Source organism: Anguilla anguilla, chromosome 5, assembly GCF_013347855.1.
Source record: "Anguilla anguilla isolate fAngAng1 chromosome 5, fAngAng1.pri, whole genome shotgun sequence".
Taxonomy (NCBI): Eukaryota; Metazoa; Chordata; class Actinopteri; order Anguilliformes; family Anguillidae; genus Anguilla; species Anguilla anguilla.
This window is the reverse complement of record NC_049205.1, coordinates 4241656-4350417: the sequence shown is the minus strand read 5'-3', so window position 1 is coordinate 4350417 and position 108762 is coordinate 4241656. Positions and strand designations below refer to the sequence as shown.

Below are 108762 nucleotides of genomic sequence, written 5' to 3'. Positions count from 1 at the left end.
TAACATTTGTCTTTCGGTTTCCCCGGTTTTGGCAAAACAGTGATTAGGAACCCCATAGGTAGACCATCTGGCCACACCCCTTTACCAGATTTGCATCAGATATTTTCTCTAATGTCAGTTTTTCCCCTGGCATCTAACTGGATGGCTCTGGGGTGCCAGGCACATTGAGACCATCTGAGAAATGGGTTTTAGTTTGCAAATCCAGCAGCCTCCTGCAGCTGAAACAGCCGCACGCACTGATTAGATTGTAAATTCTGTGTATGCCAGAATCCACGACAACATAGAAATTTATGAACCCTGAAATAGTGAAAATGTGTGTTAGGACCCGGCTGTCTAGGGGTGTTGTAAAATGGGGTCCGCATTACATTACATTACATTACAGGCATTTAGCAGACGCTTTTATCCAGAGCGACTTACACAACTTTTACATAGCATTTTTACATTGTATCCATTAATACAGCCGGATATATACAGAAGCAATTTCGGTTAAGTACCTTGCTCAGGCTATAAACAGTATGTACAATATATATATATATATATATATATATATATATATATACACGGACATATGCACACACACACACACACAACTGAGGATTGGGATCCTGAGTGTTGCCAAAGAAAATAAAATAACAAAAGCAAATGAAGATAGCTAGAAACAAAAGTAGAAGAAGACTACCTATCTTGAGATTCAGATCAATAGCCTACCTACTATTCTAACAAACTTAAATACAGAGGGAGACAACACTCCTAGACTAGTGTGTCTATACAGTAAAAACTAATACTACGTGAAAGTGTACAGAGCCGTCTGTCTTACTTGTCCCAGTGTCTCAACGCGGCGGACAAAAGAGACATAGACAAACATATCTCTACGCATCCTCCAGACCGTGTGTACAAACTGAGGCTTTTAAATTCATAAAGGGGATCAACAAAGTGAACTACAAGAGATTCTTCAGTTGAGTTCTGTTAGTAGAATGAGGGGACATAAATGGAACTTATTCCATTCCATACAGACAATAGGAACAGTTTTTTTTTTTTTACAGAGAGTAGTCAATGTATGGAATAGCCTGCCAGGTCGCATAGTAGAGGCAGAAACTCTGGGGATTTTCAAGACTAGGTTTGATACAGTGTTAGATACTATCGTCATTATGTTGTGCTATGTTATGTTAAACTATTCATTGTGGATGTCCAGCTGTATTAAGCATGAGATAGATTTTCCATCTGTCAATAGCTGTGGTATCTGAAGAGCATAAGCAACAACAATATCTGAATAATATAGACAAAATTCCAACAAAAAATGCCATTAATACATACATGCCATTAATGTGGATTAATGTGGGTTGTATTAACATACATACACAAAGTATAATAATCAAAAGGAAGCTTCTGAAACATAGGCTGATATTCACATTAGTAACAGAGCTGAGATGTTAAACTATTGTGTTCAACCAACAGAAAATGAGCTAAATGTGAATAGTTACATGACACTACAAAGTAAAAAATGTATTTAAAATCAATTGCATGTGATTGCAGTAGCAAAAAAAATAAAAAAATATATATGCAAATTGCTCTACAGCTGTGCAATATTAACTCATTATAGACGTGACTATAAAAACTTATGCGTGAGCAAGGGACCGAGCACTGTTGTCAGACTTTGCGAAAGTAACGATACACAGCGAGAACATTCTTGCTCTTCAGGATAAGTCAATACCTTTTACCCAGAGCTCTGTCGCAGCTTGCCAATACTTTGTTTTTCAGGACACAGTACTGTCGATGGAACCAAACAATAGTTGTGTGCTTGCCTGCACCTTCGTCACCAGCCTTTTAATTCAGATAATTCTTTTTACTCTGCCATTTTTTTTTTACTTCTGCCATCATGTTTGTTTTTTACTACAATGATAATTACATTACTTAGCAGAATTTTACTGCCATTTCCAAGTGATTTAATTACCAAAATGAGATTAGTGACCGTATAAGCAGAATTGATGGGACTTCCCTGGGTGGGGTCCTAAAGCGCATTCATGTACGCATGCTTTTAGGGATATTTGTGACCTAAAAATGCAACATGCGTATGTGGGATTTACGAAACTTTTTTCATTCGTATGCATATTTTATGAACCATGCTTATGCACAGATGAGTAACTGGTCCTACAATGAAATTTAGGACGAAATTCATGTAAATTCTATGCATGATGGCCCTTAATTGGAGCTATATGATTTTTTCTAAACGACACTGAATGTCTCGTTTATTACAACAGGTTCTACTATAGGATCCCCTTCATCGGTTTTTTAATGTTATAACAGATCTTTCTGCTTGTAGTTTCTTTATACACTGTGCTAAAGTCTCTGAATGTTTTTCTCCCTGATCAAAGAATGACTGCTGAAATCTTTCTGCAGTTGCCTCAGAGACTGATAATTCTTCAGATTGTACTTTTAGAAGCAGTAGTTCTTGATAAACTTCAGAATAAGGTTTCTGAAAATGACTGAAAGTTGACTTCAACATTGTGAACTTTTATCAAGATGTTTTGAATTTGGAGCTTGTGAAGTTAATAGTGTGACCCTTAATAAAGGATTTAAATGCCTCCCTTTTGGTACAGGAAGATATTTTGTGAAGTTTTAAAAAATCACTCACCATCCACTTTATTAGGTAAACCAATCTAGTTTCAAGGAGGACCTTGTTTTGCCTCATTCTTCATGCATGGATTCAACAAGGTGCATCTTTGCCTGCAACAATAGGTCTAACTGTAGTGACCCAGCCTGTTCAAACTGGTTTTACAGTGTGCGTAAAAGCACAGATTCCATTCATGTGAGAATAATCAGCTCCTTTGCTCGCACCAGCCATGTCAGGGTCTTCATCACCCTTATGAACTGTTTTTGGACCTCTAATGATGAAACACAACAAACACCCATGATAGCGAGCTATCATGGAAGCCTGCTTTGGTATGCAGACACAAATCATAAAACAGTCTAACAAAAGAACACTTTTATCACAGAGTAATGTTAAAAATACACGCACACATACACATATGTAATTATATATATATATATATATTCAAATCAGTGGGAATCACAGGTCAAAAGTGATAGGCTCTGATATCCCAGATGAGGTGTAAAGTATGATTAAGTTGCATTTTGATGATATCTTGATTACTGATCACAGGCATTCTTATCCAGGGCGACTTCCACAACTTTTTTTATTATTATTTTTTTTAAACAACTTTTACATTTCCGTTTGCATCCATTTATACAGCTGGGCAATGCAGGTTAAGTACCTTGCTCAGGGGTGTAAAATGGCAGTGTCCTACCTGGGAATAGAACCAGTGACCTTTAGGTAACAAGACCAGCTCCTTACCCATTATACTACATTATACTACACTGCCGCTCGGTTTGAAGGGACCTCCTTTCAAGCGGAATTGTGTTCAAGTCCACACGCCTTCATAGCAAATAACAACCTCTTTGATCCCATTGGCATGCATATGCCTATTCTTGGTTTATTTTTGGCAAGGTTTTTGCTCATCCTACACATACGCAATTAATACACCCTGTCCTATGAGTCAGACGTAGCAGCTATAGTCACATCACTTAGAAATGTACACCCCTTGAACCCACCCTAATATGTTGAGCGCACCTTTAAAATACCTCCCTTTGGATACCAACCGCCAGAACGCTAATTCATCGCACTGAAGTTCAGTTGCGCTTTCCACTTCGACGGAGTGACTGTACACTAGAAAGATTTTCAAATCGAAGCAAACTAGTGGATTCTGCTTTCCAGACCAGAGAGATATGTACTTTGGAAAGAAGAGGGGGTGAGTTTGACTACATGAACTGAAGAGGGTAGACAGATTATATTATCAATGAATGTTTATATTTTTTTGAATATGATATCACTTAGACTACAGAATCAATTGAGCTGATTTTAGAGAGTGCATAAAATATGAGAAACAACTTTTGCAGAAAAGGGATGAGATTATGGGGACATTATTTTATCAGACCATATGTTGGAGTTTTGCAGATAGAATCTATGCTTGTTGGTCTTGTGGATATAATTACTGGATGGTAATAGGAAACAATTATCAATTTACAATTTTAAAACAATGAAAGGTACAGAAATAACATATTTAATTTGATCCGTTTCTCACACAGTCAAAACAGATCAGTCATAATATCTTCACCATTGTGATAAAAAGTCTCTACCTATCCACGTTGGTTTGGGGGAATATTGAGAGACATGTCACCCTCAATATTTTCATATGAATTTATTGCTGGACTTGCTGGCTTGTGAGACGTGACCTTTGACTACACCAGACTAGATGGTACAGTCTTCCACAAAAGCTGAAATGGATGATGTTTTGATTTATTTGGAAAATGTATTCATTATTGCTTTGGAGAGATCTCCTGCCCAACCTAATTGTGTTCAAGTCCACAAGCCTTCAATAGCAAATAACAATTTCTTTGTTCTCATTGGAATGTGTATGCCTATTCTTGGTTTATTTTTGGAAAAGTTCTTGCTTAATTTATGGTATGTACGCAATTAATACACCCTGTCCTATGAGTTTGACGTAGTAGCTGTAGTCCCATCACTTAGAAATGTACACCCATTGAACCCACCCTAATATGTTGAGCGCACCTTTAAAATACCTCCCTTCGGATAACAACCGCCAGAACGCTAATTCATCGCACTGAAGTTCAGTTGCGCTTTCTACTTTGACGGAGTGACTGTACATTAGAAAGATTTTCAAATCGAAGAAAACTAGCAGTTTCTTCTTTCCGGACCAGAGAGATATGTACTTTGAAAGGAAGAGGGGGTGAGTTTGATTATATGAACTGAAGAGGGTAGACAGATTATATTATCAATGAATGTTTATATTTTTTTGAATATGATATCACTTAGACTACAGAATCAATTGAGCTGATTCTAGAGAGTGCATAAAATATGAGAAACAACTTTTGCAGAAAAGGGATGAGATTATGGGGACATTATTTCACATTGGTCTTGGAGGTATAATTACTGGCTGGTAATAGGAAAATATTATGAATGAGCAATTTTTCAGAAACATTGAAAGATACATAAATAATGTTTGATCTGTTTATTACAGGGTCAAAACAGATCAGTCATAATATCTCCTCCTTCATAATAAAAAGGCTCTACCCATCCGTGATGGTTTGGGGAAGATTGGGAGACATGTCACCCTCAATATTTTCATATGAATTAATAATTGGACGCACTAGCTTGTGAGACCTGACATTTCACAACACTAGACTAGATGGTACAGTCTTCCCCAAAGTTTACATGAAACAGAGACCTATAGCTCTACCATTTGATTAGCCTATAGGGTTTCACAATTTAAAAAAAAGAAAAAAGAAATCTATAAAATGGAGATTTTGTTGACACCAAATGACTTATAGGGTGAATTTGGTTACTGAAAATGTGAGGTACTCTTTCAAAATAAATTTTTTTAGAATTAAAATAAAGTCTTTCAGCTTCAGACATTTTGCACTTCAAATTGAAAGCTTTAAGCATTGTGTCATGAGAAATAAACTCATTAAAATGAAAGATCTGCACTGGATACTAATTACAACTATTTTATTTGCAATTGGTTATCCAAGTGAAACATTCACATTTCAGGTCCAGAAAAAATGATAACTTCTGAGCTAACTGAGCTTATTTCACAAAAAAATAAAAATATAAATAATGAAATAAGCAAATATACTTATACTAGCTCATATAGTCATAACAGTTTGGTGTAAGAAAAAGACTATAGCCTATAATATAAGTTTAAATTTGGCATTCCTTTAAGCACCAACTTCCTAGCATTTTAATGTTATAGTTCTTATTTTAAAAAGTGTAGAATTCCCTTACAAAAAAATTCACTTGTGAAATTTGACATTTCACATGTGAATCAAACATTTTCACATGTGAATCAAAATATTCACATGAAGAAAGAAAATGTCATGTGAACTAGACATATTAATGTGTGACTGGCTTTTTTCAAATGTGAAAAGAAAATATGTGACATGAAATCATGTAAAATTTGAATCTGCACGAGAATTCAACATTTTCACGTGAATAACTTGCAAATGTCAATAAAAAAATCCTGAATACACAATAATTGGACACCCATTACTATCAGATTGTGCACTTTTCTTTTTCTTTTTTAGTTTTTAGATTTTTTAAGTGGCAGTCCTTAACTGATGGCTGTATTTCTGTAACTTAATAATGCATTATAGACATCAGAGGAGGACAACTCTGTTATGTAGGTGACTAATCAACTGTAAATGAAAACCCACATAAACTTTATACCTTTATTGCTTGACCAATATAACCATACACCTTTCACTGTAAATCAAAGTTTGTAGAAATAAGTCATTCATGACATTAATTGGTAAGGACAGGGTGAATAGTAGTTTGAAGAAATCGGGAACATCTTGCATCACAGTATGGCACAATCTATGGGATTATCTTGAACAGTATCTGAAATCATAAAAAGTAATTGTAGCAGGCACAAATTAAGCATGTGCTGTCACGAATAGGCTATATATATATTAAGGTTTCTACAACTCACTTAAAGCAAACAAAAAATGAATATATCTGCCTACAGAAGAAGGGAAAGCTATTTGGATAATCAGTGACATCTCTGTTTGCATGGCCATTGATTTATTTCCTCTGTTAGGTTTCCCTCTACATACCATGGAAGTAAAATGAAGAAAGCAATAAGCATCTTAATAACAGTGGGTAAGTCTGATACCAAACTTTGTGTCTTATTCAGAAAATTCATGTTTTTTGTAATTCCAGTGTGTTATTTGCGAAAAGAAAATTTGAAGCTAAACACAAAGATGTCAACAAAAAGATGAAGTTCCTTTAAAAAAAATCAATACACATTTATTGCTAAGAAAGCTTGAAATGTTTAGATTGAAGAAGCAAATCTCTTTAAAAGCCTGATATTGGCTGAAATACATGAATAATATTTCTCAGAATACTGTACTTACACAATCAAAGAAGGAAGACGGTCCAAAGTATCTTAAGTAAAAGCTTTATATTTCAACATGTTAAAACGTAAACAGTCCAAAAAGATTTCTAAAAACAATGGGCACCCGCTCAGAAAAGCACACTAGTGAAGGTGAGAATATTTAAAGAACCTAAATGTGACATTTTATATCTTTGCTGGTAAAATACATGGAAACAGTGGACTGCAAGTGCTGTCATTTTGATATATGTGTGTGTATATAAACAAAATGTAAAATAGGACAAAGGAAATAATTGTTTCATTCTCCTTTGGTCAAAGTCTGTGTCTGCTGGCAAATAAATGGAGCGACCGGAACAACGATTGCAGCCCCAATCACAACAAGCCCACCAACAACAACTATGGCCCCAAGTACAACAAGTGCTCCAACAACAACAGCAGCCCCTACCACAACAAGCCCACCAACAACAACTATTGCCCCAACTACAACAGGTGCTCCAACAACTACTGAAGCCCCTACGACAACAGGCCCACTAACAACAACAACTATGGCCCCAACAACAACAAGTGCTCCAACAACAACTGCAGCCCCTACCACAACAAGCCCACCAACAACAACTATGGCCCCAACTACAACAAGTGCTCCAACAACAACAGCAGCCCCTACCACAACAAGCCCACCAACAACAACTATTGCCCCAACTACAACAGGTGCTCCAACAACTACTGAAGCCCCTACGACAACAGGCCCACTAACAACAACAACTATGGCCCCAACAACAACAAGTGCTCCAACAACAACTGCAGCCTCTACCACAACAAGCCCACCAACAACAACTATGGCCCCAACTACAACAAGTGCTCCAACAACAACAGCAGCCCCTACCACAACAAGCCCACCAACAACAACTATTGCCCCAACTACAACAAGTGCTCCAACAACAACTGCAGCCCCTACCACAACAAACCCACCAACAACTATGGCCCCAACTACAACAAGTGCTCCAACAACAACTGCAGCCCCTACCACAACAAGCCCACCATCAACAACTATGGCCCCAACTACAACAAGTGCTCCAACAACAACTGCAGCCCCTACCACAACAAGCCCACCAACAACAACTACGGCCCCAACTACAACAAGTGCTCCAACAACAACAGCAGCCCCTACCACAACAAGCCCACCAACAACAACTATGGCCCCAAGTACAACAAGTGCACCAACAACAACAGCAGCCCCTACCACAACAAGCCCACCAACAACAACTATTGCCCCAACTACAACAGGTGCTCCAACAACTACTGAAGCCCCTACGACAACAGGCCCACTAACAACAACAACGATGGCCCCAACAACAACAAGTGCTCCAACAACAACTGCAGCCCCTACCACAACAAGCCCACCAACAACAACGATGGCCCCAACAACAACAAGTGCTCCAACAACAACTGCAGCCCCTACCACAACAAGCCCACCAACAACAACTATGGCTCCAACAACAACAAGTGCTCCAACTACAACAGAAACCCCAACCACCACAAGCCCTTTAACAACCACTATGGCTATGACAACAACAATTGCGCCAACAACAACTGAAGCCCCTGCCACAACAAGCCCTCCAACAACAACTATGGATCCAACAACAACAAGTGCTCCAACAACAGAAGCCCCTACCACAACAAGCACTATGACTCCAACTACAACTAATGCTCCAACAACAACTGAAGCCCCTACAACCAGAAGCCATCCAACAACAACAATTGCCCCGACTACAACAAGTGCTCCAACAACAACTGAAGCCCCTACCACAACAAGCCTTCCATCAACAAGTGGTCAAACAACAACAGAAGCCCCTACCACCACAAGCCCACCAACAATAACAATTGCCCAGACAACAACCAGTGCTCCAACAACAACAGAATCCCCTACCACAACAAGCTCTCCAACAACTATGGCTCCAACTACAACAGGTTCTCCAACAACATCTGAAGCCCCTACCACCACAAGCCGTCCAACAACAACAATGGCCACGACAACAACCAGTGCTCCAACAACAACTGAATCGCCAATCACAACAAGCCCTCCAACAACAACTATGGCCCCAACTACAACAAGTGATCCAACAACAACAGAATCACCTACCACAACAAGCTCTCCAACAACAACTACAGCTCCAACAACAACAAGTGCTCCAACAACAACAGAAGCCCCTACCACAACAAGCCCTCCAACAACAACTACGGCTCCGAAAACAACAAGTGCTCTAACAACAACAGAAGCCCCTACCACAACAAGCCCTCCAACAACAACTATGGCCCCAACTACAACAAGTGCTCCAACTACAACAGAAACCCCAACCACCACAAGCCCTTTAACAACCACTATGGCTATAACTACAACAATTGCGCCAACAACAACTGAAGCCCCTACCACAACAAGCCCTCCAACAACAACTATGGATCCAACAACAACAAGTGCTCCAACAACAGAAGCCCCAACCACCACAAGCCGTCCAACAACCACTATGGCCCTGACTACAACAAGTGCTCCAACAACAACAGAATCCCCTACCACAACAAGCCCGCCAACAACAACAAGTGGTTCAACAACAACAGAAGCCCGTACCACCACTAGCCCTCCAACAACAACAAATGGTGCAACAACAACAGAAGCCCCTACCACCACTAGCCCTCGAACAACAACAATAGCCCTGACAACAACCAGTGCTCCAACAACAACAGAATCCCCTACCACAACAAGCTCTCCAACAACTACGACTCAAACTACAACAGATTCTCCAACAATAACAGAATCACCTACCACAACAAGCTCTCCAACAACAACTACAGCTCCAACAACAACAAGTGCTCCAACAACGCCAGAAGCCCCTACCACGACAAGCCCTCCAACAACAACTACGGCTCCAACAACAACAAGCCCTCCAACAACAACTATGGCCCCAACTACAGCAAGTGCTCCAACAACAACAAGTGGTCCAACAACAACAGAAGCCCCTACCACCAGTAGCCCTCCAACAACAACTATGGATCCAACAACAACAAGTGCTCCAACCACAAAAGCCCCGACCACCACAAGCCCTCCAACCACCACTATGGCCCTGACTACAACAAGTGCTCCAACTACAACAGAAAACCCAACCACCACAAGCCCTTTAACAACCACTATGGCTATGACTACAACAACTGCGCCAACAACAACTGAAGCCCCTACCACAACAAGCCCTCCAACAACTACTATGGATCCAACAACAACAAGTGCTCCAACAACAGAAGCCCCAACCACCACAAGCCGTCCAACAACCACTATGGCCCTGACTACAACAAGTGCTCCAACAACAACAGAATCCCCTACCACAACAAGCCTGCCAACAACAACAAGTAGTTCAACAACAACAAAAGCCCCTACCACCACTAGCCCTCCAACAACAACAAATGGTCCAACAACAACAGAAGCCCCTACCACCAGTAGCCCTCTAACAACAACAATAGCCCTGACAACAACCAGTGCTCCAACAACAACAGAATCCCCTAACACAACAAGCTCTCCAATAACTACGGCTCCAACTACAACAGGTTCTCCAACAACAACAGTATCACCTACCACAACAAGCTCTCCAATAACAATTACAGCTCCAACAACAACAAGTGCTCCAACAACAACAGAAGCCCCTACCACCACTAGCCCTCCAACAACAACAACAGCCCTGACAACAACCAGTGCTCCAACAACAACAGAATCCCCTACCACAACAAGCTCTCCAACAACTACGGCTCCAACTACAACAGGTTCTCCAACAACAACAGTATCACCTACCACAACAAGCTCTCCAACAACAACTACAGCTCCAACAACAAGTGCTCCAACAACAACAGAAGCCCCTACCACCACAAGCCCTCCAACAACAACTATGGATCCAACAACAACAAGTGCTCCAACCACAAAAGCCCCGACCACCACAAGCCCTCCAACCACCACTATGGCCCTGACTACAACAAGTGCTCCAACTACAACAGAAAACCCAACCACCACAAGCCCTTTAACAACCACTATGGCTATGACTACAACAACTGCGCCAACAACAACTGAAGCCCCTACCACAACAAGCCCTCCAACAACTACTATGGATCCAACAACAACAAGTGCTCCAACAACAGAAGCCCCAACCACCACAAGCCGTCCAACAACCACTATGGCCCTGACTACAACAAGTGCTCCAACAACAACAGAATCCCCTACCACAACAAGCCTGCCAACAACAACAAGTAGTTCAACAACAACAAAAGCCCCTACCACCACTAGCCCTCCAACAACAACAAATGGTCCAACAACAACAGAAGCCCCTACCACCAGTAGCCCTCCAACAACAACAATAGCCCTGACAACAACCAGTGCTCCAACAACAACAGAATCCCCTACCACAACAAGCTCTCCAATAACTACGGCTCCAACTACAACAGGTTCTCCAACAACAACAGTATCACCTACCACAACAAGCTCTCCAATAACAACTACAGCTCCAACAACAACAAGTGCTCCAACAACAACAGAAGCCCCTACCACCACTAGCCCTCCAACAACAACAACAGCCCTGACAACAACCAGTGCTCCAACAACAACAGAATCCCCTACCACAACAAGCTCTCCAACAACTACGGCTCCAACTACAACAGGTTCTCCAACAACAACAGTATCACCTACCACAACAAGCTCTCCAACAACAACTACAGCTCCAACAACAACAAGTGCTCCAACAACAACAGAAGCCCCTACCACCACAAGCCCTCCAACAACAACTATGGATCCAACAACAACAAGTGCTCCAACCACAAAAGCCCCGACCACCACAAGCCCTCCAACCACCACTATGGCCCTGACTACAACAAGTGCTCCAACTACAACAGAAAACCCAACCACCACAAGCCCTTTAACAACCACTATGGCTATGACTACAACAATTGCGCCAACAACAACTGAAGCCCCTACCACAACAAGCCCTCCAACAACTACTATGGATCCAACAACAACAAGTGCTCCAACAACAGAAGCCCCAACCACCACAAGCCGTCCAACAACCACTATGGCCCTGACTACAACAAGTGCTCCAACAACAACAGAATCCCCTACCACAACAAGCCCGCCAACAACAACAAGTAGTTCAACAACAACAAAAGCCCCTACCACCACTAGCCCTCCAATAACAACAAATGGTCCAACAACAACAGAAGCCCCTACCACCAGTAGCCCTCCAACAACAACAATAGCCCTGACAACAACCAGTGCTCCAACAACAACAGAATCCCCTACCACAACAAGCTCTCCAATAACTACGGCTCCAACTACAACAGGTTCTCCAACAACAACAGTATCACCTACCACAACAAGCTCTCCAACAACAACTACAGCTCCAACAACAACAAGTGCTCTAACAACAACAGAAGCCCCTACCACCACTAGCCCTCCAACAACAACAATAGCCCTGACAACAACCAGTGCTCCAACAACAACAGAATCCCCTACCACAACAAGCTCTCCAACAACTACGGCTCCAACTACAACAGGTTCTCCAACAACAACAGTATCACCTACCACAACAAGCTCTCCAACAACAACTACAGCTCCAACAACAACAAGTGCTCCAACAACAACAGAAGCCCCTACCACCACAAGCCCTCCAACAACAACTATGGATCCAACAACAACAAGTGCTCCAACCACAAAAGCCCCGACCACCACAAGCCCTCCAACCACCACTATGGCCCTGACTACAACAAGTGCTCCAACTACAACAGAAAACCCAATCACCACAAGCCCTTTAACAACCACTATGGCTATGACTACAACAATTGCGCCAACAACAACTGAAGCCCCTACCACAACAAGCCCTCCAACAACAACTATGGATCCAACAACAACAAGTGCTCCAACAACAGAAGCCCCAACCACCACAAGCCGTCCAACAACCACTATGGCCCTGACTACAACAAGTGCTCCAACAGCAACAGAATCCCCTACCACAACAAGCCCGCCAACAACAACAAGTAGTTCAACAACAACAAAAGCCCCTACCACCACTAGCCCTCCAACAACAACAAATGGTCCAACAACAACAGAAGCCCCTACCACCAGTAGCCCTCCAACAACAACAATAGCCCTGACAACAACCAGTGCTCCAACAACAACAGAATCCCCTACCACAACAAGCTCTCCAATAACTACAGCTCCAACTACAACAGGTTCTCCAACAACAACAGTATCACCTACCACAACAAGCTCTCCAACAACAACTACAGCTCCAACAACAACAAGTGCTCCAACAACAACAGAAGCCCCTACCACCACTAGCCCTCCAACAACAACAATAGCCCTGACAACAACCAGTGCTCCAACAACAACAGAATCCCCTACCACAACAAGCTCTCCAACAACTACGGCTCCAACTACAACAGGTTCTCCAACAACAACAGTATCACCTACCACAACAAGCTCTCCAACAACAACTACAGCTCCAACAACAACAAGTGCTCCAACAACAACAGAAGCCGCTACCACCACAAGCCCTCCAACAACAACTATGGATCCAACAACAACAAGTGCTCCAACCACAAAAGCCCCGACCACCACAAGCCCTCCAACCACCACTATGGCCCTGACTACAACAAGTGCTCCAACTACAACAGAAAACCCAACCACCACAAGCCCTTTAACAACCACTATGGCTATGACTACAACAATTGCGCCAACAACAACTGAAGCCCCTACCACAACAAGCCCTCCAACAACAACTATGGATCCAACAACAACAAGTGCTCCAACAACAGAAGCCCCTACCACAACAAGCTCTCCAACAACTACGGCTCCAACTACAACAGGTTCTCCAACAACAACAGTATCACCTACCACAACAAGCTCTCCAACAACAACTACAGCTCCAACAACAACAAGTGCTCCAACAACAACAGAAGCCGCTACCACCACAAGCCCTCCAACAACAACTATGGATCCAACAACAACAAGTGCTCCAACCACAAAAGCCCCGACCACCACAAGCCCTCCAACCACCACTATGGCCCTGACTACAACAAGTGCTCCAACTACAACAGAAAACCCAACCACCACAAGCCCTTTAACAACCACTATGGCTATGACTACAACAATTGCGCCAACAACAACTGAAGCCCCTACCACAACAAGCCCTCCAACAACAACTATGGATCCAACAACAACAAGTGCTCCAACAACAGAAGCCCCAACCACCACAAGCCCTCCAACAACCACTATGGCCCTGACTACAACAAGTGCTCCAACAACAACAGAATCTCCTACCACAACAAGCACTCCAACAACAAGTGGTTCAACAACAACAGAAGCCCCTACCACCACTAGCCCTCCAACAACAACAAGTGGTCCAACAACAACAAAAGCCCCTACCACCACTAGCCCTCCAACAACAACAAGTGGTTCAACAACAACAGAAGCCCCTACCACCACTAACCCGCCAACAACAACAATAGCCCTGACAACAACCAGTGCTCCAACAACAACAGAATCACCTACCACAACAAGCTCTACAACAACAACTACAGCTCCAACAACAACAAGTGCTCCAACAACAACAGAAGCCCCTACCACGACAAGCCCTCCAACAACAACTATGGATCCAACAACAACAAGTGCTCCAACAACAGAAGCCCCAACCACCAAAAGCCCTCCAACAACCACTATGGCCCTGACTGCAACAAGGGCTCCAACAACAACAGAATCCCCTACCACAACAAGCCCTCCAACAACAACAAGTGGTTCAACAACAACAGAAGCCCCTACCATCACAAGCCCTCCAACAGCAACTATGTATCCAACAACATCAAGTGCTCCAACAACAGAAGCCCCAACCACCACAAGCCCTCCAACAACCACTATGGCCCTGACTACAACAGGTTCTCCAACAACAACAGAATCACCTATCACAACAAGCTCTCCAACAACAACTACAGGTCCAACAACAACAAGTGCTCCAACAACAACAGAAGCCCCTACCACAACAAACCCTACAAGAACAACTATGGCCCTGAGAACAACCAGTGCTCCAACAACAACAGAATCCCCTACCACAACAAGCTCTCCAACAACTACGGCTCCAACTACAACAGGTTCTCCAACAACAAGAGAATCACCTACCACAACAAGCTCTCCAACAACAACTACAGCTCCAACAACAACAAGTGCTCCAACAACAACAGAAGCCCCTAGCACCACTAGCCCTCCAACAACAACAATAGCCCTGACAACAACCAGTGCTCCAATAACAACAGAATCCCCTACCACAACAAGCTCTCCAAAAACTACAGCACCAACTACAACAGGTTCTCCAACAACATCTGAAGCCCCTACCACCACAAGCCCTCCAACAACAACTATGGATCCAACAACAACAAGTGCTCCAACCACAAAAGCTCCGACCACCACAAGCCCTCCAACAACCACTATGGCCCTGACTACAACAAGTGCTCCAACAACAACAGAATCCCTTACCACAACAAGCCCTCCAACAACAAGTGGTTCAACAACAACAGAAGCCACTACCACCACTAGCCCTCCAACAACAACAAGTGGTTCAACAACAACAGAAGCCCCTACCACCACTAACCCACCAACAACAATAGCCCTGACAACAACCAGTGCTCCAACAACAACAGAATCCCCTACCACAACAAGCTCTCCAAAAACTACGGCACCAACTACAACAGGTTTTCCAACAACATCTGAAGCCCATACCACCACAATCCCTCCAACAACAACTATGGATCCAACAACAAGTGCTCCAACAACAGAAGCCCCAACCACCACAAGCCCTCCAACAACCACTATGGCCCTGACTACAACAAGTGCTCCAACAACAACAGAATCCCCTACCACAACAAGCCCTCCAACAACAACAAGTGGTTTAACAACAACAGAAGCTCCTACCACCACAAGCCCTCCAACAACAACTATGGATCCAACAACAACAAAAGCCCCAACCACCACAAGCCCTCCAACAACAAGTGGTTCAACAACAACAGAAGCCCCTACCACCACTAGCCCTCCAACAACAACAAGAGGTTCAACAACAACAGAAGCCCCTACCACCACTAGCCCGCCAACAACAACAATAGCCCTGACAACAACCAGTCCTCCAACAACAACAGAATCCCCTACCACAACAAGCTCTCCAAAATCTACGGCACCAACTACAACAGGTTCTCCAACAACATCTGAAGCCCATACCACCACAAGCCCTCCAACAACAACTATGGATCCAACAACAACAAGTGCTCCAACAACAGAAGCCCCAACCACCACAAGCCCTCCAACAACCACTATGGCCCTGGCTACAACAAGTGCTCCAACAACAACAGAATCACCTACCACAACAAGCTCTCCAACAACAAGTACAGCTCCAACAACAACAAGTTCTCCAACAACAACAGAAGCCCCTACCACGACAAGCCCTCCAACAACAACTATGGATCCAACAACAACAAGTGCTCCAACAACAGAAGCCCCAACCACCAGAAGCCCTCCAACAACCACTATGGCCCTGACTACAACAAGTGCTCCAACAACAACAGAATCCCCTACCACAACAAGCCCTCCAACAACAACAAGCGGTTTAACAACAACAGAAGCCCTTACCACCACAAGCCCTCCAACAACAACTATGGATCCAACAACAACAAAAGCCCCAAGCACCACAAGCCCACCCACAACCACTATGGCCGTGACTACAACAGGTTCTCCAACAACAACAGAATCACCTACCACAACAAGCTCTCCAACGACAACTACAGCTCCAACAACAACAAGTGCTCCAACAACAACAGAAGCCCCTACCACCACAAGCCCTCCAACAACAACAATTGCCGTGAGAACAACCAGTGCTCCAACAACAACAGAATCCCCTACCACAACAAGCTCTCCAAAAACTACGGCACCAACTACGACAGGTTCTCCGACAACATCTGAAGCCCCTACCACCACAAGCCTTCCAACAACAACTATGGATCCAACAACAACAAGTGCTCCAACAACAGAAGCCCCAACCACCACAAGCCCTCCAACAACCACTATGACCCTGACTACAACAAGTGCTCCAACAACAACTGAATCCCCTACCATAACAAGCCCTCCAACAACAACAAGTGGTTTAACAACGACAGAAGCCCCTACCACGACAAGCCCTCCAACAACAACTACGGCTCCAACAACAACAAGCCCTCCAACAACAACTATGGCCCCAACTACAACACGTGCTCCAACAACAACAAGTGGTCCAACAACAACAGAAGCCCCTACCACCAGTAGCCCTCCAACAACAACAATAACCCTGACAACAACCAGTGCTCCAACAACAACAGAATCCCCTACCACAACAAGCTCTCCAACAACTACGGCTCCAACTACAACAGGTTCTCCAACAACAACAGAATCACCTACCACAACAAGCTCTTCAACAACAACTACAGCTCCAACAACAACAAGTGCTCCAACAACAACAGAAGCCCCTACCACCACTAGCCCTCCAACAACAACAATAGCCCTGACAACAACCAGTGCTCCAACAACAACAGAATCCCCTACCACAACAAGCTCTCCAAAAACTACGGCACCAACTACGACAGGTTTTCCAACAACATCTGAAGCCCCTACCACCACAAGCCCTCCAACAACAACTATGGATCCAACAACAAGTGGTGCAACAACAGAAGCCCCAACCACCACAAGGCCTCCAACAACAACAAGTGGTTCAACAACAACAGAAACCCCTACCACCATTAGCTCTCCAACAACAACTACGGCTACAACAACAATAAGTGCTCCAACAACAACAGAAGCCCCAACCACAACAAGCCCTTCAACAACGGCTACGGCTCCAACAACAACAAAATCCCCTACCACAACAAGGCCTCCAACTACAACAGGTTCTCCAACAACAACAGAATCCCCTACCACAACAAGCCCTCCAACAACTACTATGGCCCCACCTACAACAAGTGCTCCAACAACAACAGAATCACCTACCACAACAAGCTCTCCAACAACAACAAGTGCTTCAACAACAACAGAAGCCCCAACCACAACAAGCACTTCAACAACGGCTACGGCTCCAACAACAACAAATGCTCCAACAACAACAGAAGCGCCTCCCACAACAAGCCCTCCAACAACAACTATGGCCCCAACTACAACAAGTTCTCAAACAACAACAGAAGCCCCTACCACCACAAGCCCTTCAACAACAACAATAGCCCTTACAACAACCAGTGCTCCAACAACAACAGAATCACCTACCATTACAAGCTCTCCAACAACAACTAGCGCTCCAACAACAACAGAAGGCCCTACCACAACAAGCCCTCCAACGAGCACTATAACTCCATCTACAACTAATGCTCCAACAACAACAGAAGCCCCTACAACCACAAGCCCTCCAACAACCACTATGGTTCCAACTACAACAAGTGCTCCAACAACAACTGATACCCCTACCACAACAAGCCCTGTGACAACAACTACAGCCCCAACAACAACAAGTGCTCCAACTACAACAGAAGCACCAACCACCACAAGCCCTTTAACAACCACTATGGCTATGACTACAACAATTGCGCCAACCACAACTGAAGCCCCTAACACAACAAGCCCTCCAAAAACAACTATGGATCCAACAACAACAGGTGCTCCAACAACAATAGAAGTCCCTACCACCACAAGCCCTCCAACAACAACAATTGCCCGGAGAACAACCAGTGCTCCAACAACCACAGAATCCCCTACCACAACAAGCTCTCCAACAACTACGGCTCCAATTACAACAGGGTCTCCAACAACATCTGAAGCCCCTACCACCACAAGCCCTCCAACAACCACTATGGCTATGACTACAACAATTTCGCCAACAACAACTGAAGCCCCTATGACAACAAGCCCTCCAACAACAACTATGGATCCAACAACAAAAGGTGCTCCAACAACAGAAGCCCTAACCACCACACACCCTCCAACAACCACTATTGCCCTGACTACAACAAGTGCTCCAACAACAACAGAATCCCCTACCACAACAAGCCCTCCAACAACAATAAGACCTCCAACAACAACAGAAGCCCCTACAACCACAAGCCCTCCAACAACAACAATTGCCGTGACAACAACTAGTGCTCCAACAACAACAGAATCCCCTACCACAACAAGCTCTCCAACAACTACGGCTCCAACTACAACAGGTTCTCCAACAACATCTGAATCCCCTACCACCACAAGACATCCAACAACAACAATTGCCACGACAACCAGTGCTCCAACAACAACAGAATCTCCCACCACAACAAGCCCTCCAACAACAACTATGGCCCCAACTACAACAAGTGCTCCAACGACAACAGAAGCCCCTTCCACCACAAGCCCTCCAACAACAACAATAGCCCTGACAACAACCAGTGCTCCAACAACAACAGAATCACCTACCACAACAAGCTCTCCAACAAGTACTATGACTCCAACAACAACTAATGCTCCAACAACAACTGAAGCCCCTACAACCACAAACCATCCAACAACAACAATTTCCCCGACTACAACAAGTGCTCTAACTACAACAGAAGCCCCAACCACCAAAAGCCCTCCAAAAACCACAATGGCTATGACCACAACAATTGCGCCAACAACAACTGAAGCCCCTACCACAACAAGCCCTCCAAGAACAACTATGGATCCAACAACAACAAGTGCTCCAACTACAACAGAAGCCCCAACGACCACAAGCCCTCTAAAAACCACAATGGATCCAACAACAACAGGTGCTCCAACAACAACTGAAGCCCCTACCACAACAAGCCCTCCAACAACAACAATTGCCCGGAGAACAACCAGTGCTCCAACAACCACAGAATCCCCTACCACAACAAGCTCTCCAACAACTACGGCTCCAATTACAACAGGGTCTCCAACAACATCTGAAGCCCCTACCACCACAAGCCCTCCAACAACCACTATGGCTATGACTACAACAATTTCGCCAACAACAACTGAAGCCCCTATGACAACAAGCCCTCCAACAACAACTATGGATCCAACAACAAAAGGTGCTCCAACAACAGAAGCCCTAACCACCACACACCCTCCAACAACCACTATTGCCCTGACTACAACAAGTGCTCCAACAACAACAGAATCCCCTACCACAACAAGCCCTCCAACAACAATAAGACCTCCAACAACAACAGAAGCCCCTACAACCACAAGCCCTCCAACAACAACAATTGCCGTGACAACAACTAGTGCTCCAACAACAACAGAATCCCCTACCACAACAAGCTCTCCAACAACTACGGCTCCAACTACAACAGGTTCTCCAACAACATCTGAATCCCCTACCACCACAAGACATCCAACAACAACAATTGCCACGACAACCAGTGCTCCAACAACAACAGAATCTCCCACCACAACAAGCCCTCCAACAACAACTATGGCCCCAACTACAACAAGTGCTCCAACGACAACAGAAGCCCCTTCCACCACAAGCCCTCCAACAACAACAATAGCCCTGACAACAACCAGTGCTCCAACAACAACAGAATCACCTACCACAACAAGCTCTCCAACAAGTACTATGACTCCAACAACAACTAATGCTCCAACAACAACTGAAGCCCCTACAACCACAAACCATCCAACAACAACAATTTCCCCGACTACAACAAGTGCTCTAACTACAACAGAAGCCCCAACCACCAAAAGCCCTCCAAAAACCACAATGGCTATGACCACAACAATTGCGCCAACAACAACTGAAGCCCCTACCACAACAAGCCCTCCAAGAACAACTATGGATCCAACAACAACAAGTGCTCCAACTACAACAGAAGCCCCAACGACCACAAGCCCTCTAAAAACCACAATGGCTATGACCACAACAATTGCGCCAACAACAACTGAAGCCCCTACCACAACAAGCCCTCCAAGAACAACTATGGATCCAACAACAATAAGTGCTCCAACAACAGAAGCCCGAACCACCACAAGCCCTCCAATATCCACTATGGCCCTGACTACAACAAGTGCTCCAACAACATCTGAAGCCCGTACCACAACAAGCTTTCCAACAACAGCAATTGCCCTGACAACAACCAGTGCTCCAACAACAACAGAATCCCCTACCACAACAAGCTCTCCATCAACTACGGTTCCAACTACAGCGAGTGCTCCAACAACAACAGAAGCCCCTACTACTACCACAAGCCCTCCAACAACCACTATGGTTCCAACTACAACAAGTGCTCCAACAACAACAGAATCCCCTACCACAACAAGCTCTCCAACAACTACGGCACCAACTACGACAGGTTTTCCAACAACATCTGAAGCCCCTACCACCACAAGCCCTCCAAAAACAACAATGACCCCAACTACAACAAGTGCTCCAACAACAACTGAAGCCCCTACCACAACAAGCCATCCAACGATAACAAGTGCTCCAACAACAACAGAAGCCCCTACCACCACAAGTCCTCCAACAACAACAATTGCCCTGACATCAACCAATGCTCCAACAACAATAGAATCCCCTACCGCAACAAGCGCTCTAACAACTACGGCTCCAACTGCAACAGGTTCTCCAACAACATCTGAAGCCCCTACCAGCACAAGCCCTCCAACAACAACAATTGCCACGACAACAACCAGTGCTCCAAAAACAACAAAAGCCCCTACCACCACAAGCCCTCCAACAACAACTACGGCTCTAACAACAAAAGAAGCCTCTACCACAACAAGCGCTCCAACAACAACTACGCCTCCAACAACAAAAGAAGCCCCTACCACAACAAGCCCTCCAACAAGCATTATGACTCCAACAACAACTAATGCTCCAACAACATCTGAAGCCCCTACAACCACAAGCCATCCAACAACAACAATTGCCCCGACTACAACAAGTGCTCCAACAACAACAGAAGCACCTACTACCACAAGCCCTCCAACAACCATTATGGTTCCAACTACCACAAGTGCACCAATGACAACTCATACCCCTACCACAACAAGCCCTGTGACAACAACTACAGCCCCAAGAACAACAATTGCGTCAACAACAACTGAAGCCCCTACCACAACACACTCTCCAACAACAGCTATGGATTCAACAACAACAAGTGCTCCAACAACAATAGAAGCCCCTACCACCACAAGCCCCCCAACAACAACAAATGCCCTGACAACAACTACTGCTCCAACAACAACAGAATCCCGTACCACAACAAGCTCTCCAACAATTACAGCTCCAACTACAACAGGTTCTCCAACAACAACAGAAGCCCCAAACACAACAAGCCCTCCAACAACAACAACTGCCACGACAACAACAAGTGCTTCAACTACAACAGATGCCTTAATGACCACAAGCCCTCCAACAAGCTCTATGGCTCCAACTACAACAATTGCTCCAACAACGGAAGCCCCTACAACAACAAGCCTTCCAACAACAACTATGGATCCAACTACAACAAGTGCATTAACAAGAACAGAACCCCCAACCACCACAAGCACTCCAGCAACAACAATTGCCTTGACTACAAGTGCTCCAACAACAACAGAACGGCCTACCGCAACAAGCCCTCCAACAACAAGTATAGCTCAAATTACAACAAGCCCAACAACAACAACTATGGCTCCAACAACAACTGAGGCCGCCACAGCAACAAGCACTCCAACAACCACTATGGCCCCTACTACAACAAGCCCTCAAACAACAACTATAGCTTCAACAACAACTGATGCCACCACAAGAACAATCACTCCAACGACAACAATTGCCCTGACTACAACAAGAGCTCCAACAACAAAAGCACCTGCCACAACAAGCACTCCAACAACAACTATGGCTCCAACTACAAGAAGTGCTCCAACAACAACCGAAGCAGCTACCACAACAAGCCCTCCAACAACTATGCCTCCAACAACAACAAGTGCTCCAACAACAACAGATGCCCCTACCACACCAATCCCTCCAACAACAACTATGGTTCCAACTACAACAAGTGCTCCAACAACAACTATAGCTGCAACTACGAGTGCTCTAACAACAACCGAAGCCCCTACCACAACAATTCATCCAATAACAACAATTGCCTCGACTACAACAAGTGCTCCAACAACAACAGAAGCACCTCCAACGACCAGCCCACTAATATCAACTATGGCTCCAACTACAACGAGTGCTCCAACAACAACAAATGCCCCTACCACAACAAAACCTCCAACAACAACTATGGCTCCAACTACAATGAGTGCTCCAACAACAACAGAAGCCCGTACCACAACCAGCCTTCCAACAACAAAATTTCCTCAAACTATGAGTGCTCCAACAACAACAGAAGTCCTTACCACAACCAGCCCTATTGCAACAACTACAGCCCTGACAGCAATAAGCCCTCCAACAGCAATGATTGCCCCTACTGCAACAAGTGCTCCAACAAGAACAGAAGCCCAACCCAGAACAACATTTCCTTTAGCAACAACTATGGCTACAACAACAACGAGTGCTCCAACAACAACAGAAGCCCCTACCACAACAATCACTCTAACAACAACTGAAAACCTAAGTAGAACAATTGTTCCAACATCACCTGAAGCCTCAATGACCACAAGTGTTCTGACAATAAGTGATGCTCCAACTACTACAATTGCTCCAATGTTGACTGAACATTCAGTTACAGCTAATGGCCCAAATACTACAAGTGCTCCTATAATAATTGTAGCGCCTATTAGCACAAGTGCTCCAACAAATACAAGTACAACTTCCATGATGATAAGCAATCCAATGACTAAAACTGAAGCTACAACATCAAGCAATCAAACAATGGATGCTGTAACTACATTTTCTCCAACAACTATGACTAGCGCTCTTAATACAAGTGCTTCAACAAAAGGAAGGGAAGCTCCCTCAGCAAGCACTCTGTCAACGACAATAAATACTCGACCATCTTCAACAAAAACAGATACCCCCTTTCAAGTTGTAACAAATTCTGTAATATCTTCTACAACAGGTGGTGCTACTTCTGTCACTGGTAAAACTAATTTGCCAGTATCTGCAACAACTTCAGCTGTTGTTCCAAAGATTTCTTTACCAGCAACTGAAATTCCAGTCGCACAAACATTCGCTAGAACAATTACCCCAACAGAAGCTGCTACGGTCACTGTTGGAACAACTTCTTCATCTTCAAAAACCTCAGCTGATGTTACAATTTCACAGCCAGCCACAAGAAGTGTTGCTCCCATTTCACAAGCACCAACATTCGCGGGAACAGAAACCACAACAGCAGCTCCACATACAGTGTATGTTTCCATTTTGTTCTTTGGACTTAGAGATGGGGTCCTTCTAGTCCTCCCTCCCAGTTTGTCTGTCTAACCTGCGGTTCTAATCCTCATGTTATCTCTGTGTGTTTCTGCAGTGTGGGTCCAGTGTTTATCTTTGTCCGACTTGTGTTCCACACCAACAACACCGTCCCCAGTGAGAGTGATGTTCTGGCAAAGGGCAGTCCTTTCTTGAATGGTGATGAAATCCGGTTGAATAATACCGTGAGAGTGCAGAATCTCACATATGAGCGTACGTAACACGTCTACACACCGTATCTTTTCCACTGTCCCTTGGCATCTTTCAGCCATCTTTAATCCAATGCTTAAAGAGTGTAACAATAATATTATTCAATGTTATATTGTTTTTCTTGTAATTTAATGAATTGTGACTCAGTCATGAAAACTTTTTAATGATGTTGTGAATTCTTTATACAGAGATAGCATTACAGACAATGGTGCTTGCACGTACTCTATGTGCCTCAGTGACAAAAAACAGAAATGCTATGAGAAGTTTCAATGCGAAGCCAAAGCAAAATGTGTTTTTCAAGAATCTCCTTCCAATTGATTCTTTCTCAGGATTATCAGATAATTCCTTCGCTTTGACACTGGCCTACAAGATCAATGACGTGAGCTTTCCAGAGAATGTTGAACTCAGGACAGAGACGCAAGCACGCATTCAGGACTCTGTCAACAACTTGGTAAGCCTAGCATATCGGCATGCAGCACAGTAAAGTAGCAACAAACAGACTTTAATTGTTGATAAGAATATTCTCTTCAGAGACCTTAAAGTTCTAAACTAGTGTCCAGCTGTTACAGTATCATGATGCATCTCTCATCCTTCCAAATTGCAGTATATTCCGTTGCCATCTTCTTGTAGATGGATGAGTAACTCCAGTCATTTCAGCGTTATTATTCAGTTGACCAATAAATCAAAGCTTGTATAGCAGTGAGTATAATTGCTTAATTTATTGATAATTTTCACTCACCTTTTCATTTCTGCTTTATCCTCCAGCTGAACGGATTGCTAAGCCAACCTAATGCAAGTCCTTTCATCTTCCCACAAGCAAATTTTACGTAAGTCACCAACTTTGGGCTCTTTGGTCTGACTTTGTTCTTTACAATATTGAAATATCATCATTGAAAAAAGTTACAAATTTATCATTGTGGTAAAATCAACTAAAAGTACAATTGATAAGCATGGGGCAAATCTTATTAATTCTGTCTTTACACATCGTTCTGCAGCCACCTGCCCAACGAGATTCGTGCTAATGTGGAGTATGTCTTTCGGGAAGGTGACATCAACCAACCAAGCAAGTTCCTGGCTGCGATACTGGCAGTTAGTGGTAAGTTACCCCTGGCACCCATCAACTCATGCTTAATATCATGCTATTCTTGCATCATAAAACATGATTTGCTGTAGTGCCCACCTCATTTTGGCAGAACTGACCACCCTCGGATGTACAGCTTCCCAGATTACTGTGTACTTCTATTTTCCGATTTTATGTGTTGTTTCCAAGATTGTGAATTCCCTGGACTGTGTGTTAGAGTGGAAAAGACAGTTGTGTGTTTCCTTGAAATTCACCTGTTACTGCTCCAACATCTCTGAAAATCTGCTTTTTTGCAGGATAACGTTTCTACTTTAGTTATGTTTGTGTCTCATTGTTTCTGCACTTTCATGTCTTGCCACCATTACAGCTTCCCCTGCCATTGCTACAACGAGTTCTCCAGCAGTGACCACCACAGCAGCTCCATATACAGTGTATGTTTCCATTATTATCTTTGGTTTTATAGTTGGGGACCTGCCAGTGAAATAATTTCTCTGTCCAACCTGCTGTTTGATGGACTTCTAATGCTAATGTTATCTCCATGTGTTTCTGCAGTGTGGGTCCAGTTTTTATCTTTGTCCGACTTGTGTTCCACACCAACAACACCGTCCCCAGTGAGAGTGATGTTCTGGCAAAGGGCAGTCCTTTCTTGAATGGTGATGAAATCCGGTTGAATGATACCGTGAGGGTGCAGAATCTCACATATGAGCGTACGTAACACGTCTACACACCCTATCTTTTCCACTGTCCCTTGGCATCTTTCAGCCATCTTTAATCCAATGCTTTCATAGGACCTTTTTTAAAGAGTGTAACAATAATATTATTCAATGTAATATTGTATTTTTGTACTTTTATGAATTGTGACTCAGTAATAAAAACTTTTTAATGATGTCGTGAATTCTTTATACAGAGATAGCGTTACAGACGAGGGTGCTTGCACGTACTCTATGTGCCTCAGTGACAACAACAGAAATGCTATGAGAAGTTTCAATGCGAAGCCAAAGTAAAACGTGTTTTTCAAGAATCTCCTTCTAATTGATTCTTTCTCAGGATTATCAGATAATTCCTTCGCTTTGACACTGGCCTACAAGATCAATGACGTGAGCTTTCCAGAGAATGTTGAACTCAGGACAGAGACGCAAGCACGCATTCAGGACTCTGTCAACAACTTGGTAAGCCTAGCATATCGGCATGCAGCACAGTAAAGTAGCAACAAACTGACATTAATTGTTGATAAGAACATTCTCTTCAGAGACCTTAAAGGTCTAAACTACTGTCCAGCTGTTGCAGTATCATGATGCATCTCTCAGCCTTCTGAATTGCAGTATATTCCGTTGCCATCTTCCTGTAGATGCATGGGTAACTCCAGTAATTTCTGGGTTATTGTTCAGTTGACCAATGAATCAAAGTTTATCTAGCAGTGAGCATAATTTCTTAATTTGTAGATAATCTTCACTCACCTATTTATTTCCTCTTAAACCTCCAGCTGAATGGATTGCTGAACCAACCTAATGCAAGTCCTTTTACCTTCCCACAAGCAAATTTTACGTAAGTCACCAACTTTGGGCTCTTTGGTCTGACTTTGTTCTTTACAATATTGACATATCATCATTGAGAAAAGTTGCAAATGTACCATTGTGGTAAAATAAACTAAAAGTACAATTGATCAGCATGGGGCAAACCTCTGAAATTCTACCTTTACACATCTTTCTGCAGCCACCTGCCCAACGAGATTCATGCCAATGTGGAGTATGTCTTTCGGGAAGGTGACATCAACCAACCAAGCAACTTCCTGGCTGCGATACTGGCAGTTAGTGGTAAGTTACCCCTGGCACCCATCAACTCATGCTAAACGTCATGCTGTTCTTGCATCATAAAACATGATTTGCTGTAGTGCCCACCTCATTTTGGCAGAACTGACCACTCTCGGATGTACAGCTTCCCAGATTACTGTGTACTTCCATTTTACGATTTTATGTGCTGTTTCCAAGATTGTGAATTCCCTGTACTGTGAGTTAGAGTGGAAAGGACAGTTGTGTGTTTCCTTGAAATTCACCTGTTTCCGCTCCAACATCTCTGAAAATCTGCTTTTTTGCAGGATAACGTTTCTAATTTAGTTATGTTTGTGTCTCATGGTTTCTGCACTTTCATGTCTTGCCACCATTACAGCTTCCCCTGCCATTGCTACAACGAGTTCTCCAGCAGTGACCACCACAGCAGCTCCATATACAGTGTATGTTTCCATTATTATCTTTGGTTTTGTAGTTGGGGACCTGCCAGTGAAATAATTTCTCTGTCCAACCTGCTGTTTGATGGACTTCTAATGCTAATGTTATCTCCATGTGTTTCTGCAGTGTGGGTCCAGTTTTTATCTTTGTCCGACTTGTGTTCCACACCAACAACACCGTCCCCAGTGAGAGTGATGTTCTGGCAAAGGGCAGTCCTTTCTTGAATGGTGACGAAATCCGGTTGAATGATACCGTGAGGGTGCAGAATCTCACATATGAGCGTACGTAACACGTCTACACACCCTATCTTTTCCACTGTCCCTTGGCATCTTTCAGCCATCTTTAATCCAATGCTTTCATAGGACCTTTTTTAAAGAGTGTAACAATAATATTATTCAATGTAATATTGTATTTTTGTACTTTTATGAATTGTGACTCAGTAATAAAAACTTTTTAATGATGTCGTGAATTCTTTATACAGAGATAGCGTTACAGACGAGGGTGCTTGCACGTACTCTATGTGCCTCAGTGACAACAACAGAAATGCTATGAGAAGTTTCAATGCGAAGCCAAAGCAAAACGTGTTTTTCAAGAATCTCCTTCTAATTGATTCTTTCTCAGGATTATCAGATAATTCCTTCGCTTTGACACTGGCCTACAAGATCAATGACGTGAGCTTTCCAGAGAATGTTGAACTCAGGACAGAGACGCAAGCACGCATTCAGGACTCTGTCAACAACTTGGTAAGCCTAGCATATCGGCATGCAGCACAGTAAAGTAGCAACAAACTGACATTAATTGTTGATAAGAACATTCTCTTCAGAGACCTTAAAGGTCTAAACTACTGTCCAGCTGTTGCAGTATCATGATGCATCTCTCAGCCTTCTGAATTGCAGTATATTCCGTTGCCATCTTCCTGTAGATGCATGGGTAACTCCAGTAATTTCTGGGTTATTGTTCAGTTGACCAATGACTCAAAGTTCATCTAGCAGTGAGCATAATTTCTTAATTTGTAGATAATCTTCACTCACCTATTTATTTCCTCTTAAACCTCCAGCTGAATGGATTGCTGAACCAACCTAATGCAAGTCCTTTTACCTTCCCACAAGCAAATTTTACGTAAGTCACCAACTTTGGGCTCTTTGGTCTGACTTTGTTCTTTACAATATTGACATATCATCATTGAGAAAAGTTGCAAATGTACCATTGTGGTAAAATAAACTAAAAGTACAATTGATCAGCATGGGGCAAACCTCTGAAATTCTACCTTTACACATCTTTCTGCAGCCACCTGCCCAACGAGATTCATGCCAATGTGGAGTATGTCTTTCGGGAAGGTGACATCAACCAACCAAGCAACTTCCTGGCTGCGATACTGGCAGTTAGTGGTAAGTTACCCCTGGCACCCATCAACTCATGCTAAACGTCATGCTGTTCTTGCATCATAAAACATGATTTGCTGTAGTGCCCACCTCATTTTGGCAGAACTGACCACTCTCGGATGTACAGCTTCCCAGATTACTGTGTACTTCCATTTTACGATTTTATGTGCTGTTTCCAAGATTGTGAATTCCCTGTACTGTGAGTTAGAGTGGAAAGGACAGTTCTGTGTTTCCTTGAAATTCACCTGTTTCCGCTCCAACATCTTTGAAAATCTGCTTTTTTGCAGGATAACGTTTCTAATTTAGTTATGTTTGTGTCTCATTGTTTCTGCACTTTCATGTCTTGCCACCATTACAGCTTCCCCTGCCATTGCTACAACGAGTTCTCCAGCAGTGACCACCACAGCAGCTCCATATACAGTGTATGTTTCCATTATTATCTTTGGTTTTGTAGTTGGGGACCTGCCAGTGAAATAATTTCTCTGTCCAACCTGCTGTTTGATGGACTTCTAATGCTAATGTTATCTCCATGTGTTTCTGCAGTGTGGGTCCAGTTTTTATCTTTGTCCGACTTGTGTTCCACACCAACAACACCGTCCCCAGTGAGAGTGATGTTCTGGCAAAGGGCAGTCCTTTCTTGAATGGTGATGAAATCCGGTTGAATGATACCGTGAGGGTGCAGAATCTCACATATGAGCGTACGTAACACGTCTACACACCCTATCTTTTCCACTGTCCCTTGGCATCTTTCAGCCATCTTTAATCCAATGCTTTCATAGGACCTTTTTTAAAGAGTGTAACAATAATATTATTCAATGTAATATTGTATTTTTGTACTTTTATGAATTGTGACTCAGTAATAAAAACTTTTTAATGATGTCGTGAATTCTTTATACAGAGATAGCGTTACAGACGAGGGTGCTTGCACGTACTCTATGTGCCTCAGTGACAACAACAGAAATGCTATGAGAAGTTTCAATGCGAAGCCAAAGCAAAACGTGTTTTTCAAGAATCTCCTTCTAATTGATTCTTTCTCAGGATTATCAGATAATTCCTTCGCTTTGACACTGGCCTACAAGATCAATGACGTGAGCTTTCCAGAGAATGTTGAACTCAGGACAGAGACGCAAGCACGCATTCAGGACTCTGTCAACAACTTGGTAAGCCTAGCATATCGGCATGCAGCACAGTAAAGTAGCAACAAACAGACATTAATTGTTGATAAGAACATTCTCTTCAGAGACCTTAAAGGTCTAAACTACTGTCCAGCTGTTGCAGTATCATGATGCATCTCAAAGCCTTCTGAATTGCAGTATATTCCGTTGCCATCTTCCTGTAGATGCATGGGTAACTCCAGTCATTTCTGGGTTATTGTTCAGTTGACCAATGAATCAAAGTTTATCTAGCAGTGAGCATAATTTCTTAATTTGTAGATAATCTTCACTCACCTATTTATTTCCTCTTAAACCTCCAGCTGAATGGATTGCTGAACCAACCTAATGCAAGTCCTTTTACCTTCCCACAAGCAAATTTTACGTAAGTCACCAACTTTGGGCTCTTTGGTCTGACTTTGTTCTTTACAATATTGACATATCATCATTGAGAAAAGTTGCAAATGTACCATTGTGGTAAAATAAACTAAAAGTACAATTGATCAGCATGGGGCAAACCTCTGAAATTCTACCTTTACACATCTTTCTGCAGCCACCTGCCCAACGAGATTCATGCCAATGTGGAGTATGTCTTTCGGGAAGGTGACATCAACCAACCAAGCAACTTCCTGGCTGCGATACTGGCAGTTAGTGGTAAGTTACCCCTGGCACCCATCAACTCATGCTAAACGTCATGCTGTTCTTGCATCATAAAACATGATTTGCTGTAGTGCCCACCTCATTTTGGCAGAACTGACCACTCTCGGATGTACAGCTTCCCAGATTACTGTGTACTTCCATTTTACGATTTTATGTGCTGTTTCCAAGATTGTGAATTCCCTGTACTGTGAGTTAGAGTGGAAAGGACAGTTGTGTGTTTCCTTGAAATTCACCTGTTTCCGCTCCAACATCTCTGAAAATCTGCTTTTTTGCAGGATAACGTTTCTAATTTAGTTATGTTTGTGTCTCATTGTTTCTGCACTTTCATGTCTTGCCACCATTACAGCTTCCCCTGCCATTGCTACAACGAGTTCTCCAGCAGTGACCACCACAGCAGCTCCATATACAGTGTATGTTTCCATTATTATCTTTGGTTTTGTAGTTGGGGACCTGCCAGTGAAATAATTTCTCTGTCCAACCTGCTGTTTGATGGACTTCTAATGCTAATGTTATCTCCATGTGTTTCTGCAGTGTGGGTCCAGTTTTTATCTTTGTCCGACTTGTGTTCCACACCAACAACACCGTCCCCAGTGAGAGTGATGTTCTGGCAAAGGGCAGTCCTTTCTTGAATGGTGATGAAATCCGGTTGAATGATACCGTGAGGGTGCAGAATCTCACATATGAGCGTACGTAACACGTCTACACACCCTATCTTTTCCACTGTCCCTTGGCATCTTTCAGCCTTCTTTAATCCAATGCTTTCATAGGACCTTTTTTAAAGAGTGTAACAATAATATTATTCAATGTAATATTGTATTTTTGTACTTTTATGAATTGTGACTCAGTAATAAAAACTTTTTAATGATGTCGTGAATTCTTTATACAGAGATAGCGTTACAGACGAGGGTGCTTGCACGTACTCTATGTGCCTCAGTGACAACAACAGAAATGCTATGAGAAGTTTCAATGCGAAGCCAAAGCAAAACGTGTTTTTGAAAAATCTCCTTCTAATTGATTCTTTCTCAGGATTATCAGATAATTCCTTCGCTTTGACACTGGCCTACAAGATCAATGACGTGAGCTTTCCAGAGAATGTTGAACTCAGGACAGAGACGCAAGCACGCATTCAGGACTCTGTCAACAACTTGGTAAGCCTAGCATATCGGCATGCAGCACAGTAAAGTAGCAACAAACTGACATTAATTGTTGATAAGAACATTCTCTTCAGAGACCTTAAAGGCCTAAACTACTGTCCAGCTGTTGCAGTATCATGATGCATCTCTCAGCCTTCTGAATTGCAGTATATTCCGTTGCCATCTTCCTGTAGATGCATGGGTAACTCCAGTAATTTCTGGGTTATTGTTCAGTTGACCAATGAATCAAAGTTTATCTAGCAGTGAGCATAATTTCTTAATTTGTAGATAATCTTCACTCACCTATTTATTTCCTCTTAAACCTCCAGCTGAATGGATTGCTGAACCAACCTAATGCAAGTCCTTTTACCTTCCCACAAGCAAATTTTACGTAAGTCACCAACTTTGGGCTCTTTGGTCTGACTTTGTTCTTTACAATATTGACATATCATCATTGAGAAAAGTTGCAAATGTACCATTGTGGTAAAATAAACTAAAAGTACAATTGATCAGCATGGGGCAAACCTCTGAAATTCTACCTTTACACATCTTTCTGCAGCCACCTGCCCAACGAGATTCATGCCAATGTGGAGTATGTCTTTCGGGAAGGTGACATCAACCAACCAAGCAACTTCCTGGCTGCGATACTGGCAGTTAGTGGTAAGTTACCCCTGGCACCCATCAACTCATGCTAAACGTCATGCTGTTCTTGCATCATAAAACATGATTTGCTGTAGTGCCCACCTCATTTTGGCAGAACTGACCACTCTCGGATGTACAGCTTCCCAGATTACTTTGTACTTCCATTTTACGATTTTATGTGCTGTTTCCAAGATTGTGAATTCCCTGTACTGTGAGTTAGAGTGGAAAGGACAGTTGTGTGTTTCCTTGAAATTCACCTGTTTCCGCTCCAACATCTCTGAAAATCTGCTTTTTTGCAGGATAACGTTTCTAATTTAGTTATGTTTGTGTCTCATTGTTTCTGCACTTTCATGTCTTGCCACCATTACAGCTTCCCCTGCCATCGCTACAACGAGTTCTCCAGCAGTGACCACCACAGCAGCTCCATATACAGTGTATGTTTCCATTATTATCTTTGGTTTTGTAGTTGGGGACCTGCCAGTGAAATAATTTCTCTGTCCAACCTGCTGTTTGATGGACTTCTAATGCTAATGTTATCTCCATGTGTTTCTGCAGTGTGGGTCCAGTTTTTATCTTTGTCCGACTTGTGTTCCACACAAACAACACCGTCCCCAGTGAGAGTGATGTTCTGGCAAAGGGCAGTCCTTTCTTGAATGGTGATGAAATCCGGTTGAATGATACCGTGAGGGTGCAGAATCTCACATATCAGCGTACGTAACACGTCTACACACCCCATCCTTTCCACTGTCCCTTGGCATCTTTCAGCCATCTTTAATCCAATGCTTTCATTGGACCTTTTTTAAAGAGTGTAACAATAATATTATTCAATGTTATATTGTTTTTCTTGTAATTTAATGAATTGTGACTCAGTCATGAAAATTTTTAATGATGTTGTGAATTCTTTATACAGAGATTGCATTACAGACGATGGTGCTTGCACGTACTCTATGTGCCTCAGTGACAAAAAACAGAAATGCTATGAGAAGTTTCAATGTGAAGCCAAAGCAAAATGTGTTTTTCAAGAATCTCCTTCCAATTGATTCTTTCTCAGGATTATCAGATAATTCCTTCGCTTTGACACTGGCCTACAAGATCAATGACGTGAGCTTTCCAGAGAATGTTGAACTCAGGACAGAGACGCAAGCACGCATTCAGGACTCTGTCAACAACTTGGTAAGCCTAGCATATCGGCATGCAGCACAGTAAAGTAGCAACAAACAGACTTTAATTGTTGATAAGAATATTCTCTTCAGAGACCTTAAAGTTCTAAACTAGTGTCCAGCTGTTACAGTATCATGATGCATCTCTCATCCTTCTGAAATTGCAGTATATTCCGTTGCCATCTTCCTGTAGATGCATGAGTAACTCCAGTCATTTCAGCGTTATTATTCAGTTGACCAATAAATCAAAGCTTGTATAGCAGTGAGTATAATTTCTTAATTTATTGATAATCTTTCACTCATCTATTTATTTCTGCTTTAATCCTCCAGCTGAACGGATTGCTAAGCCAACCTAATGCAAGTCCTTTCATCTTCCCACAAGCAAATTTTACGTAAGTCACCAACGTTGGGCTCTTTGGTCTGACTTTGTTCTTTACAATATTGACATATCATCATTGAAAAAAGTTACAAATTTATCATTGTGGTAAAATCAACTAAAAGTACAATTGATAAGCATGGGGCAAATCTTATTAATTCTGTCTTTACACATCGTTCTGCAGCCACCTGGCCAACGAGATTCGTGCTAATGTGGAGTATGTCTTTCGGGAAGGTGACATCAACCAACCAAGCAACTTCCTGGCTGCGATACTGGCAGTTAGTGGTAAGTTACCCCTGGCACCCATCAACTCATGCTAAACGTCATGCTGTTCTTGCATCATAAAACATGATTTGCTGTAGTGCCCACCTCATTATGGCAGAACTGACCACTCTCGGATGTACAGCTTCCCAGATTACTGTGTACTTCCATTTTACGATTTTATGTGCTGTTTCCAAGATTGTGAATTCCCTGTACTGTGAGTTAGAGTGGAAAGGACAGTTGTGTGTTTCCTTGAAATTCACCTGTTTCCGCTCCAACATCTCTGAAAATCTGCTTTTTTGCAGGATAACGTTTCTAATTTAGTTATGTTTGTGTCTCATTGTTTCTGCACTTTCATGTCTTGCCACCATTACAGCTTCCCCTGCCATTGCTACAACGAGTTCTCCAGCAGTGACCACCACAGCAGCTCCATATACAGTGTATGTTTCCATTATTATCTTTGGTTTTGTAGTTGGGGACCTGCCAGTGAAATAATTTCTCTGTCCAACTTGCTGTTTGATGGACTTCTAATGCTAATGTTATCTCCATGTGTTTCTGCAGTGTGGGTCCAGTTTTTATCTTTGTCCGACTTGTGTTCCACACCAACAACACCGTCCCCAGTGAGAGTGATGTTCTGGCAAAGGGCAGTCCTTTCTTGAATGGTGATGAAATCCGGTTGAATGATACCGTGAGGGTGCAGAATCTCACATATGAGCGTACGTAACACGTCTACACACCCTATCTTTTCCACTGTCCCTTGGCATCTTTCAGCCATCTTTAATCCAATGCTTTCATAGGACCTTTTTTAAAGAGTGTAACAATAATATTATTCAATGTAATATTGTATTTTTGTACTTTTATGAATTGTGACTCAGTAATAAAAACTTTTTAATGATGTCGTGAATTCTTTATACAGAGATAGCGTTACAGACGAGGGTGCTTGCACGTACTCTATGTGCCTCAGTGACAACAACAGAAATGCTATGAGAAGTTTCAATGCGAAGCCAAAGCAAAACGTGTTTTTCAAGAATCTCCTTCTAATTGATTCTTTCTCAGGATTATCAGATAATTCCTTCGCTTTGACACTGGCCTACAAGATCAATGACGTGAGCTTTCCAGAGAATGTTGAACTCAGGACAGAGACGCAAGCACGCATTCAGGACTCTGTCAACAACTTGGTAAGCCTAGCATATCGGCATGCAGCACAGTAAAGTAGCAACAAACAGACATTAATTGTTGATAAGAACATTCTCTTCAGAGACCTTAAAGGTCTAAACTACTGTCCAGCTGTTGCAGTATCATGATGCATCTCTCAGCCTTCTGAATTGCAGTATATTCCGTTGCCATCTTCCTGTAGATGCATGGGTAACTCCAGTAATTTCTGGGTTATTGTTCAGTTGACCAATGAATCAAAGTTTATCTAGCAGTGAGCATAATTTCTTAATTTGTAGATAATCTTCACTCACCTATTTATTTCCTCTTAAACCTCCAGCTGAATGGATTGCTGAACCAACCTAATGCAAGTCCTTTTACCTTCCCACAAGCAACTTTTACGTAAGTCACCAACTTTGGGCTCTTTGGTCTGACTTTGTTCTTTACAATATTGACATATCATCATTGAGAAAAGTTGCAAATGTACCATTGTGGTAAAATAAACTAAAAGTACAATTGATCAGCATGGGGCAAACCTCTGAAATTCTACCTTTACACATCTTTCTGCAGCCACCTGCCCAACGAGATTCATGCCAATGTGGAGTATGTCTTTCGGGAAGGTGACATCAACCAACCAAGCAACTTCCTGGCTGCGATACTGGCAGTTAGTGGTAAGTTACCCCTGGCACCCATCAACTCATGCTAAACGTCATGCTGTTCTTGCATCATAAAACATGATTTGCTGTAGTGCCCACCTCATTTTGGCAGAACTGACCACTCTCGGATGTACAGCTTCCCAGATTACTGTGTACTTCCATTTTACGATTTTATGTGCTGTTTCCAAGATTGTGAATTCCCTGTACTGTGAGTTAGAGTGGAAAGGACAGTTGTGTGTTTCCTTGAAATTCACCTGTTTCCGCTCCAACATCTCTGAAAATCTGCTTTTTTGCAGGATAACGTTTCTAATTTAGTTATGTTTGTGTCTCATTGTTTCTGCACTTTCATGTCTTGCCACCATTACAGCTTCCCCTGCCATTGCTACAACGAGTTCTCCAGCAGTGACCACCACAGCAGCTCCATATACAGTGTATGTTTCCATTATTATCTTTGGTTTTGTAGTTGGGGACCTGCCAGTGAAATAATTTCTCTGTCCAACCTTGCTGTTTGATGGACTTCTAATGCTAATGTTATCTCCATGTGTTTCTGCAGTGTGGGTCCAGTTTTTATCTTTGTCCGACTTGTGTTCCACACCAACAACACCGTCCCCAGTGAGAGTGATGTTCTGGCAAAGGGCAGTCCATTTCTTGAATGGTGATGAAATCCGGTTGAATGATACCGTGAGGGTGCAGAATCTCACATATGAGCGTACGTAACACGTCTACACACCCTATCTTTTCCACTGTCCCTTGGCATCTTTCAGCCATCTTTAATCCAATGCTTTCATAGGACCTTTTTTAAAGAGTGTAACAATAATATTATTCAATGTAATATTGTATTTTTGTACTTTTATGAATTGTGACTCAGTAATAAAAACTTTTTAATGATGTCGTGAATTCTTTATACAGAGATAGCGTTACAGACGAGGGTGCTTGCACGTACTCTATGTGCCTCAGTGACAACAACAGAAATGCTATGAGAAGTTTCAATGCGAAGCCAAAGCAAAACGTGTTTTTCAAGAATCTCCTTCTAATTGATTCTTTCTCAGGATTATCAGATAATTCCTTCGCTTTGACACTGGCCTACAAGATCAATGACGTGAGCTTTCCAGAGAATGTTGAACTCAGGACAGAGACGCAAGCACGCATTCAGGACTCTGTCAACAACTTGGTAAGCCTAGCATATCGGCATGCAGCACAGTAAAGTAGCAACAAACTGACATTAATTGTTGATAAGAACATTCTCTTCAGAGACCTTAAAGGTCTAAACTACTGTCCAGCTGTTGCAGTATCATGATGCATCTCTCAGCCTTCTGAATTGCAGTATATTCCGTTGCCATCTTCCTGTAGATGCATGGGTAACTCCAGTAATTTCTGGGTTATTGTTCAGTTGACCAATGAATCAAAGTTTATCTAGCAGTGAGCATAATTTCTTAATTTGTAGATAATCTTCACTCACCTATTTATTTCCTCTTAAACCTCCAGCTGAATGGATTGCTGAACCAACCTAATGCAAGTCCTTTTACCTTCCCACAAGCAAATTTTACGTAAGTCACCAACTTTGGGCTCTTTGGTCTGACTTTGTTCTTTACAATATTGACATATCATCATTGAGAAAAGTTGCAAATGTACCATTGTGGTAAAATAAACTAAAAGTACAATTGATCAGCATGGGGCAAACCTCTGAAATTCTACCTTTACACATCTTTCTGCAGCCACCTGCCCAACGAGATTCATGCCAATGTGGAGTATGTCTTTCGGGAAGGTGACATCAACCAACCAAGCAACTTCCTGGCTGCGATACTGGCAGTTAGTGGTAAGTTACCCCTGGCACCCATCAACTCATGCTAAACGTCATGCTGTTCTTGCATCATAAAACATGATTTGCTGTAGTGCCCACCTCATTTTGGCAGAACTGACCACTCTCGGATGTACAGCTTCCCAGATTACTGTGTACTTCCATTTTACGATTTTATGTGCTGTTTCCAAGATTGTGAATTCCCTGTACTGTGAGTTAGAGTGGAAAGGACAGTTGTGTGTTTCCTTGAAATTCACCTGTTTCCGCTCCAACATCTCTGAAAATCTGCTTTTTTGCAGGATAACGTTTCTAATTTAGTTATGTTTGTGTCTCATTGTTTCTGCACTTTCATGTCTTGCCACCATTACAGCTTCCCCTGCCATTGCTACAACGAGTTCTCCAGCAGTGACCACCACAGCAGCTCCATATACAGTGTATGTTTCCATTATTATCTTGGTTTTGTAGTTGGGGACCTGCCAGTGAAATAATTTCTCTGTCCAACCTGCTGTTTGATGGACTTCTAATGCTAATGTTATCTCCATGTGTTTCTGCAGTGTGGGTCCAGTTTTTATCTTTGTCCGACTTGTGTTCCACACCAACAACACCGTCCCCAGTGAGAGTGATGTTCTGGCAAAGGGCAGTCCTTTCTTGAATGGTGATGAAATCCGGTTGAATGATACCGTGAGGGTGCAGAATCTCACATATGAGCGTACGTAACACGTCTACACACCCTATCTTTTCCACTGTCCCTTGGCATCTTTCAGCCATCTTTAATCCAATGCTTTCATAGGACCTTTTTTAAAGAGTGTAACAATAATATTATTCAATGTAATATTGTATTTTTGTACTTTTATGAATTGTGACTCAGTAATAAAAACTTTTTAATGATGTCGTGAATTCTTTATACAGAGATAGCGTTACAGACGAGGGTGCTTGCACGTACTCTATGTGCCTCAGTGACAACAACAGAAATGCTATGAGAAGTTTCAATGCGAAGCCAAAGCAAAACGTGTTTTTCAAGAATCTCCTTCTAATTGATTCTTTCTCAGGATTATCAGATAATTCCTTCGCTTTGACACTGGCCTACAAGATCAATGACGTGAGCTTTCCAGAGAATGTTGAACTCAGGACAGAGACGCAAGCACGCATTCAGGACTCTGTCAACAACTTGGTAAGCCTAGCATATCGGCATGCAGCACAGTAAAGTAGCAACAAACTGACATTAATTGTTGATAAGAACATTCTCTTCAGAGACCTTAAAGGTCTAAACTACTGTCCAGCTGTTGCAGTATCATGATGCATCTCTCAGCCTTCTGAATTGCAGTATATTCCGTTGCCATCTTCCTGTAGATGCATGGGTAACTCCAGTAATTTCTGGGTTATTGTTCAGTTGACCAATGAATCAAAGTTTATCTAGCAGTGAGCATAATTTCTTAACTTGTAGATAATCTTCACTCACCTATTTATTTCCTCTTAAACCTCCAGCTGAATGGATTGCTGAACCAACCTAATGCAAGTCCTTTTACCTTCCCACAAGCAAATTTTACGTAAGTCACCAACTTTGGGCTCTTTGGTCTGACTTTGTTCTTTACAATATTGACATATCATCATTGAGAAAAGTTGCAAATGTACCATTGTGGTAAATAAACTAAAAGTACAATTGATCAGCATGGGGCAAACCTCTGAAATTCTACCTTTACACATCTTTCTGCAGCCACCTGCCCAACGAGATTCATGCCAATGTGGAGTATGTCTTTCGGGAAGGTGACATCAACCAACCAAGCAACTTCCTGGCTGCGATACTGGCAGTTAGTGGTAAGTTACCCCTGGCACCCATCAACTCATGCTAAACGTCATGCTGTTCTTGCATCATAAAACATGATTTGCTGTAGTGCCCACCTCATTTTGGCAGAACTGACCACTCTCGGATGTACAGCTTCCCAGATTACTGTGTACTTCCATTTTACGATTTTATGTGCTGTTTCCAAGATTGTGAATTCCCTGTACTGTGAGTTAGAGTGGAAAGGACAGTTGTGTGTTTCCTTGAAATTCACCTGTTTCCGCTCCAACATCTCTGAAAATCTGCTTTTTTGCAGGATAACGTTTCTAATTTAGTTATGTTTGTGTCTCATTGTTTCTGCACTTTCATGTCTTGCCACCATTACAGCTTCCCCTGCCATTGCTACAACGAGTTCTCCAGCAGTGACCACCACAGCAGCTCCATATACAGTGTATGTTTCCATTATTATCTTTGGTTTTGTAGTTGGGGACCTGCCAGTGAAATAATTTCTCTGTCCAACCTGCTGTTTGATGGACTTCTAATGCTAATGTTATCTCCATGTGTTTCTGCAGTGTGGGTCCAGTTTTTATCTTTGTCCGACTTGTGTTCCACACCAACAACACCGTCCCCAGTGAGAGTGATGTTCTGGCAAAGGGCAGTCCTTTCTTGAATGGTGATGAAATCCGGTTGAATGATACCGTGAGGGTGCAGAATCTCACATATGAGCGTACGTAACACGTCTACACACCCTATCTTTTCCACTGTCCCTTGGCATCTTTCAGCCATCTTTAATCCAATGCTTTCATAGGACCTTTTTTAAAGAGTGTAACAATAATATTATTCAATGTAATATTGTATTTTTGTACTTTTATGAATTGTGACTCAGTAATAAAAACTTTTTAATGATGTCGTGAATTCTTTATACAGAGATAGCGTTACAGACGAGGGTGCTTGCACGTACTCTATGTGCCTCAGTGACAACAACAGAAATGCTATGAGAAGTTTCAATGCGAAGCCAAAGCAAAACGTGTTTTTCAAGAATCTCCTTCTAATTGATTCTTTCTCAGGATTATCAGATAATTCCTTCGCTTTGACACTGGCCTACAAGATCAATGACGTGAGCTTTCCAGAGAATGTTGAACTCAGGACAGAGACGCAAGCACGCATTCAGGACTCTGTCAACAACTTGGTAAGCCTAGCATATCGGCATGCAGCACAGTAAAGTAGCAACAAACTGACATTAATTGTTGATAAGAACATTCTCTTCAGAGACCTTAAAGGTCTAAACTACTGTCCAGCTGTTGCAGTATCATGATGCATCTCTCAGCCTTCTGAATTGCAGTATATTCCGTTGCCATCTTCCTGTAGATGCATGGGTAACTCCAGTAATTTCTGGGTTATTGTTCAGTTGACCAATGAATCAAAGTTTATCTAGCAGTGAGCATAATTTCTTAATTTGTAGATAATCTTCACTCACCTATTTATTTCCTCTTAAACCTCCAGCTGAATGGATTGCTGAACCAACCTAATGCAAGTCCTTTTACCTTCCCACAAGCAAATTTTACGTAAGTCACCAACTTTGGGCTCTTTGGTCTGACTTTGTTCTTTACAATATTGACATATCATCATTGAGAAAAGTTGCAAATGTACCATTGTGGTAAAATAAACTAAAAGTACAATTGATCAGCATGGGGCAAACCTCTGAAATTCTACCTTTACACATCTTTCTGCAGCCACCTGCCCAACGAGATTCATGCCAATGTGGAGTATGTCTTTCGGGAAGGTGACATCAACCAACCAAGCAACTTCCTGGCTGCGATACTGGCAGTTAGTGGTAAGTTACCCCTGGCACCCATCAACTCATGCTAAACGTCATGCTGTTCTTGCATCATAAAACATGATTTGCTGTAGTGCCCACCTCATTTTGGCAGAACTGACCACTCTCGGATGTACAGCTTCCCAGATTACTGTGTACTTCCATTTTACGATTTTATGTGCTGTTTCCAAGATTGTGAATTCCCTGTACTGTGAGTTAGAGTGGAAAGGACAGTTGTGTGTTTCCTTGAAATTCACCTGTTTCCGCTCCAACATCTCTGAAAATCTGCTTTTTTGCAGGATAACGTTTCTAATTTAGTTATGTTTGTGTCTCATTGTTTCTGCACTTTCATGTCTTGCCACCATTACAGCTTCCCCTGCCATTGCTACAACGAGTTCTCCAGCAGTGACCACCACAGCAGCTCCATATACAGTGTATGTTTCCATTATTATCTTTGGTTTTGTAGTTGGGGACCTGCCAGTGAAATAATTTCTCTGTCCAACCTGCTGTTTGATGGACTTCTAATGCTAATGTTATCTCCATGTGTTTCTGCAGTGTGGGTCCAGTTTTTATCTTTGTCCGACTTGTGTTCCACACCAACAACACCGTCCCCAGTGAGAGTGATGTTCTGGCAAAGGGCAGTCCTTTCTTGAATGGTGATGAAATCCGGTTGAATGATACCGTGAGGGTGCAGAATCTCACATATGAGCGTACGTAACACGTCTACACACCCTATCTTTTCCACTGTCCCTTGGCATCTTTCAGCCATCTTTAATCCAATGCTTTCATAGGACCTTTTTTAAAGAGTGTAACAATAATATTATTCAATGTAATATTGTATTTTTGTACTTTTATGAATTGTGACTCAGTAATAAAAACTTTTTAATGATGTCGTGAATTCTTTATACAGAGATAGCGTTACAGACGAGGGTGCTTGCACGTACTCTATGTGCCTCAGTGACAACAACAGAAATGCTATGAGAAGTTTCAATGCGAAGCCAAAGCAAAACGTGTTTTTCAAGAATCTCCTTCTAATTGATTCTTTCTCAGGATTATCAGATAATTCCTTCGCTTTGACACTGGCCTACAAGATCAATGACGTGAGCTTTCCAGAGAATGTTGAACTCAGGACAGAGACGCAAGCACGCATTCAGGACTCTGTCAACAACTTGGTAAGCCTAGCATATCGGCATGCAGCACAGTAAAGTAGCAACAAACTGACATTAATTGTTGATAAGAACATTCTCTTCAGAGACCTTAAAGGTCTAAACTACTGTCCAGCTGTTGCAGTATCATGATGCATCTCTCAGCCTTCTGAATTGCAGTATATTCCGTTGCCATCTTCCTGTAGATGCATGGGTAACTCCAGTAATTTCTGGGTTATTGTTCAGTTGACCAATGAATCAAAGTTTATCTAGCAGTGAGCATAATTTCTTAATTTGTAGATAATCTTCACTCACCTATTTATTTCCTCTTAAACCTCCAGCTGAATGGATTGCTGAACCAACCTAATGCAAGTCCTTTTACCTTCCCACAAGCAAATTTTACGTAAGTCACCAACTTTGGGCTCTTTGGTCTGACTTTGTTCTTTACAATATTGACATATCATCATTGAGAAAAGTTGCAAATGTACCATTGTGGTAAAATAAACTAAAAGTACAATTGATCAGCATGGGGCAAACCTCTGAAATTCTACCTTTACACATCTTTCTGCAGCCACCTGCCCAACGAGATTCATGCCAATGTGGAGTATGTCTTTCGGGAAGGTGACATCAACCAACCAAGCAACTTCCTGGCTGCGATACTGGCAGTTAGTGGTAAGTTACCCCTGGCACCCATCAACTCATGCTAAACGTCATGCTGTTCTTGCATCATAAAACATGATTTGCTGTAGTGCCCACCTCATTTTGGCAGAACTGACCACTCTCGGATGTACAGCTTCCCAGATTACTGTGTACTTCCATTTTACGATTTTATGTGCTGTTTCCAAGATTGTGAATTCCCTGTACTGTGAGTTAGAGTGGAAAGGACAGTTGTGTGTTTCCTTGAAATTCACCTGTTTCCGCTCCAACATCTCTGAAAATCTGCTTTTTTGCAGGATAACGTTTCTAATTTAGTTATGTTTGTGTCTCATTGTTTCTGCACTTTCATGTCTTGCCACCATTACAGCTTCCCCTGCCATTGCTACAACGAGTTCTCCAGCAGTGACCACCACAGCAGCTCCATATACAGTGTATGTTTCCATTATTATCTTTGGTTTTGTAGTTGGGGACCTGCCAGTGAAATAATTTCTCTGTCCAAACTGCTGTTTGATGGACTTCTAATGCTAATGTTATCTCCATGTGTTTCTGCAGTGTGGGTCCAGTTTTTATCTTTGTCCGACTTGTGTTCCACACCAACAACACCGTCCCCAGTGAGAGTGATGTTCTGGCAAAGGGCAGTCCTTTCTTGAATGGTGATGAAATCCGGTTGAATGATACCGTGAGGGTGCAGAATCTCACATATGAGCGTACGTAACACGTCTACACACCCTATCTTTTCCACTGTCCCTTGGCATCTTTCAGCCATCTTTAATCCAATGCTTTCATAGGACCTTTTTTAAAGAGTGTAACAATAATATTATTCAATGTAATATTGTATTTTTGTACTTTTATGAATTGTGACTCAGTAATAAAAACTTTTTAATGATGTCGTGAATTCTTTATACAGAGATAGCGTTACAGACGAGGGTGCTTGCACGTACTCTATGTGCCTCAGTGACAACAACAGAAATGCTATGAGAAGTTTCAATGCGAAGCCAAAGCAAAACGTGTTTTTCAAGAATCTCCTTCTAATTGATTCTTTCTCAGGATTATCAGATAATTCCTTCGCTTTGACACTGGCCTACAAGATCAATGACGTGAGCTTTCCAGAGAATGTTGAACTCAGGACAGAGACGCAAGCACGCATTCAGGACTCTGTCAACAACTTGGTAAGCCTAGCATATCGGCATGCAGCACAGTAAAGTATCAACAAACTGACATTAATTGTTGATAAGAACATTCTCTTCAGAGACCTTAAAGGTCTAAACTACTGTCCACCTGTTGCAGTATCATGATGCATCTCTCAGCCTTCTGAATTGCAGTATATTCCGTTGCCATCTTCCTGTAGATGCATGGGTAACTCCAGTAATTTCTGGGTTATTGTTCAGTTGACCAATGAATCAAAGTTTATCTAGCAGTGAGCATAATTTCTTAACTTGTAGATAATCTTCACTCACCTATTTATTTCCTCTTAAACCTCCAGCTGAATGGATTGCTGAACCAACCTAATGCAAGTCCTTTTACCTTCCCACAAGCAAATTTTACGTAAGTCACCAACTTTGGGCTCTTTGGTCTGACTTTGTTCTTTACAATATTGACATATCATCATTGAGAAAAGTTGCAAATGTACCATTGTGGTGAAATAAACTAAAAGTACAATTGATCAGCATGGGGCAAACCTCTGAAATTCTACCTTTACACATCTTTCTGCAGCCACCTGCCCAACGAGATTCATGCCAATGTGGAGTATGTCTTTCGGGAAGGTGACATCAACCAACCAAGCAACTTCCTGGCTGCGATACTGGCAGTTAGTGGTAAGTTACCCCTGGCACCCATCAACTCATGCTAAACGTCATGCTGTTCTTGCATCATAAAACATGATTTGCTGTTGTGCCCACCTCATTTTGGCAGAACTGACCACTCTCGGATGTACAGCTTCCCAGATTACTGTGTACTTCCATTTTACGATTTTATGTGCTGTTTCCAAGATTGTGAATTCCCTGTACTGTGAGTTAGAGTGGAAAGGACAGTTGTGTGTTTCCTTGAAATTCACCTGTTTCCGCTCCAACATCTCTGAAAATCTGCTTTTTTGCAGGATAACGTTTCTAATTTAGTTATGTTTGTGTCTCATTGTTTCTGCACTTTCATGTCTTGCCACCATTACAGCTTCCCCTGCCATTGCTACAACGAGTTCTCCAGCAGTGACCACCACAGCAGCTCCATATACAGTGTATGTTTCCATTATTATCTTTGGTTTTGTAGTTGGGGACCTGCCAGTGAAATAATTTCTCTGTCCAACCTGCTGTTTGATGGACTTCTAATGCTAATGTTATCTCCATGTGTTTCTGCAGTGTGGGTCCAGTTTTTATCTTTGTCCGACTTGTGTTCCACACCAACAACACCGTCCCCAGTGAGAGTGATGTTCTGGCAAAGGGCGGTCCTTTCTTGAATGGTGATGAAATCCGGTTGAATGATACCGTGAGAGTGCAGAATCTCACATATGAGCGTACGTAACACGTCTACACACCCTATCTTTTCCACTGTCCCTTGGCATCTTTCAGCCATCTTTAATCCAATGCTTTCATAGGACCTTTTTTAAAGAGTGTAACAATAATATTATTCAATGTAATATTGTATTTTTGTACTTTTATGAATTGTGACTCAGTAATAAAAACTTTTTAATGATGTCGTGAATTCTTTATACAGAGATAGCGTTACAGACGAGGGTGCTTGCACGTACTCTATGTGCCTCAGTGACAACAACAGAAATGCTATGAGAAGTTTCAATGCGAAGCCAAAGCAAAACGTGTTTTTCAAGAATCTCCTTCTAATTGATTCTTTCTCAGGATTATCAGATAATTCCTTCGCTTTGACACTGGCCTACAAGATCAATGACGTGAGCTTTCCAGAGAATGTTGAACTCAGGACAGAGACGCAAGCACGCATTCAGGACTCTGTCAACAACTTGGTAAGCCTAGCATATCGGCATGCAGCACAGTAAAGTAGCAACAAACTGACATTAATTGTTGATAAGAACATTCTCTTCAGAGACCTTAAAGGTCTAAACTACTGTCCAGCTGTTGCAGTATCATGATGCATCTCTCAGCCTTCTGAATTGCAGTATATTCCGTTGCCATCTTCCTGTAGATGCATGGGTAACTCCAGTAATTTCTGGGTTATTGTTCAGTTGACCAATGAATCAAAGTTTATCTAGCAGTGAGCATAATTTCTTAATTTGTAGATAATCTTCACTCACCTATTTATTTCCTCTTAAACCTCCAGCTGAATGGATTGCTGAACCAACCTAATGCAAGTCCTTTTACCTTCCCACAAGCAAATTTTACGTAAGTCACCAACTTTGGGCTCTTTGGTCTGACTTTGTTCTTTACAATATTGACATATCATCATTGAGAAAAGTTGCAAATGTACCATTGTGGTAAAATAAACTAAAAGTACAATTGATCAGCATGGGGCAAACCTCTGAAATTCTACCTTTACACATCTTTCTGCAGCCACCTGCCCAACGAGATTCATGCCAATGTGGAGTATGTCTTTCGGGAAGGTGACATCAACCAACCAAGCAACTTCCTGGCTGCGATACTGGCAGTTAGTGGTAAGTTACCCCTGGCACCCATCAACTCATGCTAAACGTCATGCTGTTCTTGCATCATAAAACATGATTTGCTGTAGTGCCCACCTCATTTTGGCAGAACTGACCACTCTCGGATGTACAGCTTCCCAGATTACTGTGTACTTCCATTTTACGATTTTATGTGCTGTTTCCAAGATTGTGAATTCCCTGTACTGTGAGTTAGAGTGGAAAGGACAGTTGTGTGTTTCCTTGAAATTCACCTGTTTCCGCTCCAACATCTCTGAAAATCTGCTTTTTTGCAGGATAACGTTTCTAATTTAGTTATGTTTGTGTCTCATTGTTTCTGCACTTTCATGTCTTGCCACCATTACAGCTTCCCCTGCCATTGCTACAACGAGTTCTCCAGCAGTGACCACCACAGCAGCTCCATATACAGTGTATGTTTCCATTATTATCTTTGGTTTTGTAGTTGGGGACCTGCCAGTGAAATAATTTCTCTGTCCAACCTGCTGTTTGATGGACTTCTAATGCTAATGTTATCTCCATGTGTTTCTGCAGTGTGGGTCCAGTTTTTATCTTTGTCCGACTTGTGTTCCACACCAACAACACCGTCCCCAGTGAGAGTGATGTTCTGGCAAAGGGCGGTCCTTTCTTGAATGGTGATGAAATCCGGTTGAATGATACCGTGAGAGTGCAGAATCTCACATATGAGCGTACGTAACACGTCTACACACCCTATCTTTTCCACTGTCCCTTGGCATCTTTCAGCCATCTTTAATCCAATGCTTTCATAGGACCTTTTTTAAAGAGTGTAACAATAATATTATTCAATGTAATATTGTATTTTTGTACTTTTATGAATTGTGACTCAGTAATAAAAACTTTTTAATGATGTCGTGAATTCTTTATACAGAGATAGCATTACAGACGATGGTGCTTGCACGTACTCTATGTGCCTCAGTGACAAAAAACAGAAATGCTATGAGAAGTTTCAATGCGAAGCCAAAGCAAAATGTGTTTTTCAAGAATCTCCTTCCAATTGATTCTTTCTCAGGATTATCAGATAATTCCTTCGCTTTGACACTGGCCTACAAGATCAATGACGTGAGCTTTCCAGAGAATGTTGAACTCAGGACAGAGACGCAAGCACGCATTCAGGACTCTGTCAACAACTTGGTAAGCCTAGCATATCGGCATGCAGCACAGTAAAGTAGCAACAAACTGACATTAATTGTTGATAAGAACATTCTCTTCAGAGACCTTAAAGGTCTAAACTACTGTCCAGCTGTTACAGTATCATGATGCATCTCTCATCCTTCCAAATTGCAGTATATTCCGTTGCCATCTTCTTGTAGATGGATGAGTAACTCCAGTCATTTCAGCGTTATTATTCAGTTGACCAATAAATCAAAGCTTGTATAGCAGTGAGTATAATTTCTTAATTTATTGATAATTTTCACTCACCTTTTAATTTCTGCTTTATCCTCCAGCTGAACGGATTGCTAAGCCAACCTAATGCAAGTCCTTTCATCTTCCCACAAGCAAATTTTACGTAAGTCACCAACGTTGGGCTCTCTGGTCTGACTTTGTTCTTTATAATTTTGACATATCATCATTGAAAAAAGTTACAAATTTATCATTGTGGTAAAATAAACTAAAAGTACAATTGATCAGCATGGGGCAAACCTCTGAAATTCTACCTTTACACATCTTTCTGCAGCCACTTGCCCAACGAGATTCATGCCAATGTGGAGTATGTCTTTCGGGAAGGTGACATCAACCAACCAAGCAAGTTCCTGGCTGCGATACTGGCAGTTAGTGGTAAGTCACCCCTGGCACCCATCAACTCATGCTGAACATCATGCTGTTCTTGCATCATAAAACATGATTTGCCGTAGTGCCCACCTCATTTTGGCAGAACTGACCACTCTCTAATATACAGCTTCCCAAATTACTGTGTACTTCCTTTTCCGATTATATGTGTTGTTTCCAAGATTGTGAATTCCCTGAAGTGCGCATTAGAGTGGAAAAGACGGTTGTGTGTTTCCTTGAAATTCACCTGTTACCACTCCAACATCTCTGAAAATCTGCTTTTTTGCTAGATAACGTTTCTAATTTAGTTATGTTTGTGTCTCATTATTTCTGCACTTTCATGTCTTGCCACCATTACAGCTTCCCCTGCCATTGCTACAACGAGTTCTCCAGCAGTGACCACCACAGCAGCTCCATATACAGTGTATGTTTCCATTATTATCTTTGGTTTTGTAGTTGGGGACCTGGCAGTGAAATAATTTCTCTGTCCAACCTGCTGTTTGATGGACTTCTAATGCTAATGTTATCTCCATGTGTTTCTGCAGTGTGGGTCCAGTTTTTATCTTTGTCCGACTTGTGTTCCACACCAACAACACCGTCCCCAGTGAGAGTGATGTTCTGGCAAAGGGCAGTCCTTTCTTGAATGGTGATGAAATCCGGTTGAATGATACCGTGAGGGTGCAGAATCTCACATATGAGCGTACGTAACACGTCTACACACCCCATCCTTTCCACTGTCCCTTGGCATCTTTCAGCCATCTTTAATCCAATGCTTTCATTGGACCTTTTTTTAAGAGTGTAACAATAATATTATTCAATGTTATATTGTTTTTCTTGTAATTTAATGAATTGTGACTCAGTCATGAAAACTTTTTAATGATGTCCAAAATTTTTTATACAGTGATAACGGTACAGATGATTGTGCTTGCACGTGCAATATGTACCTCAGTGAGAAAAACAGAAATGCTATGAAAAGTTTCAATGAGAAGCCAAAACAAAATGTGTTTTTCAATAATCTCCTTCCAATTGTTTCTTTCTCAGGATTATCAGATAATTCCTTCGCTTTGACACTGGCCTACAAGATCAATGACTTGAGCTTTCCAGAGAATGTGAAACTCAGGACGGAGACGCAAGTGCGCATTCAAGATTCGGTCAACAACCTGGTAAGCCTAGCCTGTCGGCATGCAGCACAGCAAAGTAGCAAGAAACAGAATTGAATTTTTGATGAAAACATTCTCTATAGAGACCCTGAAAGGTCTAAACTACTGTCCAGCTGTTACAGTATCATGATGCATCTCTCATCCTTCCGAATTGCAGTATATTCCGTTTCCATCTTCCTATAGATGCATGGGTAACTCCAGTCATTTCTGGGTTATTGTTCAGTTGACCGATGAATCAAATCTCGTATAGCAGTGAGCATAATTCCTTAATTTATTGATAATTTTCACTCATCTATTTATTTCTGCTTTAATCTCCAGCTGAATGGATTGCTGAGCCAACCTAATGCAAGTCCTTTCACCTTCCCACAAGCAAATTTTACGTAAGTCATCAACCTTTGGTTTTTTGGTCTGACTTTGTTCTTTACACTATTGACATATCATCATTGAGAAACTTTGCTAATTTATCATTGTGGTAAAATCAACTAAAAGTACAATTGATAAGCATGGGGCAAATCTCTTTAATTCTATCTTTACACATCTTTCTGCAGCCACTTGCCCAACGAGATTCATGCCAATGTGGAGTATGTCTTTCGGGAAGGTGACATCAACCAACCAAGCAAGTTCCTGGCTGCGATACTGGCAGTTAGTGGTAAGTCACCCCTGGCACCCATCAACTCATGCTGAACATCATGCTGTTCTTGCATCATAAAACATGATTTGCCGTAGTGCCCACCTCATTTTGGCAGAACTGACCACTCTCTAATATACAGCTTCCCAAATTACTGTGTACTTCCTTTTCCGATTATATGTGTTGTTTCCAAGATTGTGAATTCCCTGAAGTGCGTGTTAGAGTGGAAAAGACAGTTGTGTGTTTCCTTGAAATTCACCTGTTACTGCTCCAACATCTCTGAAAATCTGCTTTTTTGCAGGATAACGTTTCTAATTTAGTTATGTTTGTGTCTCATTGTTTCTGCACTTTCATGTCTTGCCACCATTACAGCTTCCCCTGCCATTGCTACAACGAGTTCTCCAGCAGTGACCACCACAGCAGCTCCATATACAGTGTATGTTTCCATTATTATCTTTGGTTTTGTAGTTGGGGACCTGGCAGTGAAATAATTTCTCTGTCCAACCTGCTGTTTGATGGACTTCTAATGCTAATGTTATCTCCATGTGTTTCTGCAGTGTGGGTCCAGTTTTTATCTTTGTCCGACTTGTGTTCCACACCAACAACACCGTCCCCAGTGAGAGTGATGTTCTGGCAAAGGGCAGTCCTTTCTTGAATGGTGATGAAATCCGGTTGAATGATACCGTGAGGGTGCAGAATCTCACATATGAGCGTACGTAACACGTCTACACACCCCATCCTTTCCACTGTCCCTTGGCATCTTTCAGCCATCTTTAATCCAATGCTTTCATTGGACCTTTTTTTAAGAGTGTAACAATAATATTATTCAATGTTATATTGTTTTTCTTGTAATTTAATGAATTGTGACTCAGTCATGAAAACTTTTTAATGATGTCCAAAATTTTTTATACAGTGATAACGGTACAGATGATTGTGCTTGCACGTGCAATATGTACCTCAGTGAGAAAAACAGAAATGCTATGAAAAGTTTCAATGAGAAGCCAAAACAAAATGTGTTTTTCAATAATCTCCTTCCAATTGTTTCTTTCTCAGGATTATCAGATAATTCCTTCGCTTTGACACTGGCCTACAAGATCAATGACTTGAGCTTTCCAGAGAATGTGAAACTCAGGACGGAGACGCAAGTGCGCATTCAAGATTCGGTCAACAACCTGGTAAGCCTAGCCTGTCGGCATGCAGCACAGCAAAGTAGCAAGAAACAGAATTGAATTTTTGATGAAAACATTCTCTATAGAGACCCTGAAAGGTCTAAACTACTGTCCAGCTGTTACAGTATCATGATGCATCTCTCATCCTTCCGAATTGCAGTATATTCCGTTTCCATCTTCCTATAGATGCATGGGTAACTCCAGTCATTTCTGGGTTATTGTTCAGTTGACCGATGAATCAAATCTCGTATAGCAGTGAGCATAATTCCTTAATTTATTGATAATTTTCACTCATCTATTTATTTCTGCTTTAATCTCCAGCTGAATGGATTGCTGAGCCAACCTAATGCAAGTCCTTTCACCTTCCCACAAGCAAATTTTACGTAAGTCATCAACCTTTGGTTTTTTGGTCTGACTTTGTTCTTTACACTATTGACATATCATCATTGAGAAACTTTGCTAATTTATCATTGTGGTAAAATCAACTAAAAGTACAATTGATAAGCATGGGGCAAATCTCTTTAATTCTATCTTTACACATCTTTCTGCAGCCACTTGCCCAACGAGATTCATGCCAATGTGGAGTATGTCTTTCGGGAAGGTGACATCAACCAACCAAGCAAGTTCCTGGCTGCGATACTGGCAGTTAGTGGTAAGTCACCCCTGGCACCCATCAACTCATGCTGAACATCATGCTGTTCTTGCATCATAAAACATGATTTGCCGTAGTGCCCACCTCATTTTGGCAGAACTGACCACTCTCTAATATACAGCTTCCCAAATTACTGTGTACTTCCTTTTCCGATTATATGTGTTGTTTCCAAGATTGTGAATTCCCTGAAGTGCGTGTTAGAGTGGAAAAGACAGTTGTGTGTTTCCTTGAAATTCACCTGTTACTGCTCCAACATCTCTGAAAATCTGCTTTTTTGCAGGATAACGTTTCTAATTTAGTTATGTTTGTGTCTCATTGTTTCTGCACTTTCATGTCTTGCCACCATTACAGCTTCCCCTGCCATTGCTACAACGAGTTCTCCAGCAGTGACCACCACAGCAGCTCCATATACAGTGTATGTTTCCATTATTATCTTTGGTTTTGTAGTTGGGGACCTGGCAGTGAAATAATTTCTCTGTCCAACCTGCTGTTTGATGGATTTCTAATGCTAATGTTATCTCCATGTGTTTCTGCAGTGTGGGTCCAGTTTTTATCTTTGTCCGACTTGTGTTCCACACCAACAACACCGTCCCCAGTGAGAGTGATGTTCTGGCAAAGGGCAGTCCTTTCTTGAATGGTGATGAAATCCGGTTGAATGATACCGTGAGGGTGCAGAATCTCACATATGAGCGTACGTAACACGTCTACACACACCATCCTTTCCACTGTCCCTTGGCATCTTTCAGCCATCTTTAATCCAATGCTTTCATTGGACCTTTTTTTAAGAGTGTAACAATAATATTATTCAATGTTATATTGTTTTTCTTGTAATTTAATGAATTGTGACTCAGTCATGAAAACTTTTTAATGATGTCCAAAATTTTTTATACAGTGATAACGGTACAGATGATTGTGCTTGCACGTACAATATGTACCTCAGTGAGAAAAACAGAAATGCTATGAAAAGTTTCAATGAGAAGCCAAAACAAAATGTGTTTTTCAATAATCTCCTTCCAATTGTTTCTTTCTCAGGATTATCAGATAATTCCTTCGCTTTGACACTGGCCTACAAGATCAATGACTTGAGCTTTCCAGAGAATGTGAAACTCAGGACGGAGACGCAAGTGCGCATTCAAGATTCGGTCAACAACCTGGTAAGCCTAGCCTGTCGGCATGCAGCACAGCAAAGTAGCAAGAAACAGAATTGAATTTTTGATGAAAACATTCTCTATAGAGACCCTGAAAGGTCTAAACTAGTGTCCAGCTGTTACAGTATCATGATGCATCTCTCATCCTTCCGAATTGCAGTATATTCCGTTTCCATCTTCCTGTAGATGCATGGGTAACTCGAGTCATTTCTGGGTTATTGTTCAGTTGACCGATAAATCAAATCTTGTATAGCAGTGAGCATAATTCCTTAATTTATTGATAATTTTCACTCATCTATTTATTTCTGCTTTAATCTCCAGTTGAATGGATTGCTCAGCCAACCTAATGCAAGTCCTTTCACCTTCCCACAAGCAAATTTTACGTAAGTCATCAACCTTTGGTTTTTTGTTCTGACTTTGTTCTTTACACTATTGACATATCATCATTGAGAAACTTTGCTAATTTATCATTGTGGTAAAATCAACTAAAAGTACAATTGATAAGCATGGGGCAAATCTCTTTAATTCTATCTTTACACATCTTTCTGCAGCCACTTGCCCAACGAGATTCATGCCAATGTGGAGTATGTCTTTCGGGAAGGTGACATCAACCAACCAAGCAAGTTCCTGGCTGCGATACTGGCAGTTAGTGGTAAGTCACCCCTGGCACCCATCAACTCATGCTGAACATCATGCTGTTCTTGCATCATAAAACATGATTTGCCGTAGTGCCCACCTCATTTTGGCAGAACTGACCACTCTCTAATATACAGCTTCCCAAATTACTGTGTACTTCCTTTTCCGATTATATGTGTTGTTTCCAAGATTGTGAATTCCCTGAAGTGCGTGTTAGAGTGGAAAAGACAGTTGTGTGTTTCCTTGAAATTCACCTGTTACTGCTCCAACATCTCTGAAAATCTGCTTTTTTGCAGGATAACGTTTCTAATTTAGTTATGTTTGTGTCTCATTGTTTCTGCACTTTCATGTCTTGCCACCATTACAGCTTCCCCTGCCATTGCTACAACGAGTTCTCCAGCAGTGACCACCACAGCAGCTCCATATACAGTGTATGTTTCCATTATTATCTTTGGTTTTGTAGTTGGGGACCTGCCAGTGAAATAATTTCTCTGTCCAACCTGCTGTTTGATGGACTTCTAATGCTAATGTTATCTCCATGTGTTTCTGCAGTGTGGGTCCAGTTTTTATCTTTGTCCGACTTGTGTTCCACACCAACAACACCGTCCCCAGTGAGAGTGATGTTCTGGCAAAGGGCAGTCCTTTCTTGAATGGTGATGAAATCCGGTTGAATGATACCGTGAGGGTGCAGAATCTCACATATGAGCGTACGTAACACGTCTACACACACCATCCTTTCCACTGTCCCTTGGCATCTTTCAGCCATCTTTAATCCAATGCTTTCATTGGACCTTATTTTAAGAGTGTAACAATAATATTATTCAATGTTATATTGTTTTTCTTGTAATTTAATGAATTGTGACTCAGTCATGAAAACTTTTTAATGATGTCCAAAATTTTTTATACAGTGATAACGGTACAGATGATTGTGCTTGCACGTACAATATGTACCTCAGTGAGAAAAACAGAAATGCTATGAAAAGTTTCAATGAGAAGCCAAAACAAAATGTGTTTTTCAATAATCTCCTTCCAATTGTTTCTTTCTCAGGATTATCAGATAATTCCTTCGCTTTGACACTGGCCTACAAGATCAATGACTTGAGCTTTCCAGAGAATGTGAAACTCAGGACGGAGACGCAAGTGCGCATTCAAGATTCGGTCAACAACCTGGTAAGCCTAGCCTGTCGGCATGCAGCACAGCAAAGTAGCAAGAAACAGAATTGAATTTTTGATGAAAACATTCTCTATAGAGACCCTGAAAGGTCTAAACTAGTGTCCAGCTGTTACAGTATCATGATGCATCTCTCATCCTTCCGAATTGCAGTATATTCCGTTTCCATCTTCCTATAGATGCATGGGTAACTCCAGTCATTTCTGGGTTATTGTTCAGTTGACCGATAAATCAAATCTTGTATAGCAGTGAGCATAATTCCTTAATTTATTGATAATTTTCACTCATCTATTTATTTCTGCTTTAATCTCCAGCTGAATGGATTGCTGAGCCAACCTAATGCAAGTCCTTTCACCTTCCCACAAGCAAATTTTACGTAAGTCATCAACCTTTGGTTTTTTGTTCTGACTTTGTTCTTTACACTATTGACATATCATCATTGAGAAACTTTGCTAATTTATCATTGTGGTAAAATCAACTAAAAGTACAATTGATAAGCATGGGGCAAATCTCTTTAATTCTATCTTTACACATCTTTCTGCAGCCACTTGCCCAACGAGATTCATGCCAATGTGGAGTATGTCTTTCGGGAAGGTGACATCAACCAACCAAGCAAGTTCCTGGCTGTGATACTGGCAGTTAGTGGTAAGTCACCCCTGGCACCCATCAACTCATGCTGAACATCATGCTGTTCTTGCATCATAAAACATGATTTGCCGTAGTGCCCACCTCATTTTGGCAGAACTGACCACTCTCTAATATACAGCTTCCCAAATTACTGTGTACTTCCTTTTCCGATTATATGTGTTGTTTCCAAGATTGTGAATTCCCTGAAGTGCGTGTTAGAGTGGAAAAGACAGTTATGTGTTTCCTTGATATTCACCTTTTACCGCTTCAACATCTCTGAAAATCTGTGTATTTCCTTTTCCGATTATGTTTTGTTAGCAGATTTGTTAATTCACCAATGCTTGTGCTACAACATTACTGAAAATCAGTAATTCTGTTTTATAAGTTCCTTTTTTATTCATTTCAGTGACTCATTGTTCCTGTACTTTCAGGTCTTGCCACCACTACCGCTTCCCCTGTCGTTCCTACGACAACTTCTGCTGTTGCACCAACAATTTCTCAACCAGCCACTGAAAGTGTTCCACCCATTCCAGTAGCACCAACATCTGGTGGAACGGTGACCACCACAGAAGCTCCACGTGTAGTGTATGCTTCCATTTTAATCTTTGGTTTAACAGTCTGGGTCTTCCCAGGGCAATAACTTCTCTGTCTAAACTTGTCATCTAATTGACATTTAATCCATATTCAATTTCACTCTGTTTCTGCAGCTATGGCACAATTTTCATCGTTCTTCGATTTGTGTTCCACACCCTCAAACCCGTCCCTACTGAGAGTCAGGTTCTCTCCCATGTCAGTGCTCTCCTGAATGGTCGTGAAATAAAGGAGCTGGGTAATCCAGTGAGGATTGAGGATCTCACGTATGAGAGTATGTCACACGTCTTTTTATAGGACCCTTTTTCATGATGCATTAGAAGTGTTATTAAATAGCACATTACCTTTTTATAATATGTCACTCAGTCAAAAAAAAACCTTTACATTTGTTGAGAATTTAGCATGAAGGAATGTATGAACTGAAGTGGCACAAACTCAAATGTTCTGGGGTGTTAAAATGAATAACCAAAATGACATTTATTTTTGAATAATCTGTCCTTTTCCCTCAGAAATAACAGATCATGCCTTCGCTTTGCAACTGAGTTATCGGATAAGCAACGTGAGCTTTCCAGAGAAATATAATCTGAGGAACGAAACGCAAAAACTCATTCAGGACTCCGCAAACAAGTTGGTAAGCCTAGCCTGTCAACATGCAGTTCTGTAAAGTAGAAACAGACAACTTTAATCGTAGAGCGGAACATTCGTTACAGAGCCCAAAATAACTGAAACTACTGTCCTACTGTATCTTGCGGGCTTCTGCCTTCCTACTCCTATATGCACTATGTCAGTTGGCATTGTAACAGTTTCTGTAAGTTGCCCTGGATAAGAACATCTGCTAAATGCCTGTCGTGGGTGGGCCGTAGATTCTGCTGTTATTTTTAAAAATCTTCATTCCTTCATGGTTTATCTGAAGCAATCAGGCTTGTTTGACTCCCATTGGATATATTATGTGTTTAGAAGCTACTATAAAAATTATGCTGGAAGCACTGCATTTGCCTCACAAAGCAGTGGGAATGATCTTTTAAGTTATAGATTTTTGTTCACTTGTTTATTTCTGCTTCAACCTCCAGTTGAACGGATTGCTGAACAGCCCTAATGCAAATCCTTTCACCTTCCCAGAAGGAAATTATACGTAAGTCACAAACCTTGGGTTTCTTGTATGACTTTGTTCATTACAATATTTACATACCATCATTGAGAAAAATTGCTAGTTTATCATTGTGGTAAAATCTAGTGAAAGTGCATTTGATAAGCACGGGGAAAACTTCTTAAATTCTGTTATTTTATGGCTTCCTACAGCAACCTGCCCCAAGAGATTCACGCTAATGTGGAGTATGTCTTTCGGGAAGGTGACATCAACCTACCAAGTGACTTCCTGGCTGCGATACTGGCAGTTAGTGGTAAGTTTCCCCTGGCACCCATCAACTCATGCTAAACGTCATGCTGTTCTTGCATCATAAAACATGATTTGCTGTAGTGCCCACCTCATTTTGGCAGAACTGACCACTCTCGGATGTACAGCTTCCCACATTACTATGTGCGTTCTGTCCAGATTATATATGTTGTTAGCAGGTTTGTGATTTCACTGAAGTGCATGTCACGGTTGTAATTACTTGTACGTTTTCTGGAAATCCACCTTCTGGAGCTGAAAAGCAGGCTTTTAGCTGGGTGCAACTCCTGCTTGCTAGTTTTAATCACTCATTGCACCTGCACTTTCAGGTCTGGCCACCACCGCAGCTCCCACCACCACAAGCAGCCCTGTCCTCCTGCTGATCACAAGTACTGCAGGCAGGTTCCCTGGATGGGCCCTGGCCATCATCATCCCCTGCGGTATCGCCATCATCCTCTGCCCTTTCTGGACACTCCTGTGTGTAAGTACAGCAGTGCAGACTTGTAGTACTATTTGTGTGAGAACCAAATGTCCTCAAAAGGATAGAAAGATGAGGAAAATTATGGAAAGTGAGGACGTTTTTCTGGTCCTCACTTTTCAAGAGGCTGTCTTAGGGTTAGGACTTAGGGTTAGGGTTAGGGTTACAAATAGGTTAAGGTTAGGGTTAGGGTTAGGAATGTAGTGGTTGGGGTTAGGGTTAGAGGTTATGGAATGAATGCAGTCAATGGAAATCAGTCGGAAGTCCTCACAAGTATAGAAGTACAATGCTGTGTGCATGTGTGTGTGTGTGTGTTTGTGTGTGTGGGTGAGTGTGTGTGTGTGTGTGTTTGGGTACTGAATGCGTTGTCTCCGACCTTCTTCCATCTCAGTAAGCTACACTCCTGTATTTGCAATGCATTCCAGCTCTAATTTAGGTAGTGCTCTCTCTCTTGCTCTGACTTTCACTCTGTGTTGCAGTGTATTCTCTCTCTCTCGCTCTCTCTCTCTCTCTCTCACTCTCTAACACTGACCTTCACTCTGTGTTGCAGTGTATGCTCTCTCTCTCTCTCTCACACTCTCTAACTATGACCTTCACTCTGTGTTGCAGTGCCTGCTGTGTGGTTGCTGTGCGGCCATTAAGAGACGTTGGCAAAGGAGGCACGCCTACCACATACAGCAGTACAGGACACATCTCATCTGAGAATCTTACCTGCCACGTCCCCTCTGAGAGGGTGGAGCTTTGACGTTCAGCTGGAGTCTGAAAACCAAGTCTTAATATGATTCATGTTTTATTATAATGTTCTAACATATATGACCCATAGCAACTGCATGGCTGGATGGAAGATATTTATCATTATTTATTTATATCTATTAAATGTGAGAATTAACTGCTCAGCTGCATCATACCCAGGCATTCAAAAGTAAATCTGCACGTATTTATCTTTCTATCAAGCATTATTTATTTAATTAAAGGTTAACTATGTATTGCGTATTTATTCCAGGTCAATGCATTGTTAATGCAATTTGATTAGTCAGTTATCATTTGACTTTGATTTAAAGTTTACAATTGAAAATGATTGCAATCCATATGTTTATTTTACTATATACTTCTCTGCAACTGTATTTGAAATGAAGATGAACTCAATATTTTCAGGAGTTACAAAACTATTCCAGACTGTAATTTTACATACGGGAATATATAATATTATTTATGATTACAATTATTCTAAAAGATAGATATTAGATTACATTTTAATTTATTGAATGTTTATTTAGAGAAATAGTACACTGCCAGCAAACTGCACACATTTTTCAAAATAATAAAATGATAATATTTTGTTGTCTGTTTGTAATGGTATGTAATCATTTGTACTCCTTTCTTTGTAACTGCCTTTGAAGAAGATATATTGCTGTATTGTGTGTTCTCAATAAAGCTTAGTTTATTTTTTTACAACCTTGTTTCCATAGTTTTGTGTGGTCATTAGCATGGGACAATATTCTGGGAACATTCAACAGAACATCTGAATTTATATGCCAGGTCCAGATGAGGGGAACCTCACAGGACGACGTTTTTCACTATCACTAAGAAAAGGAATGCAAACTAACATCTGTACTTTTCATCCATCCATTCATTATCTATGCCAGCTTATCCTGGTCAGGATCGCGGGAGGTGCTGGAGCCTATCCCAGCATGCATTGGGCGAGAGGTAGGAATACATAGGGCTCAATAACTCACACTCACACACACCTAGGGCAATTTAGACTTTCCAATAATCCAATTATGTCTTTGGGAGGAAACCAGTCTACTTGCATTTGTGAATCAGAACATTAGGAATTCAGTCTGCCGTCATAAGGCAAGTATAGGAGAGATGGGCTGAGTCTAGGGTGCTTGTTATTCCGTATTAAACAGGTAAAACTGTTTTTTAACCCTTTAAGGCATGAGATCACAGATATGCAATTAGAATGTTCCTAACTGAACATTATAAGGGTGGCATGGTGGTGCAGTGGGTAGCACTGTCGCCTCACAGCAAGAAGGTCATGGGTTTGAATCTCAGCTTGGGGCCTTTCTGTGTGGAGTTTGAATGTGCTCCCCGTGTCCGCGTTGGTTTCCCCCAGGTACTCCGGTTTCCTCCCACAGTCCGAAGACATGCAGATAGGCTGATTGGTGATCTTAAATTGCCCATAGGTATGAATGTGTGAGTGAATGGTGTGTGTGCCCTGCGATAGATTGGTGGCCTGTCCAGGGTGTATTCCTGCCTCTCGCCCAATGAATGCTGGGATAGGCTCCAGCACCCCCCGCGACCCTGCTCAGGATAAGCAGGTATAGATAATGGATGGATGGATGGACATTGTAACATGTTCATTCAACCCAATCAAAGGCATTCTTTGGCATCGAATGATAAGAGTTGTGTCTGGCGCCCTCTTCTGGGTGTGGAGAATATTTAACACCCTCCTCACATTATGAACATTCTTGCACATCAGGATGAGACAATACTGTTTACCCAGAGCCATCCTGTCACAGCTTACCAATCAAGATATTCTGTTTTTCAGGACACAGTACTGCCGATGGAACCAAACAATAGACGTGCTCTTGCCTGCACCTTCGTCACCAGCCTTTTAATTCAGATTTTTTTTTTACACTTGCTCCCATTTCTTTTTACTTCTGCCATTATGTTTTATTAGTTTTACTATAATAATAATAATAATAATCATAATTTAGCAGCATTTTGCTGCCATTTCCAAGTGATTTAAATAGTGAAATAAAATAAGCCACCATATAAAGAGAATTGAGGGGGTTCCCTGGATGAAGGCCTGAAGCGTGTTCATGTACGCACACTTTTAATGATATTTGTGGGATTATGTGGGATTCACGAAACTTTTTTCATTCGTACGCATATTTTATGAACCATGTTTATGTACGAATTAGTAACTGGTCCTATGATGAAATTTAGGATGAAATTCACGCAAAGTCTATGCATGATGTCCCTGAGTTTTATTGGAGATCTGTTGTTTTTCAAAACGACCCTGAATGTCTTATTTATTACAACAGGTTCTACTGTAGGATCCCCTTAATTGGTTTGTAATTGTCCAAGGGTGACCATGTCTTACTGTCAAGGGAGGTTGTAGGAAGGCTCAGGAGGCAGGAAGTCAGCAGAACTGATATTGTTCTTAATTTTTACAGTGATTAAATATTTGCAGTGAAGCCAAGACTGGCACAAAAAAAAGAAGAAAAAAAAAAAGAATAAATATTTGCAAATGTTCAGACTTGTCGACTGTCGCCGTTGCGCTCATTGCAACACATGAATCTCAAGAATCAGTCATTCAGACATCAAAGTGAAAATCAAAGTGAATTCATTTTTGACTTGAGCATTGTTAGCTTTTATCAAGCATTTTTGCATTTGGAGCTTGTAAAGTTAATAATCTGACCCTTAATAAAGGATTTAAATGCCTTCTGGTACAGGCAGATGTTTTCTGATGTGTTAGTTTTAAAAAAACCACTCACCATTCACTTTATTAGGTAAACCAGTCTAGTTTCAGGGAGGACCTTGTTTTGCTTCCAGGACAACATGAATTCTTCATGGCATGGATTCAACAAGGTGCATCGTTGCCTGCAACAATAGGTCTAACTGTAGTGACCCAGCCTGTTCAAACTGGTTTTACAGTGTGCGTAAAAGCACAGATTCCATTCATGTGAAAATAATCAGACACATATCATAAAACAGACTAACAAAAGGACACTTTTATAACAGAGAAATAAAAAAAAAAATACTCACACACACACACACACACACACACATATTCAAATCACTGGGAATCACAGGTCAAAAAAAAGTGTGGTTGAAGTTAATTTGGATAATTTGATAACTGTTTTTGAGAGACCACCTGTCAAACTAAATTGTGTACAAGTCCACACACCTTCATAGCAAATAACAACCTCCTTGTTCTCATTGGAATGCATACGCCTATTACATGTATGCAATTAATACACCCTGTCCTATGAGTCAGACGTAACAGCTATAGTCACATAATTTAAAATGTACACCCCTGAAACGCACCCTAAGATGCTGAGCACACCTTAAAAACACCTCCCTTCAGTTACCCAACGGCAGAACGCTAATTCATCGCACTGAAGTTTAGTTGTGCTTTTTACTTTGACAAAGTGATTGCGTGCTAGAAAGATCTTCAAATCCAAGCAAACTAGAAGATTCTATTTTCCGGACCAGAGAGATATGAACTTTGGAAAGAAGAGGGGGTGAGTTTGGCTACATGAACTGAAGAGAGGAGACAGATTATATTATCAATTCATTTTTATATTTGGTTGACTATGATAACACATAGACTACAGATTCTAAGGAGCTGATTTATGAGAGAGCATAAAATATGAGCAACGATGTTTGCAGAAAAGGCATGAGATTATGGGGATGTAATTTTATCAGACCATACGATGAAGTTTTGCGGGTAGAATCTATGTTGGAGTTGTGGGTATAATTACTGGATGGTAATAGGAAAAAATGATCAATTTACAATTTTGAAACATTGAGAGGTACATAAATAACATCTTTAGTTTGATTCATTTCTTATGCAGTCAAAACAAATCAGTCATATGGCCACCTTTGTGATAAAAAGGCTCTACCCATCTGCATTGGTTTAGGGGAAGACTGGGAGACTTGTCATCCTCAATATTTTCATATGAATTGATTGCTGTACTCAGTAGCTTGTCAAATATGATCTTTGACTACACCAGACTAGATGGTACAGTCTTCCCCAAAGCGTAAATGGACGATGTTTTGATTTGTTTGGACAATTTTTTAATTACTACTTTGGAGAGACCTCCGGTAAAACCGAATTGTGGTCAAGTCCACACGCCTTTCTAGCAACTATCAATCTCTTTGTTCTCATTGGAACGCATATACTTATTCTTGGTTTATTTTTGGAAAGGTTCTTGCTTAATCTATGTTATGTATGCAATTAATACACCCTGTCCTATGAGTGTGACGTAGCAGCTATAGGTCACATCACTTAGAAATGTACACCCCTTGAACCCACCCTAATATGTTGAGCGCACCTTTAAAACACCTCCCTTCGGATACCAACCGCCAGAACACTAATTCATCGCACTGAAGTTCAGTTGCGCTTTCTACTTTGACAGAGCGATTGGGCGCTAGAAAGATTTTAAAATCAAAGAAAACTAGCAGATTCTACTTTCCGGACCAGAAAGATATGAACTTTGGAAAGAAGAGGGGGTGAGTTTGATTATATGAACTGAAGAGGGGAGATGGATTATATTATCAATCAATTTTTATTTTTGATTTACTATGATATTATATAGACTACAAATTCTAAGGAGCTGATTTATGAGAGAGCATACAATATAAGCAACAATGTTTGCAGAAAAGGCATGAGATTATGGGGACGTCATTTTATCAGACTAGATGGTGGAGTTTTGCGGGTAGAATCTATGTTGGAGTTGTGGGTATAATTACTGGATGGTAATAGAAAACAATTATCAATTTACAATTTTGAAACATTGAGAGGTACATAAATAACATCTTTAGTTTGATTCATTTCTTATGCAGTCAAAACAAATCAGTCATATGGCCACCTTTGTGATAAAAAGGCTCTACCCATCTGCATTGGTTTAGGGGAAGACTGGGAGACTTGTCATCCTCAATATTTTCATATGAATTGATTGCTGTACTCAGTAGCTTGTCAAATATGATCTTTGACTACACCAGACTAGATGGTACAGTCTTCCCCAAAGTGTAAATGGACGATGTTTTGATTTGTTTGGACAATTTTTTAATTACTACTTTGGAGAGACCTCCGGTAAAACCGAATTGTGGTCAAGTCCACACGCCTTTCTAGCAACTATCAATCTCTTTGTTCTCATTGGAACGCATATACTTATTCTTGGTTTATTTTTGGAAAGGTTCTTGCTTAATCTATGTTATGTATGCAATTAATACACCCTGTCCTATGAGTGTGACGTAGCAGCTATAGGTCACATCACTTAGAAATGTACACCCCTTGAACCCACCCTAATATGTTGAGCGCACCTTTAAAACACCTCCCTTCGGATACCAACCGCCAGAACACTAATTCATCGCACTGAAGTTCAGTTGCGCTTTCTACTTTGACAGAGCGATTGGGCGCTAGAAAGATTTTAAAATCAAAGAAAACTAGCAGATTCTACTTTCCGGACCAGAAAGATATGAACTTTGGAAAGAAGAGGGGGTGAGTTTGATTATATGAACTGAAGAGGGGAGATGGATTATATTATCAATCAATTTTTATTTTTGATTTACTATGATATTATATAGACTACAAATTCTAAGGAGCTGATTTATGAGAGAGCATACAATATAAGCAACAATGTTTGCAGAAAAGGCATGAGATTATGGGGACGTCATTTTATCAGACTAGATGGTGGAGTTTTGCGGGTAGAATCTATGTTGGAGTTGTGGGTATAATTACTGGATGGTAATAGAAAACAATTATCAATTTACAATTTTGAAACATTGAGAGGTACATAAATAACATCTTTAGTTTGATTCATTTCTTATGCAGTCAAAACAAATCAGTCATATGGCCACCTTTGTGATAAAAAGGCTCTACCCATCTGCATTGGTTTAGGGGAAGACTGGGAGACTTGTCATCCTCAATATTTTCATATGAATTGATTGCTGTACTCAGTAGCTTGTCAAATATGATCTTTGACTACACCAGACTAGATGGTACAGTCTTCCCCAAAGCGTAAATGGACGATGTTTTGATTTGTTTGGACAATTTTTTTATTACTACTTTGGAGAGACCTCCGGTAAAACCGAATTGTGGTCAAGTCTACACGCCTTTCTAGCAACTATCAATCTCTTTGTTCTCATTGGAACACATATACTTATTCTTGGTTTATTTTTGGAAAGGTCCTTGCTTAATCTATGTTATGTATGCAATTAATACACCCTGTCCTATGAGTGTGACGTAGCAGCTATAGTCACATCACTTAGAAATGTACACCCCTTGAACCCACCCTAATATGTTAAGCGCACCTTTAAAACACCTCTCTTCAGCTACCCAACAGCAGAACGCTAATTCATCGCACTGAAGTTCAGTTGCGCATTCCTACTTTGACGAAGCGATTGGGCGCTAGAAAGATTTTAAAATCGAAGAAAACTAGCAGATTCTACTTTCCGGACCAGAAAGATATGTACTTTGGAAAGAAGAGGGGGTGAGTTTGATTATATGAACTGAAGAGGGGAGACAGATTATATTATCAATCAATTTTTATTTTTGGTTTACTATGATGTCAGATAGACTACAGATTCTAAGGAGCTGATTTATGAGAGAACATAAAATGTGAGCAACAACGTTTGCAGAAAAGGCATGAGATTATGGGGACATAGTTTTATCAGACCATACGGTGGAGTTTTGCAGGCAGAATCTATCAATGTTGAAGTTGTGGATACAATTATTGGATGGTAATGTAAAAATGATCAATTTACAATTTTTAAACATTACATTACATTACATTTATTTAGTAGATGCTTTTATCCATAGCGACATACAAAAGTGCATTTCACAGTCATGGACAACTACAAAACACAGGTTCAATAAGATATGATACTCATTTCGTACAGCTATTTCTAGTCAAGAACACAGTTTAGTTCACACAGTGAACACTATTCTGACCTAACTTATGCCAAGCCAAACTAGGGAGAAGAACAAGCTACAATATTAGCACAAATACAAATTACCAAAAAATGCTGGAATAGGGGTACATGTAACATGAGTGTCATGAAAGGAGGGGATTTAAAGTGAAATGATATACAGAGTGGTGGTAGTTAGTGAAACATTGAGAGGTACATAAATAACATCTTTAGTTTGATCTGTTTCTTACACAGTCAGAACAAATCAGTCATATCTCCACCTTTGTGATAAAAAGGCTCTACCCACCTGCGTTGGTTTGGGGAAAGATTGGGAGACATGTCACCCTCAATATTTTCATATGAATTGATTGCTTGACTCACTAGCTTGTGACCTTTGATTACATCAGACTAGATGGTACAGTCTTCCACAAAAGCTTAAATGGACGATGTTTTGATTTGTTGGGACAATGTTTTAATTACTGTTTTGGAGAGACGTCTTGTAAAACCTAATTGTGTTCGAATCCACACGCCTTTGTAGCAAATAACAATCTCTTTATTCTCATTGGAATGCATATTCTGATTCTTGGTTTATTCTTAGAAATGTTTTTGCTTAATCTATGGTATGAATGCAATTAATACACCCTGTCCTATGAGTCAGACGTACCAGCTATAGGTCACATCACTCAGAAATGTACACCCCTTGAACCCACCCTAATATGTTGAGCGCACCTTTAAAACACCTCCCTTCGGATACCAACCGCCAGAACACTAATTCATCGCACTGAAGTTTAGTTGCGCTTTCTACTTTGACAAAGTGATTGCGTGCTAGAAATATTTTCAAATCAAAACAAACTAGCAGATTCTATTTTCCGGACCAGAGAGATATGAACTTTGAAAAGAAGAGGGGGTGAGTTTAGCTACATGAACAGAAGAGAGAAGACAGATTATGTCATCAATGAATGAGTGTATTTGGTTGACAATGATATCTCATAGACTACAGAATGTATGGAGCTGATTTTAGAGAGAGCAAAAAATATGAGTAACAACATTTGCAGAAATGGCATGAGATTATGCGGACATTATTTTTATCAGACCATACGGTGGGTGAATTTTTGCTGGTAAAATCTATCCACGTTGGTCGTGGGGGTTTAATTACTGGCTGGTAATAGGAAGCTATTATCAATTTACAATTTTTCAGAAACATCGCAAGGTACATAAGTAATGTTTGATCTATTTCTTACAGTCAAAACAGATCAATCACAATATCTCCACCTTCATGATAAAAAGGCTCTACCCATCTGTATTGGTTTGGGGGAAGATTGGGAGACAAGTCACCCTCAATATTTTCATATGAATTAATTAATTATGTTACCTTGACAACACCTGACTAGATGGTACAGCCTTCCCCAAAATTTACATGAAACATAGACCTATGGCTCTACCATATCACTAACCTATAGGTTTTCACAGTTAAAAAAAACAAATCCATAAAATAGAAATTTTGTTGACACCAGACGCCTTATAGGGTGTGGGTACTCTTTTAAAATAAATTATTTCAGAATAAAAATAAAACCTTTAAGCTTCAAATTGAAGGCTTTAAGCATTGCGTAATGAGAAAAGGACTCATTAAAACAAAAAGGTCTGCACTGGATACTAATTACACAGATTTTATTTACAATTGGTTTTCCAAGTTGAAACATTCACGTTTCAGGGACAGTGCAAATGATAACTTTCTGAGCTAACTGAGCTTATTTCAGGAACAAAATTAAATAAATAAATATACTTATACTAGCTCATATAGTCATAAAAGTCATAAAAGAAAAAGACTATAGCCTATATTTTAAATTCAGCACTCCATTAAGCACAACTTCCTATAATTTTAACGTCATAGTTCTAATTAAAAAACGTGTGGAGCCACTGGATTCCCTTACAAAAAAATCACTTGTGAAATTTGCCATTTCACATGTGAATCTAACATTTTCACATGTGAATCTTACATTTTCACATGTGAATCAAAATGTTCACAAGTAGAAAAAAAAATCACATGTAAACTGGACATATTCACGTGAAATAAAATTTATATGCGTGAAAAGAAAATATGTGACATGAAATCACGTTAAATTTGAATCATCACATGGGGATTCCACATTTTCATGTGAATACATTTTACAAATGTGAAAAATATAATCTTGAATGCACAATCATTGGACACCCATTACTGTCGGATTGTGCACAGTTGTGCAAAAAAAAACACAAAAAAAATATATTTTTTAGGTTTTTGAAGTGGCAGTTCTAGACTGATGGCTGTATTTCTGTAACTTAATAATGCATAAAAGATATCAGAGGAGGACAATCCTGTTATGTAGGCGACCAATCGACCAATCAACCGCACAAACATTATACCTTTATTGCTTGACCCATATCGCTATATGTGGTTATCACTGTCACTCAAATGTTGTAGAACTAAGTCAGAAATGCTTGGTTTCATTCATGAAATGTAGTGGTAAGGACAGGGTGAATTGTGGTTTGAAGCAATCTGGATCACAGTATGGCACTGATTATCTATGGGATAATCTTGAACAGCATCTGAAATTATTTTTAAAAAAGGGATTGTAGCAGGCAAAAATTAAGCATGTGCTGTTATGAATTGGCTACATATGTCTTATAATTTCTAACACGTATACGAAGCAAACATGAAGTGAACATATCTGGCAATAAAAGAAAGGATTTATTTGCATAATCAGTGACATCTCTGTTTGCATGGCCATTGATTTATTTCCTGTTAGGTTTCCCTCTAGATACCATGGAAGTAAAACGAAGAAAGCAATAAGCATCTTAATAACAGTGGGTAAGTCTGATACCAAACTTTGTGTCTTATTCAGAATATTCATGATTTTTGTAATTCCAGTGTGTTATTTGCGAAAAGAAAATTTGAAGCTAAACACAAAGATGTCAACAAAAAGATGAAGTTCCTTTAAAAAAAATCAATACACATTTATTGCTAAGAAAGCTTGAAATGTTTAGATTGAAGAAGCAAATCTCTTTAAAAGCCTGATATTGGCTGAAATACATGAATAATATTTCTCAGAATACTGTACTTACACAATCAAAGAAGGAAGACGGTCCAAAGTATCTTGAGTAAAAGCTTTATATTTCAACATGTTAAAACGTAAACAGTACAAAAAGATTTCTAAAAACAATGGGCACCCGCTCAGAAAAGCACACTAGTGAAGGTGAGAATATTTAAAGAACCTAAATGTGAGACTTTATATCTGTGCTGGTAAAATACATGGAAACAGTGGACTGCAAGTGCTGTCATTTTGATATATGTGTGTGTATATAAACAAAATGTAAAATAGGACAAAGGAAATAATTGTTTCATTCTCCTTTGGTCAAAGTCTGTGTCTGCTGGCAAATAAATGGAGCGACCGGAACAACGACTGCAGCCCGAACCACAACAAGCCCACCAACAACAACTATTGCCCCAAGTACAACAAGTGCTCCAACAACAACAGCAGCCCCTACCACAACAAGCCCACCAACAACAACTATTGCCCCAAGTACAACAAGTGCTCCAACAACAACAGCAGCCCCTACCACAACAAGCCCACCAACAACAACTATTGCCCCAACTACAACAGGTGCTCCAACAACTACTGAAGCCCCTACGACAACAGGCCCACCAACAACAACAACTATGGCCCCAACAACAACAAGTACTCGAACAACAACTAAGTCCCCCACCACAACAAACCCACCAACAACAACTATGGCCCCAACTACAACAAGTGCTCCAACAACAACAGCAGCCCCTACCACACCAAGCCCACTAACAACAACTATTGCCCTAACTACAACAGGTGCTCCAACAACAACTACAGCCCCTACCACAACAAACCCACCAACAACTATGGCCCCAACTACAACAAGTGCTCCAACAACAACTGCAGCCCCTACCACAACAAGCCCACCAACAACAACTATGGCCCCAACTACAACAAGTGCTCCAACAACAACTGCAGCCCCTACCACAACAAGCCCACCATCAACAACTATGGCCCCAACTACAACAAGTGCTCCAACAATAACAGCAGCCCCTACCACAACAAGCCCACCAACAACAACTATTGCCCCAACTACAACAAGTGCTCCAACAACAACTGCAGCCCCTACCACAACAAGCCCACTAACAACAACTACGGCCCCAACTACAACAAGTGCTCCAACAACAACTGCAGCCCGTACCACAACAAGCCCACCAACAACAACTATTTCCCCAACTACAACAGGTGCTCCAACAATAACTGCAGCCCCTACCACAACAAACCCACCAACAACTATGGCCCCAACTACAACAAGTGCTCCAACAACAACTGCAGCTCCTACCACAACAAGCCCACCAACAACAACTACGGCCCCAACTACAACAAGTGCTCCAACAACAACTGCATTCCCTACCACAACAAGCCCACCAACAACAACTATGGCCCCAACTACAACAAGTGCTCCAACAACAACTGCAGCCCGTACCACAACAAGCCCAACAACGACAACTATGGCCCCAACTACAACAAGTGCTCCAACAACAACTGCAGCCCCTACCACAACAAGCCCACCAACAACAACTATGGCCCAACTACAAGTGCTCTAACAACAACTGCAGCCCCTACCACAACAAGCCCACCAACGACAACTATGGCCCCAACTACAACAAGTGCTCCAACAACAACAGCAGCCCCTACCACAACAAGCCCACCAACAACAACTATTGCCCCAACTACAACAGGTGCTCCAACAACTACTGAAGCCCCTACGACAACAGGCCCACCAACAACAACAACTATGGCCTCAACAACAACAAGTGCTCCAACAACAACTAAGTCCCCTACCACAACAAACCCACCAACAACAACTATGCCCCAACTACAACAAGTGCTCCAACAACAACAGCAGCCCCTACCACAACAAGCCCACCAACAACAACTATTTCCCCAACTACAACAGGTGCTCCAACAACAACTGCAGCCCCTACCACAACAAACCCACCAACAACTATGGCCCCAACTACAACAAGTGCTCCAACAACAACTGCAGCCCCTACCACAACAAGCCCACCAACAACAACTATGGCCTCAACTACAACAAGTGCTCCAACAACAACAGCAGCCCCTACCACAACAAGCCCACCAACAACAACTATTGCCCCAACTACAACAAGTGCTCCAACAACAACTGCAGCCCCTACCACAACAAGCCCACCAACAACAACTATGGCCTCAACTACAACAAGTGCTCCAACAACAACAGCAGCCCCTACCACAACAAGCCCACCAACAACAACTATTGCCCCAACCACAACAGGTGCTCCAACAACAACTGCAGCCTCTACCACAACAAGCCCACCAACAACAACTTTGGCCCCAACTACAACAAGTTCTCCAACAACAACTGCAGCCCCTACCACAACAAGCCCACTAACAACAACTATGGCCCCAACTACAACAAGTGCTCCAACAACAACTGAAGCCCCTAACCACAACAAGCCCACCAACAACAACTATGGCCCCAACTACAACAAGTGCTCCAACAACAACTGCAGCCCCTTACCACAACAAACCCACCAACAACAACTATGGCCCCAACTACAACAAGTGCTCCAACAACAACTGCAGCTCGTACCACAACAAGCCCACCAACAACAACTATGGCCCCAACTACAAGTGCTCTAACAACAACTGCAGCCCCTACCACAACAAGCCCACCAACGACAACTATGGCCCCAACTACAACAAGTGCTCCAACAACAACAGCAGCCCCTACCACAACAAGGCCACCAACAACAACTATTGCCCCAACTACAACAGGTGCTCCAACAACTACTGAAGCCCCTACGACAACAGGCCCACCAACAACAACAACTATGGCCTCAACACAACAAGTGCTCCAACAACAACTAAGTCCCCTACCACAACAAACCCACCAACAACAACTATGCCCCCAACTACAACAAGTGCTCCAACAACAACAGCAGCCCCTACCACAACAAGCCCACCAACAACAACTATTTCCCCAACTACAACAGGTGCTCCAACAACAACAGCAGCCCCTACCACAACAAGCCCACCAACAACAACTATTTCCCCAACTACAACAAGTGCTCCAACAACAACTGCAGCTCCTACCACAACAAGCCCACCAACAACAACTACTGGCCCCAACTACAACAAGTGCTCCAACAACAACTGCATTCCCTACCACAACAAGCCCACCAACAACAACTATGGCCCCAACTACAACAAGTGCTCCAACAACAACTGCAGCCCGTACCACAACAAGCCCACCAACGACAACTATGGCCCCAACTACAACAAGTGCTCCAACAACAACTGCAGCCCCTACCACAACAAGCCCACCAACAACAACTATGGCCCCAACTACAACAAGTGCTCCAACAACAACTGCAGCCCCTACCACAACAAACCCACCAACAACAACTATGGCCCCAACTACAACAAGTGCTCCAACAACAACTGCAGCCTCGTACCACAACAAGCCCACCAACAACAACTATGGCCCCAACTACAACAAGTGCTCCAACAACAACTGCAGCCCCTACCACAACAAGCCCACCAACAACAACTATGGCCCCAACTACAACAAGTGCTCCAACAACAACTGCAGCCCCTACCACAACAAGCCCACCAACAACAACTATGGCCCCAACTACAACAAGTGCTCCAACAACAACTGCAGCCCCTACCACAACAAGCCCACCAACAACAACTATTGCCCCAACTACAACAAGTGCTCCAACAACAACTGCAGCCCCTACCACAACAAGCCCACCAACAACAACTATGGCCCCAACTACAACAAGTGCTCCAACAACAACTGCAGCCCCTACCACAACAAGCCCACCAACAACAACTATGGCCTCAACTACAAATCGAGCTCCAACAACAACTGCAGCCCCTACCACAACAAGCCCACCAACAACAACTATTGGCCCCAACTACAACAAGTTCTCCAACAACAACTGCAGCCCCTACCACAACAAGCCCACTAACAACAACTATGGCCCCAACTACAACAAGTGCTCCAACAACAACTGAAGCCCCTACCACAACAAGCCCACCAACAACAACTATGGCCCCAACTACAACAAGTGCTCCAACAACAACTGCAGCCCCTACCACAACAAGCCCACCAACAACAACTATGGCCCCAACTACAACAAGTGCTCCAACAACAACTGAAGCCCCTACCACAACAAGCCCACCAACAACAACTATGGCCCCAACTACAACAAGTGCTCCAACAACAACTGAAGTCCCCTACCACAACAAACCCACCAACAACAACTATGGCCCCAACTACAACAAGTGCTCCAACAACAACTGCAGCCCCTACCACAACAAGCCCACCAACAACAACTATGGCCCCAACTACAACAAGTGCTCCAACAACAACTGAAGCCCCTACCACAACAAGCCCACCAACAACAACTATGGCCCCAACTACAACAAGTGCTCCAACAACAACTGAAGCCCCTACCACAACAAACCCACCAACAACAACTATGGCCCCAACTACAACAAGTGCTCCAACAACAACTGAAGCCCCTACCACAACAAACCCACCAACAACAACTATGGCCCCAACTACAACAAGTGCTCCAACAACAACTGAAGCCCCTACCACAACAAGCCCACCAACAACAACTATGGCCTCAACTACAACAAGTGCTCCAACAACAACTGCAGCCCCTACCACAACAAGCCCACCAACAACAACTATGGCCCCAACTACAACAAGTGCTCCAACAACAACTGAAGCCCCTACCACAACAAGCCCACCAACAACAACTATGGCCCCAACTACAACAAGTGCTCCAACAACAACTGAAGCCCCTACCACAACAAGCCCACCAACAACAACTATGGCCCCAACAACAACAAGTGCTCCAACAACAACTGCAGCCTCTACCACAACAAGCCCACCAACAACAACTATTGGCCCCAACTACAACAAGTGCTCCAACAACAACTGCAGCCCCTACCACAACAAGCCCACTAACAACAACTATGGCCCCAACTACAACAAGTGCTCCAACAACAACTGAAGCCCCTACCACAACAAGCCCACCAACAACAACTATGGCCCCAACTACAACAAGTGCTCCAACAACAACTGCAGCCCCTACCACAACAAGCCCACCAACAACAACTATGGCCCCAACTACAACAAGTGCTCCAACAACAACTGAAGCCCCTACCACAACAAGCCCACCAACAACAACTATGGCCCCAACTACAACAAGTGCTCCAACAACAACTGAAGTCCCCTACCACAACAAACCCACCAACAACAACTATGGCCCCAACTACAACAAGTGCTCCAACAACAACTAGCAGCCCCTACCACAACAAGCCCACCAACAACAACTATTGCCCCAACTACAACAGGTGCTCCAACAACAACTGAAGCCCCTACCACAACAAGCCCACCAACAACAACTATGGCCCCAACAACAACAAGTGCTCCAACAACAACTGAAGTCCCCTACCACAACAAACCCACCAACAACAACTATGGCCCCAACTACAACAAGTGCTCCAACAACAACTGCAGCCCCTACCACAACAAGCCCACCAACAACAACTATGGCCCCAACTACAACAAGTGCTCCAACAACAACTGCAGCCCCTACCACAACAAGCCCACCAACAACAACTATGGCCTCAACTACAACAAGTGCTTCCAACAACAACAGCAGCCCCTACCACAACAAGCCCACCAACAACAACTATTGCCCCAACTACAACAAGTGCTCCAACAACAACTGCAGCCCCTACCACAACAAGCCCACCAACAACAACTATGGCCTCAACTACAACAAGTGCTCCAACAACAACAGCAGCCCCTACCACAACAAGCCCACCAACAACAACTATTGCCCCAACTACAACAAGTGCTCCAACAACAACTGCAGCCTCTACCACAACAAGCCCACCAACAACAACTTTGGCCCCAACTACAACAAGTTCTCCAACAACAACTGCAGCCCCTACCACAACAAGCCCACTAACAACAACTATGGCCCCAACTACAACAAGTGCTCCAACAACAACTGAAGCCCCTACCACAACAAGCCCACCAACAACAACTATGGCCCCAACTACAACAAGTGCTCCAACAACAACTGCAGCCCCTACCACAACAAGCCCACCAACAACAACTATGGCCCCAACTACAACAAGTGCTCCAACAACAACTGCAGTCCCTACCACAACAAGCCCACCAACAACAACTATGGCCCCAACTACAACAAGTGCTCCAACAACAACTGCAGCCCCTACCACAACAAGCCCACCAACAACAACTATGGCCCCAACTACAACAAGTGCTCCAACAACAACTGAAGCCCCTACCACAACAAGCCCACCAACAACAACTATGGCCCCAACTACAACAAGTGCTCCAACAACAACTGAAGCCCCTACCACAACAAAGCCCACCAACAACAACTATGGCCCCAACTACAACAAGTGCTCCAACAACAACTGAAGCCCCTACCACAACAAACCCACCAACAACAACTATGGCCCCAACTACAACAAGTGCTCCAACAACAACTGAAGCCCCTACCACAACAAAGCCCACCAACAACAACTATGGCCCCAACTACAACAAGTGCTCCAACAACAACTGAAGCCCCTACCACAACAAACCCACCAACAACAACTATGGCCCCAACTACAACAAGTGCTCCAACAACAACTGAAGCCCCTACCACAACAAGCCCACCAACAACAACTATGGCCCCAACTACAACAAGTGCTCCAACAACAACTGAAGTCCCCTACCACAACAAACCCACCAACAACAACTATGGCCCCAACTACAACAAGTGCTCCAACAACAACTGAAGCCCCTACCACAACAAGCCCACCAACAACAACTATGGCCCCAACTACAACAAGTGCTCCAACAACAACTGAAGCCCCTACCACAACAAACCCACCAACAACAACTATGGCCCCAACTACAACAAGTGCTCCAACAACAACTGCAGCCCCTACCACAACAAACCCACCAACAACAACTATGGCCCCAACTACAACAAGTGCTCCAACAACAACTGCAGCCCCTACCACAACAAGCCCACCAACAACAACTATGGCCCCAACTACAACAAGTGCTCCAACAACAACTGCAGCCCCTACCACAACAAGCCCACCAACAACAACTATGGCCTCAACTACAACAAGTGCTCCAACAACAACAGCAGCCCCTACCACAACAAGCCCACCAACAACAACTATGGCCCCAACTACAACAAGTGCTTCCAACAACAACTGAAGCCCCTACCACAACAAGCCCACCAACAACAACTATGGCCCCAACTACAACAAGTGCTCCAACAACAACTGAAGCCCCTACCACAACAAGCCCACCAACAACAACTATGGCCTCAACTACAACAAGTGCTCCAACAACAACAGCAGCCCCTACCACAACAAGCCCACCAACAACAACTATTGCCCCAACCACAACAGGTGCTCCAACAACAACTGCAGCCTCTACCACAACAAGCCCACCAACAACAACTTTGGCCCCAACTACAACAAGTTCTCCAACAACAACTGCAGCCCCTACCACAACAAGCCCACTAACAACAACTATGGCCCCAACTACAACAAGTGCTCCAACAACAACTGAAGCCCCTACCACAACAAGCCCACCAACAACAACTATGGCCCCAACTACAACAAGTGCTCCAACAACAACTGCAGCCCCTACCACAACAAGCCCACCAACAACAACTATGGCCCCAACTACAACAAGTGCTCCAACAACAACTGAAGCCCCTACCACAACAAGCCCACCAACAACAACTATGGCCCCAACTACAACAAGTGCTCCAACAACAACTGAAGCCCCTACCACAACAAACCCACCAACAACAACTATGGCCCCAACTACAACAAGTGCTCCAACAACAACTGCAGCCCCTACCACAACAAAGCCCACCAACAACAACTATGGCCCCAACTACAACAAGTGCTCCAACAACAACTGCAGCCCCTACCACAACAAGCCCACCAACAACAACTATGGCCCCAACTACAACAAGTGCTCCAACAACAACTGAAGCCCCTACCACAACAAGCCCACCAACAACAACTATGGCCCCAACTACAACAAGTGCTCCAACAACAACTGAAGCCCCTACCACAACAAACCCACCAACAACAACTATGGCCCCAACTACAACAAGTGCTCCAACAACAACTGAAGCCCCTACCACAACAAGCCCACCAACAACAACTATGGCCCCAACTACAACAAGTGCTCCAACAACAACTGAAGCCCCTACCACAACAAGCCCACCAACAACAACTATGGCCCCAACTACAACAAGTGCTCCAACAACAACTGAAGCCCCTACCACAACAAAGCCCACCAACAACAACTATGGCCCCAACTACAACAAGTGCTCCAACAACAACTGAAGCTCCTACCACAACAAGCCCACCAACAACAACTATGGCCCCAACTACAACAAGTGCTCCAACAACAACTGAAGCCCCTACCACAACAAGCCCACCAACAACAACTATGGCCCCAACTACAACAAGTGCTCCAACAACAACTGAAGCCCCTACCACAACAAGCCCACCAACAACAACTATGGCCCCAACTACAACAAGTGCTCCAACAACAACTGAAGCCCCTACCACAACAAGCCCATCAACAACAACTATGGCCCCAACTACAACAAGCTGCTTCCAACAACAACTGAAGCCCCTACCACAACAAACCCACCAACAACAACTATGGCCCCAACTACAACAAGTGCTCCAACAACAACTGCAGCCCCTACCACAACAAGCCCACCAACAACAACTATGGCCCCAACTACAACAAGTGCTCCAACAACAACTGAAGCCCCTACCACAACAAACCCACCAACAACAACTATGGCCCCAACTACAACAAGTGCTCCAACAACAACTGAAGCCCCTACCACAACAAGCCCACCAACAACAACTATGGCCCCAACTACAACAAGTGCTCCAACAACAACTGAAGCCCCTACCACAACAAACCCACCAACAACAACTATGGCCCCAACTACAACAAGTGCTCCAACAACAACTGAAGCCCCTACCACAACAAACCCACTAACAACAACTATGGCCCCAACTACAACAAGTGCTCCAACAACAACTGAAGCCCCTACCACAACAAGCCAACCAACAACAACTATGACCCCAACTAAAACAAGTGCTTCCAACAACAACTGAAGCCCCTACCACAACAAGCCCACCAACAACAACTATGGCCGCAACTACAACAAGTGTTCCAACAACAACTGAAGCCCCTACCACAACAAACCCACCAACAACAACTATGGCCCCAACTACAACAAGTGCTCCAACAACAACTGAAGCCCCTACCACAACAAGCCCACTAACAACAACTATGGCCCCAACAACAACAAGTGCTCCAACAACAACTGAAGCCCCTACCACAACAAACCAACCAAAAACAACTATGGCCCCAACTACAACAAGTGCTCCAACAACAACATGCAGCCCCTACCACAACAAACCCACGAACAACAACTATGGCCCCAACTACAACAAGTGCTCCAACAACAACTGAAGCCCCTACCACAACAAGCCCACCAACAACAACTATGGCCCCAACTACAACAAGTGCTCCAACAACAACTGAAGCCCCTACCACAACAAGCCCACCAACAACAACTACGGCTCCAACAACAACAAGTGCTCCAACAACAACTGAAACCCCTACCACAACAAAGCCACCAACAACAACTATGGCCCCAACTACAACAAGTGCTCCAACAACAACTGAAGCCCCTACCACAACAAGCCCACCAACAACAACTATTGCCCCAACTACAACAAGTGCTCCAACAACAACTGAAGCCCCTACCACAACAAAGCCACCAACGAACAACTATGGCCCCAACTACAACAAGTGCTCCAACAACAACTGCAGCCCCTACCACAACAAGCCCACCAACAACAACAATGGCCCCAACTACAACAAGTGCTCCAACAACAACTGAAGCCCCTACCACAACGAACCCACCAACAACAACTATGGCCCCAACTACAACAAGTGCTCCAACTACAACTGAAACCCCTACCACAACAAACACACCAACAACAACCATGGCCCCAACTACAACAAGTGCTCCAACAACAACTGAAGCCCTTACCACAACAAGCCCACCAACAACAACAATGGTCCCAACAACGACAAGTGTTCCAACAACAACTGAAACCCCTACCACAACAAGCCCACCAACAACAACTATGGCCGCAACTACAACAAGTGTTCCAACCACAACTGAAACCCCTACCACAACAAACACACCAACAACAACTATGGCCCCAACTACAACAAGTGCTCCAACAACAACTGAAGCCCCTACCACAACAAGCCCACCAACAACAACAATGGTCCCAACAACAACAAGTGTTCCAACAACAACTGAAGCCCCTACCACAACAAGCCCACCAACAACAACTATGGCCCCAACTAAAACAAGTGCTCCAACAACAACTGAAGCCCCTACCACAACAAATCCACAAACAACAACTATGGCCCCAACTACAACAAGTGCTCCAACAACAACTGAAGCCCCTACCACAACAAACCCACCAACAACAACTATGGCCCCAACTACAACAAGTGCTCCAACAACAACTTGAAGCCCCTACCACAACGAAGCCCACCAACAACAACTATGGCCCCAACTACAACAAGTGCTCCAACAACAACTGAAGCCCCTACCACAACAAGCCCACCAACAACAACATTGTCCCCAACAACAACAAGTGTTCCAACAACAACTGAAACCCCTACCACAACAAACCCACCAACGACAACTATGGCCCCAACTACAACAAGTGCTCCAACAACAACTGAAGCCCCTACCACAACAAGCCAACCAACAACAACTATGGCCCCAACTACAACAAGTGCTCCAACAACAACTGCAGCCCCTACCACAACAAGCCCACCAACAACAACTATGGCCCCAACTACAACAAGTGCTCCAACAACAACTGCATTCCCTACCACAACAAACCAACCAACAAAAACTATAGCCCCAACAACAACAAGTGCTCCAACAACAACTGCAGCCCCTACCACAACAAGCCCACCAACAACAACTATGGCCCCAACAACAACAAGTGCTCCATCAACAACTGAAGCCCCTACAACAACAAACCCACCAACGACAACTATGGCCCCAACGACAACAAGTGCTCCAACAACAACTGAAGCCCCTACCACAACAAACCCACCAACAACAACTATGGCCCCAACTACAACAAGTGCTCCAACAACAACTGCAGCCCCTACCACAACAAACCCACCAACAACAACTATGGCCCCAACTACAACAAGTGCTCCAACAACAACTGCAGCCCCTACCACAACAAGCCCACCAACAACAACTACGGCCCCAACTACAACAAGTGCTCCAACAACAACTGAAGCCCCTACCACAACAAGCCCACCAACAACAACTACGGCCCCAACAACAACAAGTGTTCCAACAACAACTGAAACCCCTACCACAACAAACCCACCAACGACAACTATGGCCCCAACGACAACAAGTGCTCCAACAACAACTGAAGCCCCTACCACAACGAGCCCACCAACAACAACTATGGCCCCAACTACAACAAGTGCTCCAACAACAACTGAAGCTCCTACCACAACAAGCCCACCAACAACAACTATGGCCCCAACAACAACAAGTGTTCCAACAACAACTGAAACCCCTACCACAACAAACCCACTAACGACAACTATGGCCCCAACGACAACAAGTGCTCCAACAACAACTGAAGTTTCTACCACAACAAGCCCACCAACAACAACGATGGCCCCAACTACAACAAGTGCTCCAACAACAACTGAAGCCCCTACCACAACAAGCCCACCAACAACAACGATGGCCCCAACTACAACAAGTGCTCCAACAACAAGTGAAGCCCCTACCACAACGAACCCACCAACAACAACTATGGCCCCAACTACAACAAGTGCTCCAACAACAACTGAAGCCCCTACCACAACAAGCCCATCAACAACAACTATGGCCCCAACAACAACAACTGTTCCAACAACAACTGAAACCCCTACCACAACAAACCCACCAACAACAACTATGGCCCCAACGACAACAAGTGCTCCAACAACAACTGCAGCCCCTACCACAACGAGCCCACCAACAACAACGATGGCCCCAACTACAACAAGTGCTCCAACAACAACTGAAGCCCCTACCACAACGAACCCACCAACAACAACTATGGCCCCAACTACAACAAGTGCTCCAACAACAACTGAAGCCCCTACCACAACAAGCCCACCAACAACAACTATGGCCCCAACAACAACAAGTGCTCCAACAACAACTGAAGCCCCTACAACAACAAACCCACCAACGACAACTATGGCCCCAACGACAACAAGTGCTCCAACAACAACTGAAGCCCCTACCACACCAAACCCACTAACAACAACTATGGCCCCAACTACAACAAGTGCTCAAACAACAACTGAAGCCCCTACCACAACAAGCAAACCAACAACAACAATGGTCCCAACAACGACAAGTGTTCCAACAACAACTGAAGCCCCTACCACAACAAGCCCACCAACAACAACTATGGCCGCAACTTCAACAAGTGTTCCAACAACAACTGAAGCCCCTACCACAACAAACGCACCAAGAACAACCATAGCCCCAACTACAACAAGTGCTCCAACAACAACTGCAGCCCCTACCACAACAAGCCCACCAACAACAATTACGGCCCCAACTACAACAAGTGCTCCAACAACAACTGAAGCCCCTACCACAACAAGCCCACCAACAACAACTACGGCCCCAACAACAACAAGTGTTCCAACAACAACTGAAACCCCTACCACAACAAACCCACCAACGACAACTATGGCCCCAACGACAACAAGTGCTCCAACAACAACTGAAGCCCCTACCACAACGAGCCCACCAACAACAACTATGGCCCCAACTACAACAAGTGCTCCAACAACAACTGAAGCCCCTACCACAACAAGCCCACCAACAACAACTATGGCCCCAACAACAACAAGTGCTTCCAACAACAACTGAAGCCCCTACCACAACAAACCCACTAACGACAACTATGGCCCCAACGACAACAAGTGCTCCAACAACAACTGAAGATTCTACCACAACAAGCCCACCAACAACAACGATGGCCCCAACTACAACAAGTGCTCCAACAACAACTGAAGCCCCTACCACAACAAGCCCACCAACAACAACGATGGCCCCAACTACAACAAGTGCTCCAACAACAAGTGAAGCCCCTACCACAACAAACCCACCAACAACAACTATGGCCCCAACTACAACAAGTGCTCCAACAACAACTGAAGCCCCTACCACAACAAGCCCATCAACAACAACTATGGCCCCAACAACAACAACTGTTCCAACAACAACTGAAACCCCTACCACAACAAACCCACCAACAACAACTATGGCCCCAACGACAACAAGTGCTCCAACAACAACTGCAGCCCCTACCACAACGAGCCCACCAACAACAACGATGGCCCCAACTACAACAAGTGCTCCAACAACAACTGAAGCCCCTACCACAACGAACCCACCAACAACAACTATGGCCCCAACTACAACAAGTGCTCCAACAACAACTGAAGCCCCTACCACAACAAGCCCACCAACAACAACTATGGCCCCAACAACAACAAGTGCTCCAACAACAACTGAAGCCCCTACAACAACAAACCCACCAACGACAACTATGGCCCCAACGACAACAAGTGCTCCAACAACAACTGAAGCCCCTACCACACCAAACCCACTAACAACAACTATGGCCCCAACTACAACAAGTGCTCAAACAACAACTGAAGCCCCTACCACAACAAGCAAACCAACAACAACAATGGTCCCAACAACGACAAGTGTTCCAACAACAACTGAAGCCCCTACCACAACAAGCCCACCAACAACAACTATGGCCGCAACTTCAACAAGTGTTCCAACAACAACTGAAGCCCCTACCACAACAAACGCACCAAGAACAACCATAGCCCCAACTACAACAAGTGTTCCAACAACAACAGAAGCCCCTACCACAACAAACCCACCAACAACAACTATGGCCCCAACTACAACAAGTGCTCCAACAACAACTGAAGCCCCTACCACAACAAGCCCACTAACAACAACTATGGCCCCAACAACAACAAGTGCTCCAACAACAACTGAAGCCCCTACAACAACAAACCCATCAAAGACAACTATGGCCCCAACGACAACAAGTGCTCCAACAACAACAGCAGCCCCTACCACAACAAACCCACCAACAACAACTATGGCCCCAACTACAACAAGTGCTCCAACAACAACTGAAGCCCCTACCACAACGAGCCCACCAACAACAACTATGGCCCCAACTATAACAAGTGCTCCAACAACAACTGAAGCCCCTACCACAACAAGCCCACCAACAACAACTACGGCTCCAACAACAACAAGTGTTCCAACAACAACTGAAACCCCTACCACAACAAAGCCACCAACGACAACTATGGCCCCAACGACAACAAGTGCTCCAACAACAACTGAAGCCCCTACCACAACAAGCCCACCAACAACAACTACGGCTCCAACAACAACAAGTGTTCCAACAACAACTGAAACCCCTACCACAACAAAGCCACCAACGACAACTATGGCCCCAACGACAAAAAGTGCTCCAACAACAACTGCAGCCCCTACCACAACAAGCCCACCAACAACAACAATGGCCCCAACTACAACAAGTGCTCCAACAACAACTGAAGCCCCTACCACAACGAACCCACCAACAACAACTATGGCCCCAACTACAACAAGTGTTCCAACTACAACTGAAACCCCTACCACAACAAACACACCAACAACAACTATGGCCCCAACTACAACAAGTGCTCCAACAACAACTGAAGCCCCTACCACAACAAGCCCACCAACAACAACAATGGTCCCAACAACGACAAGTGTTCCAACAACAACTGAAACCCCTACCACAACAAGCCCACCAACAACAACTATGGCCGCAACTACAACAAGTGTTCCAACCACAACTGAAACCCCTACCACAACAAACACACCAACAACAACTATGGCCCCAACTACAACAAGTGCTCCAACAACAACTGAAGCCCCTACCACAACAAGCCCACCAACAACAACAATGGTCCCAACAACAACAAGTGTTCCAACAACAACTGAAGCCCCTACCACAACAAGCCCACCAACAACAACTATGGCCCCAACTACAACAAGTGCTCCAACAACAACTGAAGCCCCTACCACAACAAATCCACAAACAACAACTATGGCCCCAACTACAACAAGTGCTCCAACAACAACTGAAGCCCCTACCACAACAAACCCACCAACAACAACTATGGCCCCAACTACAACAAGTGCTCCAACAACAATTGAAGCCCCTACCACAACGAGCCCACCAACAACAACTATGGCCCCAACTACAACAAGTGCTCCAACAACAACTGAAGCCCCTACCACAACAAGCCCACCAACAACAACTACGGCCCCAACAACAACAAGTGTTCCAACAACAACTGAAACCCCTACCACAACAAACCCACCAACGACAACTATGGCCCCAACGACAACAAGTGCTCCAACAACAACTGAAGCCCCTACCACAACAAGCCCACCAACAACAACTATGGCCCCAACAACAACAACTGTTCCAACAACAACTGAAACCCCTACCACAACAAACCCACCAACAACAACTATGACCCCAACTACAACAAGTGCTCTAACAACAACTGAAGCCCCTACCACAACAAGACCACCGAACAACAACTATGGCCCCAACTACAACAAGTGTTCCAACAACAACTGAAGCCCCTACCACAACAAACCCACCAACAACAACTATGGCCCCAACTACAACAAGTGCTCCAACAACAACTGAAGCCCCTACCACAATAAGCCCACCAACAACAACTATGGCCCCAACAACAACAATGACCACTATAGTCTCAACTACAAGCCCTCAAACAACAACTATAGCCCCAACTACATCAAGTGCTCGAACAACAGCCCCGACTATCACAAGTGCTCCAACAACGACTGTAGCCAGTACTACAGCAAGCCATTTAACAACCACGTCAGCTCTTGTTACAAATCCTCCACAACCAGCAACAGAACTGCCCATTGTTCTATCCACAGTCGCACAAACATTCACTGATAAAATGACCACCACAAAAGGTGCACCTACCACAAGAATTTTACCAACAACAACTATGGCTCCTTTTACATCAATTGCTCCAACAACTGAATACCCGATCACACCAAGCTCTCCTACAACTACTATCGCCTCAACAACAACAAGTGCTCCAACAACAACTGAAGCCCCTCCCACAACAAACCCACCAACAACAACTATGGCCCCAACTACAACAAGTGCTCCAACAACAACTGAAACCCCTATGACAACAAACCCACCAACAACAACTATGACCCCAACTACAACAAGTGCTCCAACAACAACTGAAGCCCTTACCACAACAAGCCCACCAACAACATCTATGGCCCCAACAACAACAAGTGTTCCAACAACAACTGAAGCCCCTACAACAACAAACCCACCAACGACAACTATGGCCCCAACTGACAACAAGTGCTCCAACAACAACTGAAGCCCCAACCACAACAAGCCCACCAACAACAACTATGGCCCCAACTACAACAAGTGCTCCAACAACAACTGCAGCCCCTACCACAACAAGCCCACCAACAACAACTATGACCCCAACTACAACAAGTGCTCCAACAACAACTGAAGCCCCTACCACAACAAACCCACCAACAACAACTATGGCCCCAACAACAACAAGTGCTCCAACAACAACTGAAGCCGCTACAACAACAAACCCACCAACAACAACTATGGCCCCAACTACAACAAGTGCTCCAACAACAACAGAAGCCCCTACCACAATAAGCCCACCAACAACAACTATGGCCCCAACAACAACAAGTGTTCCAACAACAACTGAAACCCCTACCACAACAAAGCCACCAACGACAACTATGGCCCCAACGACAACAAGTGCTCCAACAACAACTGAAACCCCTACCACAACAAACCAACCAACAAAAACTATGGCCCCAACTACAACAAGTGCTCCAACAACAACTGAAGCCCCTACCACAACAAACCCACTAACAACAACTATGGCCCCAACAACAAGTGTTCCAACAACAACTGAAGCCCCTACCACAACAAACCCACCAACGACAACTATGGCCCCAACGACAACAAGTGCTCCAACAACAACTGAAGTTTCTTCCACAATAAGCCCACCAACAACAACGATGGCCCCAACTACAACAAGTGCTCCAACAACAACTGAAGCCCTTACCACAACGAGCCCACCAACAACAACGATGGCCCCAACTACAACAAGTGCTCCAACAACAACTGAAGCCCCTACCACAACAAACCCACCTACAACAACTATGGCCCCAACTACAACAAGTGCTCCAACAACAACTGAAGCCCCTACCACAACGATCCCACCAATAACAACTATGGCCCCAACTACAACAAGTGCTCCAACAACAACTGAAGCCCCTACCACAATAAGCCCACCAACAACAACTATGGCCCCAACAACAACAAGTGTTCCAACAACAACTGAAACCCCTACCACAACAAACCCACCAACGACAACTATGACCCCAACGACAACAAGTGCTCCAACAACAATTGAAACCCCTACCACAATAAGCCCACCAACAACAACTACGGCCCCAACAACAACAAGTGTTCCAACAACAACTGAAACCCCTACCACAACAAAGCCACCAACGACAACTATGGCCCCAACTACAACAAGTGCTCCAACAACAACTGAAACCCCTACCACAACAAACCAACCAACAAAAACTATGGCCCCAACTACAACAAGTGCTCCAACAACAACTGAAGCCCCTACCACAACAAACCCACTAACAACAACTATGGCCCCAACAACAAGTGTTCCAACAACAACTGAAGCCCCTACCACAACAAACCCACCAACGACAACTATGGCCCCAACGACAACAAGTGCTCCAACAACAACTGAAGTTTCTTCCACAATAAGCCCACCAACAACAACGATGGCCCCAACTACAACAAGTGCTCCAACAACAACTGAAGCCCTTACCACAACGAGCCCACCAACAACAACTATGGCCCCAACTACAACAAGTGCTCCAACAACAACTGAAGCCCCAACCACAACAAGCCCACCAACAACAACTATGGCCCCAACTACAACAAGTGCTCCAACAACAACTGCAGCCCTTACCACAACAGGCCCACAAACAACAACTATGGCCCCAACAACAACAAGTGTTCCAACAACAACTGAAACCCCTACCACAACAAACCCACTAACAACAACTATGGCCCCAACTACAACAAGTGTTCCAACAACAACTGAAGCCCCTACCACAACAAACCCAACAACAACAACTATGGCCCCAACTACAACAAGTGCTCCAACAACAACTGAAGCCCCTACCACACCACACCCTCAAACAACAACTACAGCACCAACTGCATCAAGTGCTGCAACATCCACTGAAGCCCCTACAACAACAAGTGCTACAACAACAGCAGAAGCAAATACCACCACAACCACAACAATGACCACTATAGTCTCAACTACAAGCCCTCAAACAACAACTATAGCCCCAACTACATCAAGTGCTCGAACAACAGCCCCGACTATCACAAGTGCTCCAACAACGACTGTAGCCAGTACTACAGCAAGCCATTTAACAACCATGTCAGCTCTTGTTACAAATCCTCCACAACCAGCAACAGAACTGCCCATTGTTCTATCCACAGTCGCACAAACATTCACTGATAAAATGACCACCACAAAAGGTGCACCTACCACAAGAATTTTACCAACAACAACTATGGCTCCTTTTACATCAATTGCTCCAACAACTGAATACCCGATCACACCAAGCTCTCCTACAACCACTATCGCCTCAACAACAACAAGTGCTCCAACAACAACTGAAGCCCCTCCCACAACAAACCCACCAACAAGAACTATGGCCCCAACTACAACAAGTGCTCCAACAACAACTGAAACCCCTATCACAACAAACCCACCAACAACAACTATGACCCCAACTACAACAAGTGCTCCAACAACAACTGAAGCCCTTACCACAACAAGCCCACCAACAACATCTATGGCCCCAACAACAACAAGTGTTCCAACTACAACTGAAGCCCCTACCACAACAAACCCACTAACAACAACTATGGCCCCAACTACAACAAGTGCTCTAACAACAACTGAAGCCCCTACCACAACAAGCCCACCAACAACAACTATGGCCCCAACTACAACAAGTGCTGCAACAACAACTGAAGCCCCTACCACAACAAATCCACCAACAACAACTATGACCCCAACAACAACAAGTGCTCCAACAACAACTGAAGTTCCTACCACAACAGGCCCACCAACAACAACTATGGCCCCAACAACAACAAGTGTTCCAACAACAACTGAAACCCCTACCACAACAAACCCACTAACAACAACTATGGCCCCAACTACAACAAGTGTTCCAACAATAACTGAAGCCCCTACCACAACAAACCCATCAACAACAACTATGGCCCCAACTACAACAAGTGCTCCAACAACAACTGAAGCCCCTACCACACCATACCCTCAAACAACAACTACAGCACCAACTGCATCAAGTGCTGCAACATCCACTGAAGCCCCTACAACAACAAGTGCTACAACAACAGCAGAAGCAAATACCACCACAACCACAACAATGACCACTATAGCCTCAACTACAAGCCCTCAAACAACAACTATAGCCCCAACTACATCAAGTGCTCGAACAACAGCCCCGACTATCACAAGTGCTCCAACAACGACTGTAGCCAGTACTACAGCAAGCCATTTAACAACCACGTCAGCTCTTGTTACAAATCCTCCACAACCAGCAACAGAACTGCCCATTGTTCTATCCACAGTCGCACAAACATTCACTGATAAAATGACCACCACAAAAGGTGCACCTACCACAAGAATTTTACCAACAACAACTATGGCTCCTTTTACATCAATTGCTCCAACAACTGAATACCCGATCACACCAAGCTCTCCTACAACCACTATCGCCTCAACAACAACAAGTGCTCCAACAACAACTGAAGCCCCTACTACAATAAATCCACCAACAAGAACTATGGTCCCAACTACAACAAGTGCTCCAACAACAACTGAATCCCTTACCACATCAAGCCCACCAACAACAACTATGGCCCTAACTACAACAAGTGCTCCATCAACTACTGAATCCCCAAGCACAACAAGCCCTCCAAAAACATCTATGGCCCAAATTACAAGTGCACCAACAACTACTGAATCCTTTACCATTACAAACCTTCCAACAACCACTAGTTTTTTGATGACAACAAGTGCTCTAACAGCAACTGAAGCCCCTACCACAACTAAAACAATGACCACCACAGAAGCTGCACCTGTCACTGTTGGAACAAATTATCCAGCATCTTCAGCAACTTCAGCTATTGTTACAGCAATTTCTCAAGCAGCCACAAGAAGTGTTGCTAACATTTCACAAGCACCAACATTTGCGGGAAGAGTTACCACGAAAACAGCTCCACGTATGATGTATGTTTCCATAATCATCTTTTATAGTTGAGTTCCTACCTTGAAATAATTTCTCTGTCAAATCAGTGGGTTGCTGGACTCCAATCCTAATGTCATCTCCATGTGTTTCTGCAGTGTGGGTCCAGTTTTTATCTTTGTCCGACTTGTGTTCCACACCAACAACACCGTCCCCAGTGAGAGTGATGTTCTGGCAAAGGGCAGTTCTTTCTTGAATGGTGATGAAATCCGGCTGAATGATACCGTGAGGGTGCAGAATCTCACATATGAACGTACGTAACACATCCACACACCCCGTCTTTGCAAGTGTTCCTCTGCATTTTTCAGCCATCTTTAATTCAGTACTTTCATTGGACCTTATTTAAAAAGTGCAGCAAGAATATTATTCAATGTTATATTATCTTTTTATCATTTTATAGAGTGTGACTCTGTCAAAAGATTATTTGTTGAAGTTGAGAATTCTTCATACAGAGACATCGTTACAGATGATGGTGTTACCTCAGTGATACAAACTGAATGCTTTGACGTGTTACAATAAAAAGTCAAATCCCAAATTTGTTTTTGAAGAATATCCTTCCAATCATTTCTTTTTCAGGGTTATCAGATAATTCCTTCGCTTTGAGCCTGGCCTACAAGATCAATGACGTGAGCTTTCCAGAGAATGTAGAACTCAGGACGGAGACGCAAGCGCGCATTCAGGACTCGGTCAACAAGCTGGTAAGCCTCGCCTGTCCGCACGCAGCACAGTAAAGTAGCAACAAACAGACTTTAATCGTAGACCAGAACATTCTCTACAGAGACCCTGACAGTACTAAATTAGTGTCCAGCTGTAACATTTTCACTCACCTCTTTATTTCTGCTTCAACCTCCAGATGAACGGATTGCTGATCCAACCTAATGCAAGTCCTTTCACCTTCCCACAAGCAAATTTCAAGTAAGCTTCAAACCTGGGACTTCTGGCATGATTTTGTAAATCACAATATGAATTTAACATGTCTTATTGGAGAAAAGTTGCATGTTAATACTTGAGATAAAATCTACAAAAGTTGCATTTGATTAGCACTGGGCAAACCTCCTAAATTTTGTCTTTTCACGTCTTCCTGCAGCCACCTGCCCAATGAGATTCATGCGAATGTGGAGTATGTCTATCATGAAGGAGACATCAACCAACCAAGCAACTTCCTGGCTGCGATACTGGCAGTTAGTGGTAAGTGTCCCCTGGCACCCATCAACTCATGCTGAAAATCATGCTGTTTTTGCATCATAAAACATGACTTTCTGTAGTTCAACTCATGATATTGTATTTGATAGAGTGACCTTCTCATTTTGTCAGAACTGACCACTCTTGCTTGGTTCATTTCAGTGTCTCATTGTTTCTGTACTTTAAGGTCCTACAACCACTACAGCTTCCCCGGTGATTGCCACAACGAATTCTCCAGCAGTGACCACCACAGCAGCTCCATATACAGTGTATGTTTCCATTATTATCTTTGGTTTTGTAGTTGGGGACCTGCCATGTGAAATAATTTCTCTGTCCAACCTGCTGTTTGATGGACTTCTAATGCTAATGTTATCTCCATGTGTTTCTGCAGTGTGGGTCCAGTTTTTATCTTTGTCCGACTTGTGTTCCACACCAACAACACCGTCCCCAGTGAGAGTGATGTTCTGGCAAAGGGCAGTCCTTTCTTGAATGGTGATGAAATCCGGCTGAATGATACCGTGAGGGTGCAGAATCTCACATATGAACGTACGTAACACATCCACACACCCCGTCTTTGCAAGTGTTCCTCTGCATTTTTCAGCCATCTTTAATTCAGTACTTTCATTGGACCTTATTTAAAAAGTGCAGCAAGAATATTATTCAATGTTATATTATCTTTTTATCATTTTATAGAGTGTGACTCTGTCAAAAGATTATTTGTTGAAGTTGAGAATTCTTCATACAGAGACATCGTTACAGATGATGGTGTTACCTCAGTGATACAAACTGAATGCTTTGACGTGTTACAATAAAAAGTCAAATCCAAATTTGTTTTTGAAGAATATCCTTCCAATCATTTCTTTTTCAGGGTTATCAGATAATTCCTTCGCTTTGAGCCTGGCCTACAAGATCAATGACGTGAGCTTTCCAGAGAATGTAGAACTCAGGACGGAGACGCAAGCGCGCATTCAGGACTCGGTCAACAAGCTGGTAAGCCTCGCCTGTCCGCACGCAGCACAGTAAAGTAGCAACAAACAGACTTTAATCGTAGACCAGAACATTCTCTACAGAGACCCTGACAGTACTAAATTAGTGTCCAGCTGTAACATTTTCACTCACCTCTTTATTTCTGCTTCAACCTCCAGATGAACGGATTGCTGATCCAACCTAATGCAAGTCCTTTCACCTTCCCACAAGCAAATTTCAAGTAAGCTTCAAACCTGGGACTTCTGGCATGATTTTGTAAATCACAATATGAATTTAACATGTCTTATTGGAGAAAAGTTGCATGTTAATACTTGAGATAAAATCTACAAAAGTTGCATTTGATTAGCACTGGGCAAACCTCCTAAATTTTGTCTTTTCACGTCTTCCTGCAGCCACCTGCCCAATGAGATTCATGCGAATGTGGAGTATGTCTATCATGAAGGAGACATCAACCAACCAAGCAACTTCCTGGCTGCGATACTGGCAGTTAGTGGTAAGTGTCCCCTGGCACCCATCAACTCATGCTGAAAATCATGCTGTTTTTGCATCATAAAACATGACTTTCTGTAGTTCAACTCATGATATTGTATTTGATAGAGTGACCTTCTCATTTTGTCAGAACTGACCACTCTTGCTTGGTTCATTTCAGTGTCTCATTGTTTCTGTACTTTAAGGTCCTACAACCACTACAGCTTCCCCGGTGATTGCCACAACGAATTCTCCAGCAGTGACCACCACAGCAGCTCCATATACAGTGTATGTTTCCATTATTATCTTTGGTTTTAGTAGTTGGGGACCTGCCTAGTGAAATAATTTCTCTGTCCAACCTGCTGTTTGATGGACTTCTAATGCTAATGTTATCTCCATGTGTTTCTGCAGTGTGGGTCCAGTTTTTATCTTTGTCCGACTTGTGTTCCACACCAACAACACCGTCCCCAGTGAGAGTGATGTTCTGGCAAAGGGCAGTCCTTTCTTGAATGGTGATGAAATCCGGCTGAATGATACCGTGAGGGTGCAGAATCTCACATATGAACGTACGTAACACATCCACACACCCCGTCTTTGCAAGTGTTCCTCTGCATTTTTCAGCCATCTTTAATTCAGTACTTTCATTGGACCTTATTTAAAAAGTGCAGCAAGAATATTATTCAATGTTATATTATCTTTTTATCATTTTATAGAGTGTGACTCTGTCAAAAGATTATTTGTTGAAGTTGAGAATTCTTCATACAGAGACATCGTTACAGATGATGGTGTTACCTCAGTGATACAAACTGAATGCTTTGACGTGTTACAATAAAAAGTCAAATCCAAATTTGTTTTTGAAGAATATCCTTCCAATCATTTCTTTTTCAGGGTTATCAGATAATTCCTTCGCTTTGAGCCTGGCCTACAAGATCAATGACGTGAGCTTTCCAGAGAATGTAGAACTCAGGACGGAGACGCAAGCGCGCATTCAGGACTCGGTCAACAAGCTGGTAAGCCTCGCCTGTCCGCACGCAGCACAGTAAAGTAGCAACAAACAGACTTTAATCGTAGACCAGAACATTCTCTACAGAGACCCTGACAGTACTAAATTAGTGTCCAGCTGTAACATTTTCACTCACCTCTTTATTTCTGCTTCAACCTCCAGATGAACGGATTGCTGATCCAACCTAATGCAAGTCCTTTCACCTTCCCACAAGCAAATTTCAAGTAAGCTTCAAACCTGGGACTTCTGGCATGATTTTGTAAATCACAATATGAATTTAACATGTCTTATTGGAGAAAAGTTGCATGTAATACTTGAGATAAAATCTACAAAAGTTGCATTTGATTAGCACTGGGCAAACCTCCTAAATTTTGTCTTTTCACGTCTTCCTGCAGCCACCTGCCCAATGAGATTCATGCGAATGTGGAGTATGTCTATCATGAAGGAGACATCAACCAACCAAGCAACTTCCTGGCTGCGATACTGGCAGTTAGTGGTAAGTGTCCCCTGGCACCCATCAACTCATGCTGAAAATCATGCTGTTTTTGCATCATAAAACATGACTTTCTGTAGTTCAACTCATGATATTGTATTTGATAGAGTGACCTTCTCATTTTGTCAGAACTGACCACTCTTGCTTGGTTCATTTCAGTGTCTCATTGTTTCTGTACTTTAAGGTCCTACAACCACTACAGCTTCCCCGGTGATTGCCACAACGAATTCTCCAGCAGTGACCACCACAGCAGCTCCATATACAGTGTATGTTTCCATTATTATCTTTGGTTTTGTAGTTGGGGACCTGCCAGTGAAATAATTTCTCTGTCCAACCTGCTGTTTGATGGACTTCTAATGCTAATGTTATCTCCATGTGTTTCTGCAGTGTGGGTCCAGTTTTTATCTTTGTCCGACTTGTGTTCCACACCAACAACACCGTCCCCAGTGAGAGAGATGTTCTGGCAAAGGGCAGTCCTTTCTTGAATGGTGATGAAATCCGGCTGAATGATACCGTGAGGGTGCAGAATCTCACATATGAACGTACGTAACACATCCACACACCCCGTCTTTGCAAGTGTTCCTCTGCATTTTTCAGCCATCTTTAATTCAGTACTTTCATTGGACCTTATTTAAAAAGTGCAGCAAGAATATTATTCAATGTTATATTATCTTTTTATCATTTTATAGAGTGTGACTCTGTCAAAAGATTATTTGTTGAAGTTGAGAATTCTTCATACAGAGACATCGTTACAGATGATGGTGTTACCTCAGTGATACAAACTGAATGCTTTGACGTGTTACAATAAAAAGTCAAACCCAAATTTGTTTTTGAAGAATATCCTTCCAATCATTTCTTTTTCAGGGTTATCAGATAATTCCTTCGCTTTGAGCCTGGCCTACAAGATCAATGACGTGAGCTTTCCAGAGAATGTAGAACTCAGGACGGAGACGCAAAGCGCGCATTCAGGACTCGGTCAACAAGCTGGTAAGCCTCGCCTGTCCGCACGCAGCACAGTAAAGTAGCAACAAACAGACTTTAATCGTAGACCAGAACATTCTCTACAGAGACCCTGACAGTACTAAATTAGTGTCCAGCTGTAACATTTTCACTCACCTCTTTATTTCTGCTTCAACCTCCAGATGAACGGATTGCTGATCCAACCTAATGCAAGTCCTTTCACCTTCCCACAAGCAAATTTCAAGTAAGCTTCAAACCTGGGACTTCTGGCATGATTTTGTAAATCACAATATGAATTTAACATGTCTTATTGGAGAAAAGTTGCATGTTAATACTTGAGATAAAATCTACAAAAGTTGCATTTGATTAGCACTGGGCAAACCTCCTAAATTTTGTCTTTTCACGTCTTCCTGCAGCCACCTGCCCAATGAGATTCATGCGAATGTGGAGTATGTCTATCATGAAGGAGACATCAACCAACCAAGCAACTTCCTGGCTGCGATACTGGCAGTTAGTGGTAAGTGTCCCCTGGCACCCATCAACTCATGCTGAAAATCATGCTGTTTTTGCATCATAAAACATGACTTTCTGTAGTTCAACTCATGATATTGTATTTGATAGAGTGACCTTCTCATTTTGTCAGAACTGACCACTCTTGCTTGGTTCATTTCAGTGTCTCATTGTTTCTGTACTTTAAGGTCCTACAACCACTACAGCTTCCCCGGTGATTGCCACAACGAATTCTCCAGCAGTGACCACCACAGCAGCTCCATATACAGTGTATGTTTCCATTATTATCTTTGGTTTTGTAGTTGGGGACCTGCCAGTGAAATAATTTCTCTGTCCAACCTGCTGTTTGATGGACTTCTAATGCTAATGTTATCTCCATGTGTTTCTGCAGTGTGGGTCCAGTTTTTATCTTTGTCCGACTTGTGTTCCACACCAACAACACCGTCCCCAGTGAGAGTGATGTTCTGGCAAAGGGCAGTCCTTTCTTGAATGGTGATGAAATCCGGCTGAATGATACCGTGAGGGTGCAGAATCTCACATATGAACGTACGTAACACATCCACACACCCCGTCTTTGCAAGTGTTCCTCTGCATTTTTCAGCCATCTTTAATTCAGTACTTTCATTGGACCTTATTTAAAAAGTGCAGCAAGAATATTATTCAATGTTATATTATCTTTTTATCATTTTATAGAGTGTGACTCTGTCAAAAGATTATTTGTTGAAGTTGAGAATTCTTCATACAGAGACATCGTTACAGATGATGGTGTTACCTCAGTGATACAAACTGAATGCTTTGACGTGTTACAATAAAAAGTCAAATCCAAATTTGTTTTTGAAGAATATCCTTCCAATCATTTCTTTTTCAGGGTTATCAGATAATTCCTTCGCTTTGAGCCTGGCCTACAAGATCAATGACGTGAGCTTTCCAGAGAATGTAGAACTCAGGACGGAGACGCAAGCGCGCATTCAGGACTCGGTCAACAAGCTGGTAAGCCTCGCCTGTCCGCACGCAGCACAGTAAAGTAGCAACAAACAGACTTTAATCGTAGACCAGAACATTCTCTACAGAGACCCTGACAGTACTAAATTAGTGTCCAGCTGTAACATTTTCACTCACCTCTTTATTTCTGCTTCAACCTCCAGATGAACGGATTGCTGATCCAACCTAATGCAAGTCCTTTCACCTTCCCACAAGCAAATTTCACGTAAGCTTCAAACCTGGGACTTCTGGCATGATTTTGTAAATCACAATATGAATTTAACATGTCTTATTGGAGAAAAGTTGCATGTTAATACTTGAGATAAAATCTACAAAAGTTGCATTTGATTAGCACTGGGCAAACCTCCTAAATTTTGTCTTTTCACGTCTTCCTGCAGCCACCTGCCCAATGAGATTCATGCGAATGTGGAGTATGTCTATCATGAAGGAGACATCAACCAACCAAGCAACTTCCTGGCTGCGATACTGGCAGTTAGTGGTAAGTGTCCCCTGGCACCCATCAACTCATGCTGAAAATCATGCTGTTTTTGCATCATAAAACATGACTTTCTGTAGTTCAACTCATGATATTGTATTTGATAGAGTGACCTTCTCATTTTGTCAGAACTGACCACTCTTGCTTGGTTCATTTCAGTGTCTCATTGTTTCTGTACTTTAAGGTCCTACAACCACTACAGCTTCCCCGGTGATTGCCACAACGAATTCTCCAGCAGTGACCACCACAGCAGCTCCATATACAGTGTATGTTTCCATTATTATCTTTGGTTTTGTAGTTGGGGACCTGCCAGTGAAATAATTTCTCTGTCCAACCTGCTGTTTGATGGACTTCTAATGCTAATGTTATCTCCATGTGTTTCTGCAGTGTGGGTCCAGTTTTTATCTTTGTCCGACTTGTGTTCCACACCAACAACACCGTCCCCAGTGAGAGTGATGTTCTGGCAAAGGGCAGTCCTTTCTTGAATGGTGATGAAATCCGGCTGAATGATACCGTGAGGGTGCAGAATCTCACATATGAACGTACGTAACACATCCACACACCCCGTCTTTGCAAGTGTTCCTCTGCATTTTTCAGCCATCTTTAATTCAGTACTTTCATTGGACCTTATTTAAAAAGTGCAGCAAGAATATTATTCAATGTTATATTATCTTTTTATCATTTTATAGAGTGTGACTCTGTCAAAAGATTATTTGTTGAAGTTGAGAATTCTTCATACAGAGACATCGTTACAGATGATGGTGTTACCTCAGTGATACAAACTGAATGCTTTGACGTGTTACAATAAAAAGTCAAATCCAAATTTGTTTTTGAAGAATATCCTTCCAATCATTTCTTTTTCAGGGTTATCAGATAATTCCTTCGCTTTGAGCCTGGCCTACAAGATCAATGACGTGAGCTTTCCAGAGAATGTAGAACTCAGGACGGAGACGCAAGCGCGCATTCAGGACTCGGTCAACAAGCTGGTAAGCCTCGCCTGTCCGCACGCAGCACAGTAAAGTAGCAACAAACAGACTTTAATCGTAGACCAGAACATTCTCTACAGAGACCCTGACAGTACTAAATTAGTGTCCAGCTGTAACATTTTCACTCACCTCCTTATTTCTGCTTCAACCTCCAGATGAACGGATTGCTGATCCAACCTAATGCAAGTCCTTTCACCTTCCCACAAGCAAATTTCACGTAAGCTTCAAACCTGAGACTTCTGGCATGATTTTGTAAATCACAATATGAATTTAACATGTCTTATTGGAGAAAAGTTGCATGTTAATACTTGAGATAAAATCTACAAAAGTTGCATTTGATTAGCACTGGGCAAACCTCCTAAATTTTGTCTTTTCACGTCTTCCTGCAGCCACCTGCCCAATGAGATTCATGCGAATGTGGAGTATGTCTATCATGAAGGAGACATCAACCAACCAAGCAACTTCCTGGCTGCGATACTGGCAGTTAGTGGTAAGTGTCCCCTGGCACCCATCAACTCATGCTGAAAATCATGCTGTTTTTGCATCATAAAACATGACTTTCTGTAGTTCAACTCATGATATTGTATTTGATAGAGTGACCTTCTCATTTTGTCAGAACTGACCACTCTTGCTTGGTTCATTTCAGTGTCTCATTGTTTCTGTACTTTAAGGTCCTACAACCACTACAGCTTCCCCGGTGATTGCCACAACGAATTCTCCAGCAGTGACCACCACAGCAGCTCCACGTACAGTGTATGTTTCCATCTTTATGTTTCGTTTTAGTAGTTGGGGTCTTCCATGTGAAATCATTTCTCTGTCAAATCTGCTGGTTTGATGGACTTCCAATCCTAATGTCATCTCCATGTGTTTCTGCAGTGTGGGTCCAGTTTTTATCTTTGTCCGACTTGTGTTCCACACCAACAACACCGTCCCCAGTGAGAGTGATGTTCTGGCAAAGGGCAGTCCTTTCTTGAATGGTGATGAAATCCGGCTGAATGATACCGTGAGGGTGCAGAATCTCACATATGAACGTACGTAACACATCCACACACCCCGTCTTTGCAAGTGTTCCTCTGCATTTTTCAGCCATCTTTAATTCAGTACTTTCATTGGACCTTATTTAAAAAGTGCAGCAAGAATATTATTCAATGTTATATTATCTTTTTATCATTTTATAGAGTGTGACTCTGTCAAAAGATTATTTGTTGAAGTTGAGAATTCTTCATACAGAGACATCGTTACAGATGATGGTGTTACCTCAGTGATACAAACTGAATGCTTTGACGTGTTACAATAAAAAGTCAAACCCAAATTTGTTTTTGAAGAATATCCTTCCAATCATTTCTTTTTCAGGGTTATCAGATAATTCCTTCGCTTTGAGCCTGGCCTACAAGATCAATGACGTGAGCTTTCCAGAGAATGTAGAACTCAGGACGGAGACGCAAGCGCGCATTCAGGACTCGGTCAACAAGCTGGTAAGCCTCGCCTGTCCGCACGCAGCACAGTAAAGTAGCAACAAACAGACTTTAATCGTAGACCAGAACATTCTCTACAGAGACCCTGACAGTACTAAATTAGTGTCCAGCTGTAACATTTTCACTCACCTCTTTATTTCTGCTTCAACCTCCAGATGAACGGATTGCTGATCCAACCTAATGCAAGTCCTTTCACCTTCCCACAAGCAAATTTCACGTAAGCTTCAAACCTGGGACTTCTGGCATGATTTTGTAAATCACAATATGAATTTAACATGTCTTATTGGAGAAAAGTTGCATGTTAATACTTGAGATAAAATCTACAAAAGTTGCATTTGATTAGCACTGGGCAAACCTCCTAAATTTTGTCTTTTCACGTCTTCCTGCAGCCACCTGCCCAATGAGATTCATGCGAATGTGGAGTATGTCTATCATGAAGGAGACATCAACCAACCAAGCAACTTCCTGGCTGCGATACTGGCAGTTAGTGGTAAGTGTCCCCTGGCACCCATCAACTCATGCTGAAAATCATGCTGTTTTTGCATCATAAAACATGACTTTCTGTAGTTCAACTCATGATATTGTATTTGATAGAGTGACCTTCTCATTTTGTCAGAACTGACCACTCTTGCTTGGTTCATTTCAGTGTCTCATTGTTTCTGTACTTTAAGGTCCTACAACCACTACAGCTTCCCCGGTGATTGCCACAACGAATTCTCCAGCAGTGACCACCACAGCAGCTCCATATACAGTGTATGTTTCCATTATTATCTTTGGTTTTGTAGTTGGGGACCTGCCATGTGAAATAATTTCTCTGTCCAACCTGCTGTTTGATGGACTTCTAATGCTAATGTTATCTCCATGTGTTTCTGCAGTGTGGGTCCAGTTTTTATCTTTGTCCGACTTGTGTTCCACACCAACAACACCGTCCCCAGTGAGAGTGATGTTCTGGCAAAGGGCAGTCCTTTCTTGAATGGTGATGAAATCCGGCTGAATGATACCGTGAGGGTGCAGAATCTCACATATGAACGTACGTAACACATCCACACACCCCGTCTTTGCAAGTGTTCCTCTGCATTTTTCAGCCATCTTTAATTCAGTACTTTCATTGGACCTTATTTAAAAAGTGCAGCAAGAATATTATTCAATGTTATATTATCTTTTTATCATTTTATAGAGTGTGACTCTGTCAAAAGATTATTTGTTGAAGTTGAGAATTCTTCATACAGAGACATCGTTACAGATGATGGTGTTACCTCAGTGATACAAACTGAATGCTTTGACGTGTTACAATAAAAAGTCAAATCCAAATTTGTTTTTGAAGAATATCCTTCCAATCATTTCTTTTTCAGGGTTATCAGATAATTCCTTCGCTTTGAGCCTGGCCTACAAGATCAATGACGTGAGCTTTCCAGAGAATGTAGAACTCAGGACGGAGACGCAAGCGCGCATTCAGGACTCGGTCAACAAGCTGGTAAGCCTCGCCTGTCCGCACGCAGCACAGTAAAGTAGCAACAAACAGACTTTAATCGTAGACCAGAACATTCTCTACAGAGACCCTGACAGTACTAAATTAGTGTCCAGCTGTAACATTTTCACTCACCTCTTTATTTCTGCTTCAACCTCCAGATGAACGGATTGCTGATCCAACCTAATGCAAGTCCTTTCACCTTCCCACAAGCAAATTTCACGTAAGCTTCAAACCTGGGACCTTCTGGCATGATTTTGTAAATCACAATATGAATTTAACATGTCTTATTGGAGAAAAGTTGCATGTTAATACTTGAGATAAAATCTACAAAAGTTGCATTTGATTAGCACTGGGCAAACCTCCTAAATTTTGTCTTTTCACGTCTTCCTGCAGCCACCTGCCCAATGAGATTCATGCGAATGTGGAGTATGTCTATCATGAAGGAGACATCAACCAACCAAGCAACTTCCTGGCTGCGATACTGGCAGTTAGTGGTAAGTGTCCCCTGGCACCCATCAACTCATGCTGAAAATCATGCTGTTTTTGCATCATAAAACATGACTTTCTGTAGTTCAACTCATGATATTGTATTTGATAGAGTGACCTTCTCATTTTGTCAGAACTGACCACTCTTGCTTGGTTCATTTCAGTGTCTCATTGTTTCTGTACTTTAAGGTCCTACAACCACTACAGCTTCCCCGGTGATTGCCACAACGAATTCTCCAGCAGTGACCACCACAGCAGCTCCACTATACAGTGTATGTTTCCATTATTATCTTTGGTTTTGTAGTTGGGGACCTGCCATGTGAAATAATTTCTCTGTCCAACCTGCTGGTTTGATGGACTTCTAATGCTAATGTTATCTCCATGTGTTTCTGCAGTGTGGGTCCAGTTTTTATCTTTGTCCGACTTGTGTTCCACACCAACAACACCGTCCCCAGTGAGAGTGATGTTCTGGCAAAGGGCAGTCCTTTCTTGAATGGTGATGAAATCCGGCTGAATGATACCGTGAGGGTGCAGAATCTCACATATGAACGTACGTAACACATCCACACACCCCGTCTTTGCAAGTGTTCCTCTGCATTTTTCAGCCATCTTTAATTCAGTACTTTCATTGGACCTTATTTAAAAAGTGCAGCAAGAATATTATTCAATGTTATATTATCTTTTTATCATTTTATAGAGTGTGACTCTGTCAAAAGATTATTTGTTGAAGTTGAGAATTCTTCATACAGAGACATCGTTACAGATGATGGTGTTACCTCAGTGATACAAACTGAATGCTTTGACGTGTTACAATAAAAAGTCAAATCCAAATTTGTTTTTGAAGAATATCCTTCCAATCATTTCTTTTTCAGGGTTATCAGATAATTCCTTCGCTTTGAGCCTGGCCTACAAGATCAATGACGTGAGCTTTCCAGAGAATGTAGAACTCAGGACGGAGACGCAAGCGCGCATTCAGGACTCGGTCAACAAGCTGGTAAGCCTCGCCTGTCCGCACGCAGCACAGTAAAGTAGCAACAAACAGACTTTAATCGTAGACCAGAACATTCTCTACAGAGACCCTGACAGTACTAAATTAGTGTCCAGCTGTAACATTTTCACTCACCTCTTTATTTCTGCTTCAACCTCCAGATGAACGGATTGCTGATCCAACCTAATGCAAGTCCTTTCACCTTCCCACAAGCAAATTTCACGTAAGCTTCAAACCTGGGACTTCTGGCATGATTTTGTAAATCACAATATGAATTTAACATGTCTTATTGGAGAAAAGTTGCATGTTAATACTTGAGATAAAATCTACAAAAGTTGCATTTGATTAGCACTGGGCAAACCTCCTAAATTTTGTCTTTTCACGTCTTCCTGCAGCCACCTGCCCAATGAGATTCATGCGAATGTGGAGTATGTCTATCATGAAGGAGACATCAACCAACCAAGCAACTTCCTGGCTGCGATACTGGCAGTTAGTGGTAAGTGTCCCCTGGCACCCATCAACTCATGCTGAAAATCATGCTGTTTTTGCATCATAAAACATGACTTTCTGTAGTTCAACTCATGATATTGTATTTGATAGAGTGACCTTCTCATTTTGTCAGAACTGACCACTCTTGCTTGGTTCATTTCAGTGTCTCATTGTTTCTGTACTTTAAGGTCCTACAACCACTACAGCTTCCCCGGTGATTGCCACAACGAATTCTCCAGCAGTGACCACCACAGCAGCTCCATATACAGTGTATGTTTCCATTATTATCTTTGGTTTTGTAGTTGGGGACCTGCCAGTGAAATAATTTCTCTGTCCAACCTGCTGTTTGATGGACTTCTAATGCTAATGTTATCTCCATGTGTTTCTGCAGTGTGGGTCCAGTTTTTATCTTTGTCCGACTTGTGTTCCACACCAACAACACCGTCCCCAGTGAGAGTGATGTTCTGGCAAAGGGCAGTCCTTTCTTGAATGGTGATGAAATCCGGCTGAATGATACCGTGAGGGTGCAGAATCTCACATATGAACGTACGTAACACATCCACACACCCCGTCTTTGCAAGTGTTCCTCTGCATTTTTCAGCCATCTTTAATTCAGTACTTTCATTGGACCTTATTTAAAAAGTGCAGCAAGAATATTATTCAATGTTATATTATCTTTTTATCATTTTATAGAGTGTGACTCTGTCAAAAGATTATTTGTTGAAGTTGAGAATTCTTCATACAGAGACATCGTTACAGATGATGGTGTTACCTCAGTGATACAAACTGAATGCTTTGACGTGTTACAATAAAAAGTCAAATCCAAATTTGTTTTTGAAGAATATCCTTCCAATCATTTCTTTTTCAGGGTTATCAGATAATTCCTTCGCTTTGAGCCTGGCCTACAAGATCAATGACGTGAGCTTTCCAGAGAATGTAGAACTCAGGACGGAGACGCAAGCGCGCATTCAGGACTCGGTCAACAAGCTGGTAAGCCTCGCCTGTCCGCACGCAGCACAGTAAAGTAGCAACAAACAGACTTTAATCGTAGACCAGAACATTCTCTACAGAGACCCTGACAGTACTAAATTAGTGTCCAGCTGTAACATTTTCACTCACCTCTTTATTTCTGCTTCAACCTCCAGATGAACGGATTGCTGATCCAACCTAATGCAAGTCCTTTCACCTTCCCACAAGCAAATTTCACGTAAGCTTCAAACCTGGGACTTCTGGCATGATTTTGTAGATCACAATATGAATTTAACATGTCTTATTGGAGAAAAGTTGCATGTTAATACTTGAGATAAAATCTACAAAAGTTGCATTTGATTAGCACTGGGCAAACCTCCTAAATTTTGTCTTTTCACGTCTTCCTGCAGCCACCTGCCCAATGAGATTCATGCGAATGTGGAGTATGTCTATCATGAAGGAGACATCAACCAACCAAGCAACTTCCTGGCTGCGATACTGGCAGTTAGTGGTAAGTGTCCCCTGGCACCCATCAACTCATGCTGAAAATCATGCTGTTTTTGCATCATAAAACATGACTTTCTGTAGTTCAACTCATGATATTGTATTTGATAGAGTGACCTTCTCATTTTGTCAGAACTGACCACTCTTGCTTGGTTCATTTCAGTGTCTCATTGTTTCTGTACTTTAAGGTCCTACAACCACTACAGCTTCCCCGGTGATTGCCACAACAAATTCTCCAGCAGTGACCACCACAGCAGCTCCATATACAGTGTATGTTTCCATTATTATCTTTGGTTTTGTAGTTGGGGACCTGCCAGTGAAATAATTTCTCTGTCCAACCTGCTGTTTGAAGGACTTCTAATGCTAATGTTATCTCCATGTGTTTCTGCAGTGTGGGTCCAGTTTTTATCTTTGTCCGACTTGTGTTCCACACCAACAACACCGTCCCCAGTGAGAGTGATGTTCTGGCAAAGGGCAGTCCTTTCTTGAATGGTGATGAAATCCGGCTGAATGATACCGTGAGGGTGCAGAATCTCACATATGAACGTACGTAACACATCCACACACCCCGTCTTTGCAAGTGTTCCTCTGCATTTTTCAGCCATCTTTAATTCAGTACTTTCATTGGACCTTATTTAAAAAGTGCAGCAAGAATATTATTCAATGTTATATTATCTTTTTATCATTTTATAGAGTGTGACTCTGTCAAAAGATTATTTGTTGAAGTTGAGAATTCTTCATACAGAGACATCGTTACAGATGATGGTGTTACCTCAGTGATACAAACTGAATGCTTTGACGTGTTACAATAAAAAGTCAAATCCAAATTTGTTTTTGAAGAATATCCTTCCAATCATTTCTTTTTCAGGGTTATCAGATAATTCCTTCGCTTTGAGCCTGGCCTACAAGATCAATGACGTGAGCTTTCCAGAGAATGTAGAACTCAGGACGGAGACGCAAGCGCGCATTCAGGACTCGGTCAACAAGCTGGTAAGCCTCGCCTGTCCGCACGCAGCACAGTAAAGTAGCAACAAACAGACTTTAATCGTAGACCAGAACATTCTCTACAGAGACCCTGACAGTACTAAATTAGTGTCCAGCTGTAACATTTTCACTCACCTCTTTATTTCTGCTTCAACCTCCAGATGAACGGATTGCTGATCCAACCTAATGCAAGTCCTTTCACCTTCCCACAAGCAAATTTCACGTAAGCTTCAAACCTGGGACTTCTGGCATGATTTTGTAGATCATAATATGAATTTAACATGTCTTATTGGAGAAAAGTTGCATGTTAATACTTGAGATAAAATCTACAAAAGTTGCATTTGATTAGCACTGGGCAAACCTCCTAAATTTTGTCTTTTCACGTCTTCCTGCAGCCACCTGCCCAATGAGATTCATGCGAATGTGGAGTATGTCTATCATGAAGGAGACATCAACCAACCAAGCAACTTCCTGGCTGCGATACTGGCAGTTAGTGGTAAGTGTCCCCTGGCACCCATCAACTCATGCTGAAAATCATGCTGTTTTTGCATCATAAAACATGACTTTCTGTAGTTCGACTCATGATATTGTATTTGATAGAGTGACCTTCTCATTTTGTCAGAACTGACCACTCTTGCTTGGTTCATTTCAGTGTCTCATTGTTTCTGTACTTTAAGGTCCTACAACCACTACAGCTTCCCCGGTGATTGCCACAACGAATTCTCCAGCAGTGACCACCACAGCAGCTCCACGATACAGTGTATGTTTCCATTATTATCTTTGGTTTTGTAGTTGGGGACCTGCCTAGTGAAATAATTTCTCTGTCCAATCCTGCTGTTTGATGGACTTCTAATGCTAATGTTATCTCCATGTGTTTCTGCAGTGTGGGTCCAGTTTTTATCTTTGTCCGACTTGTGTTCCACACCAACAACACCGTCCCCAGTGAGAGTGATGTTCTGGCAAAGGGCAGTCCTTTCTTGAATGGTGATGAAATCCGGCTGAATGATACCGTGAGGGTGCAGAATCTCACATATGAACGTACGTAACACATCCACACACCCCGTCTTTGCAAGTGTTCCTCTGCATTTTTCAGCCATCTTTAATTCAGTACTTTCATTGGACCTTATTTAAAAAGTGCAGCAAGAATATTATTCAATGTTATATTATCTTTTTATCATTTTATAGAGTGTGACTCTGTCAAAAGATTATTTGTTGAAGTTGAGAATTCTTCATACAGAGACATCGTTACAGATGATGGTGTTACCTCAGTGATACAAACTGAATGCTTTGACGTGTTACAATAAAAAGTCAAATCCAAATTTGTTTTTGAAGAATATCCTTCCAATCATTTCTTTTTCAGGGTTATCAGATAATTCCTTCGCTTTGAGCCTGGCCTACAAGATCAATGACGTGAGCTTTCCAGAGAATGTAGAACTCAGGACGGAGACGCAAGCGCGCATTCAGGACTCGGTCAACAAGCTGGTAAGCCTCGCCTGTCCGCACGCAGCACAGTAAAGTAGCAACAAACAGACTTTAATCGTAGACCAGAACATTCTCTACAGAGACCCTGACAGTACTAAATTAGTGTCCAGCTGTAACATTTTCACTCACCTCTTTATTTCTGCTTCAACCTCCAGATGAACGGATTGCTGATCCAACCTAATGCAAGTCCTTTCACCTTCCCACAAGCAAATTTCACGTAAGCTTCAAACCTGGGACTTCTGGCATGATTTTGTAAATCACAATATGAATTTAACATGTCTTATTGGAGAAAAGTTGCATGTTAATACTTGAGATAAAATCTACAAAAGTTGCATTTGATTAGCACTGGGCAAACCTCCTAAATTTTGTCTTTTCACGTCTTCCTGCAGCCACCTGCCCAATGAGATTCATGCGAATGTGGAGTATGTCTATCATGAAGGAGACATCAACCAACCAAGCAACTTCCTGGCTGCGATACTGGCAGTTAGTGGTAAGTGTCCCCTGGCACCCATCAACTCATGCTGAAAATCATGCTGTTTTTGCATCATAAAACATGACTTTCTGTAGTTCAACTCATGATATTGTATTTGATAGAGTGACCTTCTCATTTTGTCAGAACTGACCACTCTTGCTTGGTTCATTTCAGTGTCTCATTGTTTCTGTACTTTAAGGTCCTACAACCACTACAGCTTCCCCGGTGATTGCCACAACGAATTCTCCAGCAGTGACCACCACAGCAGCTCCACGTACAGTGTATGTTTCCATCTTTATGTTTCGTTTTAGTGTTGGGGTCTTCCTTGTGAAATCATTTCTCTGTCAAATCTGTGGTTTGCTGGACTCCAATCCTAATGTCATCTCCATGTGTTTCTGCAGTGTGGGTCCAGTTTTTATCTTTGTCCGACTTGTGTTCCACACCAACAACACCGTCCCCAGTGAGAGTGATGTTCTGGCAAAGGGCAGTCCTTTCTTGAATGGTGATGAAATCCGGCTGAATGATACCGTGAGGGTGCAGAATCTCACATATGAACGTACGTAACACATCCACACACCCCGTCTTTGCAAGTGTTCCTCTGCATTTTTCAGCCATCTTTAATTCAGTACTTTCATTGGACCTTATTTAAAAAGTGCAGCAAGAATATTATTCAATGTTATATTATCTTTTTATCATTTTATAGAGTGTGACTCTGTCAAAAGATTATTTGTTGAAGTTGAGAATTCTTCATACAGAGACATCGTTACAGATGATGGTGTTACCTCAGTGATACAAACTGAATGCTTTGACGTGTTACAATAAAAAGTCAAATCCAAATTTGTTTTTGAAGAATATCCTTCCAATCATTTCTTTTTCAGGGTTATCAGATAATTCCTTCGCTTTGAGCCTGGCCTACAAGATCAATGACGTGAGCTTTCCAGAGAATGTAGAACTCAGGACGGAGACGCAAGCGCGCATTCAGGACTCGGTCAACAAGCTGGTAAGCCTCGCCTGTCCGCACGCAGCACAGTAAAGTAGCAACAAACAGACTTTAATCGTAGACCAGAACATTCTCTACAGAGACCCTGACAGTACTAAATTAGTGTCCAGCTGTAACA

General features: G+C 42.6%; 5 protein-coding genes and 12 long non-coding RNA genes across 17 annotated transcripts; all 17 read left to right on the top strand.

The window, feature by feature from the left end:
- Positions 1 to 7279: 7279 nt before the first annotated feature.
- Positions 7280 to 8952, top strand: LOC118227470 (uncharacterized protein PB18E9.04c-like; the record flags this gene model as incomplete). Its single annotated transcript, XM_035417967.1, has 2 exons — positions 7280 to 8101; positions 8779 to 8952. Coding segments are annotated over 2 exons (996 nt in total), but the record flags the coding sequence as incomplete, so codon positions are not given.
- A 1136-nt stretch (positions 8953 to 10088) lies between these two features.
- LOC118227469 (mucin-2-like) lies at positions 10089 to 18858 on the top strand. Its single transcript, XM_035417966.1, has 3 exons — positions 10089 to 11246; positions 11358 to 11683; positions 18664 to 18858. Exons 1-3 carry the CDS (start codon positions 10148 to 10150, stop codon positions 18856 to 18858), a joined length of 1620 nt encoding a protein of 539 aa, XP_035273857.1. The 5' UTR covers positions 10089 to 10147.
- Positions 18859 to 19513: 655 nt separating this feature from the next.
- LOC118227468 (mucin-2-like) lies at positions 19514 to 22707 on the top strand. Its single transcript, XM_035417965.1, has 4 exons — positions 19514 to 20630; positions 21030 to 21530; positions 21657 to 22282; positions 22354 to 22707. The coding sequence occupies exons 1-4, from the start codon at positions 19514 to 19516 to the stop codon at positions 22705 to 22707; spliced, it is 2598 nt and encodes an 865-aa protein (XP_035273856.1).
- A 2683-nt stretch (positions 22708 to 25390) lies between these two features.
- LOC118226876 lies at positions 25391 to 26126 on the top strand. Its single transcript, XR_004765122.1, has 3 exons — positions 25391 to 25452; positions 25621 to 25721; positions 26074 to 26126. It is a non-coding gene; the product is annotated as an uncharacterized LOC118226876 (long non-coding RNA).
- Positions 26127 to 29895: 3769 nt separating this feature from the next.
- LOC118226869 lies at positions 29896 to 31525 on the top strand. The gene is made up of 5 exons (XR_004765115.1): positions 29896 to 30011; positions 30352 to 30473; positions 30788 to 30849; positions 31018 to 31118; positions 31471 to 31525. It is a non-coding gene; the product is annotated as an uncharacterized LOC118226869 (long non-coding RNA).
- A 169-nt stretch (positions 31526 to 31694) lies between these two features.
- On the top strand, positions 31695 to 32922 carry LOC118226872. Its single transcript, XR_004765118.1, has 4 exons — positions 31695 to 31810; positions 32151 to 32272; positions 32587 to 32648; positions 32817 to 32922. It is a non-coding gene; the product is annotated as an uncharacterized LOC118226872 (long non-coding RNA).
- Positions 32923 to 35296: 2374 nt separating this feature from the next.
- LOC118226874 lies at positions 35297 to 36238 on the top strand. The gene is made up of 3 exons (XR_004765120.1): positions 35297 to 35412; positions 35753 to 35874; positions 36189 to 36238. It is a non-coding gene; the product is annotated as an uncharacterized LOC118226874 (long non-coding RNA).
- A 914-nt stretch (positions 36239 to 37152) lies between these two features.
- LOC118226871 lies at positions 37153 to 38727 on the top strand. The gene is made up of 5 exons (XR_004765117.1): positions 37153 to 37213; positions 37554 to 37675; positions 37990 to 38051; positions 38220 to 38320; positions 38673 to 38727. It is a non-coding gene; the product is annotated as an uncharacterized LOC118226871 (long non-coding RNA).
- Positions 38728 to 38895: 168 nt separating this feature from the next.
- Positions 38896 to 40524, top strand: LOC118226868. The gene is made up of 5 exons (XR_004765114.1): positions 38896 to 39011; positions 39352 to 39473; positions 39788 to 39849; positions 40017 to 40117; positions 40470 to 40524. It is a non-coding gene; the product is annotated as an uncharacterized LOC118226868 (long non-coding RNA).
- A 169-nt stretch (positions 40525 to 40693) lies between these two features.
- LOC118226867 lies at positions 40694 to 42323 on the top strand. Its single transcript, XR_004765113.1, has 5 exons — positions 40694 to 40809; positions 41150 to 41271; positions 41586 to 41647; positions 41816 to 41916; positions 42269 to 42323. It is a non-coding gene; the product is annotated as an uncharacterized LOC118226867 (long non-coding RNA).
- Positions 42324 to 42492: 169 nt separating this feature from the next.
- LOC118226866 lies at positions 42493 to 44122 on the top strand. The gene is made up of 5 exons (XR_004765112.1): positions 42493 to 42608; positions 42949 to 43070; positions 43385 to 43446; positions 43615 to 43715; positions 44068 to 44122. It is a non-coding gene; the product is annotated as an uncharacterized LOC118226866 (long non-coding RNA).
- Positions 44123 to 44291: 169 nt separating this feature from the next.
- Positions 44292 to 45921, top strand: LOC118226865. Its single transcript, XR_004765111.1, has 5 exons — positions 44292 to 44407; positions 44748 to 44869; positions 45184 to 45245; positions 45414 to 45514; positions 45867 to 45921. It is a non-coding gene; the product is annotated as an uncharacterized LOC118226865 (long non-coding RNA).
- A 195-nt stretch (positions 45922 to 46116) lies between these two features.
- LOC118226870 lies at positions 46117 to 47720 on the top strand. Its single transcript, XR_004765116.1, has 5 exons — positions 46117 to 46206; positions 46547 to 46668; positions 46983 to 47044; positions 47213 to 47313; positions 47666 to 47720. It is a non-coding gene; the product is annotated as an uncharacterized LOC118226870 (long non-coding RNA).
- Positions 47721 to 47915: 195 nt separating this feature from the next.
- LOC118226875 lies at positions 47916 to 51317 on the top strand. The gene is made up of 5 exons (XR_004765121.1): positions 47916 to 48005; positions 48347 to 48468; positions 50583 to 50644; positions 50813 to 50913; positions 51265 to 51317. It is a non-coding gene; the product is annotated as an uncharacterized LOC118226875 (long non-coding RNA).
- Positions 51318 to 58201: 6884 nt separating this feature from the next.
- On the top strand, positions 58202 to 59747 carry LOC118226873. The gene is made up of 3 exons (XR_004765119.1): positions 58202 to 58286; positions 58606 to 58757; positions 59364 to 59747. It is a non-coding gene; the product is annotated as an uncharacterized LOC118226873 (long non-coding RNA).
- Positions 59748 to 79498: 19751 nt separating this feature from the next.
- Positions 79499 to 81174, top strand: LOC118226862 (mucin-2-like; the record flags this gene model as incomplete). The annotated part of the gene is made up of 2 exons (XM_035416829.1): positions 79499 to 80132; positions 80552 to 81174. Coding segments are annotated over 2 exons (1257 nt in total), but the record flags the coding sequence as incomplete, so codon positions are not given.
- A 5391-nt stretch (positions 81175 to 86565) lies between these two features.
- On the top strand, positions 86566 to 87774 carry LOC118226863 (mucin-2-like; the record flags this gene model as incomplete). Its single annotated transcript, XM_035416830.1, has 1 exon — positions 86566 to 87774. A coding segment is annotated over one exon (1209 nt), but the record flags the coding sequence as incomplete, so codon positions are not given.
- Between the last annotated feature and the right edge of the window lie 20988 nt (positions 87775 to 108762).

Coding starts and splice junctions, on each gene's coding strand:
- LOC118227469 (XM_035417966.1), top strand. CDS start 10,148: ATGGCTATGACTACAACAACTGCGCCAACAACAACTGAAGCCCCTACC. Junction 11,247..11,357: donor AAGCCTGCCAACAACAACAA/GTAGTTCAACAA, acceptor CAACAACAATAG/CCCTGACAACAACCAGTGCT. Junction 11,684..18,663: donor CAACAACAGTATCACCTACC/ACAACAAGCTCT, acceptor TAACACAACAAG/CCCTCCAAAAACAACTATGG.
- LOC118227468 (XM_035417965.1), top strand. CDS start 19,514: ATGACTCCAACAACAACTAATGCTCCAACAACAACTGAAGCCCCTACA. Junction 20,631..21,029: donor CACAACAAGCTCTCCAACAA/GTACTATGACTC, acceptor CTCCAACAACAG/AAGCCCGAACCACCACAAGC. Junction 22,283..22,353: donor CAGAATCCCGTACCACAACA/AGCTCTCCAACA, acceptor AAACACAACAAG/CCCTCCAACAACAACAACTG.